General features: G+C 44.4%; 3 protein-coding genes across 17 annotated transcripts; 2 read left to right on the top strand and 1 right to left on the bottom strand.

Annotated features, from left to right (window-relative positions):
- Nucleotides 1-34937: 34937 nt before the first annotated feature.
- On the top strand, nucleotides 34938-111821 carry NMT2 (N-myristoyltransferase 2). Of its 5 annotated transcripts, none has more exons than XR_002743662.2 (13): nucleotides 34950-35138; nucleotides 79278-79413; nucleotides 83790-83934; nucleotides 87047-87165; nucleotides 87262-87353; nucleotides 87479-87595; nucleotides 88879-89049; nucleotides 90218-90326; nucleotides 99247-99417; nucleotides 105988-106155; nucleotides 108101-108238; nucleotides 108410-108796; nucleotides 111605-111821. XR_002743662.2 is itself a non-coding variant. In XM_023256395.2 (13 exons), the coding sequence occupies exons 1-13, from the start codon at nucleotides 35111-35113 to the stop codon at nucleotides 108428-108430; spliced, it is 1458 nt and encodes a 485-aa protein (XP_023112163.1). In that variant the 5' UTR covers nucleotides 34966-35110; the 3' UTR covers nucleotides 108431-110890. The 5 variants fall into 5 exon arrangements, 4 of the variants coding, with proteins under 4 accessions (XP_044916867.1, XP_023112164.1, XP_023112162.1 ...); XM_023256395.2 differs by lacking the exon at nucleotides 111605-111821 and adding an exon at nucleotides 79804-79846 and having other exon boundaries at nucleotides 34966-35138; nucleotides 108410-110890; XM_023256394.2 differs by lacking the exon at nucleotides 111605-111821 and having other exon boundaries at nucleotides 108410-110890.
- A 109-nt stretch (nucleotides 111822-111930) lies between these two features.
- Nucleotides 111931-116560, bottom strand: RPP38 (ribonuclease P/MRP subunit p38). Of its 8 annotated transcripts, none has more exons than XM_006933275.5 (4): nucleotides 116424-116541; nucleotides 115971-116079; nucleotides 114687-114902; nucleotides 111931-112871 (listed from the first exon to the last, which is right to left on the bottom strand). In XM_006933275.5, the coding sequence occupies exon 4, from the start codon at nucleotides 112858-112860 to the stop codon at nucleotides 112015-112017; it is 846 nt and encodes a 281-aa protein (XP_006933337.4). In that variant the 5' UTR covers nucleotides 112861-112871; nucleotides 114687-114902; nucleotides 115971-116079; nucleotides 116424-116541; the 3' UTR covers nucleotides 111931-112014. The 8 variants fall into 8 exon arrangements, with proteins under 8 accessions (XP_006933337.4, XP_019689538.3, XP_006933338.4 ...); XM_019833979.3 differs by having other exon boundaries at nucleotides 115990-116079; XM_006933276.5 differs by lacking the exon at nucleotides 115971-116079 and having other exon boundaries at nucleotides 116424-116560.
- Nucleotides 116561-116653: 93 nt separating this feature from the next.
- Nucleotides 116654-142010, top strand: ACBD7 (acyl-CoA binding domain containing 7). 4 transcript variants are annotated; one of them, XM_045060938.1, is made up of 4 exons: nucleotides 116654-117061; nucleotides 140857-140974; nucleotides 141121-141183; nucleotides 141264-142010. In XM_045060938.1, exons 1-4 carry the CDS (start codon nucleotides 117002-117004, stop codon nucleotides 141335-141337), a joined length of 315 nt encoding a protein of 104 aa, XP_044916873.1. In that variant the 5' UTR covers nucleotides 116654-117001; the 3' UTR covers nucleotides 141338-142010. The 4 variants fall into 4 exon arrangements, with proteins under 4 accessions (XP_044916873.1, XP_003988172.1, XP_044916874.1 ...); XM_003988123.5 differs by lacking the exon at nucleotides 116654-117061 and adding an exon at nucleotides 132322-132449 and having other exon boundaries at nucleotides 141264-141523; XM_045060939.1 differs by lacking the exon at nucleotides 116654-117061 and adding an exon at nucleotides 134200-134429.
- The last annotated feature ends 322 nt before the right edge of the window (nucleotides 142011-142332 follow it).

Raw genomic sequence — 142332 nt, 5'->3', positions numbered from 1 at the left:
AAAAAAAAAGAAATGAGCCAACAAATATTAAAGTTCCTTATAAACTGTAAATTGCAGTAAAATAATTATTCTGGGAGTCTTGTAGTCCCCTAATCCAGTGGCTACATGGAACAATGATCATTTTTTTAATTATATCAGCTGCTTCTCAGCCTCTTTTTAGGACAGCGGTAGACAAAACAGCCCGATCTCTTCTTTGCCATGCTTTCCACTTTCTGAAAGTTTCAGCTGGGTGATCTCTCCCTTTTGTGCGAGGAGGATGGTTTTCCAGGTGTCTGACATTACCCAGGGGGCTCAGTGAAGATACCACCTCCTTACCTATCGGTCTAGAAATACGTATGAGCACACTGCTTACAAGGCAATAAGGTTGGGACAGGTGCCCCGTAACCATAGTTTATTCGCTACTGGCCACAAAGATGAACTCCATTGTGATGCATGTCAGCAGCCTCTCCATTCCTTCATTAAGTTGCTCTTGTAGGAAGATCGTGTGCTTGGAACTTCCGAACAGTGGAAATCCAATTCAGATGCACATTGGGATCAGCTGAGAGCAGAAAAAAGTACTGACATATTCAGGCCCCACTGCAGCCGAACGGGACACAGAATCTCTGCAGGTAACACCTGGTGCTGATGTTTCTTTGAAAACGCTTCCCCCGGCTGACGCTGATAACATAGGCTTACCAACCACTGCTTTAGAAATTCTGAAGATACTTCACAGTGTGAGAGCAGCTCCTGTTCTGTACTTCAGGGAATGACAGGTCTCCCCTTCATTTCTAGGGTAAGTCAGCCGCCCTGCCCTAGATTCGCGGTGGGGAGGGCAGACATGTTCAATAACAGTCCCCACGCTGAGCGGCCTGTGCCCCATACATGGCGACCAGGGCCCTGCTCTGCATTCTTCACACTGTTTGTTGACAATCCAGATGCTGGGGCGCCCGGGGGGCTCAGTCTGTTAAGCATCCGACCTTGGCTCAGGCCGTGATCTTACAGTTCGTAGGTTTGAGCCCTGCGTCAGGCTCTGTGCTGACAATGCAGAGTCTGGGGTCTGCTTCCTCTCTCTCTGTCTCTCTCTCTCTCTGTCTCTCTCTCTCTGTCTCTCTCTCTCTCTCTCTCTCTCTCTCTCTCTCAGAAATAAATAAACATTAAAGAAACCCCAGATGTCGACCAACCCTAGGTTCTGTCCTCTGTCCTGCTCACACACTACACATTCCCCTTGTTACCACACCCAAGGACTCCCATCACTGGACCACCACTGTGTCTGCAGCCCAAACCTGCTGTTGATCAGCCCGGCTGCTGATGGGGCATCTCCATCCAGATGACCCTCAAGCATCTCCGACTCAACTTGTCCCAAGATGGAGTCACCATGCATCACCCCATGAGCCTCTCTGCCTACCCCCCTCAAAACAACCCAGTTTTCCCAGTTTCCTCCAAATTTGCTACCCCACTGTCATGGTTTTACCATACAGTTTCCCCAGCCAGAAACCTCAGGGTCAACCTCACCACCCAAATTCAGGCACCAAGTCCTATCAATTCCGCCTGCTATCAGGAAACAATGAATATTTCACGTGTCCAGCTGGCCAGGGCTTTCCGAGTAAAATTTACCGGTGTCCTAGGTTTAAGGATGAGTGTAACCATTCCTCAGAAGACAGAGATAGTGAATTACTTCAGAGAGATTTACGGGTGTATCTCCCCTCGAGCCACTTCTTTGCCATTCATTTATGTTTATTTACCTGTGTTGTAACACATAGGGACCTTCTTCCCCTTCTTTCCCAAGATTTGTTTCCATTAAGAAGTTAAGGTTTCTGGGGCGCCTGGGTGGCTCAGTTGGTTAAGCGTCGGGTCATGATCTTACGGTTTGTGAGTCTGAGCCCCACGTTGCGTTCTGTGCTGACAGTGTGGAGCCTGGAGCCTGCTTCAGATTCTGTGTCTTCCTCTCTGTCTCTGCCCTACCCTGCTTGCTCACATGCACATGCTCTCTCTCTCTCAAAAATAAATATTAAAAAAAATATTTTTAATAAAAAAAAGTTAAGGTTTCTCTTCACTGAAAGGGAGGAGGCAGCTATGCAGTAGATCCTATGAAGCACCAAAATTTATAATTTGGGGGTCCTCTTCTATAGCACGGATCCCCTTTATATGTGCAATCTGACACTTGCCCTCTGCATTGCCCCAAGGGGTGAGATGGGGCAGCGTGTAAAGATATTTTTTAAAGTAAATAGCCTGCCTCTGATCCAGAAACCTTGTTTTTGCTATCAGGATAAAATAACTACGGGTATAAAGACTTCTCAGATGCCAAGTGTGTCCCAGACCTGTTCTTGTGGTTGCAAATGACAGAAACCGAACTCAAACTAGCACAAATAAGGGACTTCATCACTAAGGGAGATTTGCCAGCCAGATGACAAGGTGTGATATTGTCATTTAAAGTAAGAAATATATACGTGGACTTTGTCCTTCTTCCTGGCAGAGCTCCTAAAACCCCTGTTATTTCTTAAGTGGTAAGAGCGATTAAGGTATCTTGGTATTCATAACAAATCCTTTCAGCCATACCTGAGTTTGTTCAGGAAGTGACTCTTGGACTGCTCCTAAGGATGGGGGCTGATTGCACGGAGACCCAACCATGTGACTAGAAAGTAGGAGCTTCAATCTCCCCCCCAACCCCCCTCCCGCCTCAGAGGACGAGGGAGGGGCTGGAGGTTGAATTGATTGCCAGCAGTCAGTGATTTAATCAACTGTGTCTACGTCAGGAAGCCTCCATAAAAACCCAAAAGGATGGGGTTCGGACAGTGTCTGGGTTGGTAAACCCGTGGAGATTGGGGGAGAGCGGTCGGTCCGCTCAGAGAGCATAGAAGCTCCACCCCCTTCCCTGCCCCCATACCTTGTCCTACACATCTGGTTCTTCCTGAGTTACATCCTTTTATACTAAACTAGTAAGCAAAATGTTTCTCCAAGGTCTCTGAACCTCTCTGGCAAATTAATGGCATGTGAGGTTGGGGTCATGGAAACCTCTGATCTAGATCCAGTGGGTCAAAAGCACAGGGGACAATTTGGGACTTGTGATTGGCATCTGAAGTGGGGGGGGGGGTAGGGTGACAGTCACGTGGGACTGAGCCCTGAACCTGTAGAACCTGAGGCTGTCTCCAGGTAGATAGTGTCAGAACTGAGTCAAATTGTAGGACACCCAGCTGGTGGTGGAGAATTTCTTTGTGGTACTGGAAACCCAAACACATCAGAATTGGGGTCAGAATTGTACAAGGTTGGGGCGCCCGGGGGCCTCAGTCGGTCGGGCGTCCGACTTTGGCTCAGGCCATGATCTCACGGCTCCTGAGTTCGAGCCCTGCGTCGGGCTCTGCACCGACAGCTTGGAGCCTGGAGCCTGCTTCGGGTTCTGTCTCTCCCTCTTTCTCTTTGCCCCTCCCCCGCTCACATGCTGTTTCTCTCTCTCTCAAAAATAAACATTAAGAAAACATAATACTAATTTTAGAATTGTACAAGGGAACTGAACCACAGAACACAGGGTGTAAAAACAAGGGTTTCGTGTTTATAGATGACGTCCCTAATGCATTCTCTTTTGATTCTCACAACTCCCCTGTCATGACTAAAGCAGGTGATATTAACCCACTTTGATATCCAAAGATACCGAAATTGAGTGGGTTGCCCAAACGGTGGTAAAGACCCAGGATTTGAACGGACAGACACCCAGATGCTTTACTCAGAAGTGCGGTATTCCCCCCATGACATGCAGCTGCCTCACAGAGCTTAATTCCAGGGATAAACAGCGGTGACACTTAGTACTTCCTCTGCTTAGAAGCAGGTTCCAAGCACTTCGCGCGTGGATCATCTCATGTAACCATTCTGCAGTGCTTATGGAAAAGTGTTACTTTCTTTAAAAAAATTTTTTTTAATGTTTATTTATTTTTGAGAGAGATAGAGTGTGATCAGTGAGGGGCAGAGGGAGGGAGACACAGAATCTAAAGCAGGCTCCAGGCTCTGAGCTGTCGGCACAGAACCTGACGTGGGGCTTGAACCCACAACTGAGAGGTCATGACCTGGGCCGAAGTTAGATGCTTAACTGACTGAGCCACCCAGGTGCCCCCAAAGTGTTACTTTCTTAGGAAAGCAAAACACTATGTCTCCCAGCATGCTAGCAATTTGATAAAGAGTTAAAACAACTATATACATTCTTTTAAGAAGCGTGGGGGTGGTTACTGAGGTCTTCAATGATCCTGTGTGCACCTTAGAAAGAAAACTCAATCCTTCCTCCCGAAGGTGGGAAATTTTGGAGTGCTGTGGTGTTAGTCGCTCCTTAAAGGCCAGGCAAGGAAGGAAATTTGGTTAAGAGATCAACTACCCAGTGGTGGAAATTTTCATGTTTTTTAAATTTATTTTTTAAGGTTTTTTTTGTTTGTTTTTTGTTTTTTGTTTTTAGAGAAGGCACAAGTGAGCAAGAGGCAGAGAGAGAGAGAGAATCCCACAAGGGGCAGAGAGAGAGAGACAGAGACAGAGACAGAGAAAGGGAGAGAGAGAGAGAAATGGGTCTCACCCGAAGCGGGCCTCAAACTCACAAACCATGAAATCATGACCTGAGCCAAAGTCGGACGCTTAACCCACTGAGCCACCCAGGTGCCCCGAAAATTTCATGTTTGTTATCAGGAGACACACAAAAGGGGGCAAAAGGATGACAAATATAATACAACCACTTGGAATTAGAGAACAGCTCAAATTGCCCTGGAGATCAGTTACATTTTTCCTTTTTAAACAAGGCCGGAAAGACAGATTTTCCTTTTCTTGAGTGAGAGCGGAGGATTGTAGAGGAAGTTTGCCTTTTGTCCAGGTTGGAGGGTGAAAGAAAAACCCGAGAGGGACGTCTTCAGAGGAGTGCCACAGAGCGGAGAGGATTCTTGGCCAGAGACACTTACAGAGGTTGTTTTTGAAAAAGGTTGCTGTTCTCTAATACTGATGCTAGCTCCTTTCCAGTCAGCATGGGAATGAGACAGTATCGACCAATGAACAGCCGAGGGTGTCTCCATGAACGGCAGTGAAACGTTTTGTGTGAGCCTCTGCGGTCCTTTGATGTGCAGAGAGCTGTCCTCACTCCTTGTTCTGTGTTAACAGTACAGCACACCGTCTGAACTTCGCTTTTTCACAGGGCCAACAGAATAACGCTTGGACCTTCAGGAAAATCTTATGGTTGGGAAAAGCAAGTATACTTGCAGAGACGTGCATGATGCATCAATAATATGGGCTATTCAACTAGAATTTTAGCTCACTGAAGTAGAACGTCAGGACGCAAAGAGGAAATGTAATTGCTTCTAGAAACAGAAACGTCATCTTTCAATTATTTTGTAGGCAGAGACTTGCTCAACGGTGTGTGTGCGTGTGTATGTGTAAAGGAGAAGAGAGGCAGTGCATATAAGAGCTGATAAGAAACACTAGCCACCAGATGAATTTATTTTAAAATTATGAAAACAATGTTACTGAGCCATGTAGTGACTTTCGGTGTTTCCTCTCTTTATAAAACAAATTATTTGGCAGATGAAAAGCTGTTTGCTAAGTTCTCTCGATATCCTTTTTCCTTTACATTCTTAGACATAGTGCCAAAATGACATCTCTTGTGTGTTTAGAGGTATTTTCTCTGCCTCTTTCTGGTTAATAATCCCTTTCTTCTTTGCAAATGATGCCCAGTATACAGGGTGGAACCCAACGCCCTGTGTCTACTAGGGAAGTATAGTGATTGGTCCACATTCACAGTGATTGATCAATGTAGCAGCCAATCAGAATCCTCCTCTGCCTTTTTTTTTTTTTTTTCACTAGGGCTAGAAAAGGTAGGGCCAGTGGTAGAACAACATATATGAACTGCTGAAGCTGTTAATAGTCACATTCTTTTAACTACTTGAGCCCCCACTAACTTTCCAATGACATCCCCACTTTGCCAAAGGTAGCCAGGCCACAATAAGATCACGTGAACTTGACACGCAGAGGAAAGGGCTGAGAGAAGAGCCCTGCTACGTTCACGACTGCGGTTCCAGTTGCTTCCAAGCCTCAACTGGAATCACTTTCATTCCTTTCACTTTATTATTCACCCCTTCCCTCCATTATTTAAAATATTCCAGGGGCACCTGAGTGGCTCTGTTACGGAACTAGGCTGGAGCGCCGGCGGAAAAACCAAGCGGCACTCGGAGATCTTGGTGGACGGAGATTTATTTAACACCGGCGGGCTCAGAGGAGACCCTTTCTCCAAAGATCTGAGCCCTGAATGCAAGTGGGGAGGCTAACTTATAGTCGTCAGCTTCCATATCTGTGGGGGTTTTCGCGTGCCCAGCAAACAAAGGAAGAAGAACCCAGAGAAGGGGTCTCCAAGCTAGAGACCAGAGCTTGTTTTAGTCCCATCGGCCATCTTTGGCCTCCTTCATTCACTTCTCCAACAATCCTACCCAATTATTACACTCATAAGTCACCACGATAGCAATCATGAGGCACCATGACAAGACAAATTCTCATTCTGCTGCATTTTAATGTTTATTTTTGAGAGAGGAAGACAGAGCATGAGTGGAGGAGGGACAGAGAGAGAGGGAGACGCAGAATCCGAAGCAGGCTCCAGGCTCCAAGCTGTCGGCACAGAACCCGAGGTGGGACTCAAACCCAAGAACTGTGAGATCATGAGCCACCCAAGCACTCCTCATTCTGTTGCGTTTTAGATGCTCATTCTTTAAATGAGAACTAGAGCATTCCTAGCTCCCCCTGCCTCTGTATTATAGCATTTTCCCATTGGAGATAGGAAAGTATGTAAGAATCATGAATTGTGTCAATGGTAATCAAAATCATCCTGGTGACACAATCTCTGCCTTTGATCTTAAGGAGGGGGTGGGAGCCAAGTTTGTCATCAGAGCTGAGATCAGAACTGTCTGACAGAATAGAGTTTTAAATGAATTTACTTGTCTTTTATATCCCATGTTTTTGCATTGACATAACCTTTTAATTCATTTAAAAAATCTTCCCCACCTCCTTTTTTTATTTCCTCACTAACTCAGCATCTTACTTTTAGTCCCTACATCAAACCTTCTAAGACCTTGGCAGGCTCAGGGACAAATCCATTTGTGACTTTACGATTGCACGTTGCCTTAACATGCACCCATACTGTAGGCCCAGAGCACATAAAATAAACCTACAACCAACTCACCTGACTGACCCTCCTATACCAAATGTCAATTTAGAAATAAATGCCTCTTGGGGCGCCTGGGTGGCTCAGTCGGTTAAGCGTCTGACTTTGGCTCAGGCCCTGATCTCATGGTTCGTGGGTTCGAGCCCCTCGTCAGGCTCTGTGCTGACAACTCGGAGCCTGGAGCCTGCTTCAGGTTCTGTGTCTCCCTCTCTCTCTGTCCCTTCCCCACTCTCACTCTGTCTCTCTCTCTGTCTCTCTCTGTCTCTCTCAAAAATGAATAAACATTAAAGAAATAGATGCCTCTTCGGCCGAGACAAGCCCAGAATAACAACCAAAATTCAAAGGTAAAATAGGTCAGGATTGAGATGATACAGAGAGCCTGAAGAGTTGGCCTGGGAAGGTCCAAGGAGGAGGTGAGGCTTGCACTCAGTTTAGAAAGTCAAGTGAAAGAGTTTTTCCAGACCAGAGAAGAGAGGCCAAGGTTAGGATGAGGTCAGCTTATTTGCCAGGACTCAGCTATCCAGCTCCCAAATTATGTTTCTCTGTGTGTTTATTCTCTGTGACCAAGACTCCAAACAGATGTACCCACAATGATGAAGTTTCAGGGTGATGGTGGTGTTCGTGGGGTTCGGAGCTGATGGGCAAGAAAGAATTCTTGAAGATGTCTTTGGTGCAAAAAGGTTATATTAAAGCTCGGGGACAGGACCCATGGGCAGGACGAGCTGCACTGCAGGTGTGCGGGGGGGGGGGGGGGGGGGGGGGGACCATTTGATGGAGTGGGGGGGGGTAGATAAAGTCAAGTGGGAGTTTCCAAAGAGGCTCTCACGTACTAAAGACTTCCTGGAAGCCTAGCTATTGTCAAGCTAAGGTGGTTCTGCCTCCACCAAAGCATTAAGATAGTAGGGAGTTCCTGGCCCTTGGGCCATTGATGGGATTTGCCTTTTCCTGGTAAACTGGTGGAGAGTCTTTTGTCCTTTCCTGTTTTGGGGTAGCCTGGAGTGTCTGAGGAATATCACACATGTCTGAAGTGGGGGGGGGGGGGCGGGGAGGGACGGGGCGGGGCAGGTACAGCTTGTACTTTGCCCTCAGCCTGCCCCACAATCCCTCATCAACTAGATGTGGAGGTAAACTGACTACCCCATAACATCTTGAATTTTTCAACTATAGCTTAATTATTTATTTTACTTGAATGAAAAAAAAAAAACTTCAATCCTGCCCTTTGCAGCAATATAGATGGACCTTGAGGGCATTATGCTAACTGAAGTACCCAGACAAAGGCAAATGCTGCTGGCATCACTTAGATGTGGAATCTGGTTTTAAAAAGTCAGATTAATACAAACAGAGAGTAGGAGCGCCTGGGTCAGTTAAGCATCTGACTTCAGCTCAGGTTAATGATCTCACAGTTCATGACTTTGAGCCATGCATCGGGGCTCTGCGCTGACAGCTCAGAGCCTGGAGCCTGCTTCGGATTCTGTGTCTCCCTCTCTCTCTGCCCTTCCTCCGCTTGCACTCTGTCTCTCCCTCTCAAAAATAAGTAGACATTAAAAAAAAGAAGAAAGCGATGGGACTGGGGAAGGGGGAAAGGTGAGAGGGTTGGAAAAGGGTACAAACTTTAGCTATAGGACGCATAAGGTCTGAGGATCTTCTGGAAAGCAGGTTGACTATAGTGGATAACACTGTGCTACATAATTGCAATCGGCTAACGGAGCAGAACTTAAATGTTCTCATACATGCACAAAAAGATGAATATGTAAGGTGGTGGATGTGTTAATTAAGTAAATGGTAGGAATCCTTTCACGAAAATGTTTCTATTTAACTCTAGCCTCCGGGACATTAGCTGTCAGATGATGACATCAGTTGTGAGTCAGAAGCTCTCAATTTTCAGGAATACCATAGTAACAATGTTCTTTTTTTTTTTTTTCCATTTGAGAATAACCTTTGCAATAATTAGAGAAATGCCTTTGTATGACTCAATGTTTTTTCTCCCTCCGTCCTCTGAGGTCTGTAACACTGACCTGCCCTAGGAATCCTGGATTCCAGAAACCCTTGGTGGATTAAGTCAGCGCATTGTCGTTGAGATTGCTCACAAGTGTGATTACCCCTTATCTGTTTCCTTTGAGAAAGTCACTCCAATTGTTTCCATGTGTGAATCTACTGATGAAGCCATTACACGTCTGTCATCCACTCACACCCTCCTGTGCTGATCACTGAGATAATGACAGGGTGGTGGTCCCACATGACTCAGTCCTTCCAAGCATAAGCAGCCCCAATATGAACGTTTTTAAATTGTTTAAAAGGAGTATGAACGAGAAATTCACATTTTTTACTGCAGGTTGTGGAACTCCTGACCAGTCCAGGGACAATAGCCCCTACCCCCCATCCCGAGCCACAGCATTTGCTTCTATGGCAGGCCCTCCAACCACTCTATCTGTAACATCGCTGTGATCCAGAAAGAGCCCGTTCCTTCCCCATGGGATGGAGGGCTCTCAGCCTTGAGTCTCCAGATAAACTTACAATTTTGCTGGGGAAACAAATACACATACTTGAGAAATTAACGGTGCAAGTAGAAAGAAAGGATGTCAGCCTTTGACGTCTATATATGCAACTCTCCCACCTGGAGAATGGCTGTCAGGCTGATTCCTCCCAGAAAAACGAAAGGGAAAGAGTATAGGTTCCATGCGGGTCTGAGGCCCTTCCCAGAAGACTGTGGGAAGAGTTGATGCATTCCTAGGTGCGGTCACATGCCTCTCCTTTAAAACCACCAGGGATCTTAAAGTTGTGATCAGAGCAAGCGTCTTTGAAGGACAAATTCTGACTGTTAGAGAAAACGAGACTGTGGGCTTATTTAAAGTGGCACATCGGCTGCCTCTCTGTGGAAGTGACCACATAGCACAGGGCAGGGACCCCTTTTGCTAAACAGTGTTGCAGCCACACATGACAGAGTTCGAGGCTTCAGGGAGGGCAGGGGCTACTACTCCCCAAAGTTCAGCCTTCAGTCTCTTGAGAATGAGTTGTCTTGTAAAGAATGCATCGGGTGAATCAGTGAAAGGACTTCCCCAGAAGCTGATGCTGGGGTAACAGAGCATCATGGGCAGAAACTTACAAAGGAAATGTCCAGGAACTGGTCCCACAACACTTAGCCCACTTACAAAAGGGTCATGAGAGACGGCGGGAGCATTTGGGAAGATTTCTTTGGACAAAACAGTGCTGTGAACTCCACGCACAGGGCCAGACCCTGGGGTGGGGGCCAAGGCCACTGTGGGCAGAGAGGCTGGAGTCACAGAGGAGGGGCACTGACCACAACCCTCCCCTCTCTCTGGCCACATGTTCTGCATTATGGCCAGCCCCATCGAGAAGAAGAGAAAAGACTGAAGGCTAAAACTAGAAGTTTTGCTCATTTACAGGGCTGAGCATTCTGACTGATGGATTGAAATGAATCTTGTCAAGACTGTTGACTGTTGCTCCTTGAGAGTGACCAGAAATGTCACCAACTTGACAGTTTTTGACGGATGGACAGAGGGAAGTTCCCCCTGCCCCCAACAAAGGACAGGGGGAGAGAAAACCAGGTTTAAGTTGCGTCTGATTATGCAACAAGTTTAGTAACTTAACCCTGGTTCCCTCCTATAGTTTCTCCTTCATTCTCCTCCAAGCACGTAGTAGAATCTATTCCATTTCTTTGGAACACCTGGGTTCCCATCCTGTGTAAAAACATCTGCTAATTTAAAGAGTTTGTGTTAAGAGTGCTCTTGGCAGTTGTAGGGAGGAAGAATTATATTTTTAGGGACAAAAAGATTGACAATAAACAGAAGGGCCGAAGAAGACCGAAAATGCTTAGTGAGACAGAGATGGCTCGTGTATGTGGAAGGATGCTGGGCCCTGGGCAACAAGTGGCCAGTCTCACCCAAGATACCCCTACCCTAGCAAGACTCGGGGACTGTAGAGCCACTGGACAGAGAGGAGCCATATAGACCTGGATCACAATTGTCTAGCACAAGCTTCGAGGAAAGCCACTACCAAGTGCACTGGTGCCAATTAAGACCCATGGTAGGGAGATGGTCCAATAATGCCTAAGAGTGAATAGCCTGCTAATCCAGGTGCCTGGGGTCTCAGACTCACATCTCAAAAATAATGAAATCCATTTGGATGTGCCTTCTGTAAGTTTGTAGCCTGAGATCCACACCCGTCACAATAGCAAGGAAATGTTTGGCACTAAGATGTGATGGGCAACCAAAGAAATAATCAGCCAGCAGGCAACAGACTGACATCTTCACCAATTTATGAGTTTTCAAATTCCAAGATTTAGGGGTTTTTTTTTTGTGCTATTTAACAGATTGTTTTCTTCCCAGGAAGTATTTTTCTATGGTCATAATAAATACAGTAAAACCTTGGTTTGCGAGCGTAATTTGTTACAGAAACATGCTTGTAATTCAAAGTGCTTGGATATCAAAGTGAATTTCTCCATAAGAAATAATAGAAACTCAGATGCTTCCTTCCACAGCCCAAAAGTATTCATATAAAAATGATTACAGGGGCGCCTGGGTGGCGCAGTCGGTTAAGCGTCCGACTTCAGCCAGGTCACGATCTCGCAGTCCGTGTGTTCGAGACCCGCATCGGGCTCTGGGCTGATGGCTCAGAGCCTGGAGCCTGTTTCCGATTCTGTGTCTCCCTCTCTCTCTGCCCCTCCCCTGTTCATGCTCTGTCTCTCTCTGTCCCAAAAATAAATAAACGTTGAAAAAAAATTTTTTTAAATGATTACAATACAGTAATATAATACAAAATCATGAACAAAATACAAAGTATAAAGAGAAATAAACAAATGAACCTGCACTTACCTTTGAAAACCTTTGTGGCTGGTGTGAGGGAGATGAGAGGAGGGTTATTGTGTAGGACAGTTTTCACTATCACTAACGGAATCACTGCTATCTATTGGTTCAATGGAATCTTTTTCTTTTCGTAACAAGGAACCTATCCAATGACACTTGGTTTTGTCTCCTTTTGAGGATTTCACGGAAATGTGACATCTTATTGTCCTTAAACAGATTCATTGCTCCCCTTGCTACCACCTCATTCGGTGGTGGTGTTTTCTACAAAATTTTGCACTGTTTCCCACATTTTACACATCTCCCTAATCTCATTTGAAGTGAGGGATTCCTTCGCCTTTTTCTCTACCTGCTCTACAGATGAGATGCAGACATAGACTTATAAAATCTTGCAATTTCGGCCACTCGCATCCCTCACTTGTACTTCTCGATGATTTCCTTAACTTCCACCATAATCATCTCCTCCTTCTTAGCGCCTTTCTTTTCAACCTTTTTCTGCATGGGGGCCATTGTATACACTTGCACGGATGTTGACTACATTACAGTATTAATAAACTCTGGTCATATACTGTATTTAATGTAACTGGCAATAAGGCAGCAGAGGGAAGGGTCTATATCCTCAGGCAGACTGACCTAGAATGAAGCAAAGCATTCCTAAGTTTCATCTTGTATGGAAAAGCAAAGGACTGTGCATAGGTGCTTTGAAGTGACAAAAAAACAAAACAAACAAACAAACAAAAAAACGCTCATGCTGGGCACCTTCTAACATTCTGAAAAATCACTGATTTCTGCCAAACACCAAGACCTGAGACCGAGCATCCAAGCCTGGGAGATGATCACCCACAATCCTGCAGTGAGAGAGACAGAACCAGTGGCTCAGTTGTGATCATGTGACATTCAGCATCAGGTACGCCTCGTGTTACAAGACATCACTCGTTTATCAAGTTAAAATTTATTAGAAATATTTGCTCGTCTTGCAGAACACTCACAGAACAAGTTACTTGCAATCCAAGGCTTTACTGTACCTAAGTGAGTTGGCAGACAAGGCAATTTAAGGTGTTCTTTAAGAAAAGTGAGAGAATTGTGGGGTTTTTTTCTTGGTGTAGTAGACAGCCCTGGGTTTGCCTGCCAGGACCCCCTTTCTAGAAACAGCCCTCTCATTCCACCCAATCCATAGGCTGCAGAAGTGGGCTACCGGCAGACATGTTTTCAGAACACCACACTATCCCTGCAGTTGATTAATCCACACGTTCTCCAAAGGGTATGGTGCCCGTGGTCCAGGTGGCCTTTCAGCCTCCATCCATCCCTGACACTATGATGTAACAGCTGAGCAGCTTGGGTAGGACTGACTGCAGAAGTGGGCCCTGACTGGCCAAGATAGTGAGCATAAACACATTCTCCTTGCCCAGTGAGTGGTTGACGAATGAGCACATGGTCTAAGTTGGTCTAATTAAAGTGACATTAAAGGCTTTTGTGCACCCATTGGAGGAAAAATAAATATTCTCTTTCTGTACAGTGAAGGCTGAAACTGCTAGGGTCCTTTTGCTATCAGGAAGAAAGGCAGGGAATGCACCTGACAGAAAGACGGAGGGAGGGCAAGCCAAAAGCATCACAGAGAAACTGAATGGGAGTCTGGATCAAACCAACCCCAAAGCCTTCCAATGCCATCGGACTTTTGAAATGTGGTTTAATAAGTTCATTTCATTATTTAAGTCTGTTTGAATTGTGTTTTGTGTATCCTGATCTGTAAAATTTGGTTCCATGAAGAGGGGAATTATAAGTAACAGACCCTAAAATGCGATCTTGACTGAGTGAAGTACGTTGAGTGGAAAACAATGAGAACAATGCTATTTTATGTAATGGCAATCATAAATTAGAATTCAGAAGATGTGCTTACCAAGATCTTAACACAAGATTTGGTAGAAAAATTCAACATGTTGGAGTGTCTTGATTGCTTATTGTAGCCTTCTGTAAGATTCCACAAGAAAGAGATGTGCTTAGGCTTTAGAGAAAGAAAATATTATTTTGCTAAAATAAAATATTAGTAAATGTCTTAATAGAGCCTGAAATTTAAGAGATCGGTGGGTTTCAAAATATGGAGTCTGATATGGTTGAAAAAGCCAAACCCTTTATTTCAGGTCAGCTGAGGAAAATCTTGCAGGAGAGACAAGCAGGGTTTAGGGAGGCATGATTCTGTCTGCCAAACATAGACAATGACTCTCCATGCATGGATGGTTGCAGCACAACATCAGGGAACAGAGTAGCTGTCCCTCCCCATCCTAACTCATTATTCTGAATTTTCCTGGGGGCAGAAGCCTAGGCAGAAGCATGGTCATTAACCAAAGGCTAAGAATGGATGAAGTGGAACTAGAAGAAAGACAGTTCCCTATCTGAAGGCTATCGGGCTTTGGGTATAAGCCCATGACATTGACTATATTCTTGTTATACTTTAAGTAGAATTTCTGTAACTGCCACCTCGTGCTATGATGTTGAACATCTCCTGTTCATCTTTCTTTTAACTGGATCTAGTTCTGGTAAAGAGATAGTTTTGTTTGACTCACAGTCTTTGGCTTCCTGCTCTCAGTATGTTTTTTCTTTATTTGGTTGGCCTGGGTCATAATGCCTCCTAATATGAATGGGGAAATGAAAGATCCCCCTAACAAAGCTCTCTTTTCATTTTTATTTTATTTTATTATTTTATTTTATTTTTAAAGTTTATTTATTTTGAGAGAGAGAGAGAAAGCACAAGCAGATGAGGGTCAGAGAGAAGGAGAAACAGAATCCCAACCAGGTTCTGTGCCATCAGCACAAATGCAGGTTTCAAACCCACAAACTCTGAGATCATGACCTGAGCCGAGATCAAGAGTTGGTCGCTCAACCATCTAAGCCATTCAGGCGCCCCTATTTTATTTATTTTATTTTATTTTTATTTTATTTTATTTTATTTTATTTTATTTTATTTTATTTTATTTTATTTTATTTTATTTTATTTTATTAAGAGAAAAAGAGAGTGCACACAAGCACAAGCAGGGGAGTGGGGAGGGGAGGGGAGGGGCAGGAAGAGAGAGAGAGAGAGAGAGAGAGAGAGAGAGAATATCTTAAGCAGGCTCCATGCTAAGCCTGGAGTCCAATTCGGAGCTCAAGCTCACAACCGTGGGATCATGACCTGAGCTGAAATCAAGAGTTAGATGCTCAGGGTACCCAGGTGGCTCAGTTGGTTAAGTGTTCGAATTCAGCTCAAGTCATGATCTCATGGTTCATGGGTTCGAGTCCCGTGTCAGGCTCTGTGCTGACAGCCTGCTTAAGATTCTGTCTCTGGCTCTCTCTGCCCCTCTCCCACTCGTGCTCTGTCTCTAAAATAAATAAACATTAAAGAAATTTTTTTTTAAAGTTAGATGCTCAACCAACAGAACCACCCAGGTACCCCCAAAAATAGCTGTCTCAAAAGTGCCTAATTTGGTCTTATTTCCTGTTGTCGTACATTTGTAACAGCTAAGGAAGCAGGTAGAATGTTTTTGCTGATACTTATTTTTTCCCATAATTTCTGTGTCTTCAGTGTCCTAAGCAATTGGTTTTTAGATAATTCTAAAGTGTTCTGGGGTTCTGTGAGGTAGGAAGCCAAGATAGGATCTTCTGATCTTTGCTGATTTATGTATTATGGGACTCAGGTAATTACTTTGTCTAAAATGATTTCCCTTTTAAAAACCAGTAATAATGTTTGAAAACTGTTGTCCTAGGCACTGGCCACAAGGATCTGTTCTTAGCTAGTAGTTGTGTTGTTATAGTTAAAAATAAAAATGAAAATGAAAAATAATAATACTAATAGTACCAGAAGGAGAGAACTGGGTAGAAGGAGGAAGCGGGGGCATCAAAACAGAGGAGGGTGGGGGCACCTGGGTGACTTAGTCGGTTGAGCATTCTACTTTGGCTCAGGTCATGATCTCGTGGTTTGTGAGTTAAAGCCTCGCATCGGGCTCTCTGCTGTCAGCACAGAGCCTGCTTTGGATCCTCTGTACCCCTCTCTCTCTGCCCCTCCCCCAGTCACACTATCTCTCAAAAATAAATAAACATTAAAAAAAAACAAACAAAAAAAAAAACGGGGATGCCTGGGTGGCTCAGTGGGTTAGGCGTTTGACTTTGGCCCAGGTCATGATCTCACAGTTGGTGGGTTCAAGCCCTGCATCGGGCTCTGTGCTGACAGCTCAGAGCCTGGAGCCTGCTTCTGATTCTGTGTCTGCTTCTCTCTCTGCCCCTCATCAACTCACGTTCTCTTTCTTAAAAATAAGTAAATATAGAAAAAAAAAAAATTTAACAAAAACGAAACCAGAGGAGGGTGTGGCCCTGTATGCAGAGAGGGGCTCATACCCAGAACAGAAGTAGCCCGTCTGGACTCTGTGTCTTCTGGGGTAGCAGCAAGGCGTGTACGTTGGCTCTCGAGGTAAGGATCAGGGAGAACAGGAGTTGCTAATACTGAGCCATTTAAGGGATTTAAAAAATTGACCCTGCGAGGACCTGAACGCTGTAACTCAGGAACGGGAGAAAAACATGCAGAGAGAGAGGGTCGCCATTTCTAGAGCTCATCGGATGGTTTACTGTCATCACAGAACAAGGAGCAGAAGCCCCTCGGAGGTCACGTGGTTCAGTCTCCTCATTGGCAGACTTAATGAAAGACTGGACTGAAGGAGGTTTCGCTGTCCGCGTAGAGGCGGTCTGCAGCTGTGACAGGCGGTGATGGCCGGCCAACCCTCTACAAACGGCTGTCCTTTAAAGATAGAATCATTTGGGGGCCTTCAGAGATAACACATCAGGAACTTGATCTACCTGGTGAATTTCTTCCCCTGCTCTTTGCCCGACATATGGATTCCCTGGCACAACCTAGCGGAAGCATTCAGCAGCAAAGATATTTGGGGGAGTGATGGCTGAAAATATCTATGCATAAATTATATGTTGCTATTTTTAAAGTGAATTTGCATTAACTAGTCTCCATCCCCTTCTTTATTGGAGAAGGCGGGTGAGTTCCGTTAAGCAATATTTTGCTGTTGAACAAGAGTTCGATGTAGCCCATCTTTAACTTTCCAGATTTTCTAATGATTCCTCTCACGTATGTCTACATCCTTAGGGGCTGAAGTACCGGAGGAGAGACCCTCTAATAATTGTGTATCACGTTTTAGTTCATGTGATATCATTCAATCTTTAGCGTCATCTCTCAGCGGGCAGCGAAGAAAGGCCTGTGGTAACAGAATAATCACAACAGGTTTCTGTCCACAACGCTCCCTCACACCAGCAGTCATAGTGTCAAAGCATAACTTGCAGTTATGTTGGTGATCCTCTCACCTTGTTAGGACCATGAAAGGTGAAGCAGTTTTCCTGTGGGTTGGGGCTTTCCCTGTTGTACGTTGTTACAGCCGTGCTGAGGCACAGAGCTCAGAGACAGACGTTTTAAGGCATTCCATAGAGCAAACCAGTCAGCCCAACATGAACAGAGAAATGGACCGAGGTCTGGTATCCATCGGCATTGCGATCCTGTGTAAAAATGATATGGGGCAGTAAGAGACAGGCCATTCCTGTCTGCTGTAATAGCCTTGGGGATGAAGGACCAAAAAGATGGGCTGGAGGACCTAGGACGTGAGAAGAGTTCTGTAGGAGGGTTGAGCCCATGCAGGGCTGCCTGCAGTGATGTCTGGCTTATTCAGATGAAATTTTGACCTTCTGTAAGAACCAAAAACACCACTGAGTGGAGGCTCAGGGTCAGCCAAGTCCTGGCTTAAGACAATCATTGGTATTTCTGTAGCATTTTTCTCACCAAATCCCTCCTGAGGGAAAATGTCCAGCCTTTGAGGACATCCTACTGTGGGACCAAGGGTTATGAAATGAAAAGTGCCTATGTTTTCATTTGCAATTTGTATCTTTTTGTTCATATACGCTTAAATAGGCTTTTTCTTTTTCTAAAGCCTGGTGCTGAAGAACGCTTCGTTGGATTCAGTCGCTTGGTGTATGAGGGAGAAGTGATTGGAGGCCTGTAAATTATTCACGGGAGCCCCCCCAGAAGTCACCCCGATGCATCGCAAGTCTGAGAGATGCCACAGTAGGGGAGTGCAGAATGTGCTGGGTGACGGGTCACACTGTCACAGCTACTGCAAAAGAAAATGGGCTGTGATTTAGGCTATCAGTACAACAGGTAATTCAGAAAATTCTGACGTAAGTAAACCTTCTTCCAGCCTCTCTATCCGCTGTGCCAAGGGTTTATCTTCATAGGCAGACATGAAGATCACCCTCTAGCTTGTAAAAGAAAGAGGAACTGAAAATAAGATGTAGGAACACAGAGCTCGTGGACACAAAAGATGACACTGACAGTCCTTTCCTGGTAATCAGCAGAAGGAAAGGCATTAGAGCCAAAGGTTTGTAGAAGCAGAAACTGCCCCTTAGATATCCTACTTACTTGCAACGATTAAAGGTAGAGACCCAGTCAGATGCTCTCAGTTCTTAGAAGGATCACTTCAGTTGAATCAATGTAAGACAAACAGCATCCACTGACCTGAGAGAAAGGTCTAGTAGGACCTGGTATCTTCGGCTTGGCAAAATTGCCTTCCTGGGGAATGGGCCCATCTACATAAGGTGCTAAGGCCGTATGAGAAAACTCACACCCCAGTCCCTTCTCTGTGGTATTTAAACAGACCCGACAGACGGGTCTGTTAGCTGTGAAAACAGCAGCAACAACAACAACACATAGGAATAAAGGTCCATAAGATCTCTGAAATAAAGTGACTGTGAGGATTGAGAGAAACAAGACCACAGTGGGTAGGCTACCGCTTTGGGTCAGGAGGGGGAAATCAAGGAAGGAGCACTTCTGTCCATGAGGTGGCAGAACTTCTTCTGGGGGCAGGCTGACATTCCAGGGGAGGGGTTGACGGAGACAACCCCGTGTGGAGACCCATCCTGTCAGCAGCAGCAGGGAACAGAATTCCCTCAGGGCACCCGTGGGAGCAGAGAGGTGCATTCTAAAGTAACCGACTTCCAAGAGGTATTGAAACATTCCCCGGCTCCCTGTTTGAACGCCACCCCTCGGGTATGATGGGGTGGGGCAGGCAAGTCAGGCCCTGAGATTCCCAGCTACAGTGAGTCACATAGAAAGACTTAGAGATCAGGACAGGTTAGATCTTGTCCTGCTTGTCGCGTCACATGGGGTGGAGAGGGAGCATGGGGACCCTAGGCAGGTGGAGGGCATTATTTTGTAAATCTGAGCGGAAATAAACATCTTCGGGGACCCTTGAGATTTGGGGGTTGGGGCGAGTGGTATACTGTCTCTGATGGAATCCAAAGATGGAAATCTAGGATGCCAGGGGTGGGAAGGGGCCAAGGCAGGCTCAAGGGGGTCCCTTCTTCACATCAACATAGACCAGGGGGCGCAAACAAGGAGAGCCGTCGTTTATAACGCTTCATGCCGACCTGGAAACAGAACACGGCCTTCACAGGTGTTGCCACCAGGCGAGCTGCAGGCGTTCTACCACTTCCTGGACACCTGCTCTCTGCCCAGGCTTCTGCCGATAATGCCGGGCCTTTAAATCCACTCAAAGATGGGCCGCAGGGACGCCTGGGTGGCTCAGTTGGTTAAGCAACTGACTTCGGCTCAGGTCATGATCTCACGGCTTGTGGGTTCGAGCCCCACGTCGGGCTCTGTGCTGACGGCTCAGGGCCTGGAGCCTGCCTCGGATTCTGTGTCTCCCTCGCTCTCTGCTCCCCCCCTGCTCAGGTTCTCTCTCTCTCTCTCTCTCTTTCTCTCTCTCTCTCTCTCTCTCTCAAAAATAAATAAACATTAAAAAACAATTTAATGAAATTTTGTAAATGTCAAAAAAAAATTTTTTTTTAAATAATAAATCCCCACCAAGGGCTCATTTGAGACCTTGTACATACAGCCCATGACCAAGTACAGTCACTTGCGCGGTGACTCACAGGGAGGACCCAAGGAGCCTGCACCTAAGAGAGAACTGTATTTGCTGGGACATGTCCAGTAGCCAGTTGCACGGCCAGCTGAGGACCCAGCGATGTCCCCGGCCTGTCCTGTCAGAAAGCAAGCTGGAGAGTGCAGAACAGCAGGGGGGATGCATCTAGGCTAGAAGAGCAGAAGCAAGGAAGCGGCGTCAGGTTCTGAAACCCAGGATTGAAGCCAGATGCAAGATGCCAGATGAGGATACACCAAGAAGCCAGGAGTTCAGAGCCAGGAATTAAATGAACCTGACTCCACAGTCCAGATCAAGGTGTCAAGTCAGAGGCAGGCCCTGGTGAGGAAGCATGAATGCTCAGGCAGGAGGCAGGCAGTAAACGGAGCCCACACTTTCGTCTCCACTCATCCACTCAGGATCCTTACTCTTACCCAAGAATGAAGGATGGCTTAGCCAGAAGTTGAAAGGGAACTAGAAATTCAGCTTTCCTTCATCCTTTTGGTCAGGCTCATCTGTGCTGAAAGCAAAAGCAGGAATCTGGAAGTACCAGCCTGTTCCTCCTCTGCTAAAAGCCTGAACAATCAAAGGCTCTAGGCCACAGTGGAAGAACCCACAGGAGAGCCAAACAAAAGCCTGAGCTTCACCATGGTCAACATCTTTTTTTTTTTTTTTAATTATAAAATTTTTTTTAATTTATTTTATTCATTATTATTTTTTTTTTTTGATAGAGAGAGAGTGGGCATGAGCAGTGGGGAGGGGCAGGAGGAGAGGGAGAAGGAGATCCTCAAGCAGGCTCAACACCCAGCAAGGAGCTTGATGCAGGGCTCCATCCCATGACCCTGGGATCATGACCTGAGCTGAAATCAAGAGCCAGGCATTCAACCAACTGAGTAACCCAGGCGCCCCTCCACAGTCAATTTCACCTTTCTTTACTTTCTGTTATGCTATATGTGAGAAATAAACCCACTTGACCCATCAAAGGAGGGACGCAGAGACTCTGAGCACAGTGAAGAGAGGCTTTAATGAATGTTCTTGCAAGAGGGGGTGTCTGGTGGACAGACACATTCAGAGCGGTTACAGCAGGCAATTAATCTCCTAGCGTGAAGTCCCTCCTCTGATTCCTCATTGGCTGCGTACTACAGAGGTTCGGCCTTACCAGGAAGTCGCCTATGCCCATGTAAGGCCATGTAAGCCTGATTGGAGCAAATGTGCATTCCCTGAGGTGATGCAGACTTTCAGTTCTTTGGCACGTGCTCATTGCAAAGCCCGTGAAAAGTAAGCTGGCAAAATGGAGAGGGGAAGAGCCAGGAAGTAAAGTGTCTAAGGGTTTGGGACTCCATTTTGGCGAGGGAGGGGTTCCTACATATTTCCAATAGGTTGTAAACCTTTTGTTAACTAGACAGCACAGCTTTTATTTGGTGTTTCTGAAAATGAAATATTTCCCTTACTTTTCACACTGTATTTTTCCTCCAGGGAGATCTGGTCCCTGAAAAATCTCTAAAAAGTGACACCTGTCATCATTTCTTTGTACATTATCCAAGGAAGAAGCTAAGGGCAGAGGCTGGCAGGGCAACTGTATGGTGACTTGAAGAATGACAGCAAGAAAAGGCTTGATGTAAAATAGTGGGACATAGAACATTTGATCCAAAATCCACTGTTAAACTTCACATTGAAGGAAATGTAGCTTGACTCTTATGGTCTCAATAATTATTCTCCTAAGCCCCAAATATGCTCAGACACAGTTGGGGTGATGGTATGCATACAAAGATTGAAAGACTAAATACAACAAATGTACCAACCAATTCACTAAACGTGGAAAGTTGTGTGACGTCATCCAAAAGGATGATCTGAAAGCAATGTAAAATTAAAAAGCTGACTTCTCTTCATGTTTCACCACTAAAAGGAGTCACAGACATACACATAACCATATAAGAAGGAGCTTTCTCAAATGGCGACACTTCCCAAGAGCTTCTGGCTTACTTAAATTTGTATTAAAGACTCTAAATGTTTCTGCAATAATTTTCAAACATCACTGTCTGCATAGGCTGACCCAAGGAGTGGTGTCTGGGGACAGATATGATGACCCATTGGAGATAGTGGAGAGTGGGAGCATAATGGCCTTCAAGCTTCGAATTTCTTAACATTTAGAGAATAGTTCTTGTTATCACGCGGTCTGAATATTTTCCCAAGAGTTGATGTGGTTTTCAGTTGCTATGTTCAACTACATGCGACCTGCCATGTGATTCTGTTTTGAAAAATATAGTATTTTTAGAGTTTTCTCCCCAAAGCTCTGAAAAGTAAACATACAAAAGTTTTGGTGTTGGGTTTGATCTCTCAAAGATTTCCTTGAGTTTCCTTGTACCAGACAATAAATAATTTTAGAAAAATGAAGTACAAATTAAAGCATGAAGCATGACTGCAAGTGTTATACAATCTGATACACTGGTTGGAAAATATATGAAAAGATATACCTAGTCATATAAAGAATTCACTTAAAATTTCATCATGAATATTGGATGCACTTCTGACTTTAAAATGGTAGCATCTTGGGGCACCTGGGTGGCTCAGTCAGTTAAGCATCTGACTTCGGCTCAGGTCATGATCTCACAGTGCATGGGTTTGAGCCCAGTGTCGGGCTCTGTGCTGACAGCTCAGAGCCTGGAGCCTGCTTTGGATTCTGTGTCTGCCCCTCTCTCTGTCCCTCCCCCACTCATTCTCTCTCTCTCTCTCTCTCTCTCTCTCTCTCAAAAATAAACATTAAAAAAATTTTTAATGGTAGCATCTTCTGCAAACATCAATAATCCATGAAAAAATGTATTTCCTAAACTCTTCACCATTAATTATTATAGCCATGAAATAATTTATTTTACTGAGGAAAGGATTACATTTGCTAGTAACTTTCTTTTAAAAAAAAAAAAAAAGATTTTATATTTAAGTAATCTCTTTACCTAACATGGGGCTTGAACTCACAACTCCAAGATCAAGAGTTACATGCTCCACCAACTGAGCCAGCCAGCCACCCTTTCTAGTAACTTTTATATGGTTGGTTAAAATGTCAGGCCCAATGTCCTGAGTGGAGAGTTTATTTTATTTTATTTATTTGTTTATTTATTTATTTTAGGTAAGCTTCATGTCCAATGTGGGGCTTGAACTCACAACCCCGAGATCAAGAGTTATATGGTCTACCGACTAAGCCAACCAGGTGACCTGAGAGGTTACATTAGACTTTGAGAAGTCACCCTCTCATTCAGAATCCTCCAGAGCTCTCCAGGTTTCATCCTGCTGTCCTCTCCCTCCTACACTTCTCTTCTAGGCCAACTGGTCACCTCACTGCCTCCTGGACCATCATACGGACTCTCAGACCTTGATCTCAGGTCTCAGATACCAAGATTTTCTGACTGGAGAGCCCTTCCTTTCCCTGCCCTCTACTCCCCAAAGTCCTGAAGCAAACCAGCCTCTTAGGACAACTCATATTCCTCCCTTTCTGGAACCTCTTCTGTACCTCCCAGCCAGCCCACCCACCATGGCATGATGCTTTATGACATAGTCTATTTCAGTTGGATGGCTTGCCACTATGATAAGATGAAGTTCCCAGAGGGCCAGCGAAGTCTTATTCTTCCTCCAACTCCCCATGGTGTCCAGCTGCGAAGTCCAGCTTTGGTGCTTAGAAGGCCCGAGTTAAAATCCTAGCTCTGTCATCTCATTTATGACTTCTCTGAACTGGCAATTATTGACACTGTGTTATGTCAGCACTGTGTTCTCCTGGGGGGGATTAGAAGTTGAGTCAGACGTAGCTACCACTTTCCAGGCCCTCAGGACTGAGATGTGTCTCCCCCCATAGCCACCATACATTCCTATGGTGAAGCCAATATTCATATATCGAAGCCTCAACACCCCATATGGCTGTAGATGGAGATGGGGACTCGGAGGAGGCGATCCGGGTGAAATGAGGTCCTGAGAGTGGGGCAAGGAGAGGGCGTGGCCGTGTCAGTGGAGGGGAAGCCTGAGGCTGCTCTGAGTTCCCCGAGTCCTGGGGTCGCACGAACCTCAGCATCAAGTAAAGCTCAGGTGTTTTCCAAGAATCCAAGGTCTGCTTTCCTAAGCCTTTCAAGCTTAGGGAGCAAACAGCAGCGCTAACCTACCTTAAACAGTACTCTCAGCATGGGCCCGCTTAGCCTCCTCTCCCCTCCACCAATTCTCCCCAGAAACTATAAATGAAATTGAAAACAGGATCATTATACCTTCAGTGGAGGCAGGGCTGAGGCCTCAAGCTTTTTCTATAGAACACGTAGTAACCTAGGACGACTGGCCCCCCACCACCTCTCACCTCTGCTTATCGTACCTTCCAAGAGGGGTTGGAAATTTACAGATGGGTGGGTATTCACTGGAGTCCACCTTGACATGACTCAGCTTTTCTCTTAGCCTCCGGGTTTTTTTTTCTTTTCTTTCTTTCTTTTTTTTTTTTTTTTTTTACTTTTCCACCCTGTGCTAAATGAAGAAAAAAAAAATCTTCCTAAATCTCCAGTTCAAATTCCCAAAAGAGAATCTAATTTGATTTTCAACCCCCCTTTTGAAGGATGTGTTCATGCAGGTGTCTTGACGTCCTGCCCTCCGGAGGCAGCTGCCCTGGTCTCCCTGGCAGTGAGCTGTGGGCGGGGCCCTCTCCCTCCCAGTGGGTGGTGAGCATCCAGGTGATGAGGGACCATGAACCTGGCTGAGGACCGAGCACAAGCTAGCACCTCCCCCCAGTGGTGGGATAGGCGTGACAGTCCTCAGGCACGCCTGGCTGCCCAAAAACAAAGGAAAGAAAAAACCAGTGGTTAACTGATAGGGATCACAGTGGCGCAGGCCAGGAGTCTCCATCAGTTTACAGATATCTTAGCCAATTACAAGAAAAAGCCAGTCTGGGGCCCCTGGGTGGCTCATTCGGTTGAGCGTCTAACCTCAGCCCAGGTCCTGCATGATCTCACAGTTTGTGAGCTCAAGCCCCGCATCAGACTCACTGTGGTCGGCGCGGAGCCTGCTTGGGATTCTCCGTCTCCCTCTCTCTCTCTACCCCTCCCCTGCTTGCCTTCTCCCCAAAATAAATAAATATTAAAAAAAAGAAGAAGAAGAAAAGAAAAAGGCAATCTTATCAATAGCCTAATCTCCAGAAACCTAGAAGACTCTGTTTCCTGGAGCCCCTAATATCACCTTCCCCTCCATAGTGATGTGAGAACAGAGGCAAGAAGGAAAAAGCAGGTAAAATTAAATTTCCTTATAACTAGCAGCCCACTGACAAATACTTGAGGGAAGTTCAGAGAACATTTCTCCAGGAACTCCCTACTGTCCTGATGTTAATGCCTTACTAGTGGAAGAACAACCTTAGCTTGACAATAGCAAGGCCTCAGGTATCTTAAGAGTCCTCTTTAGCATATCAACGTCCTTCTGGAGGCCTGTCTTTTGCCTCTCTCTCCCCCAACTCCATTAGTATATAACCAGTCACTCTTGCACCCCCAGTACACCCTTTCCTGCCCCCGGCTCCTGTCCCGATGCTGGAATAAAAATCACACTTTTTGCACCAAAGACGTCTTCAAGAATTCTTTCTTGGCCGTCAGCTCTGAACCCCCATCCCTCCAAAACCCCATCACAGGCATCCGGGGACAAGCCTGGCCTGCCCATATGGGATGGAATGCTTTCAGCTGCAAGTAACAGGATATCCCAATACAAGGAAACTGAAACACTAAGAGATTCTTTTTCTGCCCTGACAAGAGGCTGGCAGGTGGAGGTCCTGGAGCTCAGAGGGTCTGTGACCCCACGAAGACCAGGCTCTTCCCATCCTTCCCCTCTGTCAAGTGGCTTCACGGTAGTTGAATCAGCTCCATGAATATGTCATTCGTTCAGGTCTCCCCTGGGCCCGCAGGGGGCATCTTGATGTCTCACTGATAAAAGGAGTCATAGTGCCGCTTCTGGCAAGGGTGAGTAGTTGCCATTTACAGTGTCACAGGAGCAAGTGGATGCTGATGACAGGTAGAGGGTGGTGCATTGTGGACGCAAGTATCTGCTCTCACCAGCAGACAACCGCACCAGTGCTGTGAGTGCTAGAAGAATTTGCTAAGACGCTATTTTGGATAAGTTACATAACCTCTGTGAGGCTCAGATTCCTAAATGGAAAATAGGAATCATCCCTACATGACAGAGCTGTTGTAGAGATAATGTGAAATAATATCTAAGAAAGTCTCTGCCTCTATCCCTGGCGTCCAGCAAACACACATTTGTTTCACCCTCCCCATCACCCACGGAGGAAATACTCCATAAATACTCGTTAACCACAGAAAACACTGCTTACCTGGGATTTTATCCTCGAAAGTTGTTGGATATTTGTTGTGAAAAAATCAATTTGACGTGCCAAGTAAAAGTAAACATTAAAAAATGCAAAGGCTGGCATGCTAGGAATTAATTTAAAATGCAATTGTGCCTCACTGTATTTATAAGAAAGCTGGGTAACTACATTTAAGCATCCAACACATTTCCCCTGGATCATCTGATTGTCCATTGTCACTCTCCCTCAGGCACGGCACCTCGGAACAATCTTGAATTCGTTCCTGCCACCGGCTCATTGCTGAAATTGAAATGTTGGGGGATTTTTTTGTTGTTTATTTAAAAGTGTGTGTTTGGTTTTTATGTTTTGTTTGGTTTTGTTTTTGTTTTTTCATCTATTGCAGAGTCTCTGGGACAGACTGGGGTCGTTTCTCATCTGAAACAAGTCAGAGTAACTGGCAGTTTCGCCTCCAGATGCTGTTCCTCATAAGAAGTTCAAGACATTGTAGTTACATCCATTTCCCCCACCTGTATCTTTGACAACATAATCGGTGGGTGCTTCTGCGGTGGATTCAATTTATTCACATTTGATTTTAAGACTCGTTATCAAATTATCCTAATTATATCACTTCCCAGATCCTTTCCCTGCCAACTATGCACAAGGCATGTGGTTTCCGTCTTTCCCCTTCAATATGTCATCAGAGGCTCCTGCTGTCTACCCGAGATTCAAGAATTCTTCCTTTTATTCAAAATTCATCTCAAAGCCCATCTCCTCCAGGAAATTCATACCTGCCAAGTGTGATGTTGTATTTGTTTCCTGGGGATGCCATAACAAATTACTACAAACTTATTTGGTGGCCTAAAACAACACAAGTTTATTCTCTCCTGGTTCTAGAGGGCAGAAGTCCAAACTCAAGGTGTCACCAGAGCCATACTCCTTCTGAAGGCTCTGGAGGAGAATCCTTCCTAGCCTCTTCCAGCTTCTGGTATTCCCATGGCATAGCATTCTTAGGCATGGGACTGCATAATCCCCATCTCTGCCCCCGTCTTCACATGGCCTTCTCTCCTGGTTGCCCGTGTCTTCCTCTTCTGTCTAATCTCCCTCTGCTTCACGCTTAAAAGGACCTGTCATGGGATTTAGGACCCACCTGGGTAATCCAGGATGATCTCGTCTTGAGCTCCCTAAGTTAATTTTATCTGCAAAGACCCTTTTCCCAATAAAGGGCACAAATGTTCAGGGGCAAATTTTATGTTACATATATTTTACCACAATTACAATTTTTTATTTTTTATTTTTTGAGAGAGAGAGAGTAGGGTGCAAGTGAATGATGGCAGAGAGAGAGAGAGGGAGAGAGAGAGAAGCGGGGCTTACCCAATGCAGGGCTTGGGCTCGTCTGGGACTCGAACTCAAGAACCATGAGATCATGACCTGAGCTAGTCAGATGCTTAATGCTGAGCCACCCAGGTGCCCTACAATTTTTTAATAAAAAAAATAATAAGATATTTTTTAAATAATAAGAAAAAAAAAACAATTGTTTCCCTAAGGTCAAGCTTCTTCTCCTGAGAAGTATACTCCTGAGAGTGCAGCCATTCACTTGCATCGCCCCTGTGGGACTTGGGGACAAGAAGAACTGACACAAATACACTTGACTCCTGCATCTTACTGTGCCGTGAGACAAAGTCCTTTGTCTCTGAACTAGGAAGCTCATGTCTTCTAGCAGCAATAACACCGTAACAAGCCCACTTGTTAGCTTGTGAGCCAGGTAACATCTCGGACCGCTCGCAGTTCTTGACACATACTACCGCATTTCGCTCTTACCAAGTGGAAATAAAACTGTGTGTGCTGAGCCACAGAGCCCGTGCTCCAGCCTTGGAAATTCTGCTCACCAGTCCTTGCACATAGCTCTCAGAAAATTGTGCCTGTGATTCCTGGGGAAGACCACAGTGATGGAAGGAGGCTAAAATTAAATTTGACTCAATAAAATGTCATTATGTGCCTGCTATATGCCAGGCCCCCTCTAAGACACTGAAAAGATGACCGACAACGGATCTCATTCTGAACGAGCTCAGTGTCCAGGAGAAATGCAAACACAGGACAATACTAAAGTGTGATAATCACCAAGTCCAGAGTCAGCGTGTTAGAGGATGGCAACTGCGGGCCAGAATCAACTGCAGACTCATGCTCTCATTCACTACGTTATGTTTCCTGAGACAGGCATTGTTTATATTGACATATGATTGCTAAAATATGAACACAAAAATGTATCATCTTTATTGATAAACGAAAGAGGAACTTTGGCAATACACTATCTGGTGATGCCCCGGTGGACAAAAGCTTGGATATATTCAAGGGATTGGGCAAGCAGTGTGGTTTCAAAGACGTTCTTGTTTACGGAGGTAAGGGCACCCTGTAGTTCATGGCATGGCATCATCTCTGCATCCCCTGGCACCTTCATTCACATCGTCCTCAAGTCCCACCTTGTCCTCCGGGAGGCAAGGCGTGAAGTTGCATAATGCAGCTGGTCTGCTGGGTTCACTGTGGTCCCACCCTACTGGTTTGAGCAAGTATGAAAACTTTTCAGCAGAACGCTGAGCAGTCAGAGGTGAAAATTACACTGAGTGCTCATCAAAAGTGCTTCTCAAATGCATGTAGTCATAGGTTACTTAACAATTAGAAAGGGAGTCACTTAAAAAAAAAAAGAAGTGAAACAGGAGTCTGAAGAGAGCAGCTCTCAGGAGTAGGCAGTACGATGCAAAAGTCATGGGCAGGGCTTGGGGGGCATCGACCGGAAAGCGCGAACTAGGGATCTGGCAGCATTTTCCAAACATCCCCTGTTATACAGACAGCAATCACAGCTGGAAAGCAGGACTGAGTCTGTCTTTAAGACTGCAAGTTCTGGTCCTTCTAGATTCCTTCCAATGCTGCTTGCAAACTGGCGGCTTCTTTCCTTAGCTCATCTCTTTCTTGCTGAACCCTGTCACATGCAGTTAAGGGTAACCAACTGACACTTTGAATATTCGGCCTTGAAATGATCCTTCTTGAGTCTAACGTATATGAGACATATTTTCTATCTTGTAAGTTACTAAACACAAGAATTTTACCCAAATGTTTTGAAAATACACCACATGGGACACCGTATTGTTTTTAGCCTTTTATGGTTTCCTTACTACTTTTCCAATCTTTGCTTCCTTCTTAATTGTAAAGCCAATAGCACACATTTAGTGTGGCAACATCCTATGTTTACAATTTTTTTTTTTTTGAGAGAGAGAGAGAGAGAGAGAGAGAGAGAGAGAGAGGCGGGGGGGGAGGGGCAGAAGGAGAGAGAGAATCTTAAGCAGGCTCCACACCCAGCGCAGAGCTTGATGAGGGGCTTGATCCCACGACTTGAGCTGAAGTCAAGAGTTGGACGCTTACCTGACTGAGCCACCCAGGCATCCCGTACATCCCAATTTCTGTGTCAGTTACCAATTGTCATGTAACAAAACACCACAAAATTTAGTGTCTTGAGAAAACACCACTCATTTCTCACAAATCTACAGGTCTGCTGGGCGATTCTGCTCATCTATAGGCTGAGCTCTGCTGATCTTTGCTGAGATCATGAGTGTATCTACAGAGGGCAGGTGAGCTAATGGTTGGTTCACGTTGGGATGGTCTTATCTGGACGATCCCTATCCATGGAGTCTCTTGTCCTTCTGGGAGGCTATCTAGGCTTGTCTTTGTTGCAGCGGCAGGATTTTGGGAGAAAGATTGAGAGAGAGACAGGAATCACATGAGGCCTCTTGAGCCTCATCTTGGATCTGGCACACCATCATTTCCGTCACATTCAAATGGCCGAAGCAGGTCAAAAAGCCAGCCCAAGTCCAAGGGCTGTTCCTGGAAAGAGAGCCAAAGTCATACTGCAAAGGATATAAATACAGGGAGAGGTTAAGAATTGGGTTCATTTCCAGGGCGCCTGGGGGGCTCAGTCGGTTAAGTGTCTGACTCTTGATTTCAGCTCAGGTCATGATCTCACAGTTTGTGGGATTGAGCCCCACATCAGGACCTGAGCTAACATCCGAAGTCTGCTTGGGATTCTCTCTCTCCTTCTCTATCTGCCCGCCGACCCCCACCTAATAAATAAAAAAAAAAAAATTAAAAAAAAAAGAAAAAAATCTTGCTGGTAACTTGATAATACATAAATCCAAAGGTTCATGGTTTTTTTTTTTTTTAATCAATGGAAAATACACTTCCATTACTTCCTCAAATACAGTAGAACCTTGGTTTGTGAGCATAATTCGTTCCAGAAACATGCTTGTGATCCAAAGCACTTGTATATCAAAGTGAATTTCCCCATAAGAAATAATGGAAACTCAGATGATTAGTTCCACAACCCAAAAACATCCATATAAAAATCATTATAATACTGTAATTTAATACAAAATAATAAAGAAAATACAAAATATAGAGAAAAATAAACAAATTAACCTGCACTTACCTTTGAAAACCTTTGTGGCTGGTATGAGGGAGACAAGAGAAGGTTATGTCACAATCACTAACAGAATCACTGCTATCTATTGGCTCGATGGAATCTTTTTCTTTTTGTGCAACTTTAACAAGGAAGCTATTCAATGACCTAGAATGAAGCCAAGCATTCCTAAGTTTACTCTTGTATGGAGAAGCAAAGGACTGTCCACTTTAAAGTGACAAAAAATACACTAGTGCCAGTTCTGGGCACCTTCCAACACTCTGAAAAATCACTGATTTCTGCTAAACGCCGTGGCCTGAGACAGAGCCTCGGAGCATGGGAGATGATCATCCGCAATCCCATAGAGAGAGACAGAAAAAACATTGGCTCAGTTGTGATCATGTGATGTTTGGCATCACACACTACTCATATTGCAAGACATCGTTCGTTTATCAAGTTAAAAGTTTTTAGGGGCGTCTGGGTGGCTCAGTTGGTTGAGCAGTTGACTTCGGCTCAGGTCATGATCTCAGGGTCCATGAGTTCGAGCCCTGCATCGGGCTCTGTGCTGACAGCTCAGAGCCTGGAGCGTGGTTCAGATTCTGTGTCTCCTTCTCTCTCTCGCCCACTCATGCTCTGTCTCTCTCTCTGTCAAAAATAAATAAACATTAAAAAAAATTTTTTTTAAGTTAAAGTTTGTTAGAAATGTTTGCTCATCTTGTGGAACACTTGCGGAACAAGTTACTCACAATCCAAGGTTTTAGTGTACTATCTTCCCCCATTCTTTGCTTCTGGAACTCCTTTTTTCTCCACTATCTTCTCTCTCTGGAACTCATTCTTTCCTTCTGGAACTTTTGTGAAATGAATGCTAAATCTTTTTGTTCTATCAAGTTCGTTTCTTAACTTTAAATTTTCCATCTTTGTATTTCTCTGAACTGCATTCTGGGTTATTTCTCAGGTCTATCTTCTGATTCATTAAATCTCTTTTCAACTATATCAATAGTTTCCTCTCCTCTGAAAAAATGGGGTAGGTTGGGTCCTCCACTTACTACCCTTCCAAAATGAACCTTTAGATTTCGAGCGCAAATAACATGAACTTCTTGGGCTTTTCCTTTAGTCCTGTTGTCAAATTCTCTTAATTGCTTCTTTCCATAATCTTATTATAGTATCCTACAGGATACTGTAGGTATCCTACAGTATCCTACAGGATACTGTAGGTATCCTACAGTATCCTACAGGATACTGTAGGTATCCTACAGTATCCTATAGTATACTACATTATAGTACCCAGAGATGAAAATAAGAGACAATATTCAAATATATCTTGAGGTTAAGTATTATGCGGTATTACTTTACAGCTAATGTGTAATCTCCTAATGATAGACTCACTTATGTAAGAATTTTTTCATTGTAATTAAAAATTACTAAGTTAGTCATCTCCTATTATTTAACGGACCACAGTAACTATGTTCATTTTATCCTTGTAGTAGATGTGGCTTCACAATTTTTTTTTATTATTGTTTTGGTCTAAAAAAATGCACTTTACAAGCAAAAACAAGGGTTCTATATAAATCTCTGGTTATATCACCTCACACCCATAGGATTACTAGCATTACAAAAAATAGAAAATAACAAGTGTTGGTGAGGATGTAGAGAATTACAACCCGTGTTCACTGTCGGTAGGAACATAAAATGGTTGCAGCCGCTATGGAATACACTGTGTCAGTTCCTCAAAAAACATGAAAAATGGAATTACCAGATGATTCACTAATTCCCCTTTTGGATATATAGCCAAAAAAACCTGAAAGCAGGGATTCAAAATGATGTTTCTCATCCGCTTTTATCGCAGCATTAGTCACAAGAGCAAGAAGCAGAAAGACCCCAAATGTCTATGGAAGGAGACCTGGAGAAACAAATGTTTATATCCGTACAACGGGTATTAGAAAGCTTTAGAAAGAAGGAAATTCTGACCCAGGCTCCAACACAGATGAACCCTGAGGATATCATGTTAAGTGAAGCCACCCCCAGCAGACAAATCCCCCATGATTCTGTGTATAGGAGGTAGCGAGAGTAGCGACATTCATAGGGACAGAGGGCAGAATGCTGGCTGTCAGAGAGGAGATGGGAGTTGTTTAGTGGCACAGCTTCAGTTTCTCAGGATGAAAGAGCTCCAGGGATTGGTCGCACAACATGATTATACATAATACTACCAAACTACACACTTAGAAATGGCTAAGATGGTATATTTTTTATTATGTGTATTTGACCCCAATTTTTTAAAAACCAAAAAGTTATAATCGTTTAAATAAAACAAGACCAATTATACAGCTATGGTCTTGCATCTATAATAGGAGATGAGTTAGCAGGATAGGAAATTCTCCAGGGCCTCTAACACTAGTAGCTACTCTGTGGTACTCTCTTGCCCCACGTCACTCTTGGACCTGAGATTCTGGAAGATGCCCTTTGGTTCCGATTCCCCAAACTCTGGGATTAAGTCAGGGAAAGAAGCAAACATTTTTAGAAATAGTTTCTGTACATGACAATAGGATTTAGGAATCTCCCGGGTCATCTGCAAACTTTGCCCTCCTTCAAGTGATTTACAATGGCAAACATTTGTATTATATAATACCTCAATCCTGTACTGAACAGACGTCTGGGCCAACTCCTTTCCATTCTGGGGAACAGATGTTCCCTGTTTGTCATTGTTTTTCCAGCGTTTAACTGATTTTTGATGCCCTCATTTTATTTCTCCAGGATTATTTTCTTATTCTTTTTTTTTTTTCTGAGAGGTTTTTAGTCAAAGCTTCTTGCAAATCCAAATAAATATGTTTGCTGAGTTTCCTTTGCTTTGTATTTTTAAAATCTCTTCAAGAACCTTCCCGATAGGTTAGTGATGGGTCAGATACACTTGCTCCTGGTCATGATCCTGCTGGTTACCCAACTAGGTTACAGTTATCCGACTGTTCATGTTCACAGGCAAAAGCCGCAGGAAGCTCTGTGATCTACATTTGCCTTTATTCCAAAGTTTGAAGCCAGAGGCCACAAGTGACTTTCTGCCTCAGAAATAGTTGCAATTGTGAAAGATAGTATTAGATTTCCTTCATGTTTTGGCCCCTTTTTACACTTCTTACAGAACCTTAGCAGGCTCAACACCATCAGTCACAAAAGGCTGATGGGCTTTGAAATCGCTCTGCAATTTTTGTCTTTATATGCTCCACCTCAGTGCATTTTAAGGGCAGTCTCCCTTGGGCGGAATGGGGTGGGGAGGCACAAAATGCCCCCAATACCTTCTGCAAAAAAACTGACGCACACCGAAAATTTCAAGTGGCTTTTTAAAGTTCTATTTTGCTCGTTGATCAGTTTCTGATAACTATCCACTGACCGTAAAACCTTCCTGCGGTCTGGGAGGACTTTTGAACACCAACCGTTACGGGAAAGCAAAGGAAGGGCTGCTGTGTACAGACTGCGTACAGCAAATAACAGCCCGAACGTCACCTGCCTTTTATTTGGCAATCCATGCAGCTCGTGGAAACTTCTTCATTCAGGAGGCGACGCAGAACGTTTCAGCCAGAAGACCACCCACTTTTGCTTGGAGGCCTAGGTTATGACTTCTCCTTGGCGGAGCCAAAGTGGCCTACGTGACACTGTCCAGTCCCCCGGCGCCACGGACAGGATTACCCCAATTCCCCCAAGATGGTTGTTGCGCTCTGAGCGGACTGCCTGTGATGTCCACTGAAAACAGGGGCAGCTCAGAATTTTTCTCTGTTAAGAGTTTTAGGCCTGCCAGTCTGTTGGAATGGGGAGGTGGGGAGGTGGGAAGCACTCTGTTTTGACTTTGATTTTACAGTGTATTGGAAAGACAATTACAAGAAATGGAATTGTATGTATGCGTGTATGTATGCGTGGGGGAGGCTTCTAGAAATCAGGAGCCTCGGCACGCCTATTCTTGGGTTGAAGATCCCCGCAATGGTTAAAAGCGCTTCCTAACCTGTAGAGGTGTCAAATCGCGGGGACCGCGTTCCGAAACGAAGACCCACGGATCTGGGAGTCTGCGTGTTGCGGCAGAGATGAGGGGCGGAGCGGGCTCGGGTTCCAGGGGCTCGGCGCCCGCGCCCTCCCCTGGGCTCGCGACCACTCCGCGCCGCCCGTCTCCTCCTCGGCCCCTCCCCCCGCCCCAGGCGCCGCGAGGCGTGCCCACCCCTCCCCGCCCCCGCCGCGGTGGGCGGGCCCAGGCCGGGCGGGGCCGGTGGGCGCGGCGCCCCGGCTCCTGGCTCGGAGGAGACGGCGGGCGGCACTAGGGGGAGCTGCTGGCGACGCCGCCGCGCCGGCCCCCCACGCCCGCGGCCCCGAGCGCCGCCTCCCCAGCCCGCGCCGCCGCGATGGCGGAGGACAGCGAGTCTGCGGCCAGCCAGCAGAGCCTGGAGCTGGACGACCAGGACACGTGCGGGATAGACGGGGACAATGAGGAGGAGACGGAGCACGCCAAAGGGTAGGCGCGCGGGCGGCACGGGGCGCGGGGACAGCGCGCGGCGCGGGCTGCGCTCGGACGCCGGGTCCGGGGGCGCGGGCGGGGCCGGGGCCGCTCTGAGGGGGCGGGAGGTCCCCAGGCCCGCTGAGGTCCGGCTCCCGGGGGCTCGCGGGCGGCGCGGCGGAGGCGAGGCCCGGGGTGGGCGGGGAGGCGCGGGCCCCCCGTGCGGGGACCGGCGACGCCGCTGTCACCTGCCGCGGGGCCGGCCGGCCCCTGCTCGTCCCCGCCGCCTCCTGAGCCCGGCCCCGGCCCGCGGGTGCGACGTGCGGTCCTGGCCGGTGTGCGACTCGGCGGGACCTAGGGGAGGCGCGGTCCCCGTCCCTTTGTGGCGGCCCCGTTTGTGGGAAGTCGTCCCCTTCCGTTCCTTGTCATCCTCTCCTTAAGTCCTTCTAGACCTTCCCACCCCTCCCCCAGCCGCCACCACCTCCAGAAAAAAAAAAAAAAAAGAAGAGCTGATGGGGGGGGCAGTGGTTTGACATTTGCGCCGGGTCGGTTGCTCGCTGGAGGCGCGGAACTGCGGAAAGTTGTGCTTCGCGGCCGCTGCCCCCTCCCGCCCCGCGCGGAGAGCCCCCGCGGACGCGCGGGTTTGCCACTGCCCGGCGTGCCTGCAGAGCTCCGTAAAGCAGGTCCGGTCCGCTGATTTGGGCTCAGGCTTGGGGGCCAGCTCCCACTGGTCTGAACAGATCCTGCTTGCAAAGCGGGTGTTTGATCTCCAAAGCCAGAGGCACCAAGGATTTTAGCACCCGATCAGGTTTCTTCTGATTCCTTTTCACTGGCCGGCTCCCCTTTCTCCCCCGCAGACTAGATTTGCTCTCGCTTTGGAGAAAAGATTGCTTCCGGTTAAGGGTATTGAAGTTCTGTTTTTAGAGTCTGGGAGGGGGGGAGGCGGTCATTTTAAATAAGACTGGTGTCCTTAAAGGTGGTGTTTGCATTACCCTTTTACCCCGTCGGCTTCACACTGCGCTGGTACCGAGCACTTCCTGCCGCCCCTTGGATGTGAGATTTTGCAAACCGTGGTGACTGAAGAAGTGGGTCAGCTTGAAAACATGATAGGGAGGCCTTAGACACAGATGGCTTATTTATTCAGTTCATGGAGAGGATTCTTTCAGTGATTGACGATTTAAAGTGTAAAGCATTTGCATTCTGTTTAACGTCTGCTTGGAGATTTGTTTAAGAAAAGAACTTTTACTGAGCTTTTAATGTGTTAGAAAATATTAAAAGAGATCAAGAAAAAGAAAAGCTGACTAAATCTTTCTCCCATTTGCAAGTCGCTTTTTTTTTTTGTAATGAATTCTTGGGTGGCGCCTCCAAGTACCGAATGTTACAATTCAAGTCTAGAATTTCTTTTTTTAAGAGGAAAGGAAATTCTTACAGATATCTGAGCCTGAGTACTGTTTATGCAGTGATAGAAATGTGCCTGTGATAGCTAGCTAAATATAAATTTGCTTTTGAGACCATAGCGTTAGTGCTAGAATGGGCCCAGGTGCACATGGGACGGGTTACCCCAATAACTTCAGCACCTGTCCATTATCTTTCTGAGGAGACCCTGGACTTTTCTCTTCTCCGCTGTAATTTCTGTTATTAAGTCTTTGGAAGGTTTGATCTGTACCTCCTTGCCTACACAGTCCAGAACGTCCATGCTACAGAGAATTATTTATCTGTGTGTCCACTGATCTGGGAAGCCGTGGCTTCCTTGGCTGTGTGAATTTCCCGGATCAGCACCCAGAGGCATCTCTCTGTCCCCTTCAGAGGTTTTCAGTCTTGTACATTCACATAGCATATATTAGCACAGTTACTCGAAATGTAGAGATGCCCAGTAGACGAGTATGTTAACCAAGAACGGGTAATACAACAGCTTCTAGTGGTAAGAGATTGATATAATGGGTTTTTTTTGGTAGTCTGTTAAATGTGAGGAGAGCAGTAAAAATTCATGTTGCTGGGCTTATTGGACTGCTTTTTTGGGGGGTTTGAATTTCGATGGTGTGTGCCAGATTTGGGGGTACTCGTGTTTTATTTGACTTGTGTACTGATGGTATGGCTCAGTGAAACCTGGATTTTTTTCTTACATCGCTCCAGTTTGTAAATGTTAACATTTGAAAAGAGGTTTTCTCTGCTTGACCTCTTCCTTCTCTACCAGTTTAAATTAAATTACAAATAAGGAGCCTTTGGAGGAATGCGTAGGTAAACACTCTACTTTTTAATGATGAATTGTTGAAGCGGCGCCTGGCTGGCTCAGTCAGTAGAGCCTGCCACTCTTGATTTTGGGATCTTGAGTTCGAGCCCCACGTTGGGTGTAGAGATTACTTAAGAATGATGAATTATCGCTTTGAGGCCACGAGGTATGGGTCAGTACACAAAGCAGTAATTTATTAATACTATCCTGGTGGCCAGAAGGAATTAATTTCCTCCCACTATTGAGTATGCAGTTGACGCTTGAACAACACTGGTTTGAAACGCACAGGTCAGGTTATACACGGATGTTTTTCCATAAATACAGCACACTATGCAAATATTTTGTCTCTTCCTTATGATGTTCATAATAACATTTTCTTTTTTCCAGCTGGCTTAATTGCAAGAATACCGTATATAATATATATACAAAATAGGTGTTCATTGACTGCTCATGTTATCAGTGAGGCTTCTGGTCACCACTGTGTCGTTAGTAGTTAAGTTTTGGGAGAGTCAAAAGTTATACAAAGATTTCTGACAGCGTAGGCATTCAGAACCCTAACACCCCCGATGTTCAGGGGTCAGCTGTCATGTATTTACTGCTTGTTTTAGACATATTAGTTGCAACTAGAGCCTTAGATAAAAGGAAAATACCAAATTAGATTCTTTTGCACCAAAACGTCAACGTTACTATGTATGCTTTTCTTCTTTCATTTTCATGGAATTTTCTTTATGGACTTAAAAGATCATTGCACTTTTGTGGATAATATTTCAAGCCCATGAATGAAATGTTTTATGCTCTGTGAAAAGACCAATAAAGGATTACCTAGATTGTTTAAATAACTCCCTTGTAACATATGCCTCACAATTAGGGGAAGTAACCTTGTAAAGAGCATGGAGGGAACTTGAAAACCGTCAAGCAAATTGGAAGTTCTAAAGTAATTGTGTTTGTACTGAATTTTCTTAACAAAGACTTTCTAAGTAGATGAAATTTTACTTCAGTCCAGCTTTCTATTTGAATAATTAGAAAGGGTTCAGATGACTGAAGGTTTCTGTTCTACTGGGGTTGACTGCTACTAAAGAGGTTCCCTTTAGGGTGACTTCCCGTGCAGCTTTCCCAGGTGGGTTTGAGGTTAGGTAAATACTCATGGACCTTTAATACTTCTCTCCGTTTGATGCATAGGTGGTTTCTGTTACTTTCTTCAGAAGGGATTTGGGGAAACTTTGAGGACAGGGCAAATTTCACTATTTTCTCATTCTTGCCCCATTTTTTTTTTTTTTTTTTTTTTAGTTTATTTATTTTGAAAGAGAGAGGGTGCACACAGGAAGGGTAGAGAGGGAGAGAGAGAATCCTAAGCAGGCTCTGCACTGTCAGCATGGAACTCCATGTGGGGCTCGAGCCCGCCAACTGCCATGAGATCATGACCTGAGCTGAAAGTTGGACGCTTAACCAATTGAGCCACCAGGCACCTCTGGTCCTTGCCCCATTTTATGCATCTTTTCCCCATTTGTAAAGTACACTGGGTGGTGGTAATTATCTCTTACTCGTCCTGCCACACCTCACGCGAAGCATAGTTACTGGCCAGTGTTGGAGGCATTGTCACACAATTGGCCCCAAATAAAATTAGCGTTCAGGTCAGCAACAAAACCAAATCCCTTTTCTGGCTTTACCAACACCGATTTTCACAATGCAAAAAAAAAAAAAAAAAAAGGAAAGAGAAAAACATTTTCCTAGACAGATTGATGGCTTTTATCTCCTTCCCACCAAGAGCGTTTTCCTCAATATTCAGTGTGGTGGAATAGGAGGCAGCTACCAGGAATATTTACCTAGGGAGTAACGTAAACATTTATGAATATGCCGTTGTTGGCAGATGAATGGCCAAATTATTCCCTGAGGTAGATATGAAATAGTTGTAGTATTTGAGGGTTATTCTGAGACATTTTTAAGACTTTTTTTTTTTTTCTCCTTAGAAAAATGAAAGTCTGGTATTTGGTAAAGATTAAATCTTTGGATTGAACAAAGAACAAAGAACGTAACCTCTCTTCTCCCACACCCCATATAGGGGGGACATGGAAGTTATTCTCTGCACAGTATATTGTTCTTTCTGACTTTATCTGTGTATCATTGAGACCGGCTGTGGGAACTTCGTAGGATAATTCAAAGCTGCCCTTTCTGAAATCTGATCTGTTATCAACTGTGTAGATCTAAATGGAAAGGTGTGTTAACAGCTTATGCCCAAGAACTCCCTCAATTCCAGTAACAGTCTGAAATCATCAAATGTCTGCTCTGACTTGCATCTGAAATGTGATATCACTTTGGGCTCAGAACAAACTTTTTCCAAAAGTTTACCTAAACTCTGGAAAATATCAAGGTATGGGACACACTCTTCATCATGCTGAAGTTGTTTGTTAACACAAGTGTCCACACTAAATATATAGGAGTTAAAGTCAGTTGCTTAGTTAACTCAGGGAGTGGAACCAAATTCTGTACCAAGTTCAAGAAAAAGTTGGTTGATTTTTTTTGTTTTTGTTGTTCTTGTATTTGAAAATATGTTTCTGACTTTTATTCATTTTAAGAGTAAAATATGCAGTATTAAAAATTCAAGCAGGGGTGCCTCGGTGGCTCAGTTAGTTAAGTGTCCAACTCTTGATCTCAGCTCAGGTCTTGATCTCAGGGTCAGGAGTTCAAGTCCCACTTTGGGCTCTGCAGTGGGTTTGAAGCCTACTTAAAAAAAATTCAAACAATAAAGTGTATAAAGAGTTGAAGGCGCCTGGTCATCTTATTGACTAGAGAAACCACTATTGACAGTTTAATCCACTAACATTGTAATGTATATTAAAAAGTACATATTTAACATAAATGAGATCAAACTTTACATGGACTCATTTGTTACCTTGTGTTTTTCACTGACTATTAGTGTTGTCTGCTAGAACTTTCTGCAGTGATGGGAATGTCCAATAGCTGTCACTAGCCACCTGGAAGGTGGTTAGTGTGACTAAGGAACTGAATTTTAAATTTTATTTAATTTTAATTAATTTAAATTTAAATGGCCCTTTCGTGGACAACTCAGATCATATCCTGCTTTTGACTTCTTGAAGCTTCTCGGGTACTCAGAATATTTCTTTATTCTTCTGTTGCCTTTCCTGGATATTCGACATTTCTTCCTTCTAGCTGTATACCCTACTTTTCTTCGAAACTCTGAGAATGATCTTTAAGTTTTGAACAAGTATGTTTTTATCTGTATTTCTCTATCAATGTCAAAAATTAACCATTATCTAAAATATTCTACCAAGACAAAACACGTAGGATATTTGACTTTTCCTTCCTTTACATGTTCTAGGTTTTGTTGGAATAGTCTGGAATTTTAATTCCATGTAGCTTTTTTATTTTTGCCCTTATATTCCATTAAAACTTTTTTAACTATTACGTTATACTCACATCCATATTGTCAAAAACTACTTAGACTTTCCTTTTCTGTTGCTTATCACTATTCCTTGTAAACCATACCTTCTTTTTTTGAGTACTTTTTCATTTTTTTTAAGTTTATTTATTTATTTTGAGAGAGACAGAGTGAGTGCGGAAGGGGCAGAGAGAGGGAGACAGAGGATCCAAAGCAGGCTCTCTGAGAGCCCCGTGCGAGGCTTGAACTCACGAACTGCGAAGAATATGACCTGAGCCGAAGCTGGATGTTCAACCAACTGGGCCATGCAGGTGCCCCTCATTTTTTTTTTATTAGAGTATGCAGATGATATATTTTCTGAATTCCTGTATGTCTGGAGATGTCTTTCTTTTGTCCTCATGCATAAACCACAGTCTGGGCATGCGTGTAATTCTGTAATAATCATTTTTCTCTAAACTCCACAAATGCTTTATTATCATCTGGCATTTAGTGGCACAGATGTTATTTCTCTGCCAATCTGCTTCCCTTTCTTGTATAGGAAACCTTACTCTTTCTTTGTTTTGAATTGCTTTTAGTCTAGAAGTTTCTAGGATTTTTCCCCTATCTTTCTATAACCTGAGGGTTTCTGCATCCTTTTACATCCTAGAATCACACTTTTCTTTAATATCTGAACACAGTGGCTCAAGCTCAGACAGGATGATTGCGGTTTCTTAGAGCCTGAGGCTTTCACGGTCCTCAGCCTGCCCATGGCTAGCTCCAAATGCTTTAGGCTCCTTTCCATTTTCTCCTCAGACCTTTGACCCTGGGTCACTTTGTTGTCTGTCATCCCCTGCCCCCAAGAACCACTAAGGTAAGGCTGTTGTGCACACCATTGACTGAGGGTTTCGTGAATAATGAGGGGGAGAGGTTTGACTATAGCGTAGGGCAGAAAACAACTTATTCGCCATCAGACATCACTGTTCACCAAAGGGATTGATTTCCTGTCCGTGCCCGTCCCTGGGCCAGGGCTTCGCACATGTTCTTGGGGGTCCTCTCTCCCCGAGTGTGTTCTCTACATCTTCCCACCTTTGCCTCCTTCTCCAAGTTCAAGGTCTGGCTAAGGTTTCCACTGAAGATGATAATCCCTGCCAGAGGCCCTACAGCCCTTCCTGCCACAGTGAGATCTGTGGTCCTTTTCAGAAAAGGAGATCATAAACAAGGCTGACACCTCCAAACATGTCTGCAGAACATGAACGTGTGTCCACCTGTCTGCTCACCAGTAGGCTGGGCACGGACGCCGTGCTTGCAGGCTCTGATTTTTGCCATATCTGGTGCACCGAACATACTGGCGGCCTAACAAAGATTTATCAAATGGATTCAGTGGTTCTTAGTCCCCCTTGACAAATTAATTTCTAATTTAAAAAGTTTCCCCCTATGTGCATTAGGAATATGTGGAGGATTTTTTTTTTCCTCCTAATTCTCATTGAAAGGACTTGAGATGTAGAATTCTCTGTTGGGTTCTGTGCTGCAGAGGATCCGGTGTTTAAAATAATTGCTAATTTTTTGAACTTCTGGTATGTTCTTCTTACTTCGTGTATACATTTTTCTTGTTGAACCTTTGTAGCAACAGATGAGGAGAAGGGGGCTTTTCCAAGTTTATGTAACTTGTGCAGGCCACATTTCAGATTCAGATGTAGGTGTTGGGCCTCTTGCCATGTGACTGTAAACTGTCGCCTGTGCACTAAACTGCGTGGACCGTAAATCAATAAAGTAGTGATTTGTTTGATAGTGTTTCACGCTTATCTCCCTGGAGGTCAGAGATTACCAACCTGAGCACCTCTTCAGTCACTTTTCTCAAGTGTAATGAGTACAGTAAATGTCAGTGAGTTTAAAAATAAATGAATTCATTTCCTCGTTTAAAAAAATTTTGCAGCTTGATTACAGAGAGCCCTCTTGAATTTCTCTTCAGGCCCGTTAAAGGACTAATTTTAATTATAGCATCAGTGTAATTTGCAGTGAGATCTTTTTTCTTCTCTTCCTGTTTCATGGCTATCTCCTCTCCCTTCTGGACCAAATTCTGTAGCTGCCCCCCCATGGCCTCCTGCAGGCCAGCATCCTTCCCCTGGTGCCCTCTGCCTCCCAGCACTGCGATGGGTCAATCCTCCATAGTCAGTTTACTAGAAGAAGCAAAACGTGTTCGGGAGTCTGGTGTTGAGCAGCTCCCGTGGACAGCACTGCTGGAGGAATCCACTTGAGCCTGCTGGTTCCCTCTGGTTCACACTGGTTCCCAGCTCCACAGCCTGGCTGGTTTGACACTTGAGAGGGTAGTGCTTTTGTGGGTGTTTTGGGTTCCTGTAAGTTACGAAGTTCTTCAAGCCACAGGAGAAGACCCAGCAGGCATCCCAAACAGAGGTGGGATTTTAATTGTACAGTTTCTCTTTTGTGAGCACATTGTGTTTCTGTTACTGCATCAAACACACACACACACACACACACACACACACACACACACACACACACACACACACACTGGGGAAATATGGGCTCCTTTATTCCCACGGCAGTGTTCACTCATGTTCAAGTTCATGTAGTACATTCCGAGAATGATGGTGATTCAGTTAATATGATAATTGCCCATAATTTCTTCATTTGGTGTTTTTGGGGCATGGGGGAGGGATACTTGCTGTTTACTACCCTTTGGGTGTTGATTAACATTTTGTAGAAACTGAAGAAAAAAACTAATGAAAGCAGAGATTTTTTTTTTTTTCAAATGAAGTTCACAGGTTGCCTGGGTGGCTCAGTTGGACTCTTGGTTTTGGCTCAGGTCATGATCTCACGGTTTGTGAGTTCAAACCCTGCATTGGGCTCTGTGCTGACAGTGCAAAGCCTGCTTGGGATATTCTCTCTCTGTCTCTCTCAAAAATAAATAAACTTTGGAAAAAACTTGCTTTTGCAAAAGCACATCGTTGTTGTTTTTTTAATTTTTTTTAATGTTTGTTTATTTTTGAGAGAGAGAGAGAGACAGACAGACAGACAGACAGAGCATGAGCAGAGGAGGGGCAGAGAGATGGGGAGACACAGAATCTGAAGCAGGCTCCAGGCTCTGAGCTGACAGCACAAGGCCCGTTGCGGGACTCAAACTCACAAACTGTGAGATCTTGACCTGAGCCGAGGTCGGACGTTCAACTGACTGAGCCACCCAGGTGCTCCATCACGTCGTTTTTAATAGAGAATGTCAGAATGTATCATTAGGCAAAAAGACAGTTCCTTGGTATATACCTTAAAAAATGTGATCTACTCTTCTTGTCCTGGAAATTCCTGTCATTTGGTGTCCCGGGAACATCATAGCCCTCGCTGAGTCCTGTGACACGACTGGCCGCTCCATCTTACGACTCGGTGGAGACTCATCATCGTTCACTCAGTCTGCTCTTGGGCTCTCGGTCCGCGGCTGCTAGGGGGCCCCTTCTCCCAAGTCAGCTCTGTCTCCTTCCTGCCTCCTGGAGTGTTTCCGTCCTCCCTGCCGCCGGCCGCGGTGTGTGTGATGGGAAGTCACAGGTGAACCCAGCAGACGTCCTGGGGCTGGCAGAGAGCAAAGTAGAGGGAGCCTGGCCCCTCTTGTCACAGAACGTCCCTGTGGGGCACACGGAGACTCCCGAGAGAGAAGTGAGCTTCTGTGCCGGATGCTCTGGGATTTGGGACATTACCCGACACAGCCCGACCCGTGTGCTAACAAATACAGCATTGGTGTATTAGCTGTGGCTCCGTATCCACCTTAATTTGTTAAATGAAAGAATATTTTGAATAGATTGTTGAGCATATGGTTGTGAGATCCAAGAGGCACAAAAGGGTGTCCCGTGGAAAGGGAGTCTCGCTCTCCCAGCTGAGTGTCCCTCTTCAGGAGCAGCTGCTGTTGCCGGCCGGTGGCCTGTCCTTGCGATGGCGTATGCCGGTCCGACATACACAGGGACACGGGTGTGCGTGTGCACGCGTGCATGCTTACACGTGCCTGTGCAGATGGTAGCGAGCCGGACCGCTGCCGCACCTCGGTTTTCCACTTCACGGTGTAGCTCTGAAATACGGATATCGGAGCACATAGACCAAGCTGTTTTTTAATTGTTTGAAACAATATTTTTTAAGTTTATTTATTTTCGAGAGAGAGAGAGAGAGAGAGAGAGAGAGAGAGCGAGCGCGATCAGGGAGGGGCAGAGAGAGGGAGACACAGAATCTGAAAGGGGCTCCAGGCTCCGGGCTGTCAGCACAGAGCCCGATGCGGGGCTCGAACTCACGAACTGCGAGATCGTGCCCTGAGCCGAAGTCAGACACTCAACCGACAGAGCCACCCACGCAGGCACCCTGACCAACCTCTTTTTTTAAAAGGCTGTATGGGGGCGCCTGGCTCAGTTGGTGAAGCATCCGAGTTTAGCTCAGGTCACGATCTCACGGTCCGTGAGTTTGAGCCCTGAGTCGGACTCTATGCTGACAGCTCGGGGCCTGGAGCCTGCTTCCGATTCTGTGTCTCCCTCTCTCTCTGCCCCTCCCCCGTTCATGCTCTGTCTTTCTCTGTCTCAAAAATAAATAAACGTTAAAAAAAATTTTTTTTAAAAAGGCTGTATGTTGGGGGCACCTGGGTGGCTCAGGGTGGCTCAGTCGGTTGAGCGTCCAACTCTTGAATTCGGCTCGGATGATGATCCCAGGGTCCTGCTGAGCATGGAGCCTTCTCAGGATTCTCTCTCACTTTCTCTCCCCTCCCCTTTCTGCTCCCTTCCTCTGCTCCTCTCCCCCGCCCGCATGCTCACTCTCTCTTAGAAAGAAAGAAAGAAAGAAAGAAAGAAAGAAAGAAAGAAAGAAAGAAAGAAAGAAAGAAAGAAAGAAAGAGAAAGAAAGAAAGCAAGCTAAAAAGTTGAATGTCGTATCATTGACTAGGTGTGCCATTATTTAATCTGTCCCCTGTGAATAGATCATGAGGTTGTTTCCGTTTTGTTTTGTTTTTTTTGCCAGTAAGCAGTGCTGAAATTAATATCTTTGTATGTATATCACTTCTCCAAAATATTTCTTAATGAATATTTTAGTGTCTTTCTTAGCTAACAAGCATTAGAGAGGCCGTGCGGCATATTGAAATTAGTATTAAACCAGAAATCAAGAAACTTCTGTCATTAAGCCTCAGTTTAAGTTCTCTGAGCTCTGGGGTGCTTTTAAAAAATTTCCTTGTCTCTTTCCTCTACCAGCCCAAAGTGGACTGTGACCTTTAGCTCCCTTCTGGATTGGGGCTGGCATAGCCTTCTGTGCTTGAGAACTCCCAAGTTCACTTTTGTGATTCCAGGTGATGGCCTCACCTGTTGCTATGGCAGCCGCATCACTCCTCAGACACGGATTTTCTCTCCACAGCCGTGTAGATCTTGCCCCTCACTTCTTCACAGGATTTTTCTGGGGGAAGAGAGCAAAATATTTTGCCACACTCTGTAACTACAAGGATTTCATGTACGGATGGAATGTTTCTGTAATGAGAGATTTGATGAGGTCCGTGATCAGCATTAGGATATAGAAAAGAGGTAGAAAACAAAACTGTGTGGGGCACCTGGGTGGCCTAGTCCGTTAAGCATCCACCTTCAGCTCAGGTCATGATCTCGCTGTTTACAAGTTCGAGCCCCGCGTCAGGCTCTGTGCTGACAGCTCAGAGCTTGGAGCCTGCTCTCAGATTCTCTGTCTCCCTCTCTCTTTCTGCCCCTCTCCTGCTTGCACTCTCTCTGTCTCTCTCTCAAGAATAAATAAACATTAAAAAATTGAAAAAGAAAAAGAAACTGATATGTAAAGGAATTTAGAAATAGGAATATCATTTGAAAAGCACACTGATTTATTAACTTTACTGATGCATTAATATTAAATATAATAATGCTAATACAATATGGCAATGACTCTCAGCCAGGAAAAAGATTTATTTATGGCTTGTTAACTATATCTGCCTCTGAAAGGCCCAGAAATGGGAAAAGTCATGTTAGTAGGAGCTGCTGTATATCAGTTATTCTTTTTTTAATTTTTCTATTTTTAATTTTTTTATGAGAGAGAGAGAGGCAGGGTGTGAGGCAGGGAGAGGGCAGGGAGGGGCAGAGAGAGGGAGTCACAGATCAGAAGCAGGCTCCAGACTCTGAGCTGTCGGCACAGAGTCCTACATGGGGCTCGAACTCACGAACCGTGAGATCATGACCTGAGCTGAAGTCAGATGCTCAACTGACTGAGCCACCCAGGCGCCCCATATCAGTTATTCTTTCAGAAAAATACCGTGAGCATGAGTGAGAGAAGGTCATAGGAAATAGGTAATTTTTCACTAAGTTGGACTGTCTTGAGGGATACACTCTGCCGACTACCTCATGCCTTTAAAAATTTTTTTTCCACTTATGTTCATCATTTCATCTTTAAGAACAGTTTTGGCCAAGAGACAAAGAGGTAAGCATTTGAGAAATGTGTTTGTTGAGGGGCACCTGGGTGGCTCAGTGGGTTAAGCATCCAACTCTTGATTTCAGCTCAGGTCATTATGTGGTTTGTGAGTTCGAGTCCTGCATCTGGCTCTGTGCTGACAACGCAGATTCTCTCTCCCTTTTTCTCTGCTCTCCCACCCAAAATAAATAAATAAAAACTTTAAAAACAAAAAGAAATTTGTTGAATAGGTGAACAATTTGTACTTTGTCTTTTAATTTATGCAATAAATTTATTTTATTTTATTTAAAAAATTTTTTTTTTTCTTAACATTTATTTATTTTTGGGACAGAGAGAGACAGAGCATGAACGGGGGAGGGGCAGAGAGAGAGGGAGACACAGAATCGGAAACAGGCTCCAGGCTCTGAGCCATCAGCCCAGAGCCCGACGCGGGGCTTGAACTCACGGACCGCGAGATCGTGACCCGGGCTGAAGTCGGACGCTTAACCGACTGAGCCACCCAGGCGCCTCTATGCAATAAATTTAAAGATATATTTAAAAATTTCATTTTACATTTTAAATATTTCTTCCCTTACTCTGATCTTGGGCTGTCTGCAGACAGGCCTTAACTTTACAAACTGTAAATCACACTAGACTAGTTTCTTGCTAATGCATATTGGTAAAATTTTATTATAATTCACATTAACTCTTACCAGAATTGGGTTTTATAGGAAGTAGGCACCAGAATTGTTTGATAATAAGGAAATGATTATGGCCAGAGAACGCTAATGAGGACACATTTTCCCACATTTACATTATGGTAAGAGTTGAAAGACTAAAAAATTTGGAAGCAAGCAGATATCTCAAAAAGGGGGATTGTTTAGCAAACGGTAGACCAGGAGCGAGCAAAGGAGTCATTCAGCTGCTTCTACCCCAACTGGGCCTGGGTTGAATCTAGGGCTTACTGAAGTCACTGCCCTCCTGCTAACACCTGCGTAAACATTGACATTGTTGGCCGGTCCCACTGTGACCTCTACCCAACTGCAGCCCCCTTGGCTGACCTTTATAATGATCTCTGACCTTCACTGGCCATAAACTTGGGGGGGCATCTTTGAGCTCTGAGCCTTCCAAAGGCAGGTCCGTGATTTACTGCTTGATTGGAGATAACGCCGCTTTGGAGAGCCTCGGACATATATTTCCTGCATCAGCCCCATGAGGAGAAGGAATGTGCTGAAAAAGGCATGAAGCCACCTAACTGATGGGGTGGCTGAAATCTTCAGGTCAGGCGATAGCACAGCCACATGATGGCAGCTGGAAGGGTGGTGACACCTCGCTCTGGACTGAGTGTTACAGTCGGGAAGAAAAAGGGTAAAGGAGTCATTCTTGGAACTGCACGAATGAGCCGCTGACCAGAACAGACTGACTCTTGAATCTGAACCATGGGTCAGTCAAATCCATTATTGAACTGGGTGGCCACATGATCAACATTGGAGATGGCTGTCCCGATCCAGCATGAGGAGAGGCTTGAGGCCAGCGCACCCAAAGGATTTGACTCTACCTTGGCCGACTTCCCACAGCTGCGGGTGCGAATTCTCCTCTGTCTGCAGGGCACTGCTAAGCACCTGTGGGTTACTTGTACCGTTCCTAAACTGCATCCAAACCTCCTCATGCATTGTCCCCTGTAGTGCCTTTCCATCTAGTCATGGGATTTGGCATCCTAAACATAACGTACACACAGCACTAAACATCTGTTATAATTCATTGAAAAACCAAGAAGCTGATAAAAAATGTTCAAAGATCACAAATAGGCAGTTGACAAACGAAGACCTAAATATTGCCAGTGTATATCTAAAAAGATGTTCAGCCAGCGGAGATGCATGGGGGAGAGGCGTTATGGTGTAGTAATTGCGTGGGCTCTGGAGCCCAGACCGGCTGGACTCGCGTCCTGGCCCTTCTTCTTGCAACTTTCACCAGGTTCCTTCATCTCTTTGGATTTCAGTTTCCTCTTCTGTAAGACGAGAAGATCAGCATAATAGCACTTGCCTTACAAGTTGTGACTGTGCACAAGGTTGACATCTGTGAGGTGTTTGGTTAGCACAGCACCTGGCACGGTGAGTGCCCCGCAAAGCTGCTGCCGTGGCTGGTGGGGGCGAGGATGGCAGCCGGCGCTAGATTGTTCTCCAGAGTGGCTTTGTCCATCCACGTTTCACCAGTGGTTATACGGGCGTTCCTTTACCTCCCATCCTTCTGATATTGTTAGCCGTGCAAATGTTAAACAAATCAGCAGATGAAGAGTAGAATCTGAGGCGGTTTTGTTTTCATGTTCCTTCCTGCCAGGGAGGTGGATGGAGCATCTTGTTACGACTTTTTTGGTGGTTAGAGATTCCTCTTTTGTGAAGGGCTTACTCATAGCCCATTCTTCTGTCAGTCTTTTGTCTCTTTCTTATTGATTTTTTAAATTGATTTCTCATTCACACAGCAAATATTTATTGAGGATCTTTTGTATGTCAGACACTCCTTTAGGCGCCAAAAATACGAAGGGAAATGCTGTTTTGTGCATCCCATGTACTAGTTAGAGGAAGAATAATAAATACATAGCACAATTTTAGCTATCAGTAAGTTACGAGAAGAGGTAAAGCAGGGCAATCATAAAGATAGTTAACATTGAGTGATTTCTGTGTGCCATCTACCGTACTAAGTTCGTACATGTATTAATTCGTTTTCTTCTTGCAATTCTTCCTGTACATTCAAAACTCCATCCTTTTATGGCTGTGGAAACCGAAGCACAGACAGGTTAAGTAATATATTCCAAGTCACACAGCTAGAAAGTAGTGGAGCCAGAATTAAAAACCAGGTGGTCAGACCCCTAGCTAGTGCCTGCAATCCTAGCCCGGATGTCGTGTTTTCTCTCTGTGCTGTGCTGGGGAGAAAATGGGAAGGCGAAAAGAGCTTTTTGTGGATTCTGACCATTGGTAGTATTTTATCATGTGCCTTATGAATATCTTGCCTCATTATGTAGTTTAACATTTTTATTTGTAATGGGTTTGCCACAAAATATTTAACTCCGATGTAGTCAAGTTATTGCCTTTTATTTATGGTTTGTTTTTTTTGAGTCCTTGTGTAAGGAATGATTTCCTTCACTGATGTTAGGAAGCTGTTATCTCATTCTTTCAGTTTTTCATTCAACAGGTGTTTACTCGAGCACCTGCTATATTCCAGACACCATCCTAGGCCCTGGGTGGATGTTAACTACACTGACAAATATCACCGCCTTCAGTTTTAAAGTTATATTTTCTAACTTTGGGTCTTTAATTCATTTAACACTTATTTATTTTTTTGAAGTATATTTCTTTTGAGAGAGAGAGAGAGCGAGTGCAGAGGAGGGGCAGAGAGAGAGAAGAAGAGAGAAAATCCCAGGCAGGCTCCGTGCTGTCAGCGCAGAGCCTGATGCGGGGCTCAGTCCCGCAAACCACGAGACCGTGATCTGAGCTGAAATCGAGAGTCAGATGCTTAACTGACAGAGCCAACCAAGCGCCCCTAAAATTTATTTTTGTAGTTTGTGGGAAGTAGAAAACTAATTTTAGTTTTCTCCACAAAGGAAGTCAGTTTTCCTGATGCTATTTACTGAAAGTTCATTTCTTCAGTTGTTGGTGATGTGATCATTGTCATATAGCAGGTTCCTGTACATCATGGGTTGTTACTGGTCTGCCTATGCTATTTCATTGATCTCTTTGTCTATTATTGAGCTCTGTGGTATTTTTTAAATGTTTCCTTTGTAAAGGCATTGTGATTATTTTTTCCAGTGATTATATTTATTTCCTTTTTATTGAAGAATACTTCACATACAACATAATGATTCAGTATTTAAATACATTACAAAATGGTCACCACAGTAAATCTAGTCACCATCTGTCACCATATAAAGTTGTTACGATATAATTGACTATGTTCCCTGTGCTGTACATTACATCCCCGTGCCTTATGTATAATTGGAAGATTGTATCTCTTAATCCCCTTTACCTATTTTGGCCATCCCCCTACCTACTTCCTCTTTGGCATCCATCAGTTTATTCTCTGTATCTATGCATCTGTTTCTGTTTTATTTGTTCATTTGTTTTGTTTTTTAGATTCCACATATAAAACATACAGAACTTGCCTTTCTCTGTCTGACTTCTTTCATTTAATGTAATACCCTCTAGGTCCATCTGCTCTGTCACAAATGGCAAGATTTCATCCTTTTTTATGGCTGAGTAATAATCCATGGAGTGTATGTATCTGTGTATGTATGTATATGTATGTATGTGTAATATGTGTGTGTGTGTATATATATATGTGTGTATATATATATATACATATATATATATATATATATGGTCACTTCCATATCTTGGTTATGATATATAAAATGCTACAGTAAACATAGGGGTGCAGATATCTTTCTGAATTAGTGGTGGTTTGGTTGTTTTTTTTTTTTTTTTTTTGGATAAATACCTAGAAATGGAATTAGCGGATCATATGGTAGTTTTATTTTTAACTTTTTGAGAAAACCCCATACTCTTTTCCACATTGGCTTCACCAATTTACATTCCCACCAACAGTGCATGAGGGTTCCCTTTTCTCCACATCCTCATCAACACTTGTTATTTCTTACCTTTTTAAGAATAGCCCCTCAGACAGGTGTGAGGTGATACCTCATTGTGGTTCTGATTTGCATTTTCCTAACGAAGAGTGATGTTGAGCATCTTTTCATGTGTCTGTTGGCCATCTGGATGTCTTCTTTGGAGAAATGTCTATTCAGGTCCTCTGCCCATTTTTTTTTAAATTGGATTATTTTTATTATATTGAGTTGTATGAGTTCTTTATATATTTTAACATATTTATATATTACCCCCTTCTCAGCTATATCATTTGTGAATATCTTCTCCCATTCAGTAGATTGCCTTTTGTTGATGGTTTTCTTTGCTGTGCAAAAGCTTTTCAAGTTTGATATAGTTCCATTTGTTTATTTTTGCTTTAGTTAGCCTTGCCTGAGGAGAAGGATCAAAAAATGATGTTGTTAGGACCAGTGTCAAAGAGCTTACTGCCTGTGTTTTCTTCTGGGAGTTTTGTGGTTTCTGGTCTTCTATTTAGGTCTTTAATTCACTTTTAGTTTATTTTTGTATTTCATATATGGTGTAAGAAAGTGATACAGTTTTGTTCTTTTGCATGTAGCTATCCAGTTTTTCCCAATAGCATTTATTGAAGAAAGTGTCTTTTCTTCATTGTATTTTCTTGCCTCCTTAGTGGTAGACTAATTGACCATATAAGCCTGGGCTTATTTCTGGGCTCTTTATTCTGTTCCTTGATCTCTGTATCTGTTTTTGTGCCAATGCCATACTGTAGTGATACAGTAGTTTTATAGTATAATTTGAAATCCAGGAGTGTGAATCCTGCAGCTTTGTTCTTTCTTGAGGTTGCTTTGGATATTTGGGGCCTTTTGTGGTTCCTACAAATTCTAGGAATATTTGTTCTAGTTCTGTGAAAAATGCCATTGGTATTTTGACAGGGATTGCATTGAATCTACAGATGCTTTGGGCAGTATGGACATTTTAACAATATTAATTCTTGTAACCCATGAGTATGGTATATCTTTTTTATTTATGTGTATCCTCTCCAATCTCTTTCATTAATGCCTTATAGTTTTTAGAGTATAGATCTTTTACCTCCTTGGTTAAATTTATTACTAGGTATTTTATTCTTTCTGGTGCAATTGCAAGTGAGATTGTTTTCTTAATTTCTCTTTTTCATAGTTACTGGTGTACAGAAATGCAGCATTTCTTCTGTATGTTAATTTTGTACCCTGAAACATTACCAAATTCATTTATTAGTTGTATTAGCTTTGGAGTGGAGACTAAAGTTTTCTATGTATAGTATAATGTTATCTATGAATAATGACAGTTTTACTTCTTCCTTTCCAATTTGCATCCTTCTAATTTTTTTTTCCTCACCTAATTACTGTGACTAGGATTCCAGTACTATATTGAATAAAAGTGGTAAGAGTGGGCCTCCTTGTCTTGTTCTTGATCTTGAAGGAAAAGTTTCTCTCAACTTTTTTCATTGTTGAGTATGATATTAGCTGTGGGTTTATCATATATAGTCTTTGCTATGTTGAGATAAATTCTCTCTGTACCCACTTTATTGAGTTTTTATACTAAATATGTGTTGCATTTTGTCAAATGCTCTTTCCGTATCTGTTGAGATGGTCAAATGATTTCTTATTCTTTGTTTTGTTAATTTGCTCTATCACATTGAATCGATTTGTGAATATTGAACCATCCTTGCATCCCAGGAATAAATCTCACTTGATCATTCTGCATGATCCTTTTAATGGATTGTTGAATTCAGTTTGCTAATATTTTATCGAGGATTTTTGCCTCTGTCTCTATCAGGGATATTGGCCCGTAATTTTCTGTTTTTGTATTGTGTATGTTTGGTTTTGGTATCAGGGTAATGCTGGCATCATAGAATGAACTTGGAAGCATTCCTTCCCTCCTCTTAGTTTTTGGAGTAGTTTTAGAACAGATATTAACTCTTCTTTAAATGTTTGGTAGAATTCACCGGTGACACTGTCTGGTCCTGGAAGTTTGTTTGTGAGAGTTTTTGATTACTGACTCAATTTCATTACTAATAATGGATCTGTTCAGATTTTCTATTTCTTCTTGATTGAGCCGTGGAAGATTGTTCTTTGGAATTTATCCATTTCTTCTATGTTGTCCAATTGATATATAATTGTTCATAGTAGTCTTTTATGACTCTTTGTATTTCTGTTGTATCAAATATAACTTCGTTCATTTTTTATTTATTTGAGTCCTCTCTTTTTCTTTTTTTTTAAATGTTTATTTTTGAGAGAGAGAGACAGAGACAGAGCATGAGTTGGGGGCGGGGAGGGGCAGAGAGTGGGAGACACAGAAACCACAGCAGGCTCCAGGTTCTTGGCTGTCAGCACAGAGTGTGCACGGGGCTCAAACTCATGAAGCGCGAGATCATGACCTGAGCCAAAGTCAGACACTTAACTCACTGAGCCACCCAGGTACCCCGAGTCCTCTTTTTTTCTAGATCAGTCTTTCCAGAGGTTTATCTTTTCAAAGAATGAGTTCTTAGTTTCACTAACCCTTTCTTTGTTATTTTAGTCTCTAATTTATTTCTACTCTGATCTTTATTATTTCCTCCTTTCTAACTTAGGGTTTTGTTTGTTCTTCTTTTTCTAGTTCCTTTAGGTGTAAGATTAGATTGTTTATTCGAGATTTTTTTTCTTTCTTGAAAAGGACTTGTATTACTCTAAACTTCCCTCTTAAAAATGCTTTTGCTATATCCCATAGATTTTGGAGTATTGTATTTTCATTTTCATTTATCTCAAGGCATTTAAAAAAATTTCTTCTTTGTTGTTTTTTGTTGTTATTGCTGACCCATTGGTTGTTTAGTAGCATGTTATTTTGTCTCTGCATGTATGTGGTTTTGTGTGTGTGTGTGTTTTTTGTTTTATTTTTTTTCCAGTTTTCTCTGGGTAGTTGGTCTCCAGTTTTAGACTGTTGTGGTTGGAAAAGATGCTTGATATGGTTTGAATCTTCTTAAATTTACTGAGACTTGTTTGTGGCCTAGCAGCCTGTATCTCTCCTAGAGAACATTCCACATATACTTGAGAAGAAATATGTATTCTGCTGTTTTTGGATGGAGGACTCTGTATATATCTGTTAAGTCCATCTGGTCTAACATGTGGTTTAAGGCCACTGTTTCCTTATTAGTTTTCTGTCTGGATGATCTAAGTGGGATGTAAAGTCCCCTACGATTAATGTATTACTGGCAGTTTCTCCCTATTTATTGACACCTGCTTTGTGTATTTCGATGCTCCATTGTTGGATGCATAGATATTTACAAATGTTAAATCTTTTGTTGGATTGCTCCTTTTATCATTATGTAATGCCCTCCCTTGTCTCATGATATAGACTTTGTTTTAAAGTATATTCTGTCTGGGGCACCTGGGGGGCTCAGTCAGTCATGCAACTGACTCTCAATTCTGGCTTAGGTCATGATCTCGCAGTTCACGAGATTGAGTCCTACATCGGGCTCTGTGCTGATATCCCTACTTGGAATATTCTCTCTCTCTCTCTCTCTGTCTCTCTCTCTCTGTCTCTTCCCCGCTTATGCTGTCTCTCTCTCTTTCTCAAAATAAATGAAAAAACATTTTTTAAGAATTTAAAGTATATTCTGTCTGATATCTGTTGCTACCCCAGCTTTATTTTTGTTTCTATTTGCATGGACTGTCTTTAACTATCCCTTCACTTTTGGTCTGTGTGTGCTTTTAGGTCTGAAGTGAGTCTCATGTAGGCAGCATGCAGATGGGTCTGTTTGTTTGTTTGTTTATTTATTTTCCATTCAGTCATCCTATGTCTTTTTTCCTGGAGCATTTAGTCCATTTACATTTCAAGTAATTATCAATAGGTGTATATTTATTGCTGTTTTGTTTACTGTTTGCTGGTTGTTTTCGTAGTTCTTTGTTTCTTCTCTTCTTTGTGGTTTTTCTTTAGTGTTATGTTTGGAATTCTTTTCTCTTTATTTTTTGGATATTTATTACAGGTTTTTGGTTAGTGGTTACTGTGAAGTTCATATATAACAACCTATGTGCATAGCAGTCTATTTTAAGTTGGTGTTTGTTTAAGTTCACATGCATTCTATATGTTAACGCGAGGGCCACCCACTTTTATGTGTTCGGTGCCATACTTTGCATCTTTTTATTTTGTGTGTTTCTTAAGTAATTCTTGTAGATTTAATTGATTTTTTTTGCTTTTGTCTCCTAATCTTCAGACTACTTTGTGAGTGATTGGCCTCCGCTACCTTCTGGGTTGCATATCCTACTATAAGCTTGCCTTTAGCAGTGAGATTTTTTTCTAATTATGGCTTTTTCATTTTTACTTAAAGCAGTCCCTTTAATATTTCTTATAAAGCTATTTACTGTGGGTGAACTGCTTTAGCTTTTGCTTCTCTGGGAAACCCTTTATCTCCCCTTTAGTTCTGAATGATAATCTTGCTGGATAGAGTGTTCTTGGTTTAAGTTTTTTTCCTTTCAGCATTTTGACTATATCCTGACACTTCTCTCTGGCCTGCAAAGTTTATGTCAAAAAATCAGCTTGTGGTCCTTTATATGTAACTAGTCCTTTATATGTAACTATATGGGGGTTCCTTTATATGTAACTAGTTGATTTTCTCTTGATGCTTTTAAGATTCTCTCTTTAATTTTTGGCATTTTAATTATAATGTGTCTTATTGTGGATCTCTTTGGGTTTATCTTTTTTCGAACTCTCTGTGCTTCCTGGACCTGGATGTCTGTTTCCTTTACCAGGTTAGGGAAATTTTCCCCTGTTATTTTTCAGGTGAGTATTCTGCCCCTTTCTCTTTCTTTTCTCCTTCTGGAACCCCTATAATGTGAATGTTAACATGCTTGATGTTGATGTCCTAGAGGTTCCTTAAACTATCTTAATTTTTTATAATTCTTTTTTCTTTTTGCTGTTCAGTTTGGGTGATTTCCATTACCCAGGCTTCCAGATCGCTGATCTGTTCTGTGTCCCCCAATCTGCTGTTGATTCCTGCTAGTGTGTTTTTCATTTCAGTTAATTGTATTCTTCAGCTCTGACTGGTTCTTTCTTATATTTTCTATGTTTTTGTTGACATTCTCACTGTATTCACCCATTGTTCTCTCAAGTCCATTGGGCATCTTTATAACCATTACTTTGAACTCTTCAGGAAGAATGCTTACTTCCATTTCATTTAGTTCTTTTTTGAGGGCTTGTCTTTTTCTTCTGTTTGGAACATATTATTCTGTGTCTTAATTTTCCCTGACTCTGGGGCACCTGGGTGGCTCAGTTGGTTAAGCATCCAACTTTAGCTCAGGTCATGATCTCACGGTTCATGAGTTTGGGCCCCGCATCAGGCTCTGTGCTGACAGCTCGGAGCCTGGAGCCTGCTTCAGAATCTGTGACTCCCCTTCTCTCTGTCCCCTCCCCAGCTCATGCTCTGTCTCTGTCTCTCAAGAAATAAATAAACGTTAAAAAAAATTTTTTTTTTAAATTTTGCCTAACTCTGTGTTTGTTTCTGTGTATGAGGTAATTCAACTATGTCTTTTGGTCTTGAAGGAATGTCCTTTCATAGGAGATGTCCTGTGGGGTCTAGAAGCTCGGTCCCCCTCACCACCAGAGCCAGCTGCTCCAGGTGTGTTCTCTGTGTGGGCTGCATGTGCCCCGTGTTGTGGCCAGGCCTCCATTGCAAGGGGCTTGCTGCTGGGCAGGGCTGGCCTGCAGCCTGGGACTGCTGCAGGTACGCTAGGGATAGCAGCCTCTGGGCTGCGGGGTTTGAGGAGGAATGGGATTGTGCAGGGCTCTTAGCAGAACATGCCTCCTGGCCTTAGCAGTCCACAGGAACAGTTTCAAAATGGCGCCTGCTAGTGCCAGGATCAGCAGAGCTGAATGAGACAGCAAAATGGCTAATACCAGTGGAGGGGCCCAGCTGCCTCCTGCCTACCTTGGAAGCCCTCAAGATAAGTAAATGAGTCTCCTTTACCTATAGTCTATGCACTTTTCATTCTAGAGCCTTTGTACTCATTTCCAGGTCTAGTGAGTCTATGCGTAAGCCCTCTAAGAGTGGGTTTTTCTTTCCCTACAGTTGTATAGTTTTCCTGAATTTACTCCCTATTGGTTTTCAAAGCCAGGTATTAAAAAAAATTTTTTTTTAACGTTTATTTATTTTTGAGAGACAGAGTGCGAGCAGGGGAGGGGCAGACAGAGGGGGAGACAAAGAATCTGAAGCAGGCCCCAGGCTCTGAGCTGTCACCAGAGCCCCATGTGGGACTCAGACCAGCAAACTACAAGATCATGACCTGAGCCGAAGTCAGACGCTTACCTGACTGAGTCACCCAAGTGCTCCTCAAAGCCAAGTGTTTTAGGGGCTTCTTGCTCCTGTGCAGGATCTAAGTGTTGGCATGCCTGGTTTGGAGCTCAAATCTCTTGCTCCTTAGAGAAAATTTTCTTACTGTTAAGGCCCCTTCTGACTGTGGAGCTCCATGGCTGGGGGTGTGGGGTTTTTTCCCCCTGACTGAGACCGTATCTCTACCCCTTCTACCCATCTTCGTGCCATCGCTGTTGTGGTGGGTTCTCTGTCCAGTTTCTAGGTCTCCTTCTGTATGTAGATGAAGATTTGTTGTGTCAGTGGGACTCCTCCTGAGCTCCGTATCTTCTTATGCTGCCATCTTGAGTCCTTTTCCAGAGCCTTTGTTCTTGATCGTCTTAGGCATTGTAATTATTATAGATGATTTAGAAAATGCATGAAAGTACAACCAAGCATACCGATAATCCCATCGTTTTCTGTGCAGAAATAGTAAATCAAGGGGAAGAATTTATAAAATAACTAAAATATCAAACTACTAATGGTTTTTGCGGGGAGGAGCTCAGTGATTTCTAGTGGAATCCTGTGAAACCTAAAATCGTTATTTTGGGGATTCACAAAGCCTAAGTTAGTTCCTTTGATGTCTTTCTTAAAATTAATGTATTAGTTATGATAGGCTAAACTGCTGTGTCAACTAGACCCTATTGTGTAATTCGCTCAGTGCAACCGAAGTTTCCTTATTCCCGCGACAGCCGCGGGCAGGTGTTCAGATGGGCGGCAAGAAGAGTCTCCTTCGTTCTGCCAGCCAGAGCCTAGAATTCTGCCATCACATGGCTCTCCCATCCTCTGTTGTCTCATCCTACACCCCCGTCCCATCAGCACGTGGGAAGGGAGAACACCCAAGGGGGTCTCTGGGCCAGGGGGAAGGGGCGGAACCCCCCGCCCCCTCCCATCCCTCTGGCCAGAACTTAGTCACGTGGCCATACCTGCCTGTGAGTGAGCTGCGAGATGTAGTCTGGTTGTGAGCCTGAGAAGAGGCGAGATGGATCTTGTGGTTCGCTAGCAACCTCTGCCTCGCTTGTTTCTCCTGGAGCATCTGCAGAACGTTTGCATGGCCGTATTGCCCTGTTCATTCCAGTGAGTCCTGTCCGTGGAATCCTTGAAGATTTCCTTGGAGAGATTTGCTGGCTATGCTTATGAAATATGTGCCATTTCTATGGCCGAGAAGGAGTTTATTGGCTTACCTTTTAAGGATAAATGGGGTTTGAACATGGCAAGGATTCTCTGTAGGCACAGACGGAAGTAGCTGTCCTTCCTGCAGTAAGAAAATGGGGAGGCTCTTCTTTGTGAACCTTTTGTGTGAATTCTTGGGGACCCAGGAAGTGCAGCTTCTGTTCTTTAAGAACCAAGAGATCTTTATATATTGTTTTTAATTGAAAAAAAAAATGTCTTACTTATATTTTGAGACAGAGAGTGTGAGCAGGGGAGGAGCAGAGGGAGAGGAGGACAGAGGGTCCAAGGCGGGACTCCATGCTGACAGGCTGTCAGTGAGGAGCCCGCTGCAGGGCCCGAACTCATGAATCGGGAGATCGCGACTTGAGCCGAAGTTGGACGCTCAACCAGCTGAGCCACCCAAGTGCCCCAGAACCGAGAGATCTGTATAAAAGGGCTGTGTGAGTTCCATGGCTAAACTGTGGTTCAGTGGTCACTCTCAAGCCCTGAGAGTCTGAGTCCGTTTTTCTTCATTGGATTTCCAAGAAGAGTCTTTTTTTTTTTTTTTTAAATTTATTAATTTATTTTGAGAGACAGAAAGTATGTGGGGGAGAGCAGAGAGAGGGAGAGAGAAAGAAAATCCTAAGCAGGCCCTGCACCGTCAGTGCAGGGCCCGATGAGGGGCTCAAACTCACAAACCGTGAGATGGTGACCTGAGCCAAAGTTAGATGCTTAACTGACTGAGCCACCCAGGCACCCTGTTAAGAAGAGTCTTCGTGAGCAGGGCTTTTTCTTTATTATTCTGAGGATCCGGCAGCATCTCTCCTACCCAGGGGCCATGACATCTGAGTGTCACACACTCCTCCTGGTCTGCAGAAGGCAGACCACAGATACGCCACCACGGGCAACGCTTGATCTACGTGGGCCTTGACATCATCCTGACATCTCCAGCGACAGGAGTTTCACCTGCCAGTTTTTTGTTTTTTTTTTAACAGTTCTGTTGAGATATACTTCACATAACCCTACAATTCGCCTATTAAGAGTGTACAATTCTGGGGCACCTTGGTGGCTCAGTTGGTTGAGCGTCCCTCTTTGGCCCAGGTCACGATCTCATGGTCTGTGAGTTGAGGGCCCCGCGTCGGGCTTGCTGCTCTCAGCCTGTCAGCACAGAGCCCACTTTGGATCCTTTGTTCCCCTCTCTGCCCCTCCCCCCTTCCCTCCCTCCCTCCCTCTCTCTGTCTCAAAAATAAAATACTAAAAAAAAAAAAGTGTGGACTCTAACTGGACTTTCTGGCTCTTTCTGGGCTGTCCCACTTTTATTTTCTTTTTTTTTTTTTAATTTTTTTTTAACGTTTATTTATTTTTGAGACAGAGGGAGACAGAGCATGAACAGGGGAGGGGCAGAGAGAGAGGGAGACACAGAATCTGAAACGGGTTCCAGGCTCTGAGCACGCAGCACAGAGCCCGACGCGGGGCTCGAACTCTCGGACCGTGAGATCGTGACCTGAGCCGAAGTCAGACGCCTAACCGACTGAGCCACCCAGGCACCCCTGGGCTGTCCCACTTTAAAATAAGTAAAGTGTACCGTTCTGTGGCATTTCGTAGATTCACGGGGTTGTACAACTATCCCACAATCAATTTTAGAACATTTTCATCACCCCAAAAAGAAACCTGTGTCACTTAGCTGTAACTCCCCGGCCCTCTTCATCCTCCCAGCCCCTGACAACCACTGATCTGTTTTGTCTCCATAGATTTGCCTGGTCTGCACATCTTGTACAAACGGAATCCTTAGCCTGATGTTCTCAGGCTCCATCCACGTGTCAGTGTTTCGTCTTTCATTGCTGAGAAATACGCCATTGCATGGATGTAAACACATCTTCTTTATTCAGTTGTCAGTTGGTGGGCATTTGGGTGCTTTCTGCTCGTTGGCTGTTACAAATGATGCTTCTCTGAACGTTCGTGGACAAGTGTCTGCGTGGCTCGTTCACGTCTCTCGGGCATACACCTAGGAGTGGGACCACCTGGCAGTGGTTAGCATTTTGAGAAGCTGCCAGACTGTTTTCCATTTCTGCCAACAGCGAGTGAGGGTTCGGCTTTGTCCACGTGCCTGCCGGCACTCTGTTACCTTTGGGGATTACAGTTGTCCTTGTGAGTGTGAAGCTGTATGCCTGTCAGTTCTCATCTCCAAACTGTAATCTGCCGGAGGCTTCTGGAAAGTGGAAAAGTAGTTCTTCCTCATTGAGGGGTGAGGCAGTTCTGCTGCTTATCACTGTGTTACTGCCATCAGATCCGTCTGGGAGTTTGGAGGAGGGGATGGCTAATTTAGTGAGAAGGAGAGGAAAAGGGGGAAAAAAATTCTTGGTGAGCTAGAGTTAACGAAAATGATTGCAGTTTCTCCATTCTACCACAATAAGTATAATTAAAAAAAAAACTTTTTTTTTTTTTTTCAACGTTTATTCATTTTTGGGACAGAGAGAGACAGAGCATGAACGGGGGAGGGGCAGAGAGAGAGGGAGACACAGAATCGGAAACAGGCTCCAGGCTCTGAGCCGTCAGCCCAGAGCCTGACGTGGGGCTCGAACTCCCGGACCGCGAGATCGTGACCTGGCTGAAGTCGGACGCTTAACCGACTGCGCCACCCAGGCGCCCCAAAAAAAAAACTTTTTAATGTTTGTTTACTTTTGGTGGGGGGTAGGCAGACAGAGAGAAGGAGGCAAAGAATGTGAAGCAGGTTCCAGGCTCCGAGCTGTCAGCACAGAGCCTGACACAGGGCTCGAACTCAGAGACTGCGAAGTCGTGACCTGAGCTGAAGTTAGATACTTAACCCACTGAGCCACCCAGGCGCCCCTAATTTATCTTTTATAGAACAAAATTGACACCCAGGACAAAAATTTCTGGATTCTTCATTGGTGGAGAAATTTCCATCCAGTTGGGTAGGCAGGCATTCAGACTAGTCATAATCTCTCACTCTCTATCCCTCTGGATTAAAGCATTTTAGAGATTTGGAGATACTTTATTTTTATTTTTTTATTTTTTTTCAACGTTTATTTATTTTTGGGACAGAGAGAGACAGAGCATGAACGGGGGAGGGGCAGAGAGAGAGGGAGACACAGAATCGGAAACAGGCTCCAGGCTCTGAGCCATCAGCCCAGAGCCTGACGCGGGGCTCGAACCCACGGACCGCGAGATCGTGACCTGGCTGAAGTTGGACGCTTAACCGACTGTGCCACCCAGGCGCCCCTGGAGATACTTTAAAGTAGGTGTATTAGACAGAAGAGCCTCCCAGTGGTTTCCAGAAAAGCCATAACCAGCAGAGTAAAAGAATTGAGGCAGGACAGGGATAATTCCCTGGGTTGGGACGCCAAGGGCATGTCTTGATGACTTTAGTTACCACTCCCCACCCCCTGCAGCCAACAAAGTATTGAGCACATAGTAGATGCACAATAAAGACGTGATGATAGGCTATAGCGTTACAGCAGATACTCGGCACCCAGGAAGAGACAAGCGTCAAGCTCTTGGGGAACCAGAAAAGACTGTTTATTTCACACTGCTGCCGGCCCAGCAGACTCATGTCCAAAGCTGAGCATCCAGCTCGGGTTTTACTGATCTTTTATACATAATGTGCTTCTGGGTTGGGCGGGACTAGTATAGTCAAGCTTCTGGTTCCTGGCTGCTGGCTCATGTCAGAGACAAGCCTGATAACAGAAGCCCAGAGCATGTTAAGGGAGTATCTGGCCTCGGACATCTGGCTGGCCCTTTCTATTTGCATTTACCAGCTTTTCTTCTCAATAGTAAGTTTACCCTGTCGGTAGGAGAACTGTAGCTTTCAGAGTTTTTTAACACCTGGCAATAGGTGATTAGAGTCATCTCAAGAGCCAGAATTATTCACTCATTGATTCAACAAGCATTGGTCGTGAAAATCTAATGTCAGGCATTAGAGCGACACAGACCTTAGGGATGCAAATGTGAATAGCGTTCATCTGTTACACCCCCCCCCCCGCCCCGCCCCACCACGATGTGGTACATCCATTAACCACACAGTCACAGTTCAGCAAGTTTACCACTCTACAAAGGTGCCAGCCATACCCTCTCTACACAGGGCATTCCTGAAATATTCAGACTCCCAAATCAGAGAATTCGCAAAACCATACTTACCCGCAGCGTACTTCCTGCGCCAGTATGGGGCTCTGATGTGTTTAAGCCCAGTTGCTAGTCAGATATTTATGGTTGTCTTTAGCCACCAGATGATTTTAAATATAAACATCACAATAGTACAAATTTGATGAAAATAAACCACTCATTTTGGGGTAGGAACGCATGGCTGTTTTTAGACCACTTGGGTGCCATTTGGCTGGGTCTTCATGTTGTCTCCAGAAATGCGCACTGCTTTCTATTTTAGGATCAGGAACAGGGAACTATGAATCTGCATCTCAAGCACTGTCTCTTCAATAGTTTTTCTCACTATGGAAGATACCTTTTATTTATGTATGTTTCTAAAAATTTTTTTAAATTTTTTTTAACATTTACTCATTTTTGAGAGACAGAGTGTGGAGTGGGGGAGGGGCAGAGAGGGAGACACAGAATCCGAAGCAGACTCCAGGCTCTGAGCTGTCACCACAGAGCCCACTGTGGGGCTCGAACTCACAAACCGCGAGATCCTGACCTGAGCTGAAGTCGGATGCTTAACTGACTGAGCCACCCAGGCCCCCCACCTTTCTTTTTTTGGGGGGCGATTTTTTTTTTAAACGTTGGGAGATACCTTTTATATTTCAACTTTACAGAGGAGTGAATTGTCAATTTTAAATGGAAAAGTTTATGATTTTAATACATAATAACTGACGGAAAGAAGAGTCCCTTTATGACCTTGCTATTGGGTGATAAGGCTTTGTTATCAATTAGGATACTCTGAGGTATCCTGTGGGTTAAAATAAAAAAAAAGCTCACAGTACTGTTGTGTAGGTCGCCAAAGGTTTGTTTCCCACCCACACTGTGTGCGTGCAGGCAGGGTCCCCCACTCCTTAGAGGTATCAGGGGTGTCGCTTAGGTAGGAGGCTCCATCCGCTCCTGTGTCAGGGCTACAGGGCTTGGTGGGAGGGTGAAGTCAGCAAAGAGGAAAGTGTAATGACTCTCCACCTTTCCCCCAGGAGTGACACCTGTCACTTGTTCTAACTTCCCATTGGCTGAGTGAACTGCCTATTCGCACATCAGTTTCCAGGGGATGGGGATGTATATGTGTGGTACTTTCCAGTGGCCGTGGGGGAGGAGATTCAGAAATACTGGTAAAGAGAGTGGCTGGCTGTCAGTAGAACATGCAACCCCCCTCCCCGCACCCCCGCACCCCACTTTTTTTTTCTCTTTTTTAAAGTAGGCTTCACTGTGGAGCCCAGTGTGGGTCTTGAACTCACAACCCTGAAATTAAGACCTGAGCTGAGATCAAGAGTCAGATGCTTAACCCACTGAGCCACCCAGGTGCCCTGAGCATGCAGCTCTTGATCTCGGGGTTGTGAGTTTGAGCCCCACGCTGGGTGTGGAGATTACTTAAGAAAAAAATATTGGTGAGCAGGAATAATGTTTACCACACATCTGAGTAGGAAAACCCTGCTCTCCCGCTGTGTTTCTCCTTTACCTTCCCACTCCTGCCACATCACAGCACTGTGACACCAGGGGTGCGGGCTTTCCACCTAGCAGCTCTGCGACACCAGCTGGGTGCCCTACATACTAACTCCTTTCTGATATTGTCTTCCTGGAGGTCATCTCACATGACTCCCCCCCTCCCCGCTTCAGATGCCAGTCTCAGGCCCCGGTCATCACCCCTGCTTCTGACCAACCAATTGTAAGTTGGGAGATTATACAACCCCTTCCTCAGGTTCAATTAGTTTGAATTCACAGAACTCAAGAAAACGGTGACTTACTGTTTACCAGTTTACTGTAAAAGGATGTGATAGAGGGTACAGATGAACATCCAGATGGAAGAGGTGCATGCAGCAGGGTATGTGGAAAGAGGCATGAAGCTTCCATCCCCTCTCCAGGTGCGCCACCCTCCCAGCACCTCCGTGTACTCCCAACCTGGAAGTTTTCCAAATCCCGTATGTACGTTTGGGATTTTTATGAAGCTTTGTGAGTAGGCATGATTGGTCATTAACTCCATTTCCAGCCTCTCTCCCTTCTCTGGAGAATGGGGGGGAGGGCTGAAAATTCCAAGCTTCTTTTTTTCTTTTTAATTGTTTATTTATTTTTGAGAGAGAGACAGAGAGAGAGAGAGAGAGAGAGAGAGAGAGCGCGCGCACCAGAGAGCCAAAGAGCACATGAGCAGGGGAGGGACAGAGAAGGAGAGGGAGACACAGAATCCAAAGTAGGCTCCAGACTCTAAGCTGTCAGCACAGAGCCTGACGTGGGGCTAAAACTCACGAACCGTGAGATCATGACCTGAGCCAAAGTTGGACACTTATCTGACTGAGCCACCCAGGCGCCCCTGAAAATTCCAAGCTTCCAATCATGGCTTGGTCTTTCTGATGATCAGAGACTGATGTATTTTTTTCTGCTATTTCATACATTTTCCGGAGAAATGACATTCTGTTCCTATGGAGCTTACATTGTAGTGGGAAGAGCAGATAAGAGCACCAGGTTAGAGTGTGCTACATGGAAAGATGCTCAGATGGCAATGACAGGGGGGTCATTGCGTTGGGGACACCTAATCAGATTAGGGGAGGAGCAAGAAGTTTTCTCGGAGGAGGTGATTCTTGGCGTGAATCTTGAGTGATAAGCAGTTTACCAGGCAGCAAAGGAGACACGGATGTCCTGGCAGAGAAAACAACATGCTTATCCACGTAGTAATAGCAGTACCTGCTGCTTATTGGCCGGCTTTCTTGGTGCAAGCCGCTAGACTGCACACTACAGGCCCTGTCTCATTTAGCTTCCCGTGGGCCTCCCATTTGCGTCTTACCTACTGCCTTAGGATGATATGCCTCATAAGACAGGACTTTGCTCTGTTTGCTGTTGTTCCAGTAACTGGTGCTCTGTAACAAACAACAGACATCTCATTAGGCTCACAGATCCTGTGGGTTAGGAATTTGGAAAGAGCCCGGGTGCAAGGGTTTCTCACTGGGGCTCATGCAGTCCACGTTCAGATTTCAGCCGTGGTAAGCGGAAGGCTCTGCCAGACTGGACACCCAAGGTGGCTCACTCGCGTGGCTGGCCGGTAGCTGTGGCTCAGTGTGTTCCTCCCTCCGCGTGCCCACCTCTGGCCCCCCAGCAGGGCTGGATTCAGGGTCGCCTGAGCGAAAGACTCTTCCACAAGAAGTGGGTAAGGGCCGCTTGCCGTTCTCACTAGACTTGGAAGTCACATATTGACACATCCGTTGTGAGTGCTTGGTTGTGAGTGAGCCACAAGACTGTAAGTGCACACATTCCGGGGAGTGGGACTATTCCCAGGGCACAGGGGTGCAAGAGCACCTGGCTCGAGGGGTCCCAAATAGACCAGGGTCAGCCCCTCACCACTGACAACATCCAAAGGCAGAGAGATGAGTGGAGGCGAAACAAGAAAGGAATTTATTTCGGTGAGGTCTCAGAGAGTGTCTCCAAAGAGTGTCTCCAAAGTACTTCCAGGTTTATATAAGGAAAACATAAGACAGAGGTCGGCGGGTACATGCAGGGGGGCAGTCAAGGTCAGGTCGATCATTGTCTTAGGAGTCTCGCTGGTGTCTAGGGAGTCCCTATTGCTTGAGGAGGTAGTTTTGGTTCCTGTGTGGGATGCTTTGCCTGCAGGGTCTTTTGCCTGAGTTGACAGATAAGCTGGAAAGAACTTAATCAATTAGGAAGTACTGACTGAGGTCAAAATAGAGGTAGTGGAGGTCTCCTTTCACATCCCACCAGCAGAACAGCATCCCAGTTCTATGGAAGGACAAGCCCGTGTCTTCTGTAGCCACTTCCTGCTGACCAGGGATGACGCAGGGATTTCAGACCGGAGGACTCTGACAGGGTAGGATTTCGTTACCCTAGTCCCTCCCAAAATATACGGTAAGGCCGTCTCCACACTTGTGCGAATAGCATAGGCTCCCATTTGACGAATACAAAAAAGTCAAACAACAACCACAAAGAACAAGAAATATAGCAATGCTAAGCAGAGCATGTTTCCATTTGGAAGGAATCAAATTTAGCCAAGTACTAAAAGAATCTAGAGCTACAGTGTTTATAGCAGTGATATGTTTGTTTAAATCTTCTGTGGCTTCAGTTTTCGGGTAATTTGGAGTGTAGACACAACATTCTGTTTTTTTTTTTTTTAACTTTATTTATTTGGGGAGAGCGAGCAAGCACAGGAGGGACAGAGTGGGAGAGAGAGAGAGAATCTCAATGCACGCTGATAACACAGAGCCTGATGTGGGGCTCGAACCCACAAACTGGAATCAAGACCTGAGCCACGTAGGCCCCCTGACATAACATTCTGTTTTAATGAGAGTATAGGTTTCTTCTTGGGCTACAGTCATAATATCAGGGGCCATGCTGTGTTTTGTTTTGTTTTGTCTTGTTTTTTAGAGTGCTAGCAGGGGAGAGGGACAGGGTGAGGCGGTACGGGGAGAGAGGGAGAGAGAGAGAGAGAGAGAAAGAGAGAGGGGAGGGAATGTCTTAAGCAGGCTACATGCTCAACATGGAGCTTGATGTGAGGCTTGATCCCATGACCCTGGGATCATGACTTGATCCAAAATCAAGAGTCAGACTGACTAAGCCACCCCAGTGCCCCAAGGGCCATCCAGTTTTGAAGGACTGCTTTTCAAATTTATGTGGTTTCATCATTTAGGAGGGTGACTATTTGCTGGGTTTAATTAAAGGTGGCCACTGTATGCTTAGCCAAAGCCTTTACTTGTAATTCTACATTGATAGAGGCAGCTCCTGGGACAAACATGATCAAGGGTAAAACCATCAAGAAGCCCTCTTTGCCTGATGTCTAGCTTTAACAATGTCCTGATTACAAGGAATCACTGGCATGTAGGAGACAACTCCTCTGGGAGATATGGGCATCCCTAAGTGCATCATCCACTTTAATCATAAGGAAGGTGGGCCATCCACTATTTCCACAAGTCCATAGCTAACCCATGGAGTGGGGTTTGCTCCAGCTTTTGAGGAGCGTTTTGCTATCCCAGCCACGTAGTAAGTAAGCCATGTAGTAAGTCACGGTGATAGTTGACTTATACAACCGTTGAGGAATCCATCCTGTTGTCCAATTGTTAAAATAATCATGTGCCCACGGGGTCCTGTTATTATCCCCGCTGAGTAATAGGCAAGAAGATTGTCTCTATACATGAGCTATTGTGGCCATTCTCTGAAGTTTACCTCAAGTTGTCTAGCTTAGGCAAGCGACAAACATCCCAAAACCACCAAAGCTAGAATTTTATATCCCAAAAGGTGTGTTACTGAAATATAAATTTTCTCTCTAAAATCACTCTATTGGGGTGCCTGGGTGGCTCAGTCGGTTGAGTGTCCAACTTCGGCTCAGGTCATGATCTCACTGTTCGTGGGTTTGAGCCCCGCATCAGGTTCTGTGCTGGAAGACAGCTCAGAGTCTGGAACCTGCTTCTGATTCTGTGTCTCCCTCTCTCTCTCTCTCTCTCTCTCTCTCTCTCTCTCTCTGCCCCTCCCTGCTTTCACTCTGTCTCTGTCTCTTTCAAAAATAAATAAACATTAAAAAAAAAATTAAAATCACTCTCATTTTCATCAGAGATAGTCAAAGTAGACTAATCTGTTTGTAAAACAAGTCCAGTTTTAACAAACTTGGCCCAATTATTGGCATAAGCACAGCAAGAATAGTCATTGTATAAGTTCTTATCAATCTGCTTTGCTGGGACTTTTTATAATGAATTAAAAAACATTTTTTTAACGTTTATTTTTGAGAGAGAGAGAGAGAGAGACAGAGACAGAAACAGAGACAGAGTGTGAGCTGAGAAGGGGCAGAGAGAGAGGGAGATACAGAATCTGAAGCAGGCTCCAGGCTCTGAGCTGACAGCCCAGAGCCCAGTGCAGGGCTCGAACCCACCAACTGGGAGATCATGACCTGAGCCAAAGTCTGGCGGTTAACTGAGCCACCCAGGCGCCCCTATGATGAATTTTAGATTGAACTTTTAATAGCTTCTCAGGGCCAGAAACCAAGCCAAATACTTGCCTTCAGATTTGCCTTGCAGTAGGGCACCTGGGTGGCTCAGTCGGTTAAGTGTGTCCGACTTCAGCTCAGGTCACGATCTCATGGTCTGTGAGTTCGAGCCCCCATCAGGCTCTGCACTGACAGCAGGGAGCTTATTTGGGATTCTCTGTCTCCCTCTCTCTCTGCCCCTCCCCCACATTCTCTTCCATTCACGTGCATGCTAACTCTCAAAATGAATAAAAAAAAAAAAAAAAAGATCGCCTGAAATACCTATAGATTTGGACGAATTCCTCTTCTTGAGGTCCCCAAAACATCCTACGGTTTCCTGCAGCCATCAGGAAGTGACCTTCTTTACTCACCTCCTAAGACTGCTGGGAACTCTAAGCAGAGTCAGGCCACCATTTTCTTTTTTTTTTTTTTTTCAACGTTTATTTATTTTTGGGACAGAGAGAGACAGAGCATGAATGGGGGAGGGGCAGAGAGAGAGGGAGACACAGAATCGGAAACAGGCTCCAGGCTCCGAGCCATCAGCCCAGAGCCTGACGCGGGGCTCGAACTCCCGGACCGCGAGATCGTGACCTGGCTGAAGTCGGACGCTTAACCGACTGCGCCACCCAGGCGCCCCAGGCCACCATTTTCAAGCGCTCTGTTGGCTGCATGAAGTCAACCTGAATTAGTTCCTTGAAGCTGTGTGGTCATATTGGAGTCTGTGCGTGTCTCTCCAGTATGACATTCCAGTCAAAACCTTGATAGCGTAACCAGCATTTCCAGTGGTGTCCTGTTACAAGGAAGACAGATTTTTATTGAACTTATGCAAATAATTTTAATTGCCATGAAGGAAAGAAGGCTCGCTGAGAGTTTCCGAAATCTAGAGGGTTTGGGAAGGGAGGAAAGATAAATGTTTCAGTTTGTTCACAAAGGAATATTTTATCATGTTTATGCAAGTCATAGGTATGACAGTTTCCTTAAATCTGGAAGAGCAAACGTTAGAGAACCAGCTCAAACCAGAGTCACAAAACTGTTGTCATCTTCCTCAGTCTTCAGTCCCTTGTTGCCACTTCTTGTTCTGTTTGAGTGCAGCTTTTCCTTTAGTTCTTACCCAGTTTAATTTTACGATCTTAAAGATATCAGAAACCTGCAGTTCTCAAAAGCCCTTTCAATGAATCTCCTTGAACATGAAACACACTTTCCAAGAGCAAAGGCAAAGTATAAACGACTCAAAAATGGCCATGTTTAAAGGTTTGATGAGAGTTCATTATAATGCAGTTGGCAAGGAAATCAGGTTATTTCTGTGACATGCAGCGTTTCACCAATTAGAATGTCAAGGGATGGGGCGCCTGGGTGGCTCAGTCGGTTAAACTTCCGACTTTGGCTCAGGTCATGATCTCGCGGTTCATGAGTTCGGGCCCCTCATCAGGCTCTGTGCTGACAGCTCAGAGCCTGCAGCCTGCTTCAGATTCTGTGTCTCCCTCTCTCTCTCTGCCCCCCCCCCCCCACACACATTCTCTGTCTCTTTCTCTCTCTCTCTCAAAAATAAACATTAAACAAAAAAACAATGCCAAGTGATGACCTTATACCAAGACATATTAAAACTTGAGAGATTTTGTATAAGAACAGTGATACCATTTACCCATACAACATAACCTAAGAAGGTTTATCATCATTTATTTAACAGTGTTCCCCAAATAACATTCCAAATGAACATGTCTAATTAGTCAAAAAGACTTCATTTAGATTTGAGTATTTAAGAACTTTTGTTAAAAACTTCAGAAGCTTTTAAAGCACATACCCAAATAGGATTACAGATCATTACAAAACTTAATATTTAATTATCTGTTTAACCAAGGGTGGAAGGGTACCTAAGTTGTTAGCAAAACTTAGGTCCTTTAATAATGAAAAGTTTCTGTTCTCTTAAGTAATCAAAGACCTGATAAAGACAAAGCATAGACACTTTGTTTTTCTGGGCAGATAAAGAAAAAAAAGCTTTGTTTACAATCTCTTATCAAGAGGAGACCAACAATCCGAGAAAACTTTGTCTTTTTAACAGAGAGAAGAGCCAACCTTCATCCTTAATACAGGTGTCCTTTTAATATTCATTCATGCCTGCCTGAGTCCTAACCACACATAAAATTCTTTTCCAAAGATTCCCTTCACGGGGCTCCTGGGTGGCTCAGTTGAGCATCCAACTTTTGATTTGGGATCACATCCTGATCTCACATGTCGACATGGAATCCGTGTTAGGTGTGGAGCAGGCTTGGAATTTTCTCTCCCTTCCTCTGTCCCTCTCCAGCTCGCATGCTCTCTCTTGCACTCTCTCTCTCTCTCTCAAAAAAAAAAAAAAAAAAAAAAACCCAAAAAGCAATGATTTCCTTCACAGACCTTCTACAACTTTCTTCTCACATTCAGATTTTGTTTTAAGTTTTCCCTCTTTAAATAGCCAGTCTCATTTTAGGACAAGTTACTACTTTTCCCTCAATAAAAATGTATTCCCATTCTTCATAACTTTCTTATAAAAGACATGTCTTACTTTCCCTGCATACAGAGTTGCTTTCCTGGTCATTTCTTGGCAGTCTCAATTACGTCGATCAGACCTTTTACTTTTAGAAACGTTAGTCTCCGGTGAAAACTAAGCAGTAACCAATTGTGAACTGTTACACCATCTTTCATTTGGAAGGAGTCTTAAAAGTGTTGAGTGTGTGTTGAAAACTACCACAGTCCATCTTCTGGCCAAAAATTATATTCTCCCATATGTGGACTACATTTACTCTCCCTAAGACCCTTTCCAGAATCATATCTGTGTTTTGGCTTATATATCAGGCTCAAGCTTTAAGTCTAGGATCTCATCATGTAAACTAAGTCTAGGTGTGATCATGTCCACTTCCTACACATCCCTTGTGAAATGGTGGACAGATGTCAGAGAGCCCTGGTGGATATTTCCATCCCAGAGCGGGTTAGTAGAGAGCAAACCATACTCAGTGGTCTGTGGCAGTTCTGAAATCCAATCAGGAGCGTATTGATGAGGTTTTGGGGTGATGGGTTTGTGAGTCCCAGAGCTGATGACCGAGAAAGAATTCTCGAAGATGTCTTTGGCGCAAAAAGGTGATTTTATTGAAGCTCATGGACGGGAACCATGGGCGGGAAGAGCTGCATCAGGGTTGTGGGGAGACATTGTTTTATGGAGTGGGGGGACATAGAGTCAAGAGGGAGTTTCCCAAACAGACTTTCACATGCTAAAGTCTTTCTGGAGGCCTAGCTATTGTCAAGCTAAGGTTGTTTCTCCCTGTTGCAAAGTATTAAGACAGTAGGGAGTTCCTGGACTTTAGGCTATGATGGGATTGCCTTTTTCTGGTAAACTGGTGGATATTCTTATCAGTTTAACCTTTTTTGTTTGTTTTTGTCCTTTCCTGTTTTTGGGTAGCCTGGAGTGTCCAAGGAATATCATACATGTCCCATGGTGAGGGGCAGGGGGAGAGGCTGCTGTTAGCCTGCACTTTGCCCTCAGCCTGCCCCACGCTCCCTCATCAGTGTCTCCAGCTCCTGAATCCAAGTTCAGTCCCAGTCCTTGGGAGCTGTCCTCCGTGGCTCTGGTGTCTTGTCTTTCGGGCTCTTGGTGCTGGCTTTCCAATCACCCTTCCAAAAGAAAATGGACTTTGCACCTGAGTGAGTAACCTTTGTCTGCTTCCTGCCTATAAAAGGTTGAGGGTCCAAAGTCTTGTTTCCATTTTGTTCTGCTCTCTTTCAAGCGGGTATAATGCTTTTAGAAAGGTGTTGGGGGCTGTCCTGCAGTTTTCATTTTAATCCACTCTGTTAGACAAAAGCCACCCAGAATTCTCTTCTTTCAGATAAGCTTTTCTCTTTGTTGGATTCCTGGTAAGGATGCTGTAGGACAGAGATTCTTAGAAGCTCTGTTTACAGAGGATAGACAAGTCCCATCCTTCAAGAGATTTCGAAGGCCTTTTGTCTGTCTGGAACGGTCCAGAGGCACCACCTTCATCTTTCTCAGGTCCTCACAAAGGGTCATACCGCTCCACCCTAGTGTTGAGTTTCTGTCCTGAGGCCATTTCTTAATATGCAAACCCCTTGCCTTCTGGAGATGCTGGGGATGAGGAACACTTATTTTTTAACCTACAAAGTACTGGGTGAGTTTATATGTTCTCTGACTTCCACTCGGAAACGGAATAGCTTATTCTTCAGTTGATCTCTCTCTTGCCATTATCAACAGCTGGGCAAAGCCAGCAGCTGCATCCCTCTGCTCAGAAATCTTTTTAGTTAGATCATCAGCTCGTAGGTACATTTTCTGTACATCATCATCCGGCCACAGCTTTATAAATGTTCCTGTAGTATGTAACACGGGTCTCCCTTCCTCGATCAGATTCCATATTTGAAAATGAAAAAGTCACTGAAATAATCATGACATGAAATACTGTCTCCCTTTTTCTTGGCACCCTTGCCTTGTGTTTTGGGGATTTATTAGAGTGGCCCTCCATTTCCAGGCACCGCATTTCTGATCCAGATTTATTGCTATGTAACAAATCATCGCCAAGGTAGTGACACAGAACAGCGGTCACTTCGTTATGCTCGCACCTGCTGTGGGTAAGGAGGTGGAAAGGCAGTTTCTCGCTTGGTGTCTTGTGCAGGTGCAGGCTTGACCGAGCTGGTGGTCCTGCCGGGCTCCCTCCCCCCGCCCCCGTTGCTGCCGGCAGCTGCCCGGAGGCCAGGCCGGTGTGCTGTCCGCCATCCGCTGGCCCGGCCCTCTTTGGGTGCTTGGGCCTCTTCCATGGCTCCTGGCTGCCCCCAGAGTGACATCCTCAGGGAGCCAGGTGGAAACTGCATGGCCTTTTGTGACCTAGCCTCCAGAATCACACGGTGTCACTCCTGCTGGGTAAAGAGCAGGGGTGACAAGCTTGCCCAGATTCGAGGGGAGAGGAATTGACTCCACCTTTTGTTGGGAAAAGTATCAAAGAATTTTCAGACATGTTTGGAAATTGCTTGCACCCGGCATGGTATCTGGCAAAAAGAGAAGCTCACTAGGTCATTGCATCCAATAAATCGGCCGGTCTGCCTCCCTTATTGTATTTGCTTATCAGTCTTTAGCAGGTGCAGTGTGACCCAGTAATAACAAGTTATGTTACAACGGGGCTTGTGTTTATAATGTATTCTTGAAAAATAGAGACATGGTACTTCACGCTTTTATTCCAAATGAATTAGAAAGCTAAATATTATTTTCCAAAAGTCATAGAGTCAATAGAGGGACAACACAGAAGGATGATCATATAGTTTTGGAATAGGCAAGGTCTTTCTAATAAGCAATGTTTAAAAGCCCCAGAAGCCACAAGGGAAAATTTTTTAAATACTAGGCTCCACCAGAATGTTAAATGTCTGTACAGGAGAAGATACCATAAAAAATACACGGGGCAGAGTATTTGCAATCTAAATTATACACAACAGCCTAGACAGTGTGATGCAGACATGAAGCAGTATTGCACAGGGCCGTTGGAAGGATGAAAGAAAAGTGCCCGAAGTAAAATTACTTAACACTTGATAGGTTCCATCCACGTGGTTCTAAAGACCACCTACAAACCAATTTTTTAAAGAGAGGGGTAACAGAAAAAGGATATGAGTGAGCAATTCATGGAAAACTAGAAGTGGTCCATTAACACGAAAAGATGTATAGCCGCGCTCCTGATTAAACAAAAATTAAATCTGCAGTGAGACTTTTCTACCTGTCAGACGATCAGGGGTGAAAAAGAATGGTAGTATTTCAGTATTGGCAGAGAGGCTGGGACACTGACGTTCTCGTCTACTTACGGCTCTTTGTTCCTTTATAGGTGAGGTGTGTTTTGCCTCTGACTTCTTTCAGGGTTGTTGTTTTTTTTTAATCTTTGATTTTCAGTAGTTTGAAAATGATAACGCCTGTGCTGAGGCGGAGTGTTTTTTGACCTGTATCCTCCTTGGTGTTCTCCGAGCTTCCTGGGTCTGTGGTTTGGTGTCTGACAAAATGGGGGAAATTCTCAGTCATGTTACTTCAAATATTTTTTCTTAATGCTTATTTATTTTTGAGAGAGAAAGAGAGTGCAAGCAGGATGAGGCAGAGAGAGGGAGAGAGGACAGAGGATCCGAAGCAGGCTCCCACTGACGGCGCAGAGCCCGACGTGGGGCCCAAACTCACAAACTGTGAGATGGTGACCGGAGCCGAAGTCAGACGCTTAACCCACGGAGCCACCCAGGCGCCCCTGTTTCACATATTTGGTTTCTGTGCTGGCCTATCTGGTTTCTGTGCTTGGTCTCTCTTCCAGCTGTGTATTTGGCCTTTCAGTACGCCTTGTAATTTTCTCTTTTTAGCCAGACGCGAGGTACTTGGTAAGAGGAATGGACGTAAGTGGGCCTTTGGTAGCATGGTGGCACGGTGTGGGCCGGGGAAGTTCCGTGGTCCCGCGATTGGGCCCCTGCCGGCCTTTAGTGAACCTGTGCCTCTGGACTGCGCACTCACTTGTGCTTTCTTCAGTTTTCTTCTCCCCCCGTGTGTGGGACAGGATGCCACAGTGGGCTGGGGTCGGGTATTTCCTTTCCCCATGTCTGTTAGGCTCTGGTCGACTGGTTTCTCCCGGGGCCAGGCCTTGTTGAGAACAGTGCACTGGCGGATTTCAGAACGTCGCCTCTTCGCCTCCCACTGCCAGGCGTGTGTGAGGAGTTTTGTCTGGTATTTGCTGTGGGAACCTGATTGGGCTCCTGGAGGTAAAGTGTGGGTCCCCTTCTCCACACGCAGGCCCCAGCACTTGGTCTGTTACATTTGGGGTTTTCTTTTCTTTTCTTTTCTTTTCTTTTCTTTTCTTTTCTTTTCTTTTCTTTTCTTTTCTTTCTCCTTTCTTTCTTTCTTTCTTTCTTTCTTTCTTTCTTTCTTTCTTTCTTTCTTTCTCTTTCGTTTTTTTTAATGTTTATTTTTGAGAGACAAAGAGAGACAGATTGCAAGCAGGCAAGGGGCAGAGAGAGAGGGAGACACAGAATCCGAAGCAGGCTCCAGGCTCCAAGCTGTCAGCACAGAGCCTGATGCAGGGCTTGAACTCACGGACCATGAGATCATGACCTGGGCTAAAGTTGGACGCTTAACCGACTGAGCCACCCACACGCCCTACATTTGGGGTTTTCTTCCTTGAGCAGCGGCTCCCATGGAGATGTGCACTCCTCTGGCTTTGCTCAATACCCTGTATTCACCCGTCCATCTCCAGTCTTGGGGCCTCTAGTTTGCCCGGTGCCCTCGCCTTTCTCTTGGATCCAGTAGGAATTGTTGATTTTTCAGTCTGTTAGGATGGAGCAGTGATTTCTAAGCTCTTTACATGCAGAACCAGAAACTGATTTACTGTTGGTGGAGAGGCTGTTGGTACAGTTTAGTAAAGTGATCTTAATTTTCTTACTAAAACTAGAAATGTGCATGCTCTTTGACCTAGCATTTCCACCTTTGTGAAAGCATAAAGATGTAAATACCAGAATTTTTTTTTTTTGGCAGTAGCATTTTTTAATATAGGACTGGTTAAATAAAATATATATTTACACAATGGAATGCTTTCCACCTGCTAAAAAGAAATGAGGTACCTCGGTGTTTCCTGACATGGAAAGGAGTCTAAGGAACATTAAGTGGAAGGAGAAAAAAAAACAAGCTGGCAAATGGTATGTTATTTTTTTTTTTAATGTTTGTTTATTTTTGAGAGAGAGAACACGTGTGCACAAGCCTGTGTGAGTGGGGGAGGGGCAGCTAGAGGGAGGAAGGGAGAATCCCAAGCAGGCTCCACGCTGTCAGCACAGAGCCTGTCGTGGGGCTCAATCCCACAAACCGTGAGATCATTACTGAGCCCGGACGCTCTGTCATCTGAGCCACCCAGGGGCTCCAGCAAATGGTATGTTTTTAAGATTCGGTTTTTGTTTAAAACTTATTCATGATAGGGGCGTCTGGGTGGCTGAGTCGGTTGAGCATCCACCTCTTGATTTCAGCTCAGGTCATGATCTCACGGTTCATGGGGTCGAACCCTGCTTCCAGCTCTGAGCTGACAGTGTGGAGCCGGCTTGGGATTCTCTCCCTCTCTCTCTGCCCCTACCCTGCTCTCACGCATATGGTCCGTCAAAAAGGAAAAAAAGAAAAAGAAAAAAAAACCCAACTTATTCATAGTAAAAATTAAGCCCTGCTTAGAGAAGAAAGAATATTTTGGAAGAATATATACCAGAAAAACCATTGGCTGCCTTTGAAGGACAATGTTCTAAAGCTGTTAATATGTATCAGTAAGAGTTGTGTCTTGTATGATGCATGTATATTTGATAATTAGGTAAAAATTCAAGAGAGAAAGCAGGCAGCAACAGATAATTGAGAACAATAGAATGGAACTGATTGTTTCTATCACTTTTCCCTACATCCAGGCAATAATGCAGTAGTAATCTCGGACTCTGAATTTTAACTTACCTTCCGGGAATACTTTGGTAGCGTAGACCCAGTTAACTGGAAATTGCAAATCTCTCTGTGTTTCTTTTGCTCTTTCAGAAGGTGACAGCCATAAGTTGACAAGAGTTCCAGACAGAACTGTTTTACCAGTGAACGTTTTTTTTTTTTTTTTCACGTAGAATTTTTTGTTGTTCATTCCTCTTGTTAAATTATTTATTAAGGACAATATCCCTTCTGCAGAGAAGTGGTTTCTTTGGCTCTGTGGTGTTGAGATTAGTGGCTTGTTGTACCCAAGAGATGTTTATAATGGAGTTTTTTACATGTATCTCTCCCTTAAAGGGCTGACTAAAAAGTAGGTTAGCAGAGCAGTGATACATGTGAGAGCTGTTTGACTTCATGATAAAATATGATCTGTATCTACAGTCTTCCTGCTCTAATGATATCTGAGATCTAAGCACCTGTACTATGACTGAGTGTAGACTGATGATTCTTTGTTACTTGTCCTGTTAACTTCGCATCTAAATTTCATTTCCGGCTTTACATCCTGTTGTGAGTTTCTGGATCTAATCCCATCCTGTGTGTGAGGGGGTGGGGCTTCCCACAGGACACCAGGCAGTTCTAGGACACAAGTAGAATTCTCATACAGTTGTGCCGTGATACTGTCTACCCAGAAGTAGTATCAGATTCCCTGGGGTAGGGGTTCAGTCCCGCCAGACTGCTCCCACCCTACCCTGTCCCCCCACTTCAGACGCCAGCTACAAACCCAAGTTGTCACCTGAACTTCTGACCAACCAGCTGTAAATCAGAGGTTCCCAAGACCCCTGCTCTGATTCCATTTGTTAGAACAGCCACAGAACCGAGAGAAACATTTTTTTTTTTTTTTACTAGATTACCGGGTTATCAGAAAAGAAATCAGGTGCGCCCCGTGGGAGAGATACGCAGGGCCAGGTGTGGGGAAGGGGTGTGGAGCCTCTGTGCTCTCTGAGCCCGCTACTCTCCCTGAACCTCCCCGTGTTCACCAGCCCAGAAGCTCTCCGAACCCTGCCCTTTTGGGTTCTTATAGAGGCTTCGATATGTAGACGTGACTCATGAAGTCATTGGCCATTCTGCTGCCCCCCTCTCTCCTCCCTGGGGGAGGGGGCTGGGACTGAAAGTTCCAAACGTCTAACACATGGTAGGCACCGCTGGCAACCAGCCCCCATCCTCAGACGCTTTCCAAAAGTCACATCATTAACATAAGAGACATTTTTAAGCTCTTGTCACGTAGGAAATAGGTACGAGAGCTATATACTTGGTCATCTGAATGATCAAATATCTTTGTTTCTTATAAATCACGGTATCATGCATCCTGACAGCTTTTTTTCCCCCTGCCTGTGTCTAATCTGTGTTGTCCTAAATGATTAACTTTATATAATGATTTTTTGTTCTTGTTTTGCCCTCTGTAAATTTCCTAACAGAAGTCCTGGAGCAGACTTGGGTGCCAAAAAGAAAAAGAAGAAGCAGAAGCGAAAAAAGGAGAAACCAAATTCCGGAGGCACCAAGTCAGACTCGGCATCTGATTCCCAGGAGATTAAAATCCAGCAGCCTTCAAAAGTGAGCCCCGTTTTACTGTCACCTCTGTGGTTTCTCAAGCACGTGAGAGCTGGTTTGTGGGGCACCCTTAGGCATTTGCTGTGACTGTATGCTGGAGGGCGCTGTACCTGGTGGCTATTTACAGCCTCCTGAAGCTGATGTGAAGTACCTGAATAACTAAGAGGTACAGACTGAGTTTTTGTGTGTATGTGGATAGAGCCTGCAATTTTCCTTTTTCTCAGAGCAAATTAGTACGTAGATTGTAGCGGAAGAAGTTAAGTCTCATTGGGAGCTTGTTAGGTGTGCTGTGTTTTTTTTTTTTTTTAAGTTACACTTACTATTTAATTACTTTTAGTTCAGAAGATATTCACATTGTAATTTTTCTGGGTGTCTGTCTAATTACCTGAATAGCACAACACCATCTGGCAGCAGATTTCAGCGGGAGCAGCCACGGGTAAGTCTTCCGTTGACTTTGGGTCTGAGCAGTCTTCAGTGGCCGTTCTCAAATTCCATTGCCGAGGGTGGGAAATGGCTCCTAACATTCCCGCTGGAGAAACACCCATCCAGGACCAAACCAGCAGTTGTCCCGCTGAGCCCCGTGTTGGCAGATAGCCGGCCTCGTGGGGCTCTGGTGGGACAGATGGCAGGCGCCCCTTCCTGTGTGGCCAGCCGCGGTCCCCCTGGCCGTGAACACAGGCCTTGTGTGCTGGCCACAGGGACGCACAGAGCCTTCTTGATGCAAGAAACTCACAGCGTGGAAAGGGGCAAGATTCGAAGGAGGACGAGGCAGAGATGACGCGGATGGTCACAGCTCCGTGTGGGTTTCCTGGGTAGCGCGTGGTATAGCGGAAAGGGCTCGGGAGCGGACCGGGGAATGTGGGCTCACGAGACGCGTGGGTGTCACCCCCTTTGCGCCTGTGTCCTCACCTGCAGCGTGGGGGTCTTGCCTTTTGCCTCCTGCCCCAACTCACGGGGCCGTGAGGAGGAGGTTACAGTTAAATGATCTCTGTATTATAAAGCACTGCCTACATGGTGGTTATTAGCACTATTCAAGTTTCGTGGGGTTGAAGTTTTTTTTCCTTGTGCACAGTTGACACTTTATCACGAGAAGCGAATCTTGCAGGCAGTCTCTCTTGTTGTTACCGTTTTCCTCGTAAGGACCAGGAGTCACTGAGAGGATACTTAACTTTGCCCAGTTTTCCCTCTGTGGGGTGAGAAGAAAATGGGGTCTTCCCCCGCCCCTCGCTTTTCAGCTCGTCTCTCAGGTAATAAATACTCTGTCCACCACGCATACTTTCCGAGGTCACTCAATTAAGGTGCACCGTAAACTCATTTTTCCCGTTCCTCAGTCGCTTCGTCGGATCCCTGCGGTGTCGCTTCTATGCCGCTGTGACCCTCCTTATTGCTTCTCCCATCACCGTCAGCCTGTTGCCCTCTCCACACCCCCCAGTGGTTTTGCACCCTTCCTTTACTTCTGAAGGTCACTTACAAGAAACTAGAGCTAGTCACCACAGGAGGAACTGCTTGCATCATATGGTAGAGAAATTATTTTCTTTTTAGGTTGAGAATACATCACAGTGTTTTAACGCGGGCCTTTCTCCATTGCATTTGTTTAAAAAAATTTTTTTTAAGGTTAATTTTTTTTTTTGAGAGAGAGACACATGCAGAGTTGAGTGGGAGAGGAGCAGAGAGAGAGGGAGACACAGAATCTGTAGCAGGCTCCAGGCTCTGAGCTCTCAGCACAGAGCCTGATGTGGGCCTTGAACCCATGAACTGTGAGATCATGACCTGAGCCCAAGTCGGACGCTTACCCGACTGAGCCACCCAGGCGCCCCTCCATTGCATTTTGTTTTAAACTGGGGCTTCCTTACACTAGATGCTGGCTCTGGATAACCCTGTAAATTACAGTGGGTGGTGTTTCGGACATTCCCTCCTCTGCACTCATGGGCCAGAATAAGATGGTATTTGTCTGGATTCTTTAGACGTCTTAGTGGTGGAGGGCCTGGACGTTTTTCCAAGGTATTAAATTGAGAAAATAAAGGGTAAAGGGCACTGTTGGTATTTAATATTCCACCGACGAAAAGAGGTGTGCCCGACGTAGGGATATGGTAGCGGGAAGCTAACATGGGGTTGATACACGTCCTCACCTCCCCTAACACCAAATCGTTTCCCCTCAGGTGGTGTTGCTGTGTGGAAGGTGGATGGATAGTTTTAAGAATATATCATAGCTGGGGATGAGTGCTGGGTGTTGTATGTAAGCGATGAATCATGGGAATCAACCCCCAAAGCCAAGAGCACACTGTATATACACTGTAGGTTAGCTAACTTGACCATAAATTATATTAAAAAAAAAAAAAGAAAATATCATAGCTGAATTTTCCTTGCTGCTTTATGACCACGGATTTGAAAATTGTGCTCACTTGTATCTACTTTAAGAAAGCACTTAAAATAGTGAGCATTCAGATATAAATATTTCATGAATGGTCATTTTGTGGAAAGACTGCTAGTCAACCTGATGAGGCTAATGAGGTAGGGTTGACACCACTCTGAGGTCTTTATGGAGCTGAGATGGGATTGGCTCCTTTGGAGCAAAGATGCTGATTCATGTCGGTCGCAAAACTGCTTGAGTTTGGTATGTTGGGGATTGAGAATTTAACTCCAAAATTAGGAAAGGAAAATTCGCATGACAGATTCAGTACAGGCACTGTGTAGGTTCAAATTTGCTTTTAAAAAGATAAACGGGTGCGTGTTCAAGCATTACTAGTTGAAATATGCTGTGCTCTGAGTTCCTGGTTAAATTATAGGTCTTCAAAGAGACTGCTTTGTTGGGGGTTCAAATGCATGTAAATTTCATTTTGCTGGCAATCAGTCCCTCTTATGTTGGAGGTTCAGAAGAGACCAGAGCAAGAGAAATCTAAAAATACAATAAATGGGACTAGCCAAAGTATTTTTTCAAGTTAATATGTGGAATTGAAATCTGATCTTCGTGACTTAGACCTCTATGAAAATACCAGATAAACAGCTTACAGAATTGTGGCAGTCCTGGGTGATGCCGTTGGACTTAGAAGTGGAGACGATACTGACCTCAACCCATCTCTGGTTAGACTCCAGCACTTTGTTTCCTTGAGTTATTGTAGTGGCAAGAATCCTAAGCAAACCCAGTGACAAATCAAAGACAGGGCAGTCCGTGTTAAATAAATCCTGTTTTGTACTGTGGCACATGGGTATAGCTTCCCAAGTCAAAGGATCAACCCCAGACCACAGACCTCAGATTCAAAGTTGAACAGAAGTCCAGAGCCACTGTTAATAAACCAGCGAGTGTCGATGGTACCTCTCCTTGATGCCCATGGTGTGTTGACATACAGGAAAACCGAAGGGCTCTGAAGTTCTCGTCAACCACTTCTGAACTACATGGAGAGCATTCTTCGTGTGGCATCAAAGTTCAAAAACTAATCATTTTGTGTATTGAAAAAACTCCGTGATTTTACTATTCAGCACTGCGTGCTCTCATTTTAGGAATAGTCTCATTTTCCATGTGGAATTACATTATTTGAGGGATTAAAAAAAAAAGAGCTGGGAATCTTCAGAGATAAGAGGAATATTGGCTTCGAGGAAGGAACCTTAGAATTTAAAGATACGTTCATTTTTCCAGACTGAGAATATGTTTTACTTAAAAAGGTTAGTTTCCAACACTTGGGTTGGGGAAAACAGGCTGTGGTTGCCAAAGAGCTAAACTCTCGGAAGAAACTGCTCTTTGGAAGGTTTTGTCTCTGGGGGAGGATCGGGGCTGGGAGAGGGCAGGGGGTGGTCCAGGAGGAAGGCATACGTAGTGAGATTTTCTTTCTTGGTTAACTTCCTTCCCAGCTTAGCACTCAATTCACCGTTCTTTCTGTCTTTTTTTTTTTTTTTTTTTTTTTTTTGAACTAAAATTTCCCTTTTCTGCCTGGTTTGCATCCTAGCAGTCCTTTCCTTTGTCCCCACATTGCTGCTGCCGAGCATTAACCCTAACAGTGACACCAAGGGTGTGCCTGACTGGCTGCTGTAGGGCAGTGACTCATGCGTGCGTGTCACTCCTCCCTGCCACTCCTTCCAGATGAGTGATGGTGACGACCCCTCGCAGCCAGGTGGGACCCTGAAGCCAACGGGTGGTTGGCTTTACCTCAGATTTCCAAAACTGTCAAAGCCCCATTAAAGCTACAGAGCTGTTGTGATCTTTAACATAATGCGTTCACTTCTGTTTTAGTGCGTTAGCGCTTGAGCCCAAGACCCTGACCAGGCTTAGAGGAAGATTGTGTTTTTGGTGTTGTAGTCTCCAGGGCAGATACACACGTGTCTGGCCCAGGTTTTGGAGCCATGTAAGCTTCCTCATCTTTGTGTCTGTGTCTTTGCTGTTATAGAATCCCACCATTCCAATGCAGAAGTTGCAGGATATCCAGAGAGCAATGGAGCTGTTGTCCGCATGCCAGGGCCCCGCCAGGAACATTGATGAGGCTGCCAAACACAGATACCAGTTTTGGGACACCCAGCCGGTACCCAAATTAAGTAAGCTTTTCTGCCTTTTCCGCACCCCCCCCTTCCCAACCCCAAAACACAGCTGGGTTGACAACAAACAAAAAACACAAAAGGAACGTCATTTAACATATTTGCTTTATGTCACAGATTAGAAATTTACACAAAAGTCATATTTTTCTTTAAAATATAAATATTGCGTCGTGATATGGCTTTCAGGAGAAACAGTTTTAGAGTCGCATTCCTCTTCCTATAAAAAAACCCAGGTTTCTCACTTGAAACATTCGTATATTTTTAAAAATGTGTAAAAGGGAGCGCCTGGGTGATTCAGTTGTTTAAGTGTCCGACTCTTGGTTTCGGCTTAGTCATGATCTCACGGTTTGTGAGCTCAAGCCCCACATCGGGCTCCTCAGTGACAGTGTGGAGCCTGCTTGGGAGTCTCTCTCTGAGCCCCTCCACTGTTTGCATGCCCTCTCTCTCTCCCCCAAAATAAAAAAAGTTAAAAAAAACCTAAAAAATAAGATATATATATATGTATATATATATATATATGCACACACATATACATATATATAAGACAGTCTCAGAACCAGTTTTGGTTTTAAGCTTCACGGAAGAGTTTTCCCTGTACATAAATTTTTAGCCATCTCACATCTCAGTTATTCCAAAAGACACAGGAAATTTGCCCTATTAAACCTAATTGAAATGGAAAATGTTATGCCTCTTAACAAGAGGATTCTGCACACTCACCACTGGTGTTAATTGTTAGCGGCGGGAGAACATGGCAGCACAGCGAGGGGACGGGCCCCTCGGGCGGTCTCCAGGGGCCCCTCGGGCAGCGGGCATCGCTCTGACTTTCTCCTGTCACGTGTCCATAAACATCATTTGAAGTGTTCTCTTTTTCACAGTAAAAAGGGTGATGATGTAAATGCACTAAAATTGTTTTAACTGCATTAAAAGCTAAACCCACTGCTTACTGTTATCCTCATATGAAGATAGATGATAATTATTTCTGTGTTTTTCCTTCTTGATTGTTTAGCTTCCAGCATCTGTGTCAGGTAAAGGGTTACGTGTCATCCAGATCTCATAATAGTTCGCTTACGTACACATAACCAGTTTTGTCGTATAAAAATCAGGGAACAATCGTCTGTGCCTTCAAATAGTGGTTTTCGCACTTTTTAAAGTTACCGCTCGTCGCACAGCCACACATGTTAAAAAGCACGGGATTTGGAGTGTGAAAGATAGAAGAAAGCAGTTATCCTCACTGGTCTTTTCTTTCAGGCTCTAGAAATAAATGTATTTGGTAGTGGAGGGAGACTCTAGCATGAATTTACAGGATTTGAAATGCCATTGAATTGAGGGACCGTTAGCTAAAGCAGTGTAGGTCTATTGACTGAATGTTTTGGGTTTAGCTGAGTGCTGCTTGGCAAGCTGTTGGTGGTTTTTAGGTCAGTGCCCTGGGGGACAAGAAAGCCTCCTGTAGCCTGAATCTAAGCAGAGGTCCTGGAGGGACTCTAAGGGAGCAGCTGAGAACCTGACCACTCAGACTGGCCTGATGGAGCCTCAGGTATTCATAGGGGAGGTGAGCTGGTGGAGCGGATATAAAGAGGGATGTGACAAAGGCAGGGGTTAGAAAGAGAAAACGAAACCCCTTGTAGCTGGTACAGATCCTGTGGCTTCCACCCCTAAAAAGGTGATGCCAAGAACCTGTACTTGAGGGTCATTAATTCAGCAGGTATTTGTTCCTTGTTTTCCTTCCGGTTCTGTTTATTTATTTATTCATTGGAGTATAATTGACATATAGAATTGTTTTAGTTTCAGGTGTACAACATAAGGATACGGTGTTTGCATACATTGTAAAATGACCCCCACAGCGGGTCTGGTTACCATCCGTTACCACACAAAGTTACAATTTTTCTTATAATAAGAACTTTTAAGATCTTCTCTCATAGCAACTTCCAAATAAATCACGGGTTGTACATGACATCCCCAGAATGAACTTGTTTTTATAACTGGAAGTTTGTACCTTTGACCCCCCTTCCCCCATTTTACACACACCCCCACCCCCCGACAACCACCAATCTGTGTCTGTGAGCTGAGAATTTTTGGTTTTTAGGTTCCACATATTAGTGAAATCATACGGTATTTGTCTTTCTCTCTCTGACTTACTTCCCTTCCCATGATGCCTTCAGGGTCCATCCGTGTTGTCACAGATGGCAAGGTTTCTTTCTTTTTGACAGCTGAGTAAGATTTATCAGTTCTTTGTTGAGTGTCCATTATTAAATGCCGTGGGCAACGTACCGGGGAAACAGTGATGGGGAAGGACGGTAAAAGTGGTGGCCAGGTGGGGGTGGAGGGAGAGCATCCTCCAGGCAGGAAAAAGCTTTAGTCAGGGAAAGATGCTGTGGGGGAAGCGATGTGTAAGCTTCTATCTGAAAACACTCAAGCTGCCAGCCACGTGGCGAGCAGGAGAAGGGCCTCACGCGCAGAGGGAGGGAAGCCGTGAGCCATGAGCCTGAGGGTGGTCCCTGAGGGTGGATCTGGAGAGCCAGGCCAGGTGGCGGCCAGGTGGACGTCAGCCTCAGGAAGAGCCCGGGTTCTCTTCCAGTTGCATTGGGAAGCCGTGGGGAAGGAACCTGGAAAGGGCGGCTTTGTGGAAATCGCTAGCGACGTTTATGACTTTGGCTGTAGTGGCAACATTCCAGGCGGAGAGCAGTGAACAGTCCTGAAATTAGTTGTAGATTTTGCTGGGAGGGGTCAGAGATCACTGCAGCCCTTCCCTCCCCCGCAACCAGGTTTTTGAAATGCAGAGTAAGAGGACACCGACTCCAAGCTGTGGGGGCTCTGTAATCTGGGGGTTGAGGCTCAGAAGTCCTTGTCATTTCATAATAAACACCTTGTCACTGCATGACAAAGGATTTCTCCTCTTATTTAATTGGTGAGATAGCAGCCCCTCTCCACTACCCACCTGCCCTGTTGTCACTCCAGAAGTGGCTGAAACGGTAGCATGGTTTCAAAGATTATATTCCACCCCAGGCCCCTAAAAATGGTGTCGTTTTACGGAACAGACCATTTTGGGTCATCCGAATACTTTGTCGTTGAATATTCTGTCCTTCTGCCTTTCTCTCTCTGTGTCCCTCTCCAGATGAAGTGATAACCTCGCACGGTGCCATCGAAGCGGATAAGGACAACGTGCGCCGGGAGCCGTATTCTCTGCCGCAGGGTTTCATGTGGGACACTTTAGATCTGGGTAATGCCGACGTGGTGAGTACAGGCCTTCCGTTCGGCACCTGCCTTCGCACAAATTGCTTCCGAGTTGGTTCCGAGCGCCATAGAAAGGACGCTCGCTTGATCTTGCAGCTCAAGGAGTTGTACACGCTGTTAAATGAGAATTACGTGGAAGACGAGGAGAGCATGTTCCGGTTCGACTACTCGCCCGAGTTCCTGCTCTGGTGAGTGTCGCTGGCGCCACGAGGGGCGGCCCCGGGCGCGGGCGGTCGGGACCGCGTGGCTCCGTCTCTCCCCGGGTCCCGGGACACTAACCGGCACCTGTCTCCCTTGCCTGCATGGACTTCAGGGCTCTGCGTCCCCCAGGCTGGCTCCTTCAGTGGCACTGTGGGGTCAGAGTGTCTTCGAACAAAAAGCTAGTGGGGTTCATCAGTGCCATCCCGGCAAACATTCGGATTTATGACAGGTACGTATTAAAGCTCGTCCGTGTCAGTTTTGATGTGTTACTTTTCCAGAATTGCAGTTCCAACGGGCTTTTAAAATTACTCCTGCAGATTGTTTACGGTGGGGGGCAGGGGTTACGGGAACTCTGCTTTCTGCTCAGTTTTGCCCAACCTAGAACTGCTCAAAAAGATAAAGTTGATTTAATCAAAGAAAACTGGACCGTGAACAACAAAAAAAGGGCAGCTCTGTGTCTCTGCCTCTCAGTCTCATACATGCAGACATTCTGATGTTATTTTTTTTGTTTTTAATTTTTTTTATAACATTTATTTTTTGAGAGAGTTTGAGTAGGGGAGGGGCCAAGAGAGAGGGAGTCACAGATCCTAAAGCAGACTCCAGGTGCTGAACTGTCAGCACAGAACCCGATGCGGGGCTCGAATTTGAGAACCTCAAGATCATGCCCTGACCCAAAGTCAGATGCTTAACCGACTGAGCCACCCAGGCACCCCACACACTCAGATGTTTTATGTGTGTGTCTGAATAAAGATATAAATAGATATTTCATACTTATTTCTAGAGAAAAAAAATTATCTTAATAAATTTTAGGAGAGATTTTTAAAAAATCTTTTTATCCATTGGATAACTATGTTGTGTTTTTGCTCCGGTCTTTAGCCCAGAAAGTCAGAGAGCTAATCCATAACAGGTCTGTTTACCTTTCATTGTACTGGGTTACTTGATTTGCTGCTCAAAAACTTTTGATGTCAAGGTATCTTGGTGCCAAATGAAATGCCCGTGTATCTAGAACCAGCGCGGGAAATGGGCTTTGAAGCCCTGAAAGGTTTACCGTAGCTCAGAAAATTACCAGCTTCTGTCTGGCCAAGGTACCTGTTGGGGACCTAGGAATTGCATTAGATTCCAGTGCAACATCTTACCAGATTCTGCATCTGGGTGACCCCGTTCTTTTCCTCATTGCATACGTTACAGGAAAAACAGATGTAGAAATTTGGAGGTACATCTTAACCACTTTCTAAAGTGAAAACTTACAAAAGTCCAAAGTCCTCAAGTGTCTTCAGGACAAGGGGGTCTGGGTCTCCATGGCCTATAGTGATAGTTATTTTGGCAGGGGACATATGGGGAGTAGCGTATCCATCGGAGTTTGTGAAATGTCTAAACGATGGGCTGTTTTTCTTTAATGTTCTGTTGAAGGAGGTCTCTCGGTTTCTTACTCTTTGCAATTTTATGGGAGTTGTCTTGTTTTTAAAAACGTTTTCATCTTACGTTTGCTCTACTTTTTGACATCTTTCTTAGTGTGAAGAAGATGGTAGAAATCAACTTTCTTTGTGTTCATAAGAAATTGAGATCAAAGCGGGTAGCCCCAGTGTTAATTCGAGAAATAACCAGAAGAGTAAACCTGGAAGGTATTTTTCAGGCCGTTTATACCGCTGGAGTGGTTCTTCCCAAGCCAGTGGCCACCTGCAGGTAACAGTGCCACGCGCTCACCTTGAATCTTGCCTCCCCGCCATGTGGCTACCGGTAGTATTCTCACATGTAACTGGGAAACTTTGCCTTTTACCTGTTCTTTTGTAGCTGGTTTGGTAGCAGAGGTGGAGACCAGACCCAAGCACCACTGAGACCAGTGTTCTTTCCATTCTACCATACAGCCACTTGGCGATAAAAAGAGTGTTTAACATTTTCCTGCTAACGGTGCCGGTTCTGTATTCCTGCGTCTCTTCTGTTGGAAAGACTAGTGCTGCCCCTACCTTGGGGAACCCAGGGCACCGTGGTCTTGAAATTCAAATGTCCAGAGTACTACCATTTTTCTTCCTTCCAAATGCTTAGATTTACGCATTATTCTGCACTGCTCTCAGGAACTGTTCCAAAAGTTTGGTAAACACCGGTTGAGAAGCCCAAACAGACTTGCTTGCTAAGAGCAGGAAGAGCTTAAGCTCTTTGTAGGAGTTCATCTGTTCTCCTCACGCTTTCAGAGGTTAATCCAGGGAGAAAATGGTTTATCAGATTTCTCCCTTGACTAACCTGTTTGTGAAGCATCGGAAGGAGTTTCTCTCCCTTGACTGTTTTTGACTCAAATAAGATGAAATTTCCACTAAACAGTAAAAAGTGTGTAACTGTAAGATGACTTGTCTCCCATTCAATTAGTTACATACTTCACAGGTAGATCTTAATACAAATCATCTGTCTAAACTGGAATCACTTAAGAAACTCAAGGTCGTTTCTCAGAAAGTTGTTTTCTTTGATGTGCGTTATAGGAAAGCAACGGCTACTAATTTAGAGGGGATGTTTTCCTATGTTTTTAGAACTTCTTAGTTTGCTTTCTGTAGAATCAACAGTGGTCGTTAAATACTTGCAGACCGGGCATTTTTAACTTTATCTTACAGTTTTATGATAGCTCTTTACTGGCAGAGATGAAGGGTCACAAACTACAAAGGAACGTAACTGGAAAGCAGGACATGTTTTAGATGCAAAAAAACCAAGCCAATTATACAAGAACAGGGCCAGCATCCAACACTGCACAGGGGGCAGCAAGGGTGTTCGTTAAATGCCTCTGTGACGACTGAGCTGAGACAAAGGGTAAAAGCTGGTAGAGTTAGAAAATCGATCAGATTTTAAAACCTTCGTTGTATTCCAGATACTGGCATCGATCGCTAAACCCCAGAAAATTGGTAGAAGTGAAATTTTCTCACTTGAGTAGAAATATGACTTTACAGAGAACAATGAAGCTCTACAGACTTCCGGATGTAAGTAAGAATGTTCTGGAGTTTTTCGAAGCTGTAACAGCTAAAGCTTTTAATGTAGAAAAGGATTATTTGCCAGAGTCTTAAAAACTGGCTCATGTGTTTGAGGATGTGAATATGTAGCTTTTTAGAATTCCGGGTGAGGAAAATCAGGGAGCTTATATGAAAATACAGGGTTTTATTTTGTTTTGTTTAAGGCTTTTTAAGTCTTCAGTTTGTGGTTGGATGGGATTGAACTCAAGACATGTAAGTTTTGAAATTTTGAGTGTTTACCATCTGTTACGTAAAAAGAAAGAAAAGTTGAGGCTTCTGATGCTGTCTTAACACAAAGGAACTAAGGAATAAGGCTTAGAGGAGAGGCCAAGGAGAGGAAATAATATTTCATTAAATTATCTCTTTAAACTAGCAAATTCTCAATATGGTAAGTTGTCTTTTAATAGGGGAAAAGTTAAACGTGCTTACTAGTGTTGCCTTATTTGGAGCTTGGATGGTGTATTAATTTTCTATTGCTGTGTAACAAATTACTGCAAATTTAGCAGTTTATTTTATTTTATTTTATTTTATTTATTTATTTTTTTTTTTTTGAGAGAGAAAGTGCTAGGGAGGGGCAGAGAGAGAGAGTCTTAAGCAGTCTCCATGCCCAGTGCAGGGCCTGACACAGGGCTCAGTCTCATGACCATGAGATCATGACCAGAGCTGAAATCAAGAGTTGGATGCTTAACCAACTGAGCCATAAGGGGCCCCAGTTTAGCAGTTTAAAACATACATTTATAATTTTCCAAGTTCTGTGGGTCAGGAGTCAAAGCCCAGCTTGCCCGAGGCCTCTGCCTCAGGGTCTCTCGTGAAGTTCTCTCAAGGTATCAGCCAGGGCTGGGTCTCATCTGAAAATTTGACTGGGGTCCACTTCCAACTCACATGGCTGTTAGCAGGCTTGAGTTTTTGCAGACAGTGGGACCGAGGGCTTTTAATTCCTTGCTGGCTGCCAGTCAGAGGCCTCCCTCAGTTCTTTGCCAGATGGGATTCCCCATAGGGCAGCAGCTGACAACATGGCAGCTTGCTCCATCAAAGCCAGTGAGGGAGAGAGTCTACAGATTGAATCTGCTAGCAAGATGGAAATTAGAACCTTATGTAGTCGTTCATGAAAGTGACAGCCAACCACCATTGCTGTATTTCACTGTTTAGAAGTGAGTCACAGGTCCCACCCACACTCAGGAGGAGCACAGGGGTGTGAACACCAGGAGGTGGCATCACTTGGGGGCCATCTTGGAATCTGTCCATCACAGATGGGATCTTTTCATTTGAAGTTTTGATTTCATCAGAGCTGTTCTTTCTTTTGGGTTGTTAGAAAGTAGTTCAGTGAATATTTTAGCTTGATTGGGAGATTGGGAGGGCTTCAGCTGTCTGTAGTGGCCTTTCTGGGTTCAGTAGACCCTAGTTCCTTTTGTCATTTGGCCGTTGCGTGTTTACCAAGTACATGTAATCAGTAGTTGCCACATCAATTCGTGTGTTTTGTTTTGTTTTGTTTTTATGTTTATTTTGAGAGAGAGCAAGCAGGGGAGGGGCAGAGAGAGAGAGACAGAGAGACAGAGAGAGAGAGAATCACAAGCAGGCTCCGTGCTGTCAGCTCAGAGCCCGAAGCGGGGCTCGAACCCGTGAACCGTGAGATTGTGACCTGAGCTGAAACCAAGAGTCAGACGCTTAACCAGCTGAGCCACCCAGGTGCCCCTTGATGTATTTTTTCTGATGACAGACAGGAATCAACTAACTTCTGACCTTAAGCAGAATTTCATAAGGACAAAACCGGAGGTGAAGGAAACCAATCGCCAGAGATACCAAGATCATCATTCCAGGCTTCGCAACGTGGCAGAAGGATCAGAAGGCCTCTTCTTCCCTTGTCTTAACTGTTTTTGTAGAGAGTGGGGCGCAAGCCTATTAACTCACCTCCTCTGAGGCCATGATGGGAGAGGAAACATAGATCAGAAGAGAGGAAGATAAAAACTGTGGCAACAGGACAGGGGAGGGTCCACATGCCCTGGGGCTGGGCTGGAGCGGCAGAAGGGAGGGTGGGCCCGCATGTGGAGATGCACGCACCGAACTGCAGAAGTAGGAAGACCTTCAAAGATGTCACACTGTCAACATGACAGCTAATGTTTGCTGGCCAGGATTCTTTTGAAGCCAACCGCCGAGACCTGGAGTGACCCGAGAGGGACAGAGTCACGTAGAGGCGCAGGCGGCCGTGAGCCCAGCACACAGCTAAGACGAAACACCCCCTCTGCGGGCACCGGCTGTCGTCAGCGTCCTCCTTCCAGCTGTTAGAAAGACTCCGCCGTCCGGGTGTTGGAGTTGGAAACCCGCAGGCGTGCCTACAGTTTTCACGGGGGGCTCGTGCTGTGCTGTGGTAGTCTCCCCGAATTTCATTTTTCTGAACCCAAAGCCGTCCGGCTTGTGTGTAAGGAAAGTGCCTGCTTACGTGTAGGTTGTAGAAGGAGTTTTAATACCTCTCATCAGGTTTTTTTCAGGGTGATTAGAATCTGAGCTGGTAAGAGGATTTTTGACTTTTGTCCTTCGTCCTTTATGTTTTTACACAAAAATCGATCAACCCAGGTAACAGTTCTAACAAACTGGTAACAAGTCACTGACTGGTCAGGCACTGGGTTTTTGTTCTTGTTTTTTCCCAGTAAATTGAGGTTGACAGAGTGCTGTCACGCATGTCGTTCGCTGTGTTCTCACGACAGCCTTGTGAAGCTGGTGTGCCTCGTCTGCATTTTCCTGTGAGAAGATGGAGGCCCGTGCAGGTTGACACGGGCCCGTCACCGACCGGTGGGGACTCGGGGTGCGCACCCCAGACACCCGCGTTTCGCCTGTTAGACCCCTGAGCTCCCGCCTCCGTCACCTCTGACGCCCCCGGGGGGCGGCATGGCCCGGTCCCGTCGGGCGTCCCTACCTGCCGTCACTGGAGCACAGGCACACACAGGAAAGGATGGTCGACGGGGTCCGGGCGGGAGCTCTCTGGTGTGTGTGTCAGTCGCCCTCCCTGCATCCCGTTATAGGGAAGGAGAGGAAAAGGGAGAGTAAGATAATGACGGAAAGGAGGGCAGAAGAGGTGAGAGTACAGATATTAGGAAACTGGAAGGTGCCCACGGCAGCCACCTGAGGGTCTGCCTCTTGAGGGCCCGCTGGACAGTGCTGGGGCACCTGGCGGGCTCAGTCGGTGGAGCATGCGACTCCTGGTCCTGGGGTTGTGAGTCTGAGCTCCCCCGTAGGGTACAGAGATTACTTAAAAATGAAATCTTTTTAAAAAAAATTATTTACTTAAATTCAAGTTAGTTAACATAGCGTAGTATTGGTTTCAGGAATAGAATGCGGTGATTCATCTCTTACATACAACACCCAGTGCTCAATCCAGCGAGTGACCTCCTTAATGCCTGTCATCCGTTTGGCCCATCCCCCACCCATCTCCCCTCCAGCAACCCTCAGTCTTTGTTCTCTGTATTTAAGAGTTTCTTACGGTTTGCCTCCATCTCTGTTTTTTATCTTATTTTTCTTTCTTTTCCCCTATATTAATCCATCTTGGTTCTTAAATTACACATATGAGTGAAATCAGAGGATATCGGTCTTTTTCTGACTGACTTATTTCGCTTAGCGTAATACATTCTAGTTCCATCCACGTTGCAAATGGCAAGATTTCATTCTTTTTCATTGCCAAGTAATACTCGTGTGTGAGTGTGAGAGTGTGTGTGTGTGTGTGTGTGTGTGTGTACACGTTTACACCACATCTCATTCATCCACTTGTCATTTGATGGACATTTGGGCCCCTTCCATAATTTGGCTATTGTTGAGAGTGCTGCTGTAAACACTGGGGTGCATGTGCCCTTCAAGTCAGGAATTTTGTATCCTTTGGATAAATACCTACTAGTGCATTTGCTAGGTCATAGGGTTTAAAACTAAAATCTTAAAAAGCAGCAGCGGGGGACACTGCAGTGCTTACCATACCACGGCCGCCCCTCCTAGGGGCCCAGGTGGGTGATTTTAAGCAATCGTGTGATTTAAGAACATTTTTGTACCATGACGTGTAAGAAGAACCTTCCTGAATACACCTTTTGCTCCGGGTCAGTCTCATCTTCCGATTCGTCATTACTGTTTCCGCTTCATGTCTTACTTGTCGTATTCGTGGAGTTCTTAACACAGGAGCTAGGATTGTTATGGCGAGCGCGGTACTAGATAGACACCGCGTGTCCACGGCCTCATTTCTTACTCGGAACAGAGAGGGGCGGGGCGTTCGCCCAGTTTCACGGAAGAGAGCAATGAAATTGCTTTGCCCAGAGTCTCCTAGGTGGGAGAGAACCGCACAGGCCCATGCCATGACCTCTGCTCTCTGAGATGCTGGGGCCTTCCCAAGAGTTAAGCCTGTCCCTGCCCTGTAAACGTTGGCTTTGTTTTATGTTTGCTGTTGGATTTTTTTTTTTTGGTCAGTGCTCCTAAAGGTGAAGGCACTTAATGTAGGCAAAACACTGGAGGCAGGTTAATGTCCCAGTGTCCCCCCTCGGTGCTGCTGGCAGGACACACTTAGGAAGACGTCCTGAGACCCAGTGTTCTACCTTCAGTAGCCACAGAAGCGTTCTTTGCCATTTAGCACCCTCCTGCTGCCTTTTTAAAGCCAATAACCGTAATCACTGCTTCCATCTCTGCTCTGGAATCTTGGCTCTAAGACAGTTTACACCACATAGCTCGACAGAGAACAACACAGCTTCTGTTTCTTAATAGAGCGCTGAGCCTTTTTTCTCTGATGTACTGATAAGCAGATTTTACACATATTTCAGTGAACAGAGTCCGAATGATGCATGTTAGTTGGACCCTGGGGAAGTAAGTCTGATTGAGACCACAGAGTTTGCTTATGAAATGTTGGATTTTCTCAGTCACTAGAAATGTCTTTGTTTTTTATTGAATTCTCCGAAACATGACCACCTTACTCTTCCGGGTTATGCCAAAACTTAATCATTTTTTATCCAGGCTTAGCATTCTCCCCCCCTCTTTCTGGGGACCACAGCTATAACTTGAGGGTTTATTTCACATTTTAAAATTTATTTCTTGCTTCTGTAGATGTTTTGGAGAGTGTGTGACTTTATGATGTTAGAAGCAAGTTTAGGGCCTGAGACACATGGCCATTATGAGCCAGCAAAAATAAATATTCTTCCTCTGTTTTCTGGGATCTTGCTTTTTTTTTTTTTTTTAATGTTTATTTATTTATTTTGAGACAGAGTGTGAGCAAGAGAGGGTCAGAGAGAGAGGGAAGGAGAGAATCCCAAGCAGGCTCCATGCCATCAGTGCAGAGCCCAATGTGAGGCACAAACTGTGAGATCGCATGACCTGAGCTGAAACCAAGAGTCACTTAACTGACTGAGCCACCCAGGCTCCCCTTGCATTTTTCTTATAGCTGATACTGTCTGATGTTCCTTTAAAAAAAAAAAAAAATTCTGCATAAAAGCACTTGAAGTGCTTACAAATTGCCCAGTGCGTATACATTCTCTCTGCCTGTTTGCCCAAATACTGTTTCCCTGAGTTTTCCATTCTCAGTTCTACCACCCCTTATTCTCACCTTTGGAGACCTGAGTCAACACTTCTCGAAGTGTAGTCCTGGGACCCCTGGAAGTCCTCGAGTCTGTTCTAGAAGAGTCTGTGATGTCAACACTATTTTTGTAATAACATTGAAACATAAAATGCATTTTTCGCTGAAATTATCCTGCAGATGTGCTGTGAAGTCTACCAGTGGTCGTATGGAATGTGTGCTCCAGTATTGTTTTAAAATTTTCTCTGTTTGGGGCGCCTGGGTGGCGCAGTCGGTTAAGCGTCCGACTTCAGCCAGGTCACGATCTCGCGGTCCGTGAGTTCGAGCCCCGAGTCGGGCTCTGGGCTGATGGCTCAGAGCCTGGAGCCTGCTTCCGATTCTGTGTCTCCCTCTCTCTCTGCCCCTCCCCTGTTCATGCTCTGTCTCTCTCTGTCCCAAAAATAAATAAACGTTGAAAAAAAAAATTAAAAAAAATAAATAAATAAAATTTTCTCTGTTTGAATTTCTAGTATGATAGATATAGGTAGATAGAACCCACATAAGCAACACTTTCTGGGAATATTCAATTTTTAAGAGGGTAAAGGGGTTTCAGACAAAAATATTTGGGAACTGCTGCTTTAAAGATGTCTGCCGGGCAAAAGATGTTGATTTTAGTGATTTTGCAGTATAAATATTCAGTGAATGAGAATTGTCCTGCAGAAGAATGTTCTGGTCTAGGAAGAAGCTGGCAAGCTTTTTCTTCATTTCTGAATGTCTGCTTAACAGATGCATGTATCCTGTTGCTTTCATTAGTGAATCTAATCGCTTGATCTTGTTACTGAACCAGTGGCAAAAGAAAAAGCAGTTTAATGTTGAGCAGGGCTGCTTAAAAATTTATCAAGGTCATCCTCATGGAAGAAAATCATCTTTTTAAATGACTTTTTAAAAAAATACGTTCTTTCTAGGGGCTCCTGGGTGGCTCAATCCATTAAGCATCCGACTTGGGCTCAGGTCATGATCTCGCGGTTTGTGAGTTCAAGCCCCACATCGGGCTCTGCACCCACTTGGGATTCTTTCTCTCTCTCTTTCTGCCCCTCCCCAACTTGTGCATGCTCTGTCTCTCTCAAAATAAATAAACTTTAAAAAAGTAAAAATATATATTCTTTGTGTATATATTTTAGTTTTCCTATTAGCATTGAGAAATATACATTGATTAGGGGCACCTGGGTGGCTCAGTCACTCAGCATCTGACTTCAGGTCAGGTCATGATCTCGCAGTTCATAGTTCGAGCCCCACGTTGGTCTCTGTGCTGTGACAGCTCGGAGCCTGGAGCCTGCTTTGGATTCTGTGTCTCCCCCCGTCTCTGCCCCTCCCCTGCGCATCTCTATCTTTCTCTCAAAAATAAATAAAACTATTTAAAAATATATATATGTATTGGTTACATTTAACAGTATTTGGAAATCACATAGGTTCCATCTTCCCGTGAATCTGCAGTATAGAAATGCTACCAAACACTAAAATTGGTTCAGGGGAAACAAAAGAAGAAAAGAATTTACGCCAGGCTTACGCATAAGTGCCAGGCAAAGAAATCTCATCTTTGCAGAGCAGACAGTGACTTTTTCCCTGTCTGCAGCCTTCACCACAGCTTACTAGGTAAATGATTGTGGTACAAAATATAGGAATTTATTCATTCATGCATTCATTCAGCACATATTCGGGCCGTTATTGCCCTGCCTGCTTGAGGGGTTAAGCGTTCGATGGAAGCTAGGACCTGGAGATTTCCCGTCCTTTCGCTTTGTGCTCCACAGAAAGGCCACATGAGTTCTCTACAGTGTTAAGGACTTACATTCTCTCAGTTTAGACGATTACACTGTATTTTAGCTGCATTCCTGTGTCTTCATAGATTACATGAATCATAACAGAATGGCACATAGTAAGGACATTTGGTCTGTAAATACAAAGAACAAATTGCTCAATCCCACTAATCAGTAATCAGTCAGCATTGTTTGTCATGGACCCTTAGAAACCTCAGCACAGCCACTGAGATGGATCAGAGCCAGCACTCAGGATGAAAACCTATTTTCCACCATCGGCTTCTCCTGTCCTTCTAGACTAGGGCATGCAGGAACTGTAATGATCTAATTTTAGAGGCAGTATTTAATTTTAAAGTATTTAAAAATAACTTAGAATAGGAAAGGTAGACTAGCAGTATTTATATATAGTTACTTACTGGTTAAAATGTACCCCCTATTTAGGGGCACCTGGGTGGCTCAGTCGGTTAAGCAACTGACTTCAGCTCAGGTCATGATCTCACGGTTTGTGGGTTTGAGCCCCGTGATGGGCTTTGTGCTGACAGTTGGAGCCTGGAGCCTGCTTCGGATTCTGTGTCTCCCTGTCTCTCTACCCCTCCCCTGCTCATGCTTTCTGTCTCAAAAATAAATAAAAACGTTAAAAATATTTTTTTAATGTGCCCACTATTTCTAAAAGAAAATCAAGTTAACTGGACAAATGAAACTACTTTAATATTTTGTACAAACAAGCACATGTAGTGGGTTTTCCCGCTTCTAGGCTCAAGTGTCCTGGTGTCCAGGCAGTTCCTAGGGAGCTAAGTGATGTCTGGAACTCTTGAGGACAAGCAGTTGAACAAATCCACATGGTGACCTGTTCAGACGTTTAGGTTAATTCTGTTCCTCACAGAAATCGTGATGCTCTGGAATGATGGATTGAGTTGCCTGCTCTGATCACCTTTGAATCAAAAGATGGCGTGAGAGGCCGGGGCCAGGACTCGGCCGCTCGCCATTCCCCTTTAGAAAATAGCTGACTGTTAAAACGCTCTCCCTTCCCATTCTGACAACATGATTTACTTTTATTTCATTTTTGTTGCTCATAAGAACAAAATTCCAACAGCCTTTTCGCAGGCTATTGAATAAAGTAAGATTCTTAACTGTTTTCATCTGCATTTTCAACATGTCAGGGCAGTTTTAAAGCACAGTATTCTAGAACACATGCTGATAAGATCGTTCTGCCCTGTGATGTGAGCTGTTAAAAGTCGCAGCTCTGGAACGCGGATCAGCTTGTAGTGTTCCCTCTGACTTTGGGCAGTATTGTCACGGGCAGTAATGACCAAAGAGCAGGCACACGGACAGAGGGAACATACGCCGTCGAACGTATATTCTCAGTCAGTGCTTCTCAAACTTGAATGTGTATACAGATCACCAGGGAATCTTGTTAAATTGCAGATTCTGACCCGTGCAGGTGGTGGGGGTGGTGCGCAGCACTCAGCAGTTCTGACAAGCTCCCAGGTGACGCCGAGACAGCTGGCCTTTTATTCCTCTTCTATTTAAACTTCCCAATTTGTTTTGTTTTTACTGCAACAAGGCCACCAAGACTTCAGGCTTGAGGCCAATGGAACCGAGAGACATCAAGGCGGTTCGCGACTTAACCAACACTTACCTGAAGCAGTTTCATCTCGCCCCGGTGATGGATGAAGAGGACGTAGCCCACTGGTTCCTCCCCCAGGAGCACATTATCGACACGTTTGTAGTGGAGGTAAAGATGAGGTGATAAGATAGTACAGAGAAGTGTGAAAACACCATCTGGTCAGGTCTGTTTGCTGGAAGAATCAAAGAATGCCCCCTCCCTTTCCTTCTTTCTCTTGTGTCTCTGCTTCTAGACCAGATTTCTGCTCACCCTGATAGAACCAGACTTTCTTCTTACAGTTTCCATTCCTAGAGTAGAGCACATTTTTACTAGTTGTTAATGGGAAATTAGGATGCTCTTCTGTTGGTCCCTGTGTGATCAATTGCTTTATCCAGTTTTGAAAATGCCAGTTTGGCTGACATACACTCCAAAGTTTAATACCCTTTTGTTTCACAGAACTGGCTTAACTGAACTGCTTTTTGGTTGAGATGGCAAAACTCAGCCACTTAACCCTTGTTCAGGAAAGGAAGGAAAGAAACCCTTATTCAGGAAGGAAAAGTGACAGTCTGGATTTTCTGTTGATTGGTTAGACAGATTTAACATGATGCTTTCTAAGCCCTCCCTCCCCCCCACCCTTTTTTTTTTAAAGCTTGGAATTTGTTGTTCAAATGACGTTTCACTTAGAACCTCTTTTGGGTGACATGGGATTAGGTTGGAAAGTTGAGATTTAATCTGGTAAGTACCTGGAGGAGAGGAGGAGTGAGGCGGCAGTTAGAAGTCCTGGTGGTGGCCTACTCACCCGTTCAGTTGCGAACCTTGAGCCGGAAGTGTGTTGCCAGCCCTGTCGGGCATCGGTCCGGATAGGGGATGACAGCCAAGTGAGGGCAGAAGCGGCGAAAGTGGACAGGGTGAATTCAAAGGACCTTTCTGGAGAACAGCAAGCTTTTATTTCTGAAAACCGCGCTGGAGTGGACATCTCGATACTCAGATCTTTATGCACTTGTGTAAGTTTCTCCAGGTCAGCAGTTCTCAAAGTTTTTGATCTCAGGACTTCTTGACTCAAGAATTATTGAGGACTCAATTTTTTTTTGTTTTTATTTTTCTTTTATTTCTAGGGACAATATTTACAGATATTTACTACATTGAAAGTTGAAACAAAAATGTTTATTATTTTATAAAGCACATAGAGAAATCCAAATACTGTATGTTCTCACTTATATGTAGAATCCAAAACAAAAACAAAAACACCTGACAGATGCAGGAAACAGCTTGGTGGCTGCCCAGAGTAGGGGGTGGGTTGAAGAGGGTCAAAAGCTATAAACTTCCAGTTAATAAAATAAGTCGTGAGGATGTAATGTACAGCATAGTGTCATATATTTGAAAGGAGCTAAGAGAGTAGATCTTAAAAGTTCTTATCATAAGAAAAAACAATTATTACTGCATGCGGTGATGGATTTCAACTAAACTTACTGTGATCATTTTGCAGTATATACAAATATTGAGTTAGTACCTTGTACACTTGAAAGTCATATGATGTTATGTGTCAGTTGTATCTTAGTTTAAAAAACGATAAATAATTGAAATATATATATATTATTTAATAACAATAGGACAAGAATAAACATGTTACCTAAATAACATGATTTTCATGAAAAACACCTATTTTCCAAAGCAACAAAATTAAGAATGGTACGTTTTGTATTTCTGCAAATCTCTCTAACATCCGATTTACTAGAAGACAGCTGGGCCCTCCCAGCTGCTTCTGCATCCCATCTATTGTGATGTGCTCTTTGGCTGAAGCATGTGGGGAAAAAATCCTTCACGGGAAGTACTGAAGAGAAGGGAAAGAATGAGTATTTTAATAGCCTGTTCAAATCATTTTGAATATTCTCTATCTGAAAGCGTGTTAATGAACGGCTCATATTCTGTTAGATTAAAACCCACTGGTGCGTCTTGTGCTTTGATCATTCTTTCACCAGTGTATGAGTTTGTAATGTCATAGATTGGTCATTTGGGAAATAATTGGTTCGCTGAGTTACAGATCTTCCAAACTCTATACCTTCGGGCTTCTCTTTGAGACAACGTTTGTGTTTCCAGACGCAGAGGGCTAGATGTTGCTTCCTTCCAGGCCATCACACAGGATGTTAGAAGGATGAGTTCTTAAGGGTCGAGAGCTAATACAATTAATAATTCTTTAGCCACGGACATGCTTCAGTGAAGCTTCTTTTTAATTACGAGGGGGTGGCGGTGAAGAGTAAAATGACCACCGTACAACAGCTTGGTGCCACTGCCTTGTATTGTGCTGAGGCACGGGGAGCTGCACCGCCATTGTTTCTGCATCCTCAGTGCCGATGTCCACACGGTGAAGAAGGCATAGAACTTCTTAGTGCTGTTACGAAAATTGTTTTGATTTCACGGGCTTCTGGAAGGGTCTCAGGCACCCACAGGTGTTCACAGACCACATTTTGAGAACTGCTGCCCTAGGATACATACTCAGAAGTCTAACTGCAGAGTCTAAGGGTCAGACACGTCTTTAACCATCACTAGAGATTGCCAGATAGCTCACCAAAGTATCTCTTAGCAGCGAATAAGAGTTCCTCTTTCTGCACATCCTCACTAACACTTGGTTATTATCAGACTTTAAATTTAGGTTGGTCTGATGGGTATCACGTGGTTTGTTTTTAATCTGTTCTTATTACTGATGAATTTGAACATCGTCTGTTAGCCATTTGTATGCTGGTCATATACTTTGCCTTTTTTTTTTTTTTAACATCTTGATTTCTAAAAGTTTTTGCATGTGTTGAATAATAATACTCAAATTGTGCTCTATTTCTGGGTTCTCTCTTCTGTTCCATTGATCTGTGGTGTCTGTTCCTGCCACCCTGTCTTAATTACTATAGCTCTGTAGAAGCCTTGATATGAGGCAGAGTGATTCATCCCACTTTATTCTTCTTTGTCAATTATTTTGATCTATTTCCTTGACCTTTCCTTCATAAATTGTAGAATAAGCTTGTCTTTGTCTACAGAATACCTTGCTGGGATTCTGATAAGAGTGCATTAACCTATAAATTAATTTGGGGAGAACTGACAGGTCTTCCAGTCCATAGACATGATATGTCTCTCTTTATTTTAATCTTTTCAATTTTATTTTATCAGCATTTTATAATTCTAAATTTTCAAGTTGATAAGAGTAAAGTTGTTTCATTTTTCTCACGTCCTTCTAATGGCTACAGGATCCATAGTGATAATGCTTATTACATTCCTGATACTGATACATTTGTGTCTTCTTCTTTTATGTTTGCATCAAATCAACTGTAATTGACTTTTTTCCACAAAGAACAAGACTTTTGTTTTATTGATTTTTCTCTGTTTTCTTATGTTTGGTGCCATTGATTTCTGATCTTTATTATTTCCTTACTTTTGCTTTCTTTGGGCTTATCATACTCTTCCTTGTCTTGTCCCTTGAGGGATGGACTTAGATTACTGAGGCCTTTCCTTGTTACGTGTGAGCACGTAGTTCTCTAAGTGTCCCTCCCTCCACTGCTCTAGCTTCATCCTAGTATTTTAATGTGTCGTATTTTCATTTTCATTTGGTTCTGTGTATATTTTTAAGTTTCTTTTGGAACTTCCTCATTGAGCCACGGACTATTTAGAATTCTGTTCAACTTTGACACGCTCAGAGATTTCCTGTTGATTTCTAGTTTCATTCTATTATGGTTGGATAAGACACTTTGTATGATTTCAGCTCTATTAAGGTTCTTGAGGTTTGTTTTAGGCCCATGTGGTCTATCTTGGTGAATGTGTGTGAAATGTGTATTCTGCTCTTTTGAGGTGGGGTGTTTGTTCTCTATATGCCATTTAGATCCTTTTGTTATTATTCAGATTTTCTGCTTCCTGATGGTTTTCTTGCCAGCAGTTCTGTCAGTTGATGAGAGGAGTGTGAAAGTCCCCGACTATAACTTTGTATTTTGCCCATCTCTCCTTCCAGCTCTCTCAGTTTTTCTTGATGTATTTTGACGGTCTTGTTTGGTACATATACACTTAGGAGCTTTCTGTCTTCTCAGGGGATCAATATTTTTATCAACATGTAATATCCCTTTTTGTTTAAGGTAACTTTCTTTGCTGTGAAGTCTACTTGATTGGATGTTAATATAGTCACTCCTGTTTTCAAATTAATGTTTATATGGTATGTCTCATATAGCCTTTTAACTTTCAGCTTACCCACATCATTGAATTTGAAGTGAGTTTCTTAAAAACAGCATGTCATTGAGCCATGTTTCTTTATCCACTCTGCCAGTCTTTTCATTGGTGTATTTAGATCATCTACGTTTGATAATTACTGATGTGTTCAAGCTTAAGTCTACCATTTTATTATTCTCCATTTGTTTCTTCTGGTTCTTATTCCTCTGTTTCTCTTCCTTGCCTTCCTGTGGATTACTTGAACATTTCTTTAGGATTAATCTTGATGTATTTATGGTGCATTTGAGCATATTTATATAGGTTGCATGATGGTTGCTGTGGGCATGTCTGTGTGTGTGTGTGTGACTTATCACAGGCAACTGGTCTCAACAATCAACATTTTACGTCTTCAAGTGACATTACTTCCATCAGATCCCTTTATCTTGACTTTTTTTTTAAGTTTATTTATTTTGAGAGAGACGGGGACAGTGCGAGTTGGGGGAGGGGCAGAGCAAGAGGGAGACAGAGAATCCCAAGCTGGCTCCACTGTGCCAGCACGGAACCCCATGCAGGAGTTCAAACTCCTGAAACTGTGAGATCATGACCTGAGCCAAAACCAAGAGCCAGACACTCAATTGGCTGAGCCACCAGGCTCTCCATCTTTTTGACTTTTAAATATTGTCTTGAGTATCAGATGGTTTTACAACTTGTGTTTCAGTCATCGAGTAGATTTATAAAACTCATGAGGAGAAGCATAGTTTACGGTATGTACCAGGATTTCCGCTCTGTTGTTCCTTCTTACTTCCTGATGCACTAAGATTCCTTCTGTTATTATTTCATTTCTATTTGGAGAATGTCCTTTGGCCAGTCTTAAAGGTATGTCTACTAGCAGCAAATTCTTTTAGTTTTCATTTGTCCTAGAATGTCCTTATTTCTCCTTCATTCCTGAAGGGTAGTTTCACCAGAAGCAGAATTCATGGCTGATCGTTCTTTTCTTCCAGCACCTATAAATGGTGTGCGTTCCTCCTGGCCTCTGTGGCTTCTGATGAGGAACCTGCTGTAATGTGAATCTCTTGGTAATGGTAATGTAATGGTATTCTCCTTGGTAATGTCTCATTTCTCCGTGGCTACTTTCAGGACTTTTCTTTGTCTTTAGTTTTCAGAACTGTAATTAGGATCCATCTTGGAGTGGATTTCTTTGGGTTTTTCCTGTTAAGATTCGCTCAGCTTCTTGAATTTATTGCGTGTGTTTTGCCAAATCTGGGAATCTTTTCAGTCATTATTTCTTCTGCTTTTGTAGCTCCACATTTTTTCTTTTTCTTTGATTTCTTGTGGGACTCTACTGATAGGATTGTTGGGTCTTTTGTCGTTCTCCCACAGATCCCTGAGACTTAATTCTTTTTTTTTTTTTCTTTTTCCCCAGTCTGTTTTCTCTGTTTTTTTTCATACTGGGTAAATTCTTTTTTTTTTTTTTTTTTTTTTTTATTCCTCAGTTTCTCTCTCTGCTCATACTGGGTAAATTCTACTGAATTCTTCAAGTGCAGTGATTTCTGTCCTCTGTCATCTCCACTCCACTATTGAGCCCATCGAGTGAGTTTTGTTTTTCAAGTGGAAGTCCTTATTAAAGCTGAAAATTGAGGTCTTTAATTCAACTCGAATATTGAGCTAGCTGCTCATAGAGAGCAGTAGAGAATCACTTTAGCAAAACATGGTTAGTTTCTTAATGTCTGAAAACCGGTTTCGTATATCAGAAGCATTAAGAAAAACAGTATATTCCTTATGGAATTTTCTGCCAAAAGAAATACTAGCAAGAACACATGTGTTGTCTAGTCTCTTCAGCTGTGTATAATTCAGGCATATCACAGTTTGAATTGTATGCCATCCGCATAGGCCACCAGAGCTAATGTAAACAACCCAAACAATACTGGCTAACTTTTTATATTAAAAGGTATACCAGTGTTGGTGAAATCAAGACCATTGTTTGGGTCCCTTTTGATTTTTGGTTGCTTCAGATTCACAGGTGTGTCTGCCTTTCACAAGCTTCTCCAAACAGCTGCTACACTCTGTTGACCTCACTTTAAGCTGATAAAATTCTTGCTCTGTGCCAAGAAGATGTTAGATGGATACAGTATCTTTTAGTTGGGGAAGATGGCCTTCCAGTCCCTGGAGCTCTTGTTTCTGCAAAAACAGTGAATCTGCTTTCATCTCTGTTCCAAGGGTCTAGGGAGACTCATTAGTCAAGCTAAGGGAAACTTCCCTGTTAGAACATTCTGCTTCTTAAGAATGTCAGGCAGATTGCCAGCCAGCACTAGGCTAAGTAGGGTCTAACTCCGTGCTGCTTCTCAGGCTCTACCCAGCATACCCTAAGGGCCCCCCAAACCCAGACCGCTGACAGAGAGGTAGGAGGTGCTGCCTTTTTTCATAAAGTTCCCGTACAAGTCAGAAATCAAAAAGTTCGCTTAAATGCACGGATGCAGCGTGTTCAAGGAGGTATTTACCTGACTTACCTTTGTCCTTTAGAACTCCAGTGGTAAACTAACTGACTTCCTGAGCTTCTACACACTCCCCTCCACAGTCATGCACCACCCTGCTCACAAGAGCCTCAAAGCTGCCTACTCCTTCTACAACATTCACACCGAGACGCCCCTGCTGGACCTCATGAGTGACGCACTCATTATAGCCAAGCTGGTAAGTGACTGACTCCTTTTTTGTCTGTTTCTCCATATCTGCGTGTCAATGTGTATAAAACCTCTTACTGTATTTTTCCTCCACACAGGTGCAATTCATTAGAGATTTTTTTTTTTTAATTTTTTTTTAACGTTTATTTGCTTTTGAGAGACAGAGAGAGACAGAGAACCAGCAGGGGAGGAACAGAGAGAGAGGGAGACACGTTATCCGAAGCAGGCTCCAGGCCCCGAGCTGTCAGCACAGAGCCTGATGCGGGGGCTCAAACCCACGAACTGCGAGATCATGACCTGAGCTGAAGTCAGTTGCGTAACCGACTGAGCCACTCAGGTGCCCCTCATTTGAGATGTTTTTTTACTGTTGACCATCAGAGGAACAATTTTGATAAGAGTTTCTTTTAAAACTTCAGTGACTGTTTGCATCATTAATTCTATTTGCAACTTAACCAAAAACATTTTGTGCAAATTAGAAACTTTTTTGTTTTTAATGTTTATTTTTGAGAGCAGAGAGAGACGGAGCACAAGCAGGGGAGGGGCACAGAGAAGAGGGATACACAGAATCCAAAACAGTCTCCAGGCTCTGAGCTGTCAGCACAGAGCCTGACGTGGGCTCGAACTCACGAGCCTTGAGATCATGACCTGAGCTGAAGTCGGATGTTTAACCGACTAAGCCACCCAGGTGCCCCCAAATTAGAAACTCCTAACCCTCATATAAGAATGCATAAAACTCATAATACAAGGAATATAGGGAAAATACATGATGCTTGATATAAGGAACATATGTGTTTGTGTTGTAGTGAATAATTAGCAACAACAACCTTTTTTTTTGGACTGAACTAGTCTCTGAATTTTAAAATAAAAGGCATTTTGAAAAATGAAAGGAATTAAATTCAAAATGTGCTGTCCTATATTTGCAGTATTTTTCTAGTTGTAGTAATTAGGATAATTGTTAAATTCTTGCTACAAATAAACATTTTCTTTTAAAAGGAAGTTGAGGGGCACCCGAGTGGCTCAGTTGGTTGAGTGTCTGACTCTTGATTTTGGCTCAGGTCGTGATCTCACGATGGTGAGTTCGAGCCCCACGTCAGGCTCCATACTGAGCACGGAGCCTGCTTGAGATTCTCTCTCTCAAAAAAAAAAAAAAGAAAGAGAAAAAAAAAAGTTGAAATTAGCTAACAGTTATTTTGATGTAATTATTAAACATGAGAAAATGTTATTTGTGAGAAACCGGGAACAACACGTGAGACATATCTGCATTTATCTGGCATTTGATAACTGAAAACATTTTTTTTTTAACATTGTACTCTTGGATCCCCAAGTCAACATTATCCAGATTCTTTGATCCTGTTCTTTTTCAGCTACTTCCTCCCCCCCATAAAAGGCCGACAATAAATGATTTAAAGCAAAACCCCTGAGAAATAGAAATTTAGGTGCTTCATCTATACCACGTCTTTCATGGTATTATTACTTAACATTTTTAAGAAATTAGATTTTTACTAGTAAAATGTTACTAAATTTACTTCCCAGCAGCAGCCCAAGACAAGGATACACTTGAAGTCATTAAAGCTGTAGCTAAGTCAGAACTTCAAAAGGCCAATAACTAACAGTTCTGGAGACAGAGCCATCTGGGCAAAATGTTCCTTCTAAAACAGGGACAGAATATTCTCTGAGATCTTCATAGATTATGTTAGTGTTAGCCAACATACTACCGATTTGGACTGAGCATTTCTGGGTAAGCCTCCTGACTCTGTCAGACTCGCTGCTAGTTTTATAAGACCATTTGAACTGAGTTCTTCCCCTACACATAGATTATAGACATTAAACCTCTTTAGGAGAAATGCATATTCAAGCTGTTAGTAGATGAATTAAATATTACACTGAAATACATAATAGAGGAAACACTCTGGTCCTTTGAAATTTAAATTTTTAAATCCTTTTTATATTGGCAGAAAGGATTTGATGTATTCAATGCACTAGATTTGATGGAAAATAAGACCTTCTTGGAAAAACTCAAGTTTGGCATAGGAGATGGCAATTTGCAGTATTATCTGTACAATTGGAGATGTCCAGGAACAGATTCTGAAAAGGTAAGTGAAGTTGACACACCCTTTATAAACTTCATACATTTACCTAGGAAATCCCATACTTGTTTCCCTTAGGATTGGTAAGGTGTTTTTTAGTAGCTTTTAAAACATACAGATCTGTTACACGATAATTTATTTTTTCTTGCTTACCTGTTATGTTTCTTCCCTCCCTAGGTTGGACTAGTATTACAATAGATGGAAATTTCTATTTCTAGAACTCTGGCATCATCATTTGTTAATATTCTATTTAATGATTCCTGGAACTGCCATTCCAAAGAAGAATAAAATAAAAGCACAACTTCGGCAAAATCGATGTCGTCGGTAACAATCAGAAAAGATGAAAAAACACCCATACGTGACCAATAGTACATCTTTCTAGCTAGAATGTTAACATTCTTTTTTTCCACTGTTCACCTATTTGTAGGAGGGATGAAAGGGTACAAAGAGCACATTCCTCGAATTTTCAGACTTTTGGCTGTCTCCTGATGAAGAGAAGGGATTTTTCCTCTCTGTAGAAAAGAGACTGTTTTTCTATGGACTGAACAGAAGTCACAGAATTGTGTAAGCAAATCTTTGCTGTTGTGTGGAGATGAACTGCTGCATTTCTTTGATTAAGTGTTGGTCTGTTTGTCCATGTAACAGAATGAAGGATCCATCTGGCAAATCGGTACTTCCCCACCTTGCACAGTGTGATTGAGAGCGTTTATGGAACCGGGACGTGTGTAACTCAGTGAGGAGTGGGGGGTGTCTAAGTATATAGTGAGATCAAAATGTACCGGGGACTAGTAAGTACATTTATTTCTCCAGGAGCAGAGTCGCCAAATAAGTAAACACATAGATTTGTACTTTGATCTTCAACAGGTCAGTGGATTGGTTTCAGAAGCAAAGTTTTGTGCAAACACGGTCTCTGTGAGTCTACACCCATGGCTGACTAGACTTTGCTGCTGCTGCACATACTCGCTTCTTCTCGGCAGCAACAAGAGATGTGAGGCAAAGAAAATAAAAGCTCTAAAGCCAAAAGAAATGCTCAGTGGAATTTATTAGTGCTATCAGGACATTGATAGTTTGAATGTTTTTATTACTTATGCAAAATTGCACATGTTCCTTTATGCTGACTTTAATTTATCATGAAAGCTGTCATGCTAATGGAAAATGTTATTTGTAAATAAGTGTTCATAATTTTGTTACTGATGGTGTTTTTAACTAGAATTTGAAAACCAGTTTTCTCAGTGTACATATCTACGTGCATATTAACTGCCAGTAGTCCAGGAGGGGGAAAACGTGAACGAGGCCACGTGGAAACTGGCTTTGGCTCAAATACCACAAAGTAGATATACTTGTTCCTGCCTTTACCAGTGCCTAGGCTCTTCAGTCCAGAAAAATTGAATTTTCGACAATATGACAGTCTTTATGTTGTAAGCGGCCAGATGAAACTGGTCATACCTTATACCAGGCAGGACCTAGCAAACTATGGCCCACGAGCCAAATCCAGCCCATCACCTCTTTTTGTACAGCCCGTGAGCTAAGAATGGTTTTTACATGTTTGAATGGTTCCGGGGGTGGGGGTGGCGGTGGGGGGGGGAGGATCGAAGAAAAATAACATCTTGTGATGTGAAAATTATAGGAAATGCAGATTTCAGCATCCATATATAAAGTGTCATTGGAACACAGCCACACTCACTTGCTTACGCATTTCCTGTGGCTGCTTCACACTACAAAAGGCAGAGTTGTGTTATTCTGACAGCACTGTATGGCCCAAAAGGCCTAGCGTATTTACTACCTGGCCCTTTACAGGAAAAAAAAATTTTGTCAGCTCTGACTTACACTAAAGAGCTGAAAGCCACTTTCTGCACAAGATTAAACCCACAGCCGTGGCAGCCCCGAGACCACCACTAGAGGGCGCCCGGGGCGGGGGCACAGTAGTGCCTGAGGACGGGGATGGGTTTTGAAGACCAATGTTTCGGACCCAACTGCATTACCCCATTCTTCCTTAACAGGAGAGTGGCTTTGGAAGCAAAACTGAACTAATTCATTGAAACACCAAGAATTAAGTAAACGGGATTATTTTTTTAATTAAAAAAAAATTTTTTTTAATGTTTATTCTTGAGAGAGACAGAGAGAGACAGTATGAATGGGGAAGGGGCAGGGAAAGAGAGACACAGTACCCAAAGCAGGCCCCAGGCGCTGAGCTGTCAGCACAGAGCCCCACGGGGGGCTCTAACTCACGAACCTCGAGATCATGACCTGAGCCTAAGTCAGGTGCTTAACCACCTAAGTCACCCAGGCGCCCCAAGTAAATGGAATTTTAAGTTAATCTGGACTCAAGGCTCTAGCTGGGAATTAGGGATTTTAATTTAATCTGGCGTCAAGACTATAGTTGGGAATTATATTCCACTCATTTTTATGGCACAGTCTTACATGAAGCAGGTTTTCAAATAATTGCAGAATTGCCAAATTTTATCACAAGCTCCCCTCGTGATGAGGCTGTGGCACTTTTCCTTTGTTTACATAATTCAGTTGTAGAATTCAGTTTTTCTGTCGTTTTTAAATGCACTAGTTAATAAATGTCACATTTCCCTCTTTATAATTTAGGCAGACTGCCAGTAAATATTTCAAAATTGAGAATCAGTAAAATCGCTTGTGTTGATAAAGTTATTAGGACTAAATTTTTTTTTAATGTTTCTTTTTGCGAGAAAGGGAAGGGAGGGCAGGGAGGAAGGGGGACAGAGGATCCCAAGAGGGCTCCACACTGACAGCAGAGAACCTGATGCAGGGCTTGAACTCATGAACCATGAGATCATGACCTGAGCCGACTTTGGATGCTTACCGACTGAGCCACCCAGGCGCCCCATCAGTTTACTTTTTTTAATTCTCTTCCTGACTTATTTCACCTAATTACCGGCCTACTTTGTACCCATGTTATATTTCCAAGAAAGTAAGCTAACCACGTAAAGGGGTGAACTTCAGCCATTCAAAATACCGTGTCTGGCTTTTTTTTATGAACATTAAGCCTTTCTCCCAAGTTCATGCATTTGCCTACCTACAAAGTTAAATCAACAGGAAGTTAAGAAAAAAAGATTTTTTGGGATTTTTTTTTTTTAAATTTTTGTTTTAATGTTTATTTATTATTGAGAGACAGAGAGAGACAGAGCATGAGCATTGGAGAGGCAGAGAGAGGGGGAGGCAAAGAATCAGAGGCAAGCTCCAGGCTCTGTGCAAGCTGTCAGCACAGAGCCCGACGTGGGGCTCGAACCCGCAAACCGCGAGATCATGACCTGAGCCGAAGTCGGTCGCTTAACCCACTGAGCCACCCAGGTGCCCCGTTTTTGTGATGTTTCTAAAGACGATGTATTGTTTGGTGTTTCGTAGCTCTTTTAAAGCTGATGATGCATCTGCAGTCCGCTCTCACCGGCAGCACTAACTAGAACCTGTTTACTGTGGCACACCTTCCAAACCGGCCAGAAAGATGTTGAGTGTCGTGGGATTCAGATTTGCTTGCTTACTAGCATTGGTACCAGCCTCTTGGAAAGTGAATTTACACAAGCATGGACATCAGTCGCAATAAACTTTTGTTACGATATTTGTACTTCTGGATATTTTCTGCACTTAGTGTTTTCAAGCGTCAGCCCACCCAGCTATACAAAGAGTCTTACACGTATGAAACGGATGTTACCAAAAGCATTCAAGACTATACGTAAAAATAACAAATTTTATTAGTTCCAAGGCTTCTTCGTAAAGTGTCATCTTACAACTGTGCGAAACGATAAGCTGACCCGAGATTACTTTGAGGTCGTTTTTTTACCTTTGGGTGGTTTTCTTATCTTATTGGGGTTTGGAATCAGTTTCTTTATTTTAAGGGGTTGTAACACCACAGCCTGCTGACTTCCAACAAGCTTTCTTTTCTGTTTAGAGAGGTCTTCAAAGGACGTGTCCAAAACCTCTCTGTCTCGGCTTTCTGAGGACGCAGTGTCTAAACTTGCCCCGGAGTCCTCGGGTCTGCCTTGAAGCCAGGGCACGTGTAAGCTGGGTACTCGGGGAATTATAGCTCTGACTTCAGCGTCAAAGGCTGTGGTGGTCTTTTTGAACCCCAAGGCCAGGACGCACTTCAGGCCGATGACCGGTGCGAGCCTCTCGCTGAGCCGGGGAACCTGACAAGCGGGAACCGCCCGGCTCAGACTTAACTGAATCAGGTGCGAGGTGAGGATGGCGGGCTTGGCTGACCTGCACACCAGGACCAGCAGCAGCCCGTTCCTTTCCAGAGCGCGGGTGACTTCATTGATGCCAATGGCGAGCTGCTTCCTGACGTCCACGGGGGTCCACCCTGACCCCTGCTCGCTACCTTCTGGCGGTTTCTCCTTCGGGCCCTCGCTCTTCTCAACCTCTGTGCCACACCCGTCTGGGCTTGGTTCTTTTAAAAACTGCTTTCTCTTTTTCTTCTTATCCTCCATCTTCCGAAGCCCAAGAGATTTAAATCTGTCTTCAAGCGTCTGCAGTATGAAGTGCATGTGTTCTCTCTCGAGCACGCTCCAGCAGATGGAGTAAGGGTTGTTCAGCGAGGTCTTTACGGTTAAGGGTCTCGTTTTCCGAACGGAGCCCCTCCCCGGTGCCTGAGGAGCCGCGGCCATTCCGAAAAAATCTCTCGTGGAGAAGCAAATGACAAAGTAAAACTCGTGTTACTGGCAGTGCATGTCATAAGAGTATCCTACCTGTACTTTGGTTCTCGATGGGCCACAGCAAGCCTCATTCCACAGAACTGAGTGCGTGACCATACACCAGACCTCTTTTAAGACTAAGGCATTTATTTTCCCCATTTTTTCATGACTTTGTCTTTATTCGTATACAGGCAATATATACATGTTTTTGCATTACTGCAATCACCGTGACGTTCTATTTATTTATTTCCTTTATTAAAAATGTCCCATGTTTCTACCTGTTCATGGTCATTCTTTTAAGGACTGTGTGGTATTAATCTTACAATTCTGCCAACATTTTCTAAGATGCTCTCCACTCAGGCTTCATTCAGCAAACACTCCCTGAGCACCTCCGGCGTGCAGGCAGCGTTCCAGTCACTGGGCTCGGCAGGGAACCAAAACCAAGTCCACCTGGCACAGAGCTCGCTGTGAGCGCCCGGAAGCCTCTGCCATTCATGATTACCGACCAGGTGTGAGTTAATCCACGCACACGGTTAAAAACTCAAATGATATTTTCGCTCTATGCCCTTTGTAAGCCTCCCTCCCTCCCCAGACCCTCAGCTTCACGGGCGTGCATTCCCCCTGCCCGGTTATTCCAAGAGACTGCTCCTCCAACTGGCAATCTGCTGAAAATCAGGGGAATTTTGTCATGAAACTTGAAAAAGAAAAATAGGAAGGCTCCTTCTTGGGAAGCTGTTGTAAACCACTGATGTGGGAAGCACATCCTGGCTCTCCTTCCCAGAGCAAGCGCATTTCTCTTCCCTCACTTTTATGCCTCCCTTCTTCCTGGGGACCTTCCCATAGTGACCTACGTGGCCAAGCTGAAGGGGGTTAAACAAGCCAGCCCCCGACGAGTCTGGCGTCTGGAACTGTCCCTGTGTTCAGGTAACCAGATGTTCTCCTTCCAGACAGTCCCTCATTCCAAACCATGTATCCCACTGAGGCCTGCCTTCCCCGACATGCCCCCTGCACAATGAAGTCCGCTCCAGTTAAACTTCCACTCACCCAGGCTGGCTACTACTGATGGTGACAGGCGTCTCTGTGGAGCGTGTCAGAAGCGAGAAGGCACTTTCTCCATGTATCACTTGATTCTCACACAACTCCCACATGATTGCCCAACGTGTGGGTAAGAAAATAGCCTTGACTTTAAGCGCCTTGCCCAAAGTCACAACTGGTTTTCCGGACCCAAATCTGATGCCCTTTCAATCCTGGCTGCACCTCAAAAATAACCTGTTGCCTTTTAAAACCTACGGATGGGTTGGTCCTTATACCGCATGTACTGAACTGGGAGCCCTGGGAATAGGGCCAGGGCGTCTATACTTGTAAAAAGCTGCCCAGGTGAATCTGATACTGAACAGGGTTAGGAACTGCTGGGGTAGGGCTGTGGAGAACTGGACGGCCTTTGGAAATGGCCTCCTGACCTCCACTGGTCACTCCTCCTCCTAAGTCACCTTCTAACAGAAATCCAAAACTCAGCTCCTTCAGGCAAGGTCAGACCCTGTTCGTGCCAGTTCTGCCGGAGCCTCGGTATCTGCCGCGGAAGCCCGCTGCACAGCACTCCTCGTCCTGCATTTTCCCCGTGTTCCCCTCAAGCTCCGGGAATCAGGAAGTGGGGACTGGGGGAGGCTGGCATCAGCTTGAAGGTGGTCACGAAGACGAGCCAGACAAATCTAACAGGGCTCTTGCCAAACCTCGAGTCTGTCCGCGTGCCTCGGTATTCGAACAGCACAGAATACTTAAATCCTTCAGTAAATACTTACAATTATGTGCTCCGGAGGGGAGGCCGAGACAGGCGTGGGAACTCCCACCTTCAGAATCTAGCCGGGGAGATGAGAACCAAGCAGTTCAATAAGCACAATCTTAGGTCACATGATCCAGAAAACAAAGTACTGACTGATGAGAAGTAACAGTTTTGGAGGAGAAAAACAGGCCTTGCTGAGGTGCCTTTTGCGCTATGTCTTGGGGGCATCCACGACCTAGAAGATCAAGTGCAAACCCTCTAAGGTTGACATACAAGGCCCTCCCCACTCTGCCCGCCCCCCCCTCCCCCCGTCTTCCCACCAGCCTTTCACCTTCTATGCCCCACCCCACTAGGCACGATCACACCCCGCCACGGAACCACTTATTGCTTAAGGAGGCCTCCGGTTCCCCAGCTCTACATGTTCAGACACACTATTCCCTCTGCCTGCCTGCAATACTTTCCCACCTTCAGCCCCACCACCGCCGTTCTTTCTCCCGGTATTTCTGGATTATCCACAATGCACGGAGCCATAAAGTACCAAGTAAAAACCATTCCTGGCCTCACTAGGCTTAGAGCCCATGAAAAAGACGTATCAGCAGGTAATAAAACAAGATGTGCACACTGAGGTCTGGAAACTGCAGGATAGTAAGCACGTGGCAGAAGCCTGACTTAATTGAGGGGGTCAGCAAGGAAGTCCTGGAGAAAGTGACCTTTTTAACCCTACATCTGAAGAGTGCCTGCCAAAGGGAGTAGGAAGCCGAAAGAGTATCCCAGGGAACACATTCACGGAAGTGAAGTTCACGGTCTCTGGGGCAGAGATGCTAGAAACGGTGAGGTTATTAGCAAAGGTAGACAAAGACCAGAGGGTGAAAGTCCTTGCAAGCCTCGTAATGAGAAGCAACCGTAACGTTTAAAGCAGAAGAGTGGAGTGATTAGAAAGGCAATGCAGGAAGATCTTCGCGGATTCCCGGCCTGGTGGCGTCCGCTGCCAAGAGTGGAAGGCGCAAAGAGGTTCCCAGAGAAGGCCTGACGGTGACCTGCACTAGAGTCGCTGCGGAGGGAAAGGCACAGAAATACATCCTAGCTCAAACAGTTAAGAGATAGAATCTACTCGGCTTAGTGCCATCAACTGGGAGCAGAGCAGAGGAAGGCCTCAGAAATGCCTTCCGGTCTCCGGATCCGGCAGCAGAGGGGAGGACAGCCTCAGTTCCCGGGGGCTGCATTCCTGTCACAAAGTCACCCCTTCCCCGTGCATGCCCCCTCCCCTCCCCCGTATTTAGTACCCTCGTTCCTCACTACTTACCATACCGAACTGTAGTTACCTTGTGGTCCGTCCCCGCTTCTAGGCAGCGGAGCACTGAAGGACCAGGGTGGACTATGTCGTACTATTTCTCGTACCTACAGACACTTAACTCCAGGAGGACAGAAGGGAGTAAACCGAGGGCCGGAGGCAGGAAAGCACGCGGGTCCGGGCGAGGGGGGTGCGGCCCAGGAGACGGGGTTCCCGGGGAAGACCTGGGGAGCTCGCGAGCCCACCGCCCCGAGGCCTCCGCCCTCCGCGGCGTTACGGGCTCGATCCCACCCGGCGCGCCCCTCCCGTCCTCCGCGTCCCCCTGGTCCGACTGCCACTAACGACCGCGACCCCACCGCGCCCACGTGCGCCGCGACGCGCGTGCGCAGAGCCCTCGCCCTACCCGGCTCCGCCTTCCAAACGCTCAGAGAGCTTCCCATCTCGTCATCCCGCCTTGACACTCACCGGGGAGAGAGTCTGCCCACAGCGTCTCGAGGCAGAAACTTGCAAAAAGCCTGAGCTTGGTTGGGAGCGGGGTTGGGAGGCTCAGGACCGCGCCCTATCGCGTCAGTGCGCAGGCGCAATGTCTGTCTCGCGAGACATCACGGTTGCCGTGGTAACCCGCCGCTCACCGTCTCGGAGGCTAGGTCTGGGGGCTCTTCTACTGTAGTTGCGGGAGGGCTGGTTTTTCACTCGTCGCCCACGCCCTTCTAATCCAGTTTCTACCTTTCAGCGCCTGGCGATGTTGGCTCTGTCTCTCTTCCCTCTTTTCTGTATTTGGCTTGCTAAGGGGACGCAAAACCCTAGTCCTTGTCCCAGTGCCCCCATCTCCGTCGCATCCCCAGTACCAGGAAAATCAAGATAAACGGGGGATGAGGGGTGGTTTGCGATTAAAAAAAAAAAGTGCTTACAGGCAACAATGTAGGCGATCATGAGCCCCCTGAAAGGAGAGAGTAAAGAAGACTTTGCGTTCTGCGACAGCGGCTCAGAAAAGTCCTCCAAATGTCCGCCGTAGCAACTCTGACCAGTGGAAACTAACGGTTATGAATGGAGTCGCTAGGAAGGCACGGACAACCGCAAAACAGCTGAAGGACGTTTGCAAGGTCAGGCCTCTGAACCTGTTGATTTAGCTGTGGCGAGAACTTAGAAGAAAGTAGGTTGCTTCTGACTTAAAGAGCCTGCTCCCTCCCCACCCCATTCCTTTCTCTTTTCCAGCCCAAGTTAGCGCCCCTCCCTCACTTTACTTTTCCTCTCTCCATCTTTCTCAAAAAATTTTCCGTTCTCAATCTCTTCACCGCTCGTTTTGTTTTCCATTTTTTGGATCTATTTCCTGTATTTTCAGTTTTTGTCACCTACATAGTGCCCAACTGGCGATAAAGTAAACAAAACAAAAAGCTGTGTTCCCTTGGGTCAAAAATTATTGCAGGTTACACAGGGTTAAAGTACAGTTTGATTTTTTTTTTTAAATCACAATTGAAAAGATTAAAAAGAATGAAGTTACAATGAGTTTGTAACAACAGGCTTTTGTTTCATAAAATGAATCTTATTGGTTCGTGATGAACTGCCAACATTCAGTTTTAAAGTAGTCTTAGATCTCTAGCTTTTAAGCTGTAAGAGAAATGCAGACGCACATACCTAATTGAAATGCTAGAGTGATGGGAAGGAAATGTGAATAAGTTTTTGTCCCCCTAAGGTTCCAGACTGTGTAGTTAGATTTGTAGCATCTTCTCAGTTTGCATTCCCTCTGTGAGTATTACCTACCATTTACACCCCATGGCTCTGGGGCCAGGCTGCCTGGATTGAATCCTAACTCCATCCCTGGCCAAGTATCTGACTCCTAAAGCAAGCTAATTAACCCTCTCCATGAAGTGATAAAAATAGTACCTGTTGTGCTTATTAGAAGAGATCATCTCTGTAAGATGATTAAGCACAGTGGCACAGAAAAAGTGCTGGATAAGTGTAACTGTGATAAATCTAGGGACAATCTGAATTAAGAGTTAATAAAAATTAAGAGTAACCTCTATGGTTTTAGTGCATGTGTTTTATTTTGAGACTGCCAATATAATTGCCACAAGAATTTTGCTAAAATGAATATCCACACTTCAAAGAAGTTGGGTCACACAAACATTGCAAGAAAAAAACCAAACACTTCTCCCGTGACCCAATTACTTCAAAACACATTTCCTTTCAGTGTTCCTTTCTGGTTTGTTTCACATTTGTGCATGTATTTAAATTGTGAAATAATACAGATTAAATTTTGTATTCTGACTTTCTTTCCATATAACTTTTTTCAATGTTTCTCACATAGTCTTCAAATTATCACTTTAACTCACGTGGTGTGTATGTATATATATGTACATATGTATATAGAACCTTTTTTTAAATGTTTATTTTTGAGAGAGAGAGAGAGAGAGAGAGAGAGATACAGAGTGTGAGTGGGGGAGGGGCAGACAGGGAGGGAGACACAGAATCCAGAGCAGGCTCCAGGCTCTGAGCTGTCAGCATAGAGCTGGTCAAGGAGCTTGAACCCATAAACTGTGAGATCATGACCTGAGCTGAAGTCAGATGCTTAAGGGACTGAGCCATCCAGGCGCCCCTGTATATATAACCTTGTAATGACAGCTATTCAGTTTTTTTGCCCTGTAAAGCCTCAATTTGGTCTTTGAATAATGAAGTTTACTTTTCACATTAATTCCAGAATTGGACTGTGGGTAGATTTATATGCTTGTCGTGATGTAAGAGTGGTTTAAGGGCCTTGGTGATAAGTCATGTCATTAGGTATCTGTAGATGCAACCTAAACGTGAGACATTTCAAGCCGTTAAGCGATCTCTAAGCAACAGCATGGTGACGTGCCACACATCCATAGATAAGGCCAGTAAGGAGAAAAAGAATCTAATTGGATGTAGGCCATTTATTATACTTCTGAGACAGCAAAAGCAAGATCAGCATGTTTATCAGTTCCCTGCCTCCCTAGGCCCATGGGACATCCCTAGTCCCAGAGATCACTAACCATAGGTGTCATGAGTGATGAGGTCACTGCATTGACAAGCCAGCTTTAAACTTCAGCTGAGCAGTTTCATAGACTTACACAGAAACCTGCAGCTATATATACCCTAAGGTGGCGAGCAGAGAGGGCAGGGGGCAAGGTGAAAAGCATTAGTCTCCACTAAAACTAGGGATATGGAAGAGAAACACCTTTTTTAAAAATTTTTTTAATGTTTATTTTTGAGAGAGAGAGTTGGGGAGGGGCAGAGAGAGAGGGAGACAGAGTCCGAAGCAGGCTCCAGGCTCTGAGCTGTCAGCACAGACCCTGATGCAGGGCTCAAACTCACGATCCATGAGATCATGACCTGAACTGAAGCCATACATGTAACCAGCGGAGCCACCCAGGCGCCCCGAAGAGAAACACCTTTGTGGGAGTCTTCCACAAGATCGGGACCCTCGCTGCAGAAGGGTTCTCAGGCATTCTGCCCCTGCAGTCAAGTCTTGCCTACATGGCTAGATGAAGACACGCAACGTTGTCAGGGGGCCTTGGAGGAGAGCTGTCCTATTCAAAAAGAGATATTTGAAAGATCTTAAATGGTCAAAGAGCTGTCTGGGGATGTTCTTTTTTTTTTTTTTTAATAGATTCTATTTATTAGAGTTTTGTTTATTTTTTGAGGTTTTCTTTTTTTTTTTTTAAAGTAACCTCTGCACCCAATGTGGAGCTCAAACTCACAACCCCAAGATCTAGAGTCACACGCTCCACTGACTGAGCCAGCCAGGTACCCTTGTGTTGTTTTCTTTTTAAGGGCAGAGGCCTAATGTGCTAGGAATCTAGGCTTTAGATTTTCTATAGGTCCTAAAGAGCCAGCACCAGTAATTTTGGAAATAAAGTGTCTGTATGATACAAAATAAGCTACAGGTAACTATTCACAATGTACCATAGATATACATAAACATAAACCTATAATTTTAGACTTTTTTATTTTTTTTTAATTTTTTTTTTCAACATTTATTTATTTTTGGGACAGAGAGAGACAGCGCATGAACGGGGGAGGGGCAGAGAGAGAGGGAGACACAGAATCGGAAACAGGCTCCAGGCTCTGAGCCATCAGCCCAGAGCCTGACGCGGGGCTCGAACTCATGGACCGCGAGATCGTGACCTGGCTGAAGTCGGACGCTTAACCGACTGCACCACCCAGGCGCCCCTTTTAGACTTCTTTAAAGTAGACATTTATATTGGGGTGCCTGGGTGGCTCAGTGGTTAAGCGTCTGACTTCGGCTCAGGTCATGATCTCATGGTTCGTGAGTTCGAGCCCCACGTCGGGCTCTGTGCTGACAGCTGGGAGCCTGGAGCCTGCTTCAGATTCTGTGTCTCCCTCTCTCTCTGTGTCTCAGCTGGGCTGGGTGCTAAAAGGCCTCACAGAGAGGTGCCGGTTCAACCAAGACCTGGAGGAAGTGGAGGACTGAGCCGAGGAAGAGTGGGGGAAGGTTAAGGCCCTGAGGCAGGAGTGTGCTTGACCTGTTAGAACGGGGAAAGAGACCCAAGCAGCAGGGGGGGCCCTCGGAAGGAAGGTGAGAATGACAGGAGAGGAGAGAAGTGGCTGCAGGCTTGTAGCCCACACTAAAGATAATTCTTACCCTGAAGGCTTCCTGGAGGAGGAGGTGCGAGTCTTGAAAGAGGCCCTGGCCAGTTAAGAAGATGGCGAAGAGCATTCCAGACAGTGGGGTGGTAGCTAGCCATGGGCCTGGATAGCTGGGGGTGGGATGTGCATGTGAGGAAGGAGAGCAGTGAAAGATGAGGTCGAATAGGTCAGTAGGACCTGAATAATCCTGGACCACCACACACACTATGCAGAGGCTATTCTAAAAGGAGAGTTAGCGGGCGCCTGAGTGGCTCAGTTGGGTGAGCATCTGACTTTGGCTCAGGTCATAATCTTGCGCCTCTGTCCCCCTCTCTCTCTCTCTGCCCCTCCCCTGCTTACGTGCTCTCTCTCAAAAAATAAATAAAAAACATTTTAAAATAAAATAAAAATAAATAAAAGAGTTACCGTTTTGCTTCAGACAATAGATCTCAGCCCTGCTGTGTCACTCCTGGTGCTTCTTCCCCACAGCCTTTAACATAATCTCTGGTGGCAGGAATCAGGCATTAGGTTTGTGTCTGTGGTTTGTCTTCCAGATTAAATGCTCAGCCACAATTAAGAAGTGCTCGTCTGGGGCGCCTGGGTGGCGTAGTCGGTTAAGCGTCCGACTTCAGCCAGGTCACGATCTCAAGGTCCGTGAGTTCGAGCCCCGCGTCGGGCTCTGGGCTGATGGCTCGGAGCCTGGAGCCTGTTTCCGATTCTGTGTCTCCCTCTCTCTCTGCCCCTCGCCCGTTCATGCTCTGTCTCTCTCTGTCCCAAAAATAAATAAACGTTGAAAAAAAAATTTTTTTTTTAAAAATAAAAGAAAAAAAATTTTTAAAAATAAATAAATAAATAAAAATAAAAAAAAAGAAGTGCTCGTCTTGATAAATACTACGCAAAGTGACCTAAAGAGTCATTGCAATCCCTATCAAAATCCCAATGGACGTTTTTGTTGAATTTAAAAAAATCCTAGGGGTGCCTGAGTGGCTCAGTCTGTTAAGCATCTGACTTCAGCTCAGGTCACGATCTCATGGTTCATCAGTTCGAGTCCCGTGTCGGGCTCTGTGCTGACAGCTCAGAGCCTGGAGCCTGCTTTGGATTCTGTGTCTCCCTCTCTCTCTGCCCCTCCCCTGCTCATGCTCTCTCTCTCTCTCTCAAAAATTTATACATCAATGGAACAGAGAGCCCAGAAATAAACTCTCACATAAATGGTCAATTAACTTTTGACAAGGAGGCCAAGACCCTTTAATGGGGAAAGAGCTGTTTTTTCAACAAACGGTGCTGGGAAAACTGGATATCCACATGCATATGAATGAAGTTGGACCCTTACTTATACCTCATGAAAAATGAAACTCAAAGTGGATCAAAGATCCAAACTTATGAGCCAAAACGATAAAACTCATAAAACATAGGGGAAAATATTTGTGACACTGCATTTGGCAGTGATATCTTGTATCTGACAACAAAAGCACAGGCAACAAAAGAAAAAAGTAGATAAATTGGTTCTTCATCAGAATTAACGTTGTGCATCGAAAGACACCATCAAGAGAGTGAAAAGCCACAGGGGAAGATATTTTTGCAAATTATATCTGATAAGGGACTAATATTCAGAATAAAGAACAACAACTCAATCACAAAAAGCAAAAACAAACAAACAAAAAACCATGGGGCCCTTGTCTTGCTCAGTTGGTAGAGCATGCAACTCTTGATCTTGGGGTTGTTAGTCTCCCAAAAAGCCAACTCAAAAATGGGCAAAGGACTTGAAAAAGACATTTCTCCAAGGAAGATATACTAATGTCCGATAAGCACATAAAAAGATGCTCAACATCCTTAATCATTAGGGTAATGCAAATCAAAACCATGATGAGATACCACTTCACATCCGTGAGGGTGGTTATTATTAAAGCAACAGAGGGGCGCTTGGTTGGCTCTGTCGGTTAGGCATCCAACTTTGGCTCAAGTCATGATCTCATGGTTCATGGGTTCAAGTCCCATTTTGGGCTCTGTGCAGACAGCTCACAGCCTGGACCCTCCTTTGGATTCTGTGTCTCCGTCTCTCTCTGCCCCTGCCTGGCTTGCACTCTTTCTCTCAAGAAATAAAATAAAATAAACATTAAAAAAAAAAAGCAGAAAAAAAAAAAGCAGAAAATAACCAGTGTTGGTGAGGGAATAACCAGTTGGAATGTAAAATGATGCAGCTGCTGTGGAATACAGTTTGTCAATTCCTCTAAAAGTTAAAACGTAGAATGATGATATAACCCAGCAATTCCACTCCTACGATATACCCAAAAGAATTGAAAGCAGGGACTGAACAGATACTAGTATGACAATGGCCATAGTTGCTTTATCCACAAGAGCCAAAAGGTAGAAACAATTTAGATGTCCATCAACGAATGAGTGAATGTCCTATTTACATACAATGGAATATTATTCAGCCATAAAAAGGAATAAAATACTGACACCTGCTACAACATGGATGAACTTGAAAAACATTATGCTAAGTGAAATAAGCCAGTTGCAAAAGGACAAACATTGTGCAATTATGCTGTATAAAGTCCCCAGACTAGGCAAATTCATAGATTAAAAGGTAGAAGAGAGGTTACCAAGGCTGGGGGAAGGGGAGGAGAAGGTGTTTAATGGGCACAGAGTTTCTATTTAGGAGGATGAAAAAATATTGGAAATACTGGCGATGGTTAACACAGCTTTATGAGTGTACTTAATGCCACTCTAAATACTATTTTTTCACTCATTTTTCTTTACTACTCCTTTTTTTATCTCATTTTCATTTTTTTCTTTACTTTTTTCTCATTTCTTCCTTTTAATTTTTTTCTCATCTTTTCCTTTTATTTAGTTTGTTAGTGTTCAGTTTTGTTTATTTCTATGCTCATCTAGCATTGTGTTTTGATTCCATTACAAAGATCAGCTGATCAGGTGGACTCTGGAATTTTCTTTTGAGGTGACGTGGGCCAAGCTTCTCAACCAACTTCTCCCAATTTTAAGTTGGCCTGGGGATACCTTGACTCCAAAGTCAACAGTAAGTCCAACACGCCCCCGGGCCTCTCTGCTGTCTCTGCTGATGAGGGTCCATATGGCCAGCCACCAGCTCTCAAGACCATCATCAAGGGTTAACTTGGCCAAGCTGAAGTTGGCTCGACGCATCCTGCCTTAGGAAAGAGGTGGTCATTAAAATCATTGACAAGACTTAGCAGAACTCCTCCAAACTCAAGAGACTATCCTGTGAATAAGAATCAGGAAGGCCGTGAGCCATCCCAAAACAATTATTTGAAGTGATCCAGACTCTGCCTTGTCCTGGAATACTCTAGTGAAAGAGAGGAACTTGAGTTCCTACTGGCTCACGGCAGTCTGCAAGAAAAGAAGGCCACAGGCAAATTCCATCAGATAATGTCTGTGGGGTATGGTCACCAGGAGTGTGTCGTCCGTAGATTTAAAGGCATGTTCTTGGATGCTGACGTGGTAAGTTTGAAGACTTTGGCTTCAGTCACAATTCACCTTTGGCAACAAGCTGGGTGCCTCCTTTGGCAGCCCCCTCTCAGTGCTGCCCTGGAACCCCTCCAGGGTCAGATAAGATGGAACCGTGGTGGGTGTGTGGAATCTGAGGGTGTTCTGTAGACACTGGTCAGCGGACCCCTGCCTCCAAGGAGTACTCAGTGGAATATACCATATCCCCTTTTACATATGCAGGAAATGTGAAAAACTGCTCAAGAAATCTCTCATTGTCAGTCTCAGCAAGAGAGCACTTTAGAGCCCAAGATCTATGGATGAATACAGGTCATGGAGACGAACTAAAAAACCCTTAATGTGGAGCCACTCCCTGACTACAAGGAAGCCTGGTTGAGTTGATCGTGCCCGGGAGTCACACAGGGAAGAGATCAAGACTCGCTGATGGGCCGTAAGCACAAGGAAACAATGACCTCCTGTTTACTCCTGAGTTACGAGGGAGTCGAGCTGGAGGGCCATGTCGTGGCCCAGAAACCCCAGGCTTTGGCTGAGCTAACCAACAGCAGCATGCTTTTCTCGTCTCACCAGGTACAGCGTGGAGTCTGCAACACAGAGCGAGGTAGCCGTGAGCTGGCTGTTCTCACCTCTGATTCCTGCTCTAAGAGCACTCAGAGGAGCAACACAGAACATGGGCCACCTGACAATGATCAGGTGTCAGGGTAGAAGTTCCACCAGTCCCCCACCCTGCCTGTAGAGGAAGAGACCACCCTCACCTTCAGAAGCAGTGGCCCCTCCACCAGCACAAATCAACTTCTGAATTCCCTGCTTTGGGAGGAGGCTGGCCTCGGCCAGGCCTCCATGCAGAAGGGCAGAGACAGCCTCACCCTGCCAGAGTCTGGGGCCTCCACAGCCTGTGCTCCCCTCCACACTCCACCTCTGCACCCCAGTCTCCCAACAAGGCCGCACCCGCAGGGACCCAAGTGCCACGGCCCAGTCAGGCCTCAGGGCTGTGCCCCCCAGACCTCTCAGGTGCCCCAGCCCAGCACAGACTCCCAATTGTGTCCCTTTGGCCACTTCTTCCGTCCACACATCAGAAGCAGTGGCAAAGCCACAGAGGGAACCAATTTCCTCTGGGGTGTGGCCGAAGGAAACCCCATCTACCTTGGCAACTTCCCACAGATGAGCCATTCCCGAGGCAGGGGGCGGCAGGGGACCACCGAGAACTTCTTCAGCCGGTTCAGGTTCAAGTTTATACTGAGACATCTGTGTTTCAGGTTTGCCAGAAGGAACCTGAAAGCAAACACTGATAGGAGACACTCAGACCTCACAGACTGAGAGCAGAAACGGTGATAAAGGAGAACTGTGGGGAGGCCAAGCCGGGCTCATTACACTTGACACGGGGTAGAAAGAACGTGAACTTCATGCAGCCCAGTGAGAAGGTGCAGGAGACCGGCCAGGGGCTGCACACAAAGAGTGGCCAGTAGGAGCCGAGGAAGAAATTTGCCCCGCTGTGTGTGCAGCGTACTCCGGCCAAGGGGATTTTGCAAGGTGGATAGAAGGGTCCACCCGCTCACAGCTATCTCTCAGTGGAGTTCCATTTAAGTGGACAGCAGCACCTCTGCGGCATTCAAAAGCATCGCTTCCAAAACCACGGCAGCTTAACCTTTAAAAGGCTGCCAGGAGCCTCCAGGGAGACAAGGGGAGGGGCGGGCACCGGCACCCCTACCTGGGCAAGACCGCGGAGGCCCTGTGGCCTTCTTTGTGCCGGAGCCGCCAAAGCTCTGCAGCGCTTGGCCCGCGGTTCTCGTGTGCTCATGGGGGAGGCCAGTTGGTGTTTCCACAGGGCAGTTTGGCAGGGCGTCAGAACCCTTAATGGGTTCTTCTGGGAAAAATCTCCCGGGCGACTTTCACCGAGGGCCTCACTAGCATTAGCGCAAAGTCTGCTGCCAAAAATACGTTGGAGTTTATCATAAGAAAACTCGGCTGCCCCTGATATGTGCACGCTTAATGCCGCTTGTGTTTTCGGATGCTCGGTCTGGCTGCGAGTTGGGGGATGGGTGGGGTAAACATTAGACTCCCTTGTGCTTGGACAGTGGCTTTAACCTCAGGGACTGGAAGTGAAGGAGGCAGCAAGCAGAAAATCAGCCTCTGTGTCATTGGCTGCTGTGCGACCTTCTCTCATTTGTAATTTTCTTCATTCTACACAATTTATTCCAGAACAAGACAGTATGAGGAAGGGAAGTTACAAAATAAAGATGGACGAAAAATCCCTCAAAATATAACTCACAGTCCAGTCATGTATTTAAAAAAAGAGAAACATTTCATCAAGTTCAAGTCAAAATGAATAAGGAATGCAAGGTTGGTTTAACAATCGAAAATCAATTCATGTAAGCTCTCTTGAAAAGATTAAAAGGGAAACATATGATCATCCCAATCCCAACAGAGACATTAAAAAAAGCTTTTGATGAAATTCTACATCCATTTATGAAAACAAGTTTTGCCGAACTACAAATAGGAAGAAACCTCCTTAACCTACTAAAACATGTATATCCATCAAAATAAGCCAGCTGCAGTGAACATATCACATTTGATGGTGAAACACTGAACACGTTACCTTTAAGGAACCATATACTATTCCTAGCCATTATTATACTCAGGTCCTGGCTAGTGCAGAAAGGCAAGGAAAAGAAAGATTTGCGGAATGCAAAGGACTAAGTAAAACTATCATCATTCATAGACTATTGTTTGATAAATAGAAAACCCCAAATCGTTTACTGAAAAGTAATTAAAACTTAAGAGATCTATCAAGGCTGCTGGATAAAGAGTCAATAGACAACAATCAACTCCCTTTCTCTGTACCAGTTACAAAAGGATGAATAATGCAAATATTTTAAAGACTTCATCTATAACATAATAAAAAAATTACAAAGATACTTAGAAATAAATCCCTTTAAGGGGCTCCTGGGTGTCTCAGTCAGTTAGGCATTGGACTCTTGATCTCAGCACAGGTGTTGATCTCAGGATGGTGTGTTCAAGCCCCGAGTTGGGCTCTGTGCCAGGCATACTTAAAAAAACCCTACTTAAAAAAAAAAATACACATAAGATGTGTAGACCTTTAATGGAGAAAATTGGAAAACTCTCTGAAAACATTAAAGAAAACTAATTGAAAAAGATATGAGTCATGAATAGTGAAACTGTCACAAAAATATCTGCTTCTCCTCCCCCACCCAACTGATGTAGCTTTTCAATGCAATTCTAAGAAAAATTCAAGAATTTTCTTTTGTGGAACATGACTCATGGATGTTAGAGTTTAGAGGGAAGAGCAAAGTGCCAGAACAACACTTTGTGACGATGAACAAAATAGGTAGGATTTAATGATTAAGACAGTGTGACATGAGTGGAGGGATAAACAAAGGGAGAGTCCAAAAAACGATTATATAATTGCACCTTGTGTTTTCTTTTTTTATTTTATTTTATTTTATTGAAAACATTTTTTAATGTTTTTATTTATTTTTGAGAGAGAGAGAGAGACAGAGTGTGAGCGGGGGAGACACAGAATTGGAAGCAGGCTCCAGGCTCCGAGCTGTCAGCACAGAGCCCAATGCCGGATTCGAACTCACAAACCATGAGATCGTGACCTGAGTCAAATTTGGATGCTTAACAGACTGAGCCACCCAGGTGCGCCACACCTGGTGTTTTCTTAAACACACTCTAATCAGCCTTTGTCCCCCACCACTGCACTGAAACTTCTCTCTCCAGGCTGTCAGTGATCTTGACAATGACCAAGATCCAATCGATAACTCTCAGTCCTCCCCCGCCCTGACATGCTTTCTCACTTGATGTGCTTTCTGGACACCACATTCTCTTGGTTTTTCTCTTACTCAATGACCACTTCTTCTCTGTCTCCTACGCTCATTCTTCCTCTCCTTTCCAAGCTCTTAATGTTGCGATTTCCCATGGCTTAGTCTTCAACCCTCTTTCTTCATCTATATACACTCAGTTTCTAGAGTCACCCAGTCTGAGGGTTCTAAATACTATCTCTCTGTTCATGAGTCCCACATCAATGTACCCCACCCAAACTAGACTTGCTATCCAACTGCCTATTCGACATCTCACTTGGATGTCTGATATCTCAAAACTCCCATGTCCAGAACTAAACTTCTGATCTTTGCTCCCCGCCAAACCTACTCCACCAGTGGGCCTCCCAGTGACTCAGGCCAACGCTCTTGGAATTATCCCGACTCCTCTCTTTCCTTCACATCCCATGTAGAATCTTTGAGGGACTACTGTTGACTTTACCTTCAAAATATATCCAGAATCTGAGATACTTCTCACCACTACCACCTGAGTTTGAGACACCCCGTAAGTTCTTCCCTGGATTATAATTATGGTAAAGATTCTGCTTCCAACCTTGTTTCCCTGCAATCTATTTTCAACACAGCAACAAGAGTGATCCCTTTAGAAAGTAGTGGTATCTTGGCAGATCGCACCCAAAACTCTTCAATGGTTCTGTTTCACTCCCATTTAACCCCAAATGCCTTTGTGCAAGGTCTTGTCCGGTTTCCATCTTCTATTCCCTGGCCTCTTCTGCTCCTCTGCTCTGGCCACACTGGCTCCTTGGTGTTCTTCACACCTGCCAGGGAAGCTCACTCTTGAGGGTCTCTGTATTGGATGCAGCTCTTAGGGGGTCTTCCTGATCAGCTCTTTCACCTCCTTCAAGCTTTTACTCAAATGCCATCTTCTCAAAGAGACCTGCCCTGTGTCCCCTACTTACCATTGCAGGTTACCTCTTCCACCCCACATACCCACGGCTGCCCATCTCAGCAATCAGAAAGAATGAAACCTTGCCATTTGCAACAAGGCGGATGCTGAGTGAAGTAAGGCAGTCAGAGGAAGAGAAGTATCATATGATTCCACTCATATGTGGAATTTGAGAAACAAAACAGATGAACATAGGGGAAGGGAAGGAAAAATAAGATAAACACAGAGAGGGAGGCAAAGCATAAGGGACTCTTAAATACAGAGAACAAACTGAGGGTTGCTGGAGGGGCTTGGGGTGGAGGGTTGGGCTACATGGGGGATGGGCATCAAGGAGGGCATTTGTTGGGATGAGCACTGGGTGTTATATGTAAGTGATAAATCACTAAATTCTACTCCTGACATCATTATTACATTATATGTTAATTGACTTGGATTCAAATTAAAAAAAAAAAGACTTACCATCTCTTTTGCTCTTTTTAAAAATTGCACTTATCAGGGCATCTGGGTGGCTGAGTTGGTTGAACGTTCAACTCTTTATTTCAGCTCAGGTCATGATCTCCTGGTTCCTGAGATCGAGCCCCATGTCGGGCTCTGTGCTGAGAGCACTGAGCCTGCTTGGGATTTTGTCTCTCCCTCTCATGCTCTCACTCTCTCACTCTCAAAAATAAACAAATAAACAAAAAAAAATTTTTTTAATTGCACTTATAATCTAAAATCTTTTAATAGACTATAGAATTCACTTATTATATATGGTATTGTCTGCAATGCCCTACCAGAATGTAATGCAAGGATGGGGATTCTTGTTTGTTCTGTTGACTAATGTCTTTCAAGAACCTAAAACAGTGCCTTGCTCATAGTGGGCACTCAGTAACTATTTGAATGAATGAATGAGGAAGATAGGATATAATGGAATCAAGGGAGTCACAAAGGTAAGGATAATGTTCTATTTATTTAAAAAAAATCTTTAATGTCCACTTATTTATTTTGAGAGAGAGAGAGGGCATGAGCAGGGAGGGGCAGAGAGAGAGAGGGAGAGAGAGAGAATCCCACACAGGCTCTGCACTGCCAGCGAAGAGCCTGGAGTAGGGCTCTAACTCATGAGCTGTGAGATCATGCCTGAGCCGAAGTCAATTTAACCAACTGAGCCACCCAGGCACCCTGGTAATGTTCTATTTCTTAAACTGGTGGTAGTTTCATAAATGTGCCCTTTATTTTTAAAATTTTACATATTATGAGTGTATGTATGTATATTGATCTGTAATCAATATTTAACAATATAGTTAAAAAAAAAAAAGAACTTGATTGTCCAAATTGATTCACTTCCTAAGGGCTCCAGAGAGCTGGGTTTTCACTGTACCTAGTATATTATCATCACTGGACAGAGGCATCAATATATCCATTGTCTTTTCTTTCTTTTTGTTCCTTGGGACAAGACACCATGGCTCTAGCCTCTGGTCAGAGGAGGGCAACTCAAGAGAACATACTTTGAAAAGAGTTCTTAACATTAGATAATAAAACAGCACAGTGTACCTTCCCTTTCCCCTTTTCCTGATTTTTTAAAAATGTTTATTTTTTTAGAGAGAGACAGAGACAGAGATAGAGCGCAAGTGGGGGAGGGGCAGAGGGAGAAGGAGACACAGAATCCCAAGCAGCCTCAGCCTGGGAGCTGTCAGCACAGAGCCCCACGCAGGGCTCGAACCCACGAACCTCAAGATCATGACCCAGAGGAGTCAGAGGCCCTTCTTTTCCTGATTTCTTATAATGACTATAATGCCCAAATGTCTCAGCTACAGGTTCACACGGATACTAGCCCTCACCCCAGTATTTCCCTACTGGAACACTTGAGGGCTTCCCCAGCTGAGAAAGCACTCACTGTCCTGAAGCTGCCTTTTGCCTTTGTACCCCACAGTGCATTTCCCATCACCTGGAAATTTAAAAACTAAAAACCAAAAAAAAGCCTGACCAGTGCGTTTTGTTAACATTAGCTTTTTGTCTTTTACTTGGAAATTCATTGATTACACCATGAAAAAATTTTCAAGAAGAAAATTTAAAAACCAAGGGATTTACACGAAAAAGAAAAGCAGATATTTTTTTTAAATATAGTTTTATGCAAAAACAAGCTAAAATGAAAAAAAAAACAAGCTAAAATGTTTTAGGCCCTATCTTTCCCATCTCTTGCATGGTTATATGTTGTATTGTTAGATGTTTCAAGTCAGTAACTTTCTAAATCCTGAATTTGTCAGTTCTTCCGGGCACCTGGCTCCATGTTTAATTTTTTTTTTAATGTTTATTTGAGACAGAGAGAGACAGAGCATGAACGGGGGAGGGGCAGAGAGAGAGGGAGACACAGAATCAGAAGCAGGCTCCAGGCTCTGAGCCATCAGCCCAGAGCCCCACGCGGGTCTCGAACTCACGGACCGCGAGATCGTGACCTGAGCTGAAGTCAGACACTTAACCGACTGAGCCACCCAGGCGCCCAATACTGTTTATTTTTGAGAGAGCTAGAGTGCGAGCAGGGAAGTGGCAGAGAGAGGGAGACACAGAATCCAAAGCAGGCTCCAGGCTCCAAGCTTCAGCACAGAGCCGGATCCGGGGCTTGAACTCACGAACAGTGAGATCATGACCTGATCTGAAGTCAGACACCCAACCAACTGAGTCATCCACGAAAGTTTCTTTTAAATGAAGAGTTGGAGGTAGTGGTGGGCAGGGGAGGTGGGGCACCTGGGGCTCGGTGGGTTAAGCCTCTGACTCTTAATTTCAGCTCAGGTCATTATCTCACGGTTTGTGGGACAGAGCGCCTCCCGCCCCACTTGCAGCGTGGAGTCAGGTTGGGATTCTTTCTCTCCCCCTCTGTCGCTTCCCCACTTGTGCTCTGTCTCAAAAATAAACATTTAAAAATATATAAAAATATAAATGAAGAGTGGAAAATTAACTCTTCATATCACCAGAAAATGCTGTTCCAGTTCTTTGAACAATTAATCCAGTGTGAATCACAATCTCATTCTGTGTATCTGTAGACCTGCGGTGACATTGGATTTGTTCCCCTGGCGAAAGGGCTCAAATTGAATACGCACGTAGTTTTGTGCCTTTGCCCTGAGAACTAGTTAGGGTGGTTGCAGCACGTGTTCAGAACGTATTTTTGCTTTTTAAAGAGAAGACGCCTTTTTCATTGCCGATGAACTGTACCTAGAGATGGGAGAGGAGACGTGAGAGGTCTCAATATACTGCCTACAGTCCAGGTTTCTCGGTTTACATATATACACAAAAAGGAATCCCCACTGATTTCCGTGCCCTGCAGAGACCTCTCTGGATTTCCTGAAAATGGTCTCTTGAGAAAGAATTGGGGAGCGAGCCAAGAGCGGAGAGGAACTCATTTAAATTCCCAGCTCCTTCCCTTTCTAGTTCCAAGCTGCACCCTCACTCGCAACTGAGGGTGGAGAGGCTGGAGAGCTGGACTGCTGCCTCCTACACGGCAGGTGCGGCTCACAGCTCAGCCCCGCCCTCAGAACCAATGGCCAATGGGAACCATCCGGGCCCAGAGCGCGACCAATGGGAGCTGGCGGGCGGAGGCGCGCCGCCATTTAAGGAGCCGCGGGGCGGGGTCTGGGTGAGTGTGCGTCGGGACTGTGGCTGCGGTTGGGTTTTGTGACCATGTCCCTGCAGGTAAGTCGAAGGCCGTGAGGGAGGGTTTGCCCCCCCCACCCCCCCGAGGGAATCGCTGCAGTGGGGCGTGTGGCAAGCGTGACGCTCCTGGCCGGCGGGCCGCTCGGACCTAGAACTTGGGACAGTTGCTGCCTGCAGTCCTCTTGCCCCCGTTTCCTCCCCTTCCCTCATCCCCGCTCCCGCCCGCCCCGAATTGTCCGTTGTGACCCCAAAGACACTCCCACCTGCTTCGCGAGCGTCCACTTATGACAGTGGGGACCGCACCCGTGCCATCTATGGATGGCGAGCCGGGGCTCCCTATGGCAACGCTTGTGAACCCCGGGGATTGGTTAAACGCCAAGTAGGTTCACGTTCCCGGGAGGGCAGACACCGAGTTGCTCCGGGAGGACCAGGCGGCCCTGCCCCTCCAGTTCTTCCCATCTGAGAAATGGAGGCGAGGGCGGCTGGGGTCCCACCCGCACCGCCTCGCTCCTTGGTACAGCCAGGGGCCTCTCTCAGGCAAAAGTTGTTTTGGGCAGCAGAGAGCTGTAAAACTACAATAAAAAATACTGTTTTGCTGATATGCGAAAAAAGTAAATGTTCAGGGTGGGAACTTTGGGGAAAGAGAACTAATGTCAATAAAGGCCATCAGGAATTCCTTCACCCAAATGACAACCACGGCTAACTCGATGGATTCGTTTCTAGTATGTGTGAAAAATGTGTATGTGTATATATATGCCTGTACGTGCTTGCACATACAGGTGCATGTATACATAGATACATGTGCATGGTATAAGTGTGTATATACACACACTGATTCGATTATACTCTTATGTGTATAGTTTTGTTCCTGTACCTATCACTGTATTATGAGCCCCCTTCCAAGCCCCTGTCCGTCCTTCGGGTGCTGACCCCTTGGGCTTGGACTAAGCGCCATGTCCTCTGGGAAGGCTTCTTCCACGCCCGCTGACGCTCTGTCCTCTGTGTCCCCAGAGTGCCTGCAGCTCCTCCACTATAGCAAGTATCACGTGATCACTGTTGACTTGCTCATCTCCCACTGGAGCCCGAGCTCCTTGGGCGCCGGCTGCCCTGTTTCGTCCCTATGTGCCTGGCAAAGGCCTGGCACACCATAGGTGTTCAGTACGTGCATTAAGTAGTATGATCCAAGTGATGAGCTCTGGCTGGGCAGAGTCAACAGGATGAAATCAAGAATATGTGCTTTCTTAATGGCATTTAATCTTAACACCTTCCCCATGAGGTTAATAGTATCATTTTGGGGGGGGGGTGGAGTCTGAATCACAAGAACTTTGTTGCTAGCACAGAGTCCCATGGCATTGTCTCTCAAAGCTAGAATTCAAACCCAAGATCCTGATGTGAGGCCAGTGCTCTTTCCACTTGAGCTCCTCATGGTTGCACTGGGAAGGGCCCCATAGAGAGGGTACATGGGAGCCACACCATGGAGCAGGAATGTATCAAGTTGTGGCACCACAAAATGGCACGCTGGATGGAAAGAATGATCTTGGTCCCTGCCCTGGAATGGGCTTCTCTACCCTGGAAGGGAGAAGAAAGGGGGATCCTTGAAGATGTGTCTGAAACTGTGTCAGGGGCTGACCTCTTGTAAAGAGGGCCAAGCGTTTCATTAGGTTATCAAATGGTTCCATGTTCCCCCACATTATGAGGAACGCTTTTCCAGAAGTTCCTTCCTGGAAGGCAGGGACCTAGCATGGTTGTTGAGAATTCTTAGAATTCTCCTCAAGGCTTGGCTTGCCAAGGGGAATTGGGTTTCTGTCACTGGGAAAGGGCATAAGACCTTACAGCAAGCAAATCTGGAGGCAAAGATCCCTATGCCTCTGAATAGCCCTGCCCGGCCCTTAGGAAGCCGTGGGCACTTATGGATCATTTTCATTTTGTCCTGATTATAGACACAAGAGGGGCACACTATAGAACATTTGGAGAGTATAGAAAGTGTTAAAACACCAGAAAACTTAGCAATAATCAGAGGTAATTACTGTTTGCATATTTTAGTATACTTCTTGCTGGTCTTTATTTTTTCTACATGGCTTACAAAGCTGAGTGTATAAAGACAATTTGGTATTATTTGTTAAATCAACATATTTTTCATTGTGAATAAGTTTTCTCTAGCATTAGGTGTTTTTTTCTTCCCCACAAAGAGACTTAAAATAATAATGGTAGCCTTTGTTAAACACTCACCATGTCCCAGGCACTATTTAAAATATTTTATATGTGTTGGGACGCCTAAGTGACTCAGTTGATTAAGTGTTCAACTGTTGACTTTCTCTCAGGTCATGTCTCATGGTTCGTGACTTTGAGCCCCACGTCGGCTCTGCACTGACAGTGTGTGGCCTACTTGGGATTCTCTCTCTCCTCTCCACACCACCCCCCCCCAAATAAATAAATAAACTTAAATAACTATTTTACATGTGTTAACCTGATTAATCTTGCCAACAACTTTGTGGATAGGTAGTATTATTGTCCCATATTCTGGCTGAGAAAACAGACACAGGTTAAATAACTTCCAAGGACACATAGCTCTTAAGAGATGAAGCTGAGATTCTAATTGGGGCAGTCTGGCTCTAGAGCCAGTGTTTTTGTTTTTGTTTTTGTTTTTGTTTTTGTTTTTGTTTTTGTTTTTGTTTTTGTTTTTGTTTTTTGAGAGAGAGAGTGCGCGTGAGCAGTAGAGGGAGAGAGAATCCTAAGCAGGCCCTGTGTTCAGCACGGAGCCCGATGTGGGGCCTGATCTTACGACCCTGAGATCATGACCTGAGCCAAAATCAAGAGTCAGATACTCAACTGACTGAGCCAGCCAGGCACCCCTAAAGCCTGTGTTCTTAACCATGACATTGTTGAAAGCAGTTGGCAACTTCCTAGAAAGAAACTCAGAAAGAGAAGGCAGGGTGTATGACCCTTGTCACATGCACCCATGCTTCTTAGACCCTTGTAGGGATTAATTAGGAGGCTGGGCCATTTTCCAGGTTATTTAGGTTGGAGAACCCAGTCTCTCTGATTTACAAGTGATTTTTGTTCATGACGAAACGACTGTCCTAGTTGTGCTACTGTTCTGTCTTTGGCGCTGGAGGAAACTTTATCCAGCACCTCTGCTGAGATCACTGAGGTTCTGACATTACATTGGGGCTATCCACTTTCTGTACTGGGACTTTGGATATTTGGATCAACGGCAGCTCTGCATTGGAGAAAGAAAATGGGGGTGGGGGTGGAATGCCTTCTTGAGCTTTTCTTGTTTGATACCCAGGCCGGTGACATTTCCTGCTTATCCCTGACTTATTTTTTTAACGTTTATTTATTTTTGGGACAGGGAGAGACAGAGCATGAACAGGGGAGGGTCAGAGAGAGGGAGACACAGAATCTGAAACAGGCTCCAGGCTCTGAGCTGTCAGCACAGAGCCCGACGCGGGGCTAGAACTCAAGGACTGCGAGATCATGACCCGAGCCGAAGTCGGCCGCTCAACCGACTGAGCCACCCAGGCGCCCCTGCTTATCCCTGATTTAAATAACACAAGGTAAAATAATGCTTATTTATTTTTTTTAAAGAATAGAAAAATTCTATTAAGGAAAATAGTTCCCAAAGCCCTTTTTAGAGAAACGAAGAGGTTATAAGACAACGGATAAAGCTAAGAGCACATAGGGGCCTCCTGGCTGGCTCAGTCTGTGGTGCGGGCAGCTCTTGATCTCAGGGTCATGGGTTCGAGTCCCACACTGGGGGCAGAGATTACTTAAGTAAAATATAAAACAAAATCTTTTTAAAAATCCTGGGAGCCCATAGACATTCCTCTGTGCAGAATATGTCAACGGGGAGCTGCCGGCCAGCCTGACGATCTTTGGGAGTTGGGCAAGGAGGAACCAGGTGGTGAAAGCTCTAGACAAAGACTGGTTGGTAGCAAAGCTATTGCAAATGGCAAAGGGTGGATTGAGGAAGGAGAGGGGGAAGTGTCCATGAGGGGGATCAACAAAGCTGCACTAAGTGTAATGTTGTTTTTAAAAAGTTATATTTGTATGCTTTAAACTTACAAGAAATGTGGGTTGAAATTTCTCTTGATAGATTTTTTTTGCCACCTTTTGACCACATTCATCCATTTCCCCCACCCTTCATCGCCACCTGTGGTAACTGGCAGTCTGTCCTCCTTTTCCCTAAGTTTAGTGACCTTAGATTCCACATACAAGTGAGGTCCTTTAGTATTTGTTGGCCTCTGTCTGACTTCAGCTCACACAATGCCCTCAGGGCCCATCCTTGTTGCTGCTCATGGCAGGATCTCCTTCCCTTTTATGGCTGAATGATATTCCAGGATGTGTGTGTCTGTGTCTGTATAATATTTTCCTTATCCATTCATCCATCATTGTGATGAGGGACCATAAGGCAAGCTGAGGGTCAAGCACAAGCTAGCACAACCCACCCCCCCTTGCCACCCCAGGTGGGATATGTGTGACATTCCTCAGACACTCCTGGCTGCCCAAGAACAAAGGAAAGGACAGAAGATAAATGGCTAGACTGATAGAGTCTCCCTCAATTTACAAATATCTTAGTAGTAATAGCACAAGAAAAAGGCAATCTTATCAGTAGCCTAAAGTCCAGGAACTGCCTACTTTCCTAATGTTAACGCTTTGCTAGAGGGAAACACAACCTTAGCTTGACAATAGCTAGGCCTCCAGTAATCTATGAGTCTTCTTGAGCATCTGGAAATCCCTTTGCTGACAGCTCAGAGCCTGGAGCCTGCTTCTGGATTCTGCGTCTCCCTCTTTCTCTGCCCCTCCCCTGGTCGCGCTTGTCTGCCTCTCGAAAAAAAATAAACATTAAAAAAAAAACAACACTTCCTCTTGACTTTACCTCCCCCATCTCCATAGTGTATAACCAGTCACTGTTCACAGCCCCAGTGCTGCTCTTTCTGCCCACAGGTCCTGTCCCCGTGCTTTAATAATAATCACCCTTTTGCGCCTCTTCAAGAATTCTTTCTTGGCCATCGGTTCTGAACCCCCTCCATCACCCCAAAACCTCATTGATAGGACACTCAACTTGTACTTTCCATGTCTTGACTCTTGTTAAGAGCAAAAACCAAAACCACTGGGCGTGACCGTGGGGGTGCCAGCATCGCTGTGAGACGGGTTTTGCTCCCACCCAGAGGTAGAATTGCTGGATCACGTGGGAGCTGGATTTTTAATTTGTTGTTTTCCACTGTGGCTGCACCAGTTTCTGTTCCCACCCATAGCGAGGGAGGGTTCCCTTTTCTCCAAGGTCTCACCAACACTATTTCTTGTCTTTTGATTTTAACCATCCTAATAAGAGTGAGGTCATATCTCGTGGCTTTGATGTGCATTTCCTGGTGATGAGTGATGTTGAGCACCTTTCCATGTGTCTGTTGGCCATCTCTATGTCTTATTTATTTTTTCTTAATTTATAAAGGATTTATTGGATTTTTTCAGAAAAATTCTCTAAACTACATAACTAAGTTCTACACAGACAAGCTCTCATTCTTCATTTAGCCTTGATTTTCTTAGTTTTCATGTTTCTGATCATCTGCCATCTTTTTTTTTTGTTATTATCTCCATTTTATTTATTTATTTTTAACTTATCTATTTAAATTCAAGTTAATTAACATAATTTTTTTCATCCACTGTCTTTTAAACCATTTGGCATTTTGTTTTTTCTGCGTTCCCCAAGCATTATTCAGCAACTGGGCTGCGGCCCTTCTCACTGGTAACCTCTTCTTTTCAAGAGACCGGCACTTATTTACAATAGTTCTGTCGGTTCTGGGACCCAATGAAGAATTCTGTCTAAAGGCTTTCCCTGCTTGTTGTCTTGAATCTCTCAGATCCTGATCTTTTAGCCTTCGAGCAAGTAGCTTTCATTCTAGACTGTACTTTTTATGCTTTCTCTTCAGCTTTCTGGGAATCGTTTCTTTTTTTTTTTTTGTATTTTTCGTTTTTCTTCTGCAAATGAGCTTCTTTCAACTTTCCTGATGACTTCTTTATGTTGTCTGGCCAGCTGTAGTTAACTTGTCTGGAATGTTATCTGGGAGGGGTTTTCTTTTTCTTTTTCTTTTCGCCTTCTTCTGAAGCCCTTTATCAGTGCGCACCCCTGACGCCCCATCTGAAGCCCAACCACCGCTCCTCTTCTCAGCCTTCCCCAAAAGGGAGCTCCCCTTGCTACCCTGCTGCTGGGCTGCGCCTCCTTCTCCTCCCCCAGGGGGTGCTCCGCTTCCCCTACCATCCCACCCCGCACCCCCAGGTGATGCCCTGCTTCTCCATCCTCCCCCAGAGGGTGCTCTGTGCTCCACCTCCTATGCTGGGTGGGCTGGCTCTCCACCCACATCACTAGTGACGAGGTGCGAGAGGATCTGTGCGGCGTCGGACCCTCTCCATTTGCCTTCCTTTCCCATTTTGTTTAATTGATTTTTTTTTAAAGCTATCGAGTGGTATGAGTTCTTTATATTTTTTAAATATTAAGCATTTTTTATTTTATTTCATTTTTGCATTGTTTATTTTTTAATTTTTTTTCAATATATGAAATTTATTATCAAATTGGTTTCCATACAACACCCAGTGCTCATCCCAAAAGGTGCCCTCCTCAATACCCATCACCCACCCTCCCCTCCCTCCCACCCCCCATCAACCCTCAGTTTGTTCTCAGTTTTTAACAGTCTCTTATGCTTTGGCTCTCTCCCACTCTAACCTCTTTTTTTTTTTTTCCTCCCCCTCCCCCATGGGTTCCTGTTAAGTTTCTCAGGATCCACATAAGAGTGAAACCATAGGGTATCTGTCTTTCTCTGTATGGCTTATTTCACTTAGCATCACACTCTCCAGTTCCATCCACGTTGCTACAAAGGGCCATATTTCATTCTTTCTCATTGCCACGTAGTACTCCATTGTGTATATAAACCACAATTTCTTTATCCATTCATCAGTTGATGGACATTTAGGCTCTTTCCACAATTTGGCCATTGTTGAGAGTGCTGCTATAAACATTGGGGTACAGGTGCCCCTGTGCATCAGTACTCCTGTATCCCTTGGGTAAATTCCTAGCAGTGCTACTGCTGGGTCATAGGGTAGGTCTATTTTAAATTTTCTGAGGAACCTCCACACTGTTTTCCAGAGTGGCTGTACCAATTTGCATTCCCACCAACAGTATTAAGCACGTTTTAAAGATACATGATTTGCAAATATTTTTTCCCATTCCATAGGTTGCCTTTTCATTTTGTTGATGCTTTTCTTTACCTTGTAGAAACTTTTCAGTGTGATGGAGTCTCACATCTTTATTTTTGTTTTAGTTGCCCTTGCTCTTCTGGTGTCAGATCCGATCATTGCCGAGACCAGTGTCTGCCCCCTATATTTTCTATCTAGGAGTTTTATGGTCTAAACCAAAGGTCTTACTTGACCTTACTTTAAATCCACTTTGGGTTGTGCATAGTGTCAGATTGTGGTCCAGTTTCATTCTTCTGTATGTGGCAGTCAAGTGGTCCCAGCACCATTTGGTGAGGAGAGTGACCTTTCCCCCATTCTACATTCTTGGCTCTTTGTCAAAAATTAATTGAACGTATACGCATGCTTTTATTTCTGGGCTCTCTGTTCTGCTTCATTGATCTGTTTGTTTTTAGGCCAGTACCATACTGTTTTGATTACTGTAGCTTTGTAATATACAGTAGTTGCAAGTCAGGAAGTGTGATGACTCCAGCTTTGTTTTTCTTTCTCAAGGTTGCTTTGACTGTTCTATACAAACTTTAAGGTTGTTTTTTTTCTATGTAAACTGTGCCATTAGAATGTTGATAGGGATTGGCTTCGACAAATCTGTAGATTGCTTTAGGTGGTAGGGACATTTAAACAAAATTATTTCTTCCAATTCATGAGCATAGAATAGCTTTCCATTTATTTGTGTCTTCTTCAGTTTTTAGAATTTTCAGTATTAAGAATTTTTAGTATTGGGCACCTGGGTGGCTCAGCCAGTTAGGCATCCAACTTTGGCACAGGTCATGACCTCAGGGTTTGTGAGTTCGAGCCCATATCGGGCTCTGAGCTGACAACTTGGAGGCTGGAGCCTGCTTCAGATTCTGTGTCTCTCTCTGTCTGTTCCCTGATTATGCATGCACGCTCTCTCTCTCTCTCTCTCTCTCTCTCTCTCTCTCTCTCTCTCTCAAAAATAAATAAATAAACATTTAAAAAAAGAATGCTCATAATTAAGAATTTTATATAGTTGTCCCTATCTTAGCTGTTTATCAGGTACCAGGAGAGGTATCTGTAAACGATAGTTCTGGTGGAGCCAGACTGTAATGGTTCCAATTCTGTTTGAAAGCTTCCTCTTTCTTTTTGAGTTCCCGGTGTTTGGTGGTAAATGCCCCCAAGATAGATGGGCCTGCCGAAAGTTAGTGAATGCACCATGCACCTTTTTTTCCTTTTGTTCTAGGCTGATTTTGATAGGATCGCCGAAGATGTGAAGAAGATGAAAACAAGGCCAAATGACGGAGAACTGAAAGAACTCTATGGGCTCTACAAACAATCTGTAGTTGGCGACATTAATATTGGTATTTCATATATATGTATATGTATATGTATGTTAATATTTTTAAAATAATATATTTAAAAATAATGATAAGTTTCTTGAACAATGTTTGTTAGAAGTATAGAGTGAAAAATAACCTTGAAAATGTATCTGTCCTTCTTTTGGCAGAGTGTCCAGGAATATTAGATTTAAAAGGCAAGGCTAAATGGGAAGCATGGAACCTCCAAAAAGGTTGTTAATTCTTTAATAAGTGAAATAAACTTTCTTAATTGCCCGATACATCAGTGAGATAATCTGTCTTGTCTTTCTAGGGTTATCGAAGGAAGATGCCATGAGTGCGTACATTGCTAAAGCAAAAGAGCTGATAGAAAAATACGGAATTTAAAATTCAGCTGTGAGAAAGTTTTTCTTTTGAAACCTTCATAACGCTATCATGACCTAACATCTGGATAAGAAATGCACGGTTAACTCTACATGTCGTGAATATTTTTGCCATTAACATGAATTGTAATCCTTAATTAGCGGTACACTGAAACTGTGTTATGTAATGAAATTTTACTTGCCTAAACCAGATGATTGTAAAAGTTCTTTTAAAAAAAAATTTTTGCTCTGGTAGTATGTGCACAAAAACATTAACATTTTTTTTTTTTTTTGGCTTACCAGTTTTTCTACAGAGAGTTAACATTATTGGTGTATAATCAAAACAGTTTATTAAGAACGAGTAACAAGGTTTTTCCTTTGTTGCACCGTGTAGCTTTGGGATTCTCACTGACCTGGGGCCTTGGTCAACCATAGACATCTGTGGTTCTTGTCCTTAGTCTGTAATTCTTTACTAGGTGACTGAGGCAAATTATGTAACCTCGCTAATCAGCCTCCTCTATAGAGTAGGGGGAAAATCAGTCTCACAGGGTTGTAAGAACTGAATGAGGAAACTGTAATTATCATACTTTAGTTTAAAGCACACGTTATGAAAAGCCTAACAACAAATAAGCTAAAAATTTTAAAAAGAAACTTATGAGTCGATGACTATTCAAATAAAGAAAAAAAGCTACCAACTATTTTTTCTCTAAATTTCTACATTTAAGACAAACCAAAAAATCAAATGTAGTATCTAGTGTTAATAAACCTACAACTACTCCGCCTCTTAAGCTCAATTTGTATCGTAGTGAAAATGCAGAGTCTGGAATATCATATTGGCCTAATCCTCAGTCTTTCTTGCAGGCACACAGCTTCCCTGGAGGAAGGTGGCCTTCTTTTAGCAGTTCTAGAATCTGTCTGAGATTGCATAGGATAAACATCATCAAAACCAGTGTAACTCTATTCCCTGGATAAGGGTGTGCATTTGGTATGCTATGACCAGTGAGGGACAGTTCATTTCAT

Source organism: Felis catus, chromosome B4 (genome assembly GCF_018350175.1).
Source record: "Felis catus isolate Fca126 chromosome B4, F.catus_Fca126_mat1.0, whole genome shotgun sequence".
In the NCBI taxonomy this organism is placed as follows: domain Eukaryota; kingdom Metazoa; phylum Chordata; class Mammalia; order Carnivora; family Felidae; genus Felis; species Felis catus.
The sequence above is the reverse complement of the archived record's forward strand: the minus strand, read 5'-3'. Positions and strand labels throughout refer to the sequence as shown.

What these genes read in the sequence shown, in the direction of transcription:
- NMT2 (XM_023256394.2), top strand. Translation starts at nt 35,029, where the DNA reads ATGGCGGAGGACAGCGAGTCTGCGGCCAGCCAGCAGAGCCTGGAGCTG. An exon ending in GAGACGGAGCACGCCAAAGG is followed by an intron (nt 35,139 to 79,277) that starts GTAGGCGCGCGG and finishes ATTTCCTAACAG; the next exon opens with AAGTCCTGGAGCAGACTTGG. An exon ending in ATCTGGGTAATGCCGACGTG is followed by an intron (nt 87,166 to 87,261) that starts GTGAGTACAGGC and finishes TTGATCTTGCAG; the next exon opens with CTCAAGGAGTTGTACACGCT.
- RPP38 (XM_006933276.5), bottom strand. Translation starts at nt 112,860, where the DNA reads ATGGCCGCGGCTCCTCAGGCACCGGGGAGGGGCTCCGTTCGGAAAACG.
- ACBD7 (XM_045060938.1), top strand. Translation starts at nt 117,002, where the DNA reads ATGAATGGAGTCGCTAGGAAGGCACGGACAACCGCAAAACAGCTGAAG. An exon ending in AGTTGGCGACATTAATATTG is followed by an intron (nt 140,975 to 141,120) that starts GTATTTCATATA and finishes TTCTTTTGGCAG; the next exon opens with AGTGTCCAGGAATATTAGAT. An exon ending in AGCATGGAACCTCCAAAAAG is followed by an intron (nt 141,184 to 141,263) that starts GTTGTTAATTCT and finishes TTGTCTTTCTAG; the next exon opens with GGTTATCGAAGGAAGATGCC.